At 57.3% G+C, this 131,401-nt stretch overlaps 3 protein-coding genes and 1 long non-coding RNA gene across 12 annotated transcripts; 2 read left to right on the top strand and 2 right to left on the bottom strand.

The window, feature by feature from the left end:
• Window positions 1-10,967: 10,967 nt before the first annotated feature.
• Peds1 (plasmanylethanolamine desaturase 1) lies at window positions 10,968-29,387 on the top strand. Of its 2 annotated transcripts, XM_076851947.2 has the most exons (6): window positions 10,968-11,177; window positions 17,905-18,024; window positions 25,326-25,417; window positions 26,044-26,188; window positions 27,171-27,383; window positions 28,086-29,387. In XM_076851947.2, the coding sequence occupies exons 1-6, from the start codon at window positions 11,054-11,056 to the stop codon at window positions 28,205-28,207; spliced, it is 816 nt and encodes a 271-aa protein (XP_076708062.1). In that variant the 5' UTR covers window positions 10,968-11,053; the 3' UTR covers window positions 28,208-29,387. The 2 variants fall into 2 exon arrangements, with proteins under 2 accessions (XP_076708062.1, XP_076708063.1); XM_076851948.2 differs by lacking the exon at window positions 17,905-18,024.
• Window positions 29,388-29,988: 601 nt separating this feature from the next.
• Window positions 29,989-33,703, bottom strand: LOC143394504 (uncharacterized). 2 transcript variants are annotated; one of them, XR_013090709.2, is made up of 3 exons: window positions 33,574-33,703; window positions 33,028-33,146; window positions 29,989-30,423 (listed from the first exon to the last, which is right to left on the bottom strand). It is a non-coding gene; the product is annotated as an uncharacterized LOC143394504 (long non-coding RNA). The 2 variants fall into 2 exon arrangements; XR_013090708.2 differs by lacking the exon at window positions 33,574-33,703 and having other exon boundaries at window positions 29,989-30,115; window positions 30,209-30,423; window positions 33,028-33,491.
• A 2,645-nt stretch (window positions 33,704-36,348) lies between these two features.
• On the top strand, window positions 36,349-66,046 carry Ube2v1 (ubiquitin conjugating enzyme E2 V1). Of its 7 annotated transcripts, XM_076851949.2 has the most exons (6): window positions 36,399-36,427; window positions 43,647-43,718; window positions 46,687-46,745; window positions 52,856-53,004; window positions 63,175-63,300; window positions 64,341-66,046. In XM_076851949.2, exons 2-6 carry the CDS (start codon window positions 43,687-43,689, stop codon window positions 64,485-64,487), a joined length of 513 nt encoding a protein of 170 aa, XP_076708064.1. In that variant the 5' UTR covers window positions 36,399-36,427; window positions 43,647-43,686; the 3' UTR covers window positions 64,488-66,046. The 7 variants fall into 7 exon arrangements, with proteins under 7 accessions (XP_076708065.1, XP_076708068.1, XP_076708064.1 ...); XM_076851953.2 differs by lacking the exon at window positions 63,175-63,300 and having other exon boundaries at window positions 36,386-36,427; XM_076851955.2 differs by lacking the exon at window positions 43,647-43,718 and having other exon boundaries at window positions 36,407-36,427.
• Window positions 66,047-114,283: 48,237 nt separating this feature from the next.
• On the bottom strand, window positions 114,284-120,046 carry Snai1 (snail family transcriptional repressor 1). The gene is made up of 3 exons (XM_076849182.2): window positions 119,917-120,046; window positions 118,764-119,291; window positions 114,284-115,158 (listed from the first exon to the last, which is right to left on the bottom strand). Exons 1-3 carry the CDS (start codon window positions 119,996-119,998, stop codon window positions 114,974-114,976), a joined length of 795 nt encoding a protein of 264 aa, XP_076705297.2. The 5' UTR covers window positions 119,999-120,046; the 3' UTR covers window positions 114,284-114,973.
• Between the last annotated feature and the right edge of the window lie 11,355 nt (window positions 120,047-131,401).

Consider the following 131,401-nt stretch of genomic DNA (forward strand, 5'->3'; position numbering starts at 1 on the left):
GCAGAGGTGACTCAGCAGAGGCCCCCCCTTGAGTGGGGACATTCCAGGGTAGCCTCCTGTTGGTGGCAGGCTGGGAGGGAGCTGCCAGCACGGAAGCCCGAGAGTGGTCAAGCCTGAGTCAGAGGCCATTCTGTGACGGTCATAAAGCTGGTCCGGGACAGGGTGGCCTGGGCGCCCCGCCCCGCCCCGCCTGGTACTGCCCTCCTGATGGGCACAGAGGCTGGCTCCCGTTCCCAGGTTTCCAGGGGAAGCAGAGCTGGAGGGAGTCCTGGCGCCAGGGACCGCCTGGCCAGCGGCAGGGGACGAGGTGTGCAAAGCTTCTCTGGGTTCCTGCCGCCATCTGGCAGGTCCGCACCCAGGCGCGTGGGGGCTCCGGGCACAACAGAAGGCGGCCAGTTTGCCCAGGGACCTCAGCCCTACTGACCTCGGGGCGGGTAACTCTGGGGACCGTGCAGCAGGGGACGTTCAGCAGCACCTCTGACCTCCACTCACTAGATGCCAGGAGCAAGCTGTGCCCCATCCGCACAGCCACGGATGTCTGCAGACGTCGCCCCGTGTCCCCCGAGTCACCCCAGCCCCGTGGAGACTGCTGCTCTGACCGCACCTGTGGGCCGACTGCCGAGGCCAGCTGCTCTAGGTAGATTCGCGGGTGTCACTGATTTTCTTCTCTCCACGCAGGTGCACAATGACGTCACCAGTGTCAGAATAAGGGCTTCAGAAGCCAGGTGCGGTGGCACACACCAGTAATCCCCGTGGCTCGGGAGGCTGAGGCAGGAGGATTGTGAGTTCAAAGCCAGCCTGCAACCGCGAGGTGCCAAGCAACTCAGTGAGACTCTGCTCAATAAAATGCAAAATAGGGCTGGGGACAGGGCTCAGGGTCGAGTGCCCGGAGTTCAATCCCCGGTACCACCCTCCCCTCTCCCCCCAAAAAAGACTAAGGGCTTCAGGTTATTATTGGGACAATCAGTGGGGTTTGAATATGGACGATGCAAATGACATTCTGACAGAGTGTCAGTGTGAAATCTGCTTCGGGAAAATCATGGCCACACTGAGAACCTCCTGCTCTTCTTCACGCTGCGGCAAGGGTGACCGTCTGTGCTGATTCCCAGATGGGCCAGGAAAAGGGCTCCTGCGCACACAGACAGGGTGGGGACAGGGATGTACAGAAGTGCAACACCTGGGGCCCGGGGCGGGACGTAGTACTCTTGCAACTTTTCTGTAAATTTGAAATTCTTTTAAAAACTACCATCCAACAAAAGCTTTTTTTTTAAAAAAAAAAAACACCTATATTTTATTCTAGTTTTAAAAACATGCGTTTAATCTGTCATTCCCACTTCTCCCAGGAAAAGGAAGAATCAGGCTGTGGCCAGAACCGGGGCCCCATTTAGGGACCTGGTTCCAAGAGCTCCCAGAGAAGGGTCCTCAGAGCAAGAAGAGCAGGCGGCGCCTCGGAGGAAGACTACAGATGGGACCAGTGGGGGGTCCCTGTGCCTGGGCAGCTGGCCTCCACCCCGCCCTGGGCAGCCTGGTGCCTGGGGAAGTGACCCTCCCCTGCTCCTCAGGAGCCCTTAAGGGCAAAGGGCAATCTTACCGCTGAGCCAGCGAGGGCAGAGCGGGCGGCGAGGAGGAACGGGGAGCCCTTGTTGCTTGGATCAATAAAACAGGAGGAAGTGGCCCCAGGAGGATCTGAGCCTAGGACTTTTGGATGCCGCCCGAGAACTGCCGGTCCAGCCTGCGGGAGAGGAAAGGCCTTGCGCAGTGGCCGACAGCCCACCGGCTGCTGCCGGGTCCCCTCGGGCCGTCTTGGACGGGGAACCCAGACGGACCAGCAGAGGCTCCCCCAGCCAGTCCCCAGAGCATGGGCAGAAGCCATGGAGCTGCGGTGACTGAGTTCTGGGGGTGAATGGAGAGATTCCCTGAAGCCGTCACAGGGCCCCTCTGCTCCCATCCCCGTGCCGTCCCCCCCTGCTCAGAAGCACTGCGAGGACCCCCTGGGACAGCAGCAGGAGAAGTGAGAAAGCAGTTGAGAGAGCGGAGGCCAAAAGGAAGGAGCCTGCCTGCGGGGCAGAGGCTTCCAGTCCTCCAACAGTACTCACTCTCTTATTTCTGCAACTCCAGCTTCTCAGTTGGCCTCCTGGGAGAAAACCTGCACATGGCCCAGACTGAATTCTAACCAGTAGGCGAGAAGTGGGGAAGTGTTGTTGCCTTCACTGCTCTGTCCTGCTAGCTGGAACACAACACAATGGCTGGAGCTGGAGCAACCTCCCAGGTCCCTGAGGTGGAAGCCCCCCTCCCTGTTAGGGAGGGTGGTGATGGTTGTGGAGCGGCCACACTACCCCTGTCTCCTGTGACTGCATGAGAAAGAAATGTCTGCCATATTTAAGCCACTGTGACTTTGGGATATCTGTCACCTGCAGTCAAATCTAGTGCAAACAAATGCTCTTCCCTCCGGCAGAGGGGGAGCAGCTGCGTCCACCTCACAAGCCCAGTCTACCTGAGGCCAGCCAGCTCTTCCTGGCCTCTGGCCCTTGGTTGCCACTGACTGCAGGTGACCGCTGTTCTCTGAATGGTGCACGAAGTACTTTCCTGGTCCTGGCCTCGCTCCTGCATGTCCTCTGCCCACCTTTCCCCTGGTGAAACATCACCATCTTCGGGTGAGCTCACTTCCTGGTTGAAGCGTCCCCCTCTGTCGATGGCATCGACTAGCACAGGTATTGAAAGACCTGGCGCAGACTGGGATTGAACCCAGGGCCTTGCACACGCGAGGCAAGCCCTCTACCGGCTGAGCTCCCTCCCCAGCGCCTCTGGCACAGACTTAACAGCCCAGCACATAGTTCCCATCCCTTTCTCCTGGCTCCCTCCCCGACCTCAACCCCCACTCTGCAAATACTGCAAAAGCAAACAGAAAATTTATTAGATTCTTTTTTTTTTTTTTTTTGTCGTAGATGGACAGCATGCCTTTATTTATTTTTATGTGGTGCTAAGGATTCCACCCAGTGCCTCTCGTGCTCGACCACTGAGCCCCATCCCCATCCCCATCCCCTCGTGTCTTTTTTTGGGGGGGTGTACTGGGGATTGAACTCAGGGGTGCTCGACCACTGAGTCACATCCCCAGCCCTATTTTGTATTTTATTTAAAGACAGGGTCTCACTGGGTTGCTTAGCACCTTGCCAAATTGCCGAGGCTGGCTTTGAACTTGAAATCCTCCTGCCTCAGCCTCCTGAGCTGCTGGGATCACAGGTGTGGGACACGGCACCTGGCAACTTATTAGATTCTTATAACTGTGAAGTCAAGAGAAAAGTCACAGAGCAGGCAGGGCTTGCTCTAGGGGCTCAGTGCTCCTAGTAACATCTAAAGCTTACCGAGTATTCAGAAGGTGCCAGACCCTCTTCTAACTACTATATACTAACGTGTCCATCTTCACAACCCTGTGAGGTGGGCACGACATTTACTACCCTTATTTCTTACTCAAGGAAACTGACATTCTGATGGGAGTGAATAATCTGCTCACGGTCACACAGCACACACGTGGTGGGGCTGAGATTCAAACCTAAATCTGTCTGACTGCAGAGGTAGATCCTCTTTCAGGGGAAGGTTGATCCAGCAACTCAAAGATCTCAGTGAGGACTGGTTTCTCTTGGTCTCTCCTCTTTGCCTCCTCTAATGCTGATCACCCTCAGGATGCCCCCCACCCGGAACGTGCCAGCAGATTCCAGTGGGACCTACTTGCTCATTCACACCCCCATTCCATGCCAGGGTCCTGAAGCTCCGGCGGTTGGACTATTTGAAGTCACGTGCCCATCTCTGAACCAATCACTGTTTCAGGGGAGTGGACGATGCGCTTGGTGGGGGGGGCTTCAGAACGGCACAAACCGCGGGCTGAGAATGGGGCCAAGGAGACTCCTCCAAGATCTTAGGTCTCATCTCACCAAGGCCAAGGAATGGACATGGGCAGCCGGAGCAGAGCCCCCGACTCACACGTCAACACAGCACTTTGAAGTGAAGAGGGCAGGAAACGGGAGGCTTGGTCTGGGCAGCGCCTGCTCCTTCCGTGTCCCTGCAGGGAAAGGCCTTCTGTCCACGCCCAGGGTGGGAGGCCTCGCCCTGGGTGGAGGCAGCCTGCACAGGGCCAGAGCAGGCCAGAGCAGGCCCCAGGAGCTTCCTGCTGTGACTGGTGAAGGGAGAGTGGCCCGCCCGCTGGCCCCGGGCTGCCCTTGAAGCCTGGACAGTCCCTCTGAGGCCCGGCCTCCTTCCAGCGCTGGCCTGGGTCCTTGAAGATGCCTGTGGGCTCCGACCCACGGAAGGCACGTCAGACTGAACCCCAGAGTCAGCGGGTCTTCAGGTGACTGTCAGCGGGTTCCTCAGCTGTGACCAACGTGCCGTTCAGGTGGGGCGGGGAGCGCTGCATGAGCAGGGACCTCGGCTGTGCGGGACGCTGACCCATACCCTCCCCTCCAGTCTGCTCACGTCACTGCCCACGAGTGGCCTTCCTGGCCACCCATTAACAGTGGCACCCGCCTTCTGTCCTCCCAGACCAATCCTCCCTCCTCTGCTCAACGTAGTTCTTGAAGCAGCCGTCTCCTTCTAGAACATTCCGGCTCCTTCTAACACATTCAGTCTCCTTCTAGCACATTCCGGCAGTTCATCTCCTGCTGTGTCTCTCCTGCCTCCCCCACCCAAGCTCCTGTTCCCAGAGGGAGGTCTTGTCATCCCCCCCCCACCGTTTCCAGCAGCTCCTAGTTTCCAGCTGGCACCTAGTACATGCTCAAGAAATGACCGCTGTGAGTGACCGGGTGAGAGGAGAGGCTCCGGGGTCACAGTGGCACTCACTTTCACACACAGGACGGTGTCCTCAAAGATCCCAGACGGGGCACACTGGGTGTCACCAGGAACATGGCAGGAATGATGCTCAGGTGGCCACAGGACAGGCCCCTGCCCAGCATGGGCTGCACACAGGGCAGGCACGGGGAAGCTTTGGGGCACCTGGTGGTCAGGCTCACGGGGGTGGGAGGGGGTGTCCTGGAGAGCCCCAACCCACCCTCTTCCCCCAGCCCCACCATCGTCACCTGACACCAGACCCTCCCACGGTGGCCCTCCCCTCCCCCAGGCTGACCACCCACCTCTGCCCCCCCCTGTGCTTGGGTAAAGTCTAGATTCCACAGGGGGACACCAAGCTCACCCCGCCCAGCTTCCCTGCCCTGCTGCCCCCTCCAGTCCCCAGGACACACCCCCCCCACCCAGTTCCGGGATTTAAAACAGCCTTTCATCTAAAGGCCGCGGCACACAGGGTTCCCTGTGCCTGAAACAGTTCCTCCCAGAGCCCGTTCTCAGAACACCACACTCAACCTTCAGCTTCAGCCCTGTCGTCTCCTCCTCCAGGAAGCCCTCCCTGATTGCTCACCCTGGGGCAGGTCGCCCCACGACACGTGCATTCCCAAGGAGTGTCCGCCTCTCTCATTTCAACTCATCTTTGTCCTGTGCTGTGCAGTCTGCCCCTAATGCCTCTCTGATCCTGCCCTCCCCCTTGCTCTCCACCCCAGCACCCCGCCATATGGTCTCTGTATGGTCTGGACAGGATTCGAGGGTGTCGCCCATGGGGCTCATGCACTGGAGCTTGGTCCTCTGCATGGCAGTGCTGGGAGGTGGTGGGCCTTGGAAGGAACCTCCGTGGTTCTCCTAGGACGCTGGTTACTTCTCACAGGAGCATGTTATAAAAGAGCAAGCCTAGCCCTCTCCAGTCTCCCGGCTTCCTGTCTTACCATGTGATCGCTCCCTCTTCCACATGCTCCTGGCGACACCATCCATCACAAGACCCTCAGCAGAGCTGAGTCAAGGCCAGTGCTAGTCCTTGAACTTCCAGAAATACAAGCTCATAAACCTCTTTTCTTTGCAAAACACACAGCCTCAGGCATTTCATTATAGTAACAGAAAACAGAATGATACGGCTTTCTTGATCTTCCCTGAAGACACCCAGCAGGGCCTTTGCACTCCCCTCACCTGGGTATCTGCAGGTGGCTCATTTGCTTCCTTCAGGTCTCTGTTCAGAGGACACCTCCTCAGAGAAGCCTTTGCTGACATCCTCCCTAATGGACACCCCTGTCTTCACCCTGCTTCATTTCTTTCCACAGCACCTGCCCCACCTGGCAGCATGTCATCTTCTTCCCTGTTCATGACTGCCTGTCCCTTTTGCAACTGTGGAGACATCCTGTTCACTACTGTCTTGCCACACTGGCCCCAAATCCAGCCCACAGCAGGCCTTGAGAGAGATGTGGTCACTGAATGAAAGTGGTGATCTAGATCCACGTGACCTGGGGCCAATCCCGGGCTCCATCCCCAACATGGTGACATCTGGGGTGTCTTGGGCCAGCTCTGCAGTCTGAGCCTCGGGGCTGGGAGGAGCTGGAGAACAGGGACCCGGGGACAAGGTGCACCAGGAAGCAGGAATGGCCATACAGAGGCCCCACGGCAGCAGTGGGAGGTGACAGGAGAGGGGCTGGCGCGCTGGCAGGGCCTTAAATGCCAAGGATCCATCCCCCATCTCCGGCCTCGCCTTGCAGAGGGCGCTGTCCCCCGGAGCGGAAGACGGACCTGACCAGGCCAGAGATCTGCCACTGCCCAGCACCTGGAGGGTCCTCACTCCAGGCCGTGCCTCCTGTCACTCACCCCTGCCCCCGACCTTCCCCCCAGTCTGGGACTCCACCTCCTCCCTCCTCTCTGTCTGTGCTCAGACGTGACCACACTCATGTGTCACCCTCTGGGCAAGAACACTTGGTGCCCACTTGACACTCAGGACATCAGCCAGCACCTCCCACACAGGGGCCACCAGAACCCGGCCACCCTCGTAGCCAGAGGAATCCTCTTTTCATGTAAAGTCAAGGTCACTGCCCAACTGTGCTCAAGGTCACAGCACTGTCCAGCAGAACTTTGCGCAAACTCTCTCTGCACTGTTGATTCATCAACCCCTGAAATGTGCCCAGCAGAGCGGAAGGACTGAGTTTTAAATTTCTGTGACTTATTTAATGGCCACATCAGGTCAGCAAGGCTGGGGAAACAGGTGCCTGTCAAAACCCAGCTCGTGGGGATATAAATTAGTAGAGGATTCCAGTGGCAAGATCTACCCACCTGCCAATCCATTCGTCAGCGTCTATCAAAATGCAATCAAAAGGCATTTAACATCTGTCCCAGCCACCCCACCTCAGAGGTGGGTGCTACTGGTCTACCTGCACACACAAAGCATGACATTAAGTATGTACCCTGCAAAGAGGAAGCCACGCAATCTCCGTCCACAAGTGGCCAGTTAGCTGAATTACGGTCCAGCCACACTGTGGAATATGATGCAGCCGTGAAAAAAAAAAAGAGTGTGGCAATGGGACACCTAAGGCACACACCAACAGGATAGTAGAAAATATATTCAAAATATCTGATGAAAAGTTAATGACCACATTATATAAAGAACTCTTACAATTCAACAACAAAAAGATAAATAAGCCAGGCCTGGTGGCGCATGCCTGTGAACCCCAGCAACTCAAGATACAAAGGCAGGAGGATTGTAAGTTCAGGGTAACCTGGGGAACTTAGGGAGAAACTGTCTTATGGATTCAATGCCCAGTACAGAAAAATTAACAAGGCAAAACCAACACCTTTTAAATGGGCAAAGGATTGAATAGGTATTTCTCCAAAAAAAGATCTGTGAATGGGCAACCAGCACCTGGAAGTATGGTCTAATCATCCCCCACAGGGAAACGGAAACCAAACCACAGTGGGGAGTCGGCCCTTTTGCCAGAAGGTTGAAGTCTGAAGTGGAAAGTGGCCAACCCGTGGAGGTGGGGGGGGGGCAAGGGACGTGGCACAGGCTGTGGGTGTACACGGTGCGGCTGCCGCGGCAAAGGGCTCACCACACCTGGCCCAGCAGTTCCTCTCCGAGGTCCGCCCCTAGACAACTCGAAAACCTGCACCCACACGAAACCTTGGCACTAGCGTGCCCAGCACCCCTGCTCAGGCCCCAGGTGGAAACAAACCAAGTGCCCATCCGTGGAACGCTTAAACACACGGGGACACTGGAATAGGATTCGCCCCTGTGACGGACTGAGGTCCTGGGCGAGCTTCAGTGGGGCGACCCTCAGCGAGCGGGAGAAGCAGGCGCAGAGGCTGCGGGTTTGTGGTCTGTTGTATGAAAAGCCACAGGAAGCAGATCCACGGAGGCAGGAAGTGGACAGTGGAGACCGGGGGCTGGGGACGAGGACAGTGAGAACCCACTGCTAATGGATCCGCGGCTTCTTCTGGGAATGATGACTGGGTTCTAGAATTAGCCAGTGGTGATGATCACACGGTTCTGTGAATACACTAAAAACCGCTGAGTTAGACACTTTAATAAGGTACAGGCTGCAAGTTAAAAAGTGTGTAATTTGGGGCTGGGGATGTGGCTCAAGCGGTAGCACACTCGCCTGGCATGCGTGTGGCCGGGTTCGATCCTCAGCACCACATACAAACAAAGATGTTGTGCCTGCCGAAAACTAAAAAATAAATATTAAAAAATTCTCTCTCTCTTTCTCTCTAAAAAAAAAAAAAAAAAAGTGTGTGATTTATATCTTTAAAAGAGCATGTGCGGGGGGAGCCGGGGCGGTGGTGGACACCTGTAATTCCAGCAACTCTGGAGACTGAGGCAGGAGGATTGCAAATTCAAAGCCAGCCTCAGCAACTTAACCAGGCCGTAAGCAACTTAGTGAGACCCTGTCTCAGAATAAAATATAAAAAGGGCTGGGAGGGTAGCTCAGTGGTCAGCACCCCTGGGTTCACTCCGACTGCTAGGGCAAGATTAAAAACAATGACCCCAGAGCGGAAGAGTAAGGTACCTTTTGAGTAAAAAGAGGAGGACAATAGCAATAAGTATTCATTTTGTCTGTATTTGCATAAAACTTGTAGGATGGACAAGAAACTCATTCCCAGGTAACTCTTTTCCTGGGATAGACTGGAGAAGTGGGGGATAGTATATTCTGATGTATATCCTTTTATGTCATTTTGATTTTCAAAGCATGTGTCTTACCTATTAAAAATAAAATGATTTTTTAAAGTGGAAGTCAGATCTTGCCATTTCTCTGCTCAAAACCCTGCGTGGAGGGGACGCCCGGGTCATTTAAAGTAAGATTTTATAACCCTTCCAAGGCCCGGCCTCCTGCCAGCCCCCCCCCCAGCTCCCTCCCACCCCCTCGCTCTCTCACCTGCCTTCTTGCTGTTTCTGGAACACCACAAGCAAGTTCCTCACTTGGGACCTGTGCACTCATGGCTCCTCAGCTTGGAATCAGCTGTCCCCGGACATCTGCACAGCTGTTTCCTTCTCCTTTAGCCTTGGCTCAAATGTCACCTTCTTGAACAAATGGCCTCTACCCTCACCTTCCAGGACAGCCAGCATGCCAGCTGTGGCTTCTCTAGAACAGCTGGGCCCCCTGCCCTCCACACACCAGTGTGGAGTGAGTGGGCAGAGAGCCACCAGGCCCTGGCCACGGAGGGGGCCTGTGGACACCAGCCACTTCATCCTGCTTGGCACCTCGGGGCACAGAGCAAGCTTTAGAGGTGTGTCCCTGAAATCTGAGATCCAGGCCCCACCAAAGCAAGGCAAGATAACCTCCTGGGTTAAAACCCAACTGAGCAGCTCAACCTGGCCCAAGGCCAGACAGCTCACCAGAATTCGCTGGGACTTGGGCTGCAGCCTGTAAGGGCCATTCCAAGGTGGCTCTGGGAGGAGATATGGGAAGGTGACAGAAAGGGACATGAAACTGACCAGGGGCAGTGGCCACCCAGGGTAGGAATGCTCAGAAAATAGCCCCGGGGAGGCTGGAAGCCGAGGAATTCAGAATCCTGCGAGAGAGAAGAATGAAGATGGAGCTTCTGAATTAAATCCTGGGAGAGCCTCCCTCCCCTCCTGGAACCTCTTAGGTCCTTCCCGGCCTCCAGGCAGCTCCCACTTGATGGCAGCATGTGGAATTTAAGTGAGCAATTACTTGTGCAGTCAGCTAGACCTGGGGTAAAGCCTGCTGCTGCCATTTACCTGCCCCAGTATTGAAGGCATCTGGCTGAGCCGGACGCATTCAAGCATTTGTGGAGCGTCTACAGCGTGCCGGCCGCTCCTCCGGCCAGTGGGGGTTCCCCTGGGAACAAAGGAAGTCCCTGCCCTCAGGAGACTGTTTCATGGTAGAGCGCACAGGAACTGCAAGTTCACTGCTCACAAGACAAGCCTGTGAGGACAAAACAGGGTGATGTCACAGTGCCTGGAGGAGGGGGCACCTCTGAGCAGGGAGTCGCGGGGGCCTCTCTGGGTGTCCCTTCTCCAACCCTTGGCCCGCGCCCGGCTGCTAGGGAGCGCTCAACTAACCCTACAGTGACTTCCACGGTCCTTTTCAGCAGTTTACTGACCCCGCCCCGGAAAGAATATGAGTTGGGGCCGGGACAGGCTCGAGGTGTCTTCTCCCCGAGTCCTAGTGCGCGGCACGTAGCTGGTGGGCGCCAGGTCCTGGTAGGGTCTGCACGCAGCAGGCTGCCCCGCTAGGAGCCGCCCTCGAGGTGCCCGCCGAGCGCCCCCGGCTCCAGCCCGGCGCCTCCCCTCGCGTACTGGGCACAGTGGGCGCTTAATGGCACGTGCTGGAGGAGCGCCCGCCGCTGGCCCGGCCCAGGCCCACGGCACCGACTGGTAAGCCGGGCGGCGGGCGGCGACGTGCCGGGATCCCAGGAGGCCGGCGCGCGGCCTGCCGGGGGCGGAGCAGGGCAGGCGGGGACGCGCCGCCACCCCACGCTTCCGCGCCCAGCGGCGCCCAGCTGCGGCCCCGCCCCCGGCGCCGCGGTTGGCTGCGGCTCGGGGGCCGCCGATTGGCCGGCGCGTTTCCGGTGCGGGCCCCGATTGGCTGTGACGCGAGGCCGGGCAAAGCCCCCGCCCGCGCCGCCGCCGCGCCCAGCGCTGGGCGGTCATTGGGCGGCGTGATCTCGCCGCGGTTCCGCGGCTGTGCCGCCGCCGCCGCCGCCGCCGCCAGCAGAGCGCACCGGGCGGGCCGGGCGAGTGGCCATGGCGGGCGCCGAGGACGGGCCGGGCCAGCAGCCGGAGCTCGACGAGGATGAGGCAGCGTATTGCCGGCGCTGGGGCGCGCAGCACGCCGGGGCCCGCGAGCTGGCCGCGCTCTACTCGCCAGGTAGGACCTCCGGGCCCCCCTCCGGGCCTGCAGTCACCAGCCCGGCTGCGGACAGCGACCCTGGGCTGCCCAGGTCGGAACGTCAGCCTGGGGCCCAGATGGGCAACTCCGGCCCAGGCTTCCAACTTGCAAATAACGCCCCCAGGTCCGGGGTCCCCATCCCAGCGTCCTCTCCAAGCCCCAGCCTGAACCCAGCTCCGGGGCTTCCTGGCTGCAGAGACACTCCCAGATCAATGACACCACCCCATCAGGTCCCGCGTCCCCAGGCAGCTTCCACGCGACCCGCACATCCGGAATCCTGTCCCCGGAGCGCTGCGGGCTGCAGTGAGCGCCCCTAGACTTGGGAACCTTCACTTCAGGACCCGTCTCAAGACTGAGGCAGCCCCTTGCCTACAGGCGCTGTCCCCGGCCACCTAAAGTCACGTCCCATCCTGGCTTCCCCCGGATCCGGAACCTACCCAGAGTTCCCATCTGTGTTTTTGCTAGGGTCCTGGGCTGCAGATAGTGACCTCACCTCACTCATCCTAGGAACCCTAATTTGGAGGCTGCAGAATAGGCCAGATGCCCTTCCCGGCATCTTGGTAGTCTCCCTTACCCCTGTGGCACCCTCCAGTGCAGAGCATCACCCTTTGCCCCAGGCTCCTGGATTCCAAGAGTGGGGGGATGCAAGCCCCCCGTGTAAGCTCCCCTGTACACAAGCCCTAACTCCAGCCGTCGCCTCTCCCCACGTTCATATGTCATCCCCCTCCATTAAGACTTGGTTGTGGGAGCCCCGTGCTCCTCAGATGACTGGGTTCCTTGCTTCAGCTCTGCCCCTTTGCCACCGGCCTAGGTTCCTCCTGGTTTCTTCCTGCTTTGTCCAACATTCATGCTTCAGTAACCGCCAACCCCGACCCTGTTCCCGGACTCTCACGGGAGCCCCAGGACCTTGCTGCCTGCTTCCCCTGGAGGGGGACTCCAGAGTGAGGTGAAGGGAGCTGCCTGGCGTCCTCCGCCAGCCTGTTGCCCTTGCTCAAGCTTTGTCTGTGGAACATTCTGACATCTTGTTTTGCCAGGATAGATGCCACCATGCACTGTCCTTGCCTGCGTGGGCCTGGGGCCTCCACCCTCTTGGCTTCCTGCCCCGACAGCCTGTGTTTAGTGCAGTCTCAGCCCTAAGGGACCTTTGCGGGACCTTGGGACCTTTGCTTTTCCTCTGTGGGTCCTGGATCTCTGGGTCTGTGCCCTTCCAGGGCCGAGCTGTGTGTGTGTGCAGGTTTTCAAACCTGACTGGGCACCTGCTCCTGCTGCCATGGTTTCTTCGGGCCACACCCAAAACACCCGGCCTCTAGATGTAAACCTCCTGCTCTCCCTGGGGGAGGGGGCCGGCTCCTGAGGGACTGGCTGTGTGACCTGGGCCAGGCCACTTTTCCTCCCCGGCTTCAGTTTCCTCACCTCTGAACAAGCACAGGATAAAGTGTGGGCGCCCAGTTAGGAAAGGAAGTGAGATTCGCCCGGGGCCTGGCAGGGGCAGCGCTCCCTCAGCTGACCCAGGACCTCTGCTGTGAGCCCAGAGAAGCCGTCTTGTCTCTGTGGTCCTCAGGCTCCCCCCTGGGAATGGAGGGCCGAGGCTTGAAGGCCTCCACTGGACAGCCAGCTCTGCCCACCTGCCTGCCTTCGGCCAGCCCAGACGGTCGGCAGGCATTGCAAGCCCCCATCTCGCACTCCATCGTGACTGCGTGTCTGCCCATATCTGGTTCTGGTTCCCCAAGCATCCTTCTCTCTGAAGAATAGCCCCTCTGTCTGCAGCCTCCTGCTACCCCAAACCATGGTCAAGGCCTTCTGTCCTCCTGGCCTGGAGGGGAAAGGAGAGCCTGCTCAAACCAATTCTTCCAAGTTATTTTCCATCGGCTTCTGTCTCCTCACTGTGTGGCCTTGGGGAAGTACCTTGACCTCTCTGGACCTGATCTGAGAAACACCTATATTCCTGTTCCTGTTCCAGGCCCTGGGGGCAGAGCAACAAACAAGACAGAAAACCTAGAGCGGTATTTTAGAAGGAAAATAGCCAGTAAACCTCAAAATAAGGAAACATTTTCCTACCCAATGGTTGCAAGCTCTATGAAATGCATACAGCAGGAAAGGGAGAAGGCTAGGGAGGGGGTGACATTCCAGAGAGAGGCAGCAGGCCTCTGAGCAGAGGACATTTGCACAGAGACCTGAAGGGGAGAAAGGAAGAGAGAAAAACCTTAAAGATATTTGAAGAAGGGTTCTATCCAGACCAGGGTAACAGCAGTTGCAAAGGCCCTGCGGTGGGCTTGCACTGGGCACATTTATAGAATGCAGGGAGCCTGTGGGCCGGAATGGTGAACAGGGAGAGGGGGGAGGGGTTCTGGGTTCTGGGACTGAATTCTTGAGATTCCTGGGCCAGAGGTGGTTTGGCACTTGACAGTTCATGGTGGATACCAAGGACAGTGGATGCATTCAACATCTATTGAGCACCAACTGTGTGCCTGGCTTTTCCTCATAGGCTCTTTCTTGATTCATCCCACTCCGGCTGTGAGGTCTGCCTGGTGTTACCTCTGCTTTCCGGAGGAAGAGGAGGCTGAGGCCTCCGTTAGCCCCTCACCCACACCAGGCACACACGTGTCCTGCATGCCAGTCCTGGTTGGGGTGGGGCCATGTCTGTCCCCAGCAGATGGGAAGGTCAGCGAGGGCAGGGAGTGAGTGTGTTGAGCAGCTCCTGCCCGCCTCTGTCCAGAGGTTCCTGAGGCAGAGCAATGACCTGCCCAAGGTCACGCAGCCTTCCCTTCCAGAGTTGGAGCTGCACCCAGTGCTTTTCATTTTCACTTGGAGGCAGGTCTTGTCGGTCTCCGAGGCTGGCCTCAGCCTCCCGAGTTGGTGGGTTTGTGAGTGTGCCCCGCGGAGCCAGGGAGGGTTCTACATTCTTAACCGTCCCTTTGAAGGGAGCCAACCAGGGACCGGTGTCGAGGCCAGGGGACAGTGCCCCAGGTTAGCAGAATGGCGCTTGTGCGGGGCTGTGTCAGAGTGGCCTGGTACGCAGAGCCGTGGGGGGATGTACGGGCTGCCGAGGGCAGGGGACCTGTGAATGGTGAGGCAGAGGGAACAGCAGCCTGGTCCCAGCTGATCCTGGCGACCTGGGAGCCACAGAGGGGCCTACGCAGCCCCCCACTCTGGGTTTGACTTTCACAGCCACAAAAGACCCTATGCCAAGTGTCTGGGTGTGGAGGGTCTGGGGTCCTGCTCGGGCAGGCCGGGAGGTCAGGCACGTGTCCAGCCTCCAGAAGGTGCCACTGAAACCCGGCTGTGTGTGTGCCACTTCTCAGGTGTCCCGGTCTGCTGGGCTGGGGGGCCTGAAGGCCCTGCTCTGGCTGCCCACTCCCCCGCCGTCCTGGGGCGCCCCGCCCTGGGAGGGGGCTTTGGGTGGGTGGGGAGGGTGGGGGTGCAGGCTCTGCCTTTGCTCTCATTTCTCTTCTTTCCCGCCGGATTCCCACTGTCATCTCTGTCCCTCTGTCCTGGTCCCCTCCCTCTCTGGGAGGCCCAGGGTCTCTGGGTGGTTGGGGGCAGTCAGAAGCGCAGGTTGTTTGGCGTTTCTCCGTCAGAGCAGGACGGGGCAGCCTGATGGCGAGCCTCGGCTGTGGCCTGCCCCACCAGCCTGCACGCGGCCCTGCCCTCCCCGGCCAGCGGGTGGCCACTGCTGTAGCTGAGCCCCAGTCGCCCATGTCTGCCGAGCCCGGGCTGGTGGAGAGGGGCTCAGCGCTGGAGCCAGCGGAGGTGGGCGACCTGGGCGAAGCCCTGCACCCGCCCACCCTCCGCCTGCTCATCTCAAGTGGCAGTGTTCAGGCTGCCTGCCCTCCCGGGCCTGGGGGTTGAGGGTCCAAGCCCTGACCATCGAGTGGCCTTGGGCAGGTCACTCCATCTTTCCAGGCTGTTTTCTCCCTCTCAGGGGTGGGGGGAGGTCCCCAGCTGGGAGGTGGGGGGGGGCCGTGGCCGTCCTTAGCTCGGCACCCGGCTCTTACCGGCGGCCCTCGGCCCTCGAGGGCTGGTGACTGTCGTGTGTGGATTTTCTGTGGATCGGAACTGAGGTCCCCAGAGACACAGGGACCCAGATTCCACGGGGGGATGGAGTTTAGGCGGGAACATTCGGGTTCCAGGATGTTTTTCGTGGACGGGGAAGAGCGGGGTCATCTCTGGACTCAGGACGGCCCAGGACGGACGTCCTGTTCCATTTACGAGTCCAGGATCCACCCCAGCTCTGAGCCTCAGCGTCCTCACCTGGGGACGTGGGTTGCAGATCCTTCTTTGAAGGGGCTGAGACTGGAACGTGACCCCCTCCTCAGATGACCACACCAGCCCGGCCAGGCTGCCCCTGAGGCAGCGTGAGGACACAGGCAGGGCAGACCCATCAGATGAGGTGGCCAGAGTGGCCAGAGCCTCTGTTCTCCAGGGAGGCGGGAAACTAGGAATTCACGTGATTTTTAAATTTAGCTCATTTAAAAGAAAAACGGAGCAAATCCTTCCCTGGGACCCAGCATCTCTGGTGTGGGCCTGGCTGGACTCCACAAGCGGCCAGGGGACGTGGGCATCGTGATTGCTGCTGTGTCTGACCCGGTGCTGCTGCCCGCTCTGCCCACTGCGTCCTGCAGGCTGAGGGGGGGCTGGCAGGGAGGGGGCACCTGTCCTGGTTCCCGCTGTGCCCTCACAGCCCCCGCCCTCCCCCCACCCCTGGGCTTCCTGATTCTGAGCCCTGGGCCCTGGACGAACAGGAACTGGAAAGGGGAAGGCCCTGGGCTGGGGCTGCCCATGGTGGCCCTGGGCTGGGGCTCTGGGGCAGGGGGCTCCGTGGGGGAGCAGGCCGGGCTGCTGCTGGGCCCTGTGCTGAAGTCCTTGCTCTTTCTTGGCCTCTGGCCTTTTCTGAACAAGAGGCCACAGGGATGTGACCCTGGCGTTCCCCTGGCCAGTCTGAGCCTTGGTCTTCACGGGGTGAGGGGAGGGCACCTGGTTCCAGCTCAGGCTGGAGCTGTGTGACTGAGCCCCCGTCCCTGTCTGGACAGAGCCGGAGACTTCCTTCCAAGGTGTGTTGGTGAGGGACAGCCGAGGCAGCCTGGGCCTCTCCCTTCGGACTGTGGTCAGGGACTTGTTTGTTCCACAGCACGCACTGAAGAGCTCACTTGGCTACGGTCCCAAGTGCTGCGCCCCCAAGTGCTGCACCCCGGGTTGGGAGAGCACAGAGGCTGGGGTGGATTTTCTGTGGATCAGAACTGAGGGCCCCACCGGCACAGGGACCCAGATTCTAAGGAGACCCCAGGCTGAGGGCTGCGGGAGCAGGAGCAGGTCTCCGGGTGAGGGGCGCGTGAACCTGCGCTAATCCTGTTGGGCCTGCCTGGCCCTGGGCTCCTGACCCAGAGTGTCACTGGAGTGATGGGGGCAGCATCAGGAGCCGGACAGGTAGGGTAAGGGAGGGTCTTAGGAGCCAGACCCTCTGGCCAGCGGATCCCTGTCTGTAGCTGACGAGCCAGGTGGCCCCGAGTGACTTCCTTGAGCACTCGGACCCTCAGTCTTCTCCTCCGCAGGTCTCCCCCTCCACAGGTGCTCAGCACCTAGTGCTCCGTAGGTGTCCGACACCGAAGACCACCAGAGTCCCGCCATAAGGGCCTCGTGCCCGGGACCAGCTGCCTGCTCTGGGTTCTGGTCGCCCACGTGATGTTCTGATTTCCTTTTATTTTTTTAAACCTTTAGCTTATGGTTGAAAAACGTTGGTGTGTTGTGTTCAAAAAGGCGTAAATGGAAAGCCAGCCTCAACCGGCCTCTTTTCTTTCATGGTGGCTGCTGGTGGCCCTTTGCACCACTGTCTGTCCCAGACATTTCTCCGTGTCCACGACTAGATGGCTGCCCAGCTTGTCCTGGCGGAGGAGGTGCCTCGCGCTGGGTTGATATGGCCAGTCCCCGGCCCGGTGGCCTTCGGGCCATTTGACCCCTCGGTCACAGCTGCAGCGTGTGGCCAGGGCGTCCCGGCTTGCGGGCTGTTAGGAGTGGGGGCGCAGGTGCCGCGGCGCTGGCCTTCCACCCCACTGCTCGGGAGCGGAGGCAGAGGATGGCGCGGCTGGGCGCTGGGCGCTGGGCGCTGGCTAGGCTCAGAGTGAAAACCTCAGGAGGCCGGGCTGTGGCTGGGGAGGAGCACCCTGGGTTCTGCCCAGCCCCGGGGCTGCCAAGAGTGGACACCGGGGGAGGTGGGACACTCCCCGGCCGTCCTGAGCTCGGCTTCTTGTCCAGAGGAGCAGCCCTCAGCCAACCCTGCCACCCACCCCCGGTAGACGCCCAGGTAGCGCCAGCCCTCGTGTCCCAAGGACCTCCTGGCTCAGACCCGGGACTGCTCAGGGGAGGCTGGGCAGGATCGGAGCCTCCCGGATCAGAGGGTGTTTGCAGCCTCCACCTGGAGGCAGTGGCCGGCTGAGGAGAGCCCTCTGCAGAGAGCCTGCGGGGCCAGGGCGCGAGCCCCTGTGTGCGGGATCGGCCCGAGCGGAGCAGCCGCCTGAGCAGGGGAGCCGCGCTGGGGACCTGCTCTCAGGAGGGCACGGTGCCTGTGGCCGACAGGCCTGACCCCTCTCTGGGCCTCAGTGGGCTTCTCTGTGAAATGGGCAGGGGGCCTCGTGCTCCTGGGCGGGGGTGGCCTGGACCCTGGCCGCCTGGCGCCTGCTGCCTCCTCCCTCCTCACCCGTCCTCTCCCCAGGTAAGCGTCTCCAGGAGTGGTGCTCTGTGGTCCTGTGCTTCGGCCTCCTCGCCCACAACCTGCTGCACCTGCTGCTGCTGGCCCGCTGGGAGCACGCGCCCGCCGTCCTCCTGGGCGTCGGTGAGTGGCCAGGCTGGCCTGGTGCGCGTGTGTGCGCTCACGTCAGTTTGCGGCGGGAGCCCCGCCTTCCCCTCAGTCGGTGGCGCCTCTGCCCTGTGCCCCAGGCCCAGCACCGTGACAGCCCTGGGTCCTCTCCTGCCCTGGGCACGAGCTGTTGGCCCCACCTTCACAACACTGCTGAGCCGGCCTCTGTGTGGACCACGACGCCAAGGAAAGGCCACCGACTCCCGTTTAAATCAAATTAAAGCCCGGCTGTGCTTCCCTCCGGCGGGCGGTCCCTCCCCCGAAACCCACGGGAGCAGAGGGCAGCAGGCTCTCGAGGAGCATGGCCAAGGGGGTGTCCTGGGAACCTAGAGGTGACAGGACTTTGACAGGCATGGCCCAGGGCAGCCAGTGGGTGGAGGTCTAGGGAGTGAATCTGGATCCCAGCATCAGCATTGACGAGGCGCCATCAGGTCGGAGAGGGCTGCTGCCAGGCCGGGGGAGCCAGGCGCGGGGGAGTGCAGGGCACGGGCGGGTATCCCAAGCAAGGTTAGAAATCGCAGTGACTTACAGGAAAGCAGAAATGGACTTCTCATGCTTCTGTGGCGCCATGGCTCCCGGTGTTAAGAGGGAATTAGGCTGGGTCTGTCCGCCTGCCCCGGGCTCCTCACTCCCTGTCCCCACCCCACCAGCCAGTGTCCACACGTGGCCCTGGGAGGGGTCCTGCAGGAGCCTCAGGCCTCCTGCTGCCCTGCCCCATGTGGCCTCGACTCAGCTGCATCCATGGTCACCTCCTGCTGCTCGCCCCACTCCCGCCACGCTGGCCTCTGACCTCTCCCACATCCCTCGGGGGCCTCTGTGTGGCTGTTCCCTGGGACCGGAACTCTTTCTTCAAAGACATGTAGGTACAGGACTCAAGGTGCTTAGAGGTCCTCTCCTTAGAGAGGCCCTTCCTGGTGGCTCCTCAAAAATAACCCTGGGGCACGGTGGGGTGTGCCTGCGATCCCAGCAATGGGAGGCTGAGGCAGGAGGTTAGAAAGTTTTGTGGTTTTTTAAAATATTTATTCTTAAGTTTTAGGTGGACAGCATATCTTTATTTCACATCAGTGTGGGGCTGAGGATCGAAGTGCTTCATGCATGTTAGGCGAGTGCTCTACCACGGAGCCACAACCCCAGCCCAGGAGGTTAGAAAGTTGAAGGCCAACCTCAACAGCTTAGCAAGACCCTGACTCAAAATAAATAGGGCTAGGATGCAGCTCAGTGGTAGAGTGCCCCTGGATTCTATCCCCTCTGTTAAAAAAAAATAAAAAATAACAGTCCTGTCACCTGCCACACCCCCACCGCACTCTCCACGCCACCCCACGTCAGTTCTTCAGGGGCAGAGGCTTCCTCTTCACGCTCTCTCTGCCCCAAGCGCAAGGCCTGCTCACGGTGGGTGACAGTATCGGCTGAACCCGTGAATGAACCTCCTGGTGTCTTCCCCAGGTCCGCCCTCCCCTGTCCACAGCCAGTGAAGCAAATGTCCTCACTTTCCAGATGAGGAAACTGGCTCAGCAGGGAGGGGCCGGGGTCACCTCGAGGAGAAGCGCCACACAGCCCTGGGTGCCCTGCCCCTCGCAGCCCGGGCTCAGCTGCCCTCCCCTCCCCAGCCTGGCCTCCCTCAGGGTTCAATGCCCACGATCTCATTGAAAGCTCTGGCGGCCAAGCCAGTGGCGCTCAGGCCACCAACTGACCACCTGGGGCTGGGGGGCCGGACTAGCTGGAGGGGAGCAGGCTAGCCAGCACCTGTCCAGTGCTGCAGAGCCTGGCCCTGCCTGCCCCCAGGGACGGGAGGGACCTGCAGCAACCCAGCCCTTCCTCCGACGAGCAGGTGTCCACAGACGGGGGTCACTCTTGCTGCTTGCATGTCCCTGGCGTCTCCGAGCCTCATTTCCCACACACGCAGAAGGGCGCTGCTGGGCCTGCGGGGGCACATGTCTGAGGCCAGTGGGCTTTTTTTTTGGATGCTGGGGATCGAACCACTGAGCCACGTCCCCGGCCCTTTTTGTATTTCACTTAGAGACAAGGCCTCGCCAGGTTGCTGAGGCTGACTTTGAACTCACGATCCTCCTGCCTCCGCCTCCCAAGCTGCTGGGAGGTGCTGTCACCACCCCTGGCTTCGTGAGGCAGCTCTGGGAACTTAGCAAAAGTGGGGGAGGTGGCTCAGTGGTCAGGCACCCTGTGCTCAGTCCCTGGTGCCTAATGAGACGAGGCGGCCACAGTCCCTGGCCCCTGAGGTGTGCCTAGTGCCGGGGAGGCCAGCTACTGGGGGGAGACACCGCTGTGAGGCACCTGGCACCTCGGCCTCATTGGTCAGTTCCACAGTGGCTATTTGGTGACCCCGTGCCAGGCACTTCCCATCTGTGGCAGCCTCCTGAGGAGGTCCTGGGAGGCCAGGGGACTGGGGCCCACGCCCGGCGTGTGCTGGTGGAGCAGGCCTCGGCCCCTTCCCTGGTTGGGGCCTGAGCTCTGCACCCTGTGGGGGGGTGTGGCTCCCCGCCCCACACCTCTGCCTCTGGCTGATAACAACAGACAATCCTGATAGCGGTGTTGACACAGCCCTGATCGATTTAAATAGCTGCCCTGATTTGTGTGTTAACACGCAGGCCGAGGGCACCGTGCCAGCCCCCTGCCCGTCACTATCTCCCCAGAGATTACGGTGCCCCGGGCAGGCCCAAGAAATCAGGCAGAGCAAGAGCTTGAAAGGTGTGTGGTTGGTAAAGCGGGCACAGGGGACACGAGGCTGACAGGCAGCCAGGCTGGGAGGTGTGGCGGGGTGTCCCAGAGAGGAAGTTCCGAGCACCAAGGTCCTGCGGCTGCTGTGTGCCCGCCGGTTAGGGGGACAGGAAGGAGTGCAGTGAGGCTGGGCAGTTCACCAAGGGGACGGGTTGGTGGCAGCTCAGAGGCAGTGGGGACACGGGATCTGGCTGTGGTCTGGGTGCGGGTTATCCTCCACGCCCGCGGGGAGTCCTGGGGAGTTCCCTGGAGAGGTGACTGCCGCCCAGCCATAAGGGACGCGGCTGTGGAGGTGGCACAGGTGGTGAGATGCAGGAAGAGCTGTGCCAGGCGCTCTGCTTGCTGGGCTGTGGGGTCGCTGGGAGGAGAGAGAAGGAGGGTCAGTGGCCACTGCCTCCGGCTGGCCGATCAGTGGGAGGGAGGGACTGCCCCCCAGAGACGTGCTGGAGGGAGGAATCAGGAGCCTGAAAAGGACGCGGGGTCCAAGCCCAGACGCTAGTGGGAGACCCTGGCCCAGTGCTGCGGGCGCCACTGGAGGAGCGCAGGGGGTGGGAGTCTGGAGGGTGAGGGGAGGGGCCCAGCCCTGGTCAGGTGGAGGTGGGCGTCAGATGAGTCGCCCTGAAGGGCTCAGCAAAGCCCCAGAGCCCCTGCCTGGGGACCCGCGGAAGGTGTCACATCCCTGGTGAGTCCAGCCGGAGGGAACTGTCCCTGTGCCAGTGTCTGCAGGGAAGGGTGGTGGCTGAAGCTGCCCCAGGGCAAACCAGTCTCCAGCAAGAGCCAGGCACCAGCAGGGCAGGGACAAAGAGTCTTCTGTGTCCCTCCCCTGCCCCCATCAAAGGGGCCTGGCAGGCCAGCAGGCAGCCTGGAGCCTGTCCCTGGAGAGCCATCCCCAGCCCGGACCCAGGGCCAGTGCCCTGCCCCCTTGCGTTCCTGACCGCTGTCCACAGCACCAAGGCCTGAAGGCCAGGGACTGGTCCCTTGACAGGCGAGAAGACCGAGGCACCGGGAGGGGAGTCCTTGACCTACCCGAGCTTCCTCGGCTGAGCCCAGGCCGCCGAGCACTTGCCCGTCCAGCCTGCTGCCCCTGTGGATGGGGCAGGGCTCGCACCCCTGTTGCCCAGCCCCGAGTGTGGGGGCTCCTCCACCCACTCAGTCAGCAGCCACCCTCGCGGTGGTCTCTGGTGGCCTCACAGCCGCCCCGCCACCTGCCACCGTGTGAGCCTGGATGGGCCTCGACCCTGGAGTCTCTGTCCCTCTGGGACATGGGCTGTGGCGGGGCTGACCCTGTGCTCTGGAGAGACGGTGCACCCCCGTTCCGGGCACCGTGCACGACCTGCCTCCCGGTACAGTCAGGCCCGGTGTTGACGCAGAGGCCAGGCACCGTCCATTCCGTGTTCTGCTAATGCCCTTCTTCCTTCCCGAGGCAGGGTCTGGCCGTGTGGCCCAGGCTGGCCTGGACTCTGTGATCCCCCTGCCCCGGCCGCCCAGTCACTGGGATTGCAGGTGTGCACCACCGCGCCCGGCTGCCTCCCTCCGTGGGGTTCAGCTGGGGGCTCCCTGGTGACTGGGCCGTGGCCTGGGTCTGGGAGGAAGGCGTCAGAGGCCGCGGGCCTTTTCATCTGTCATAGCCGGGCAGCGGGCTGTCGCGTTGCCCTGGGGCACCTGGCTCAGGGGTGCGGCCCACCGAGCTCCACCCCCTGCCTCCCGTGCTGACTCCCCTGGAAGAGGGCCCTGCACCGGCCGCTCCCCAGGCGTGGAGAGCCGTGCCCCCGAGCGCACCCCAGCCCTGGCCAGGTGCCGTGTGCAGGAAGCACGTGAGGACACCTTCGCCACAGGCGTCTCCTCCCGCGGGATCGGGGTCCTTGTCACCCGCAGCAGCAGCGCCAGGACAGTTAAGGCGATTAGACGGGTGGCCGCCTGGGCCGGCCGGGCTGCCGCGGGGGGATTAGGGGACCTGAGGCAGACAGGTGCTGGCCGGGGCTGGGAGCTTCAGGTTAAAAATACACGGGCGCCATCTTCACCCAGGGGAGCCAGGGCGTGTGCCCACCCGGCATGGAGCGTGGGCTGCGGCTTCGGGGGAGCTGGGCCAACCCAGACGCCACCACGGCCGGGTGGAGAACACGTCCTTCTCCACCTGGATGATGGGACGCTGGTCGGCAAAGAGCAGGGCACACTGACGATGCCCGTGACCGTGTGGGTGGACTGTAGAAAGTTCTAGAACAGCTTGGTCAGTCTGCGCTCCTGGCAGCAGGTCTGCAGTTGCTCAGGACAGGAGTGGGAGGGAGATGACGGGCAGGAGGGAGCCTGGGGGGGCGGCCCAGCGGGTCCGTGGCCCGCGGGGCAGCCTGAGTGTGGGAAGCAGACCCGTGTGGCCCCCCGAGGTGGTTCCCACCCTGGCACTGTGGATAGGCGAGGATGCCGGTCCTGACTGGGAGGTGGTTGGACAGGTCTCCTAGAAGGCCAGCGCTGTCAGGCCAGTGGCACAGGCCACGTGTGGACCAGGCCCCGTTAAACCTCGAGGCGAGCTGCGGTTTGGGGAGTGGAAAGGGCTTCCTCGGTTCTACCTGGAGCCCAGCACTCAGAACAAGGACCTGGGCTCTGAAACGTCCCCAGGCCACACCCCCCCAGCCTCCAAGAAGGAGAGTTTAGGGCTGGGGTGCAGCTTAGTGGGCGGCGCCCGCACGCAGGAGGCCCTGGGTTCAGCCCCCGGCACCACAGAGAAAAGAGAAGACAGCAGTGCTGACAGGCGTCACTAGCGTTGCTGGAACAGGCCTCTGGAGACCCTCAGCTACCTCATTATGCAGGTGAATGCTGAGGCCCAGAGGAGGTAAGGGGCTTGTCCTGGTCACACAGCAATATAGTGGTGGGAGACTTCCCCCTGGGGGGCAGAGGCAGTGTGGGCAGGAGGAGCCCTCGTGAGCCCTGGGCCTCCTGTGGTGCAGGTTGGAGGTGCTAGACACCCCTGTTCTTGTCCTGAGGCTGCCACCTCCAGGCCACGTGATGGGGGGGTGCTTTGACTTCTTCGAGCCTCTTATCCAAGAGATGGAGGTCACACACGCAGCCATCTCGGTGTCCTCGGCGCCGGGGAGGGAACAGAGTAGGGAAGTGTGGCCCAAGAGTCTGCTTGGGGTGTGGCTTCACTCAGGGGACCCTCAGGTGACAGGCACCCCGAGGGAGATGGCTTCCGGGGAAGCAGCTGCCTGGACCTGTGGGAAAGGGGCTCCGAGGGGCAGCGAGGACGTCCTCTGCCCGCCTCGTGCCCAGCGCCCCGTGTCCCGCAAGGAGCGGGCCGTGCGGGGACGCCCTCCCGCCTGCCCTATGGCTTCCACATGCCAGGAGGTGGCTCTGCTCCACGTCCCCTCCCGCCCTGCTCACCAGGGACTTAGGGGGCCTGCAGAAGCTGTGTCGCCCCTGCCCGCCATCCCGCCCGCGCTCCACGCAGGGCTCGGGAGCCCCAGATTCTCCAGAAGGTTCTTCAGCAGCTGCCCTTGACTCTGGCCTGGCCATCAGAACTGCAGACTGCAGGGACCCAGACGCTCACTCTGTCCCTGGGTCCTGAGCCACGCTCTCTGGGGAGGTGTCCAGTCTCTGCAGCCTCCACAGTGCTCCAGGGCCCTGTCACCCTGTCCCCCAGGGGCTGAGAACTGGGCCTCCAACAGCAGTCCACGGGGACGCCGAGTTGGAAGGAGCAGGAGGCTGCTGCCCGTGACGCTGCTCCCGCTGGCCTGGTCCCCTGCCCTTTGCCACAGGTGGTAGTGAGCTCATTGTCACTGTGTCCCACCGAGGTGGCACTCAGGGGGCCCTTGTCAGATGTTGCTTGGTTGATGCAGCCTCTGCCCAAACACAGTAATCTGTATTGAGGGCCTACTGTGTGCCACGCACCCAGTGAGTCCAGATATGTGCCGACATCCAGGTCACAGCCATAAACAAGAAACCAGAATCTCAGCTGTGTGCACCGGGCACAGTGTGCAGGCCTGTAATCCCAGTCAGGAGGCTAAGGCAGGAGGATCATGAGTTCAAAGCCAGCCTCACAACTTAGGGAGGAGGACCTGCCTTTTAAAAAAAAAAAAAAAAAAAAGTGAAAATAAAACCGGGCTGGGGATGTGGCAGGTGTGGTTACCTGGTCAGGTGTCCAGGGAGGACACGTCAGTGGACTCTGGGAGAGAGGGCCCCGTCCACTGTGTTGCATCTGGAGAAAGGATATGCCTGGTGGACGGAGCCGCGCAGCAGAGCCCAGAGGTGCCCAGGGCTGTGCGAGGGAAGGGGAAAGCCAGCAGGGGGCGCTGCAGGGGTGAGGGAGTGGGCGGCCCCAGCCCTGAGAATCACCTCCTGCAGTCGCTGCCCAGCCTGTGCCAAGAGACCCACTCTGTGCTGAGCAGGCGGGAAACAAAGACGAGGGAGGCGGCTAGAGACCAGAGGGTCACAGCACTGTCCTGGGTGGAGAAGGGACGCTTTCCTCCTCTGACAAACGCGTGAGCGTGGGACGCGGGCATCTGGCCGCGGGGCTCTGCCTGGGCCGGCTGCAGCTCGCTCCCCGCCCTCAGTTGCAGGGGCGGTCACCGCGGACTTCTTCTCCGGCCTGGTGCACTGGGGCGCAGACACTTGGGGCTCCGTGGAGCTGCCCGTCGTGGGGAAGGTGCGTACGTGGGGCCGCGTGGCCTGGGGGCCCCCTGGGCCAGCCCGCCTTCCCGCATGTGAAGCAGAGGCGTCAGGGTGGGTGGTCCGGGAGCTGAGTGTTGGCCTGCCTTGAACTTGGGGTCCCCTCCCGCCGCCCTGGCTGCTGGTCTGGTTGGGGCTGACCCCGGCTCAGGGGCAGGAAGTCTGGCTGGGCCTGGCTTCATCCGACGCGGCCCACCCCGGCCTCCCCACCCCGGCCTCCCCACCCCTCCATGTCCCCTCACGGCCACCGGGTGGCTGCCCAGCCCAACCACAATGAGAGAGCCCCCCCGCCCTGTCACAGCCAGAGTCCCCCCTCACCCCACGGCCCTACTTGGGCCACGTGCCCACCACCCAGCCAGACCCCGTGGCCAGAGGGACAGTGCTCTGTGGGCACGCCGGCTCTCAGAGAACTTGTGCCAGAGAAGGGGGGACGTCCCCTCCTGAGGACTGAGTCCAGGGTGGGGGCGGCCGGCCAGGCTCCTTGTGCCCTGCAGGCCGCGGGCTCTGTTGGTGCCCGTGGGTGGAGGGCCCTGGGCGTGCCTGTCCCGGGGTCTGCAGTGACAGGCGGCCCAGGCTGACTGGTCGGTGCCCCGCGGCCACCAGGCTTTTATCCGGCCGTTCCGGGAGCACCACATCGACCCCACGGCCATCACACGGCACGACTTCATTGAGACCAACGGGGACAACTGCTTGGTGATGCTGCTGCCGCTGCTCAACATGGCCTACAAGTTCCACACCCAGAGCCCAGGTGAGGCCGGGCGGGGCGGGCGGGGCGGCGGGCTGCAGCGGGTCCCAAGCCCCTCATGCAGTCGGTGGTCTCTGGAGACACTGGGTCAGCTCCCCTGGGCAGTCGGAACTGGGCTCGGCTGCCCCCGGACCCTCGGCCCACCTGGCTTCACGCACCCGTCGCCACTGTTGCCCGCTCCTGCCCACCCGGGCCTTTGTGCTTTCTGCTGGCCCAGGACTCTGGGTGGGAGCAGCTGCCCACCCCCTGCAGCCACACTGCACTCAGCCCCAGTGACGCCCCCTTTTGAAAGGACTTGTTGTCCCAAGGCCCGTCCATTTGCCATTGTAGTTGGACGGAGGTGAGGTCAGTCACACCCTGGTCACTTCAGTGGGCTTGAGAGTGGCTCCCGTGGGTGTTGGTGATGAATATCTGCAGGGCAGAGGGTGCCTGGTGCCACGTCGTGCCTCCCCACCCCTGTCACAGCTGCTGAGTGGCTACCAAGTGCCCCTGTTGCCCTCCTCCCGTCACCTGCCCAGGAGGCCCTGCCCCTCCCCTTGGGACGAGGCTGGAGCTGGCCACAGAAGAAGGGAAGGCCAGCACCGGTCTCGGGTGGGGCCGGCTCCGTGGGCTGTGACCCCCAGAGCCCCCGCGCGGTCCCCAGACCCTTGCAGAGCTGTCCCCCTGCTGTGCCTGCCTCCCGCGGGGTCTGTACCCGGGAGACTCCTGGACCAGGTCTGTGGGGGCCTGGTGGAGACTTATCCCCACGTTAGTGATCAGGAAGTGAGACTCAGGGACATTGTCCCCAAGCGAGCCTGGGCCCTCCCTGCTGTGCCGCCACCGTGTCTCCCTGACCCTGTGCTCCCCTCCTCCTGGCCCCAGTGGAAAGGTGGCCCCGCTGGCTGAGGCTCGCTGAGGCTGGCAGAGCGCCCAGGTGCCCCAGGCCCTGAGCTGCGGGATGAGGGCTGGTGGCCCGGCCCCACCCCGGTGACGTCCCTCTCCGCAGAGGCCCTGGCGCAGCTGTACCCCTGGGAGTGCTTCGTCTTCTGCCTGAGCGTCTTTGGCACCTTCACCAACCAGATCCACAAGTGGTCGCACACGTACTTTGGGCTGCCACGCTGGGTCACCTTCCTCCAGGACTGGCACATCATCCTGCCACGGAAACACCACCGCATCCACCACGTCTCTCCCCACGAGACCTACTTCTGCATCACCACAGGTGCGGGTCGACGGGCCGGGTCGGGCCGGGGCGGGGTCCTGCACTCCTGGCCCTGGCGGGTCTCAGGGCACACCGACGAGCATCAGCTGTGTGCCTGGCACCCTGCAGGTGCCACAGGTGCCACAGTAAACAGGACAGGCCCCCACCCACCCCACGGAGCCCTGACTCCCGCCACCCACCAGCCAGCAGGTATTTGTTGAGCACCTACTGTGTGCCCATCTCTGCTTTGGGCCTAGGACCCAGCAGCGGATAAAACCGACTCCCCTCAGGGGGCGGGCACAGGAAGTAAAGATGAGCTCATCCGCTGGCGCCGCAGGGGGGAGCAGCGGGGCGGAGCGGAGGTTCCCCTTTAAATAAGGAGTCAGAGGTGACGTTAAGCAGAGGCCCGGAGGAACTGGGAGGGGGCTGTCTGGGGAACCCCGGGTGTGCAGCCAGGGAGATGCGAGCAGGGAGCGAGGAGGCCGCTGCGCAGTGAGGAGGTCGGATCTGGAAGAGGTGGGTGGTCCTGAGGGACATGGGGACAGGTCAGTCTGGCAGAAGAAACAGTCCAAAGGCCCGAGCTGGGGACCCTGCTGGGACAGACACGTGGGCCTGTGGCAGAGGGGGAAGATGCTGGCGTGAAGCGCCCCGGGGCCCCGGGCTTCTCCGGCTGCCGTGGCCGGGCTCCCTGCCGCCGTCCCGCTCACCCGTCCCCCTGCGCAGGCTGGCTCAACTACCCCCTGGAGAAGGTGGGCTTCTGGAGACGCCTGGAGGACCTCATCCAGGGCCTGACGGGTGAGAAGCCTCGGGCCGACGACATGAAGTGGGCGCAGAAGGTCAAGTAGCCTCCAGCACAGCTGGCCGCCGGCCTCCCCGCCCCCACGGAAGCCATCAGCCAACTCCAGCCTCCTGGAGTGGCCCCTCCGCGTGGAGGACACCTCCTGGGCTGTGCCCGGGTGCCCGCCCGCCCCCATGACACAGAATACTTGAGCCACTGATTTTCCCATTTCCTCTTTCCGTTCTCTTTCCTGGGCCCCCGGCCAGCGGCCGCGCCATCTGCTGGGCCTGACTGCAGAAAAGAGCCCTGTCCTGCCCGTCCCTCAGGCAGAGGGCCACCACGCCCTGCGCGCCTGCCACCCACCCAGGCAGCCCTTCAGCGTGGCTGGCATTGGCGGCTGAGTCCCCTCTGTGTCCTTCCCTGTTTGACACCAGAGGTCCAGGAGGCCCCAGGATACTGTCCTGCCTTGTCCTGTAGACTGACCCAGAGGCCTTGGTAGGGGACAGTCCTAGCCACTGCCTTCAGCCTGCCTGTCCACCCAGGGATGGCACGCCCCCAAGGTCGGGGGGCAGCTGGCCAGGAAAGGCTGGGACCCCCCAAGTCTGACCCCCACCCCCCTGCCCTCTGGTTCTGGCCGGAGCTGGGGGCTCACGGAGACGCCGAGCAGGGCCCTGCCAAGGCTCCTGGCCCCAGGGACAGGCACCGTGTCCCCTCTGGCCAGGGTGTTGTCAGAGAAGGAAGAAGCGGGGCTTTTTGTTTTGGTTTTTTTTTTTAAAGGTGCTTGCTCGTCTAATGTAAATAATAGAAAGCCTTAATATCTTTTCTGTAACTCGGAGTGATATTTTAACGCCATGTTTGGATGTACATATATATTTATAATAGACAGGAGGCTGCTTAACCTGGCCGCCGCTGACCCTGGGGCCGGGAGGGCACTTAGGAGCCAGGTGGGGGCTCCCCTGGCCCACCCCAGCTCCCCCAGCCCTGGCCTCAGGATGGGGGTTGTCACCGGAGACAATGAGTCAGTGTTGACATGCTCCAGACGCTTGCGGAAGGGACTCGACTTGGTGGCCTTCCCTGTCGATCATGGCAGAGTCACAAGGACTGACCCCAGTCCAGGAGGCCCTTTGGCACATGTCCATTTGTGGCTGACGTGTGCCAGGCTCTGAGGCACCGCAGGAAGAGACCAATAAGGACCCGCCTGGTTGATCTGACCCCCCAGAAAGAGACAATAAACATAAATAAATGCACATGGAAATTCAGATGGTGATTTGTGAAGGAACAGGGTAGAACCCCATTGTAAAGGTGGGAGGGACATGGGCAGAGGGGGCGGTGGGGAGGTGCTGAGGAGGGGCCGCCTGGGTAAGACCTGGAGGAGGAGGAGGCAGAGCCGCCAGGGAGCAGCAGGGAAGGGGCCTCTTGGTGGGATGGCAAGTGCAAGGGCCCTGAGGCAGGAACAGGTTTGAGGCCAAGAGGAGGCAAGTCTGAACTGGAGTGAGCCGGGGGACGGTGGAGAGGAGATGGGAAACCCAGAGCTTCGCAGCCTCCCAGGCCGAGGTGAGTGCGTGGCCACTGGACATTTTAAACAAAGGAAGTTGTTTCTGTTTTGAACAAGTTACCATAAGGCACATGTGTCGGGCTGGGATTCAGTTGTGGATGCTACAGACTCTCGTCAGAATCTAGTTTGGGACTCAAGTATAACCAAGGGGTAAAGGGCTTGCCTGGCGTGTGTGAGGCCCTGGGTCCCATCCCTAGCACTGCAAAAGCAGAACAGAAATCTATTTTGGACTAGTTTCTGCAGTTAGCCAGAAGAGAAGGCCTGTCGGGGACAGGAAAATGGTAAGATGAGAGCAGTCACGTACAACATGGATTTATTTTTAAAAGTGTGTTGGCTCGGGAGGCTGAGGCGGGAGGATCGTGAGTTCAAAGCCAGCCTCAGCAAAAGTGAGGTGCTAAGCAACTCAGTGAGACGCTGTCTCTAAATAAAATACAAAACAGGGCTGGGGGTGTGGTTCTTGGCCGAGCATCCCCGAGTTCAATCCCTGGTACCCAAAAAAAAAGTGACCCATACCTTCGTTTTCTTCAACTTTGGTCACCACGAGGCTTTTTTATGCCTATGTCCGAGGGGACCAGTAAGGGAAGGGATGTTAGAGTTTGATGTCTCACAGTGATAGGAAACGGAAGCAGAGTCGTGCGTGGTGATGGTCGCCTGGACCCCCAGCTGCTCTGGCGGCTGAAGCAGGAGGATCCCAAGTAGGAGACCAGTTTGGGAAACTTGAGCAAGACCTGTGTCAAGAAAGAAAGGGCTGGGCACGGAGCTCAGTGGGCAGTGTCCCTGGGTTCAGTCCCCAGTATCCCCCCAAAAAAGAAAACTAAGGAAGAAATTTATAGCTAAAGGAATTGTATGAGCTCACAAAACTCAGATGTCCACGGGGTGGCCCTGCCTTGAAGTTGGACAGGACCCAGGGACTCACAGTTCATTAGAACTTGGTCTCTGTCTTGCCTCAGTTTCCCCTGAGTTGAGACGACATTGAACAGTGGCCCATCTCCGGGGACTCGCCCTTCCCACTAGTTAGTTGCGGAGTCCCAGAGTGGACGCCCAGTGGCTTGGGTTGGGTCCTGTGCCTACCCTGAATCCACCACCTTGGCCTGCTGGTGGGGCACGGGTGAGTGTCCCTTGGCCAGGAGCGAAACATGTCCCTGTGACCTTCTCAAACCCCAGGAGGGAGGCAAGTACCCAGGAGAGAGGGTGTCTGTACAAGAGAGTGTGATGGATGGGCAGGGGCCAGACTCCAGAGGGGCTGGCTGAGCGGCCAGGGGCTGCCAGGGTCGCTGTCCTGTTCCCAGGCCCTGCCAACCTGTGGCAGTTGCCCTGGAGCTAGCAAAAGAAAGGAGTCCAGAGGTCAAGTGACTGGCACAAGGTCCCACAGCCAAGGATGGCTGAGCCAGGCCTCCCGCTCCTGCCGAACCCCAAGGGCTGGAAGATGCTTTCCAAAAACAGGGAGCTCTGTTCTGCATCAGGTCAGCGAGTGTCGGCCACTGATAAGATCAGGGCTTGCAAAGAAGTGTCGGTGGCCAGACAGGAAATGCCACTCAACCCCTGAACACCAGCACCTGCCAGGTGGCAGGGCCTGGGGCCATCCCGCAGCTCTGGGGAGTGACCACTCTTGGTACCACTTGCAGATGGGGACGCTGAGGCCTGGAGGTTACCTGTTGTGCTCAAGGTCACAGCTGGTAGGTGGCAGAAACAGGATCCAAGCTCCTGTCCCACCCAAAGCCCTGGCGCCTCAAATACCCATCAGTAGCCCCAGAGGAAGGAGGGAGGGAGGCCAGTGACAGAGAAGTCCTCCAGAAGACCGCAGTCCACGTGGGAATGGCAGCCACGCTGGAACTGGGGTGACCTGGAGACCGTAGCTCTCCGCACACAGCCGCTCTGGGCATCAGCTGATTAAAGAGAAGCCAGAAGTCCAGAGTTTTCTTTTTCTTTTTTCTTAAATATTTTTTAGGTGTAGTTGGACACAGTGCCTTTATTTTATTTACTTATTATTATGTGGTGCTGAGGATCGAACCCAGGGCCTCACACGTGATAGGTGAGCGCTCTACCGCTGAGCCACAACCCAGCCCCCAGTCCAGACTTTTCAAATGCTGGCTCCATGTTTAAAACATGATGCCAGCCGGGCGCGTTGGCACTCACCTGTAATCTCAGCGAGTTGGGAGGCTGAGGCAGAAAGACTGCAAGTTCCAAGCCAGCCTCAGCCACTTAGCAAGGCCCTAAGCACAGTGAGGCCCTGTCTCAAAAAGCGCTGGGGATGCGGCTCAGTGGTTAAGCGCCCCTGAGTTTAAAAAAAAAAAAAACAATTCGGGCCAAGCAAAATAGGTGTGTCATGGGCCACCTGGGACAGCCACCCAACCTGGGCGCCAGCTTTCAGTGAGCATATGCTGCCATCTGGTGGTGGAGCAGGGCAAACACTGGTTCCCAAGCATCCAGGTCTGTGCGGGTGTGGGCCTCTCTTCAGAGGGGGTCTAGGCACACACCGCAGGCGCCTGTCCACTGTTTAACCCCAACCCCTTTGGGTAAACCTGTAATCCCAGGGACTCCAAAGGCTGAGGCAGGAGGACGGCAAGCTCCAAATGAGCTGCGCAACTTAATAAGACTCAGCCTCAAGTTAAAAAGGGCAGGAGATGTAGATAAGTGGTGGGGTGTCTCCAGGTCCTAAAAAATAACGTATTATTCGAAAGAAAATGAGCCATCTAGGCAGAGTGGTGCACACCCGAAATCCCAGCCACTCGGGAGGCTGAAGCAGGAGGATCACAGCCTCGGCAATTTAGCCTCAGAAATCAAAACCCTGCCTCAAAATTAAAAAAAAAAAAAAAAAAAAAAAACTAAAGGGCCACGGGTGTAGCTCAGTGGTAGAGCACCCCTGTGTTAAACCCCAGTACCCCCCCTCACACAAGAATGTGAACACTAAACAGGCCACAGCAAGGGTCAGCAGGCGACAATGGGCCAAATCCAGCCCACTGGTTTTGCTGTGGCCACAAGCACTTGTTTTTAAATGATTGCCAGGAGAATCTTTCAGTGCAGGACATTCAAATGCCAGTGCCCATTGCAGAGTTTAGTTGGCACATGGCCTTGCCCACCCACTCACTTGTCCCTGGCTCCTTTGTGCTGCAGCAAGCAACGAGGTAACTGGTTTCCACAGAGGTCAGGTGGCCTGCAGAGCCATGAGACCAACTCTCTGGTCCTTTACACACCCCAGTTTCTGCTCCCCAAGCCCTCAGCGCCCCTCCCAGGCCCACCAGTTCCATCATTTTGAAGTACCCTTGCAAGTCCCTTATATAGGCACAGGGTAATGTCCACCCACACACAGTAGGCGGGACTGTGCTCTGTACCGTCTCAGGACCTGGCTCGCCACCTCTGCGTTGTCATCTTGGTCTGGAGAGTCAGGGTTTGGGCCTCAGGTTGGGCCTCGTGGCTTCACATGACCGTTGGCGCCACTTCGCCACTTCCTCTGGTGGAAAGAAGGGAGTGGAAGACAAAAAACCCGGGAAACGGATGGCTCACCGGGGACGCCGGCAGCGGAAAGTGTCCAACACCCCCCTTTTCTGGACTTCCCGCCCCGACCTGCTGCTGACTCAGCGGCCGGGCTGCACGTCCCTCACGTGTGGCTTGCAACCTCAGACCCCGCGTCCCTCGCCACAGGGGACCAGCAGGTGCAGCTGGGCTCAAAGAAGGAGATTCCAAAACTCATTCTCCGCCGTCCTCGCTGTGTGACCCCGGGAAAGCCACCTAACTCCGCCAGCCTCGGGTTCCTCGGCCAACAAAACCGAGACGGCAAAGGCTACTTTGCAAGGGTCACTGAGGATCAGGCAATAATAGCAACTAATGCTTAAGTAGCACTTAGCGTCAAGCCTTCTGAGTCCTCTAGCTCTGCTAACCATTTTAATCCTCAACAATCCGATGAAGCAGGATTCCCTCCTCGCCAGCAGCTGAGTTATCAGCTCCGGGCAGAGGCGGGACCACGCCGGCGGGAGGAACCCAGCTCCCGGGACTGGCCTTGCCGGCCGGGAAGAAACAGAACCTCCCGCGGGCTGGGAGCCCCGGGAGCACTACAACTCCCAGCAGGCACCGCGACCTCCGGACTACAGCAGCCAGCATGCCCCGCGCCTCGAGCTTAACCTCTTGCAAGGCGTTCTGCACAGGAATTTCCCGTTATTGTCAATTTTACTTTCAAGGAACTCCCAACGAGAACCAGAAAAATCTATGCGAATATTAAACATCTTCTGACCATAATGGAAAGGGACTTGAATCCTCATTCCTCCACCCGTAGGCTCTGGGTCTCCGTCTGCTCATTTTTGAAATGGGGCTGTCCCTAGGGGTGGCTGCATCCAGTCAAAGCAGGATATAATGGCTTGGTAAATGCCTTTTTTTTTTTTCTGGCGTCCCTTGCTTCTCCCTGTGCCAAGGGGTTTTCTCAAAGTATTTCCTCAACAGCGACCCTGCAAAGGAATGCTTAAACCTACAAGAACGAAAATTCAGGGAGCCAAATGGGCTTAGTGTACTGATCATTACCGCCAAGTATCATCAAGGTTGGGTGAAAAAATATTTGCTGAGATTTCAGGAAACTCGTAGTTTTTTGGAAGCTTGGAAACCCCTTTCAAATGAAAGTGATTTTCGCCAGTCTCTGCTCAGGGATACTTCAAGAGGAAACAAACCATAGAGAGAGAACTTAGAACTACTTTATTGTGTCAAGTTTCAAGGAGCTAGCTGTGGGTCGATACTTTCCTCTCCCGTTCAAAGAGAAACTGACGCCTGGAGAGTCGTGCAGGGAAGTGCGTGGTAAAGAAAGACGTGAACCTAGAAGATTTCCCTTCAGAGGGGCGCCTACCTCTGCAGCCCAAGTGTTTCCACTTGCTGCTGATGTTTTACAGTGACCCAAAGTCCAGGACACATATTTAATGTGCTCCCCAAATCAAATTTCTATCCTGTGCTACATAAAACGTCAGGTTGCATTGTGTGTGGCATTTTGAGAGCCGATTATAGCTGAAGTTGACCCATTTGGAGGAACCAAGGAAAGCTTTCCTGAGGAGGTGATCCTAGATCTGAGAATACAGGCAAAGGCCCTGCGGAGAGAGGGCTCTGAAAAGGTTGTGCTCCTGGAAGAGCCAGGCTGAGGGGAAGCAAGCGAGGTCCTCAGTCGGCCTCACAAGTGCAGTTAGGACCTGAGTGGAAAGCTCCTTAAATTTTCTGCCCTGGACACTTCACTGGCCCCATCTTAGTCCGTTATGGGCACATCCTTGCAGGGAGGGCAGCCATCCATCCTAGCTTGCCCAAATGCTTCTACTTGCTACTGACCCTTTACAATGACCCAGAGTCCAGGACAAACCTCGTTTCATTATCCTGGAGAGAATGCAATAGACCCCTTCAGTGTGACAGGTGCCCTCACTGGAGATAACTCTATGGTCATTCAGCTTGCACCATCTATGTTGTCCAGAGGGAATGGGGAGCCACTTGAAGGCTTTAGCTGAGGGCATTTTGAGTAGACTCTGGCTGCCTTACAGAGACTAGACTAGGGTCAGAATACAGGCTGCCGAGGCTACCCAGGGAGACAACGGCACTTGCCCTGAGTGGGACCAGTGGAGAGATGCTTGGCAGAAACTGCTGTCGAGAAAGGTGATGAGTAGGATCTTCTGGGTGAGGGCTTCCGGCTTCCTCTGTCCTGAGTGCTGGTCCTTCCTCTGCTGGGGATCAGCAGTATGACCTTGAGCCAGTCGCTTCGAGTTTCTCAGCCTCAGTTTTCACATTCATATAAGGGCTCATAAAGGAGCTGCTCATTAAATTATCACTTATTTGCAAATATATATGTCCCCAGGACCTTTGTATTTGCCGTTTTACCTCCTTTGCATCAGTTGGGTCTCTGTTGAAATGTGACCACCTTAGGAGGCTCTTCCTGGAGATTTCCTGCTGCCCCTTCACTGGTCTATTCCCTGGCCAGTCGTAGTTATAGTGTCCCACTTGTTTACTTGCTCTTTGTCTTCGACTAGAATCTAAGCCCCTGAAAGCCGGGACTTGGTTCTTCGGGGGTTCATCTCCAGCACCTAGCACAGTGCCTGGCATACAGTTGGTGCTTAACAAATATTTGGATGAAGGAGTAGACTAATGAGCGAAGGAATGAATGCATGGGTGGATGGATAGGCAAACGCTTTTGCTGCCAGCTTTAAAGGTCTCAAGTCAGTTAACTGCGCCTCACCCCAAGCCGCCTCTGGCCGGGTGGCAACAACCCTGGAAGCAAGACTTCCCAGCCCGGGGTCAAGTTCTGATTCAGCCGCTAAACAGCTGAGTTTAGCTAAATCGCACGGCCTGGCTCAGCTTCATTTTTCACGTTAATCCTGACCTGGTGAGGACGTTGCGAGGATCTAGCTGGAGAGGAACACGCCGGAGGCTGAACAGGCGCTTTTTGTTTTGCGGCTTTCTTTTCCTTTCACAGTTGCGCCCTTCCAAGCCTAAACGCCCCAGCCCCTCTCACCAAGCACCTCAACACCATCCTCGCACCCGGGCCGGAAGACACTTGCAGGCTGCCGGGCCCTCGCGCACGCAGACATTTCCTCTCTGCGAAAGGGTTCTCAGCTGCAGCCCCTCCAGGCCCGGCGCGCGGGTGCGCGAGCGGGCGTCAGCGGCGCAGTCTGCGCTTGCGCGTGCGCCTGCGCACCAGCGCCCGGGGACGGGAGGGGGAGAAGAAGGGGCCGGCCTTCGAGCGACAGCGACGCAAGATGGCAGCCACCACGGGCTCGGGTGAGCGGGGGCGGGCCCGGCCGGCCGAGGGGGTGCGGGCTGGGCTGGGGCCGGGGACCCGGGAAGGCCCTTGCAGTGGGGCCGGCGTCTCCGCGCCGCCCGGTCCGCAGGGCTCCGCGGAGTGGCCCGCGCGGCCCGACGGGGAGGAGGAGCAGGCGGCGGCCGGAAGCACGGGCGGGGGCCGAGGGGCCTGTGGGCGGCGCGGCGAGGCTTGGAGGCTCCGGGCGGCGGGAGGGCCCCGCGGCGGGCCAGGCCGGGCGAGCCCCGCGGCGCCGCCGCCGCGGAGGAGAGCGGGCCGGGAGGCCCCTCTGGGTGCGGGGCCCCGGACGTGTGCTCCCCGGACGGCGAGGAGCCCGGGGGGCGGGCGGGCGGAGGAGCGCGGCCCGGCGACTGAGCCGCCCGCACGGCCAGGCGTTGGCCGCAAGGTCCGCAGGTTAGGGGCGGAAGCGTCGCCTGGCTGCCTGGGGGAAGTAGGGCATCTCCACGGGGCCGGTGGGAGCGGGGAGGGGCAGCGGCCAGGGCCGGGCTAGGGCGACCCAGGGGCACCCGAGCACTAGCAGGCCATATCTGAGGGGACAGGTGACTCCTCCTAGTGAGGCTGCGGAGGCCATCTGCGGGCGGAGCGGAAGAGGTGCCTTGGGAGTGGCAGCCCTGGCAAGGCCCCCGCAGTGGGTCCAGACGGGATTCCTTAGAGGGGGACTTCTCTTGTCCTGCCCTGGGTCAGGGGGGCAGACCTGGAAGTGCCTGTCCGGTGGAGCCACCACTCCTTTTCACTTTTGGATAACTGGGACAGACTGGTGCCTTCAGCTCAGAAGTTCCCCATTGGCCAGATGGGAGGGACAGATGAGAACTTTTGGATGACTGTGGGGAAGGACAGCCAGGAGGGAATACTCCTGAGGAAGGGACTCTGGTGGTCCCTGGTAGGTTCAGGGAAGCAGCACTTGGAGACTGGATCTCCTGCTGAGCACACTTAAAGGGGCCAGGAGGGGACACTTGAAGGGGCTGTTGAGGATTAGCATTCTGCACTTGAACATCTGGAAATGGACTCAGATGGTCTTGGAGGTGGGTTGGTCATTGGCTGCAGACCATTCCTCCGAGGGGTTGATGGGGGAAGAGAGTTAGAGCCCGGAAGTTCAGGAATTTGGGGGAGATTCTCTACCTTTTAATGAGGAGGCTGCATCCTCAGCCCAGGAGGTATCCCCTAATGGGGTGATGGTGGGTTGCCTCTAATAGAGGGAGCAGACAGGGACACCAGCCTGGGTACGAAAGTCCTTGGGTGTAAGAGAGGGCAGGGTCAGGAGGGGGATGGAAGTGTGGGGGACCTCATCTTCTCAGGATGTCTCTTCTAGTGTCTGAGTGTGACTGATAGGGTGGAAACTGCTAGAATTGAATGAGAGGATCTAATTAAAGTGATCCATCACAGACTGCCTTTTACATTGCCTTGTACATTTAAGTCAGCAGGGTCTCCCTGGAGCATAGAGGAACCATGGCAGCCTTTAACTAGATTTTGGTTTCAGTTGGTACATTGCTGAGTCAGTTCATTTACCAAAACACTACCGCAGGCACTCCCAGGAGACAGAGGCTGAGTCAGGGCAGGCTGCTGGGGGAACTTCTCACAGAATACCATCCCTGCCAGGTTGCTGTGAGCTGGAGAATGCAGTGTGTCCAAGGCAGCCATTGTTACCATGCAACTCAGCCTTGTTGGCAGTTGCTTGAGATCAGCTACCTACAGTCCAGTTTAACAACTCCTTAATTGTAACTTCCTGAGGCCCTACCAGTGTTAGAGGGCTTCATAAATGCTAGGGCAATCAGAAAACAATGGCAGCTGCTGTCTAGTGGACTCCAAGGGCACTCGGCATGGCTTAGATATAGCACAGGCTTTGAGGCACTCTCTACCGGTCTTCCCAGAATGGACATTTGCTGAAGGCCTGTGGGTCCTATCATAGATGGCAAACAGGATGGATGTAGCCCCATCTTTGAGGAGTTCCTGTTCAAATGAGGGAGGAGGCTATTAAGGAAGTAAATGATTAAGAATATTTTCAGCCAGGTGTGGTAGTGTATACCTGTAATCCTAGCAACTTGGGAGGCTGAAGCAGGAGGATCCCAAGTTTAAATCCAGCCTCAGCAACTTAGGCCCTAAGCAACTTAGACTTGTCTCAAAAAAAAAAAAAAAGAAAGAAAGAAAGAAAGAAAAGAAAAGGGCTGAGGATGTCTCTCAGTGGTTAAGCACACCTGGATTCAATCTCCAATACCAAAAACAAACAAGAATATTTTCACATAAAGGGAGTGCTGTGAAGGAAATTGGGTGATGTGATAGTGTCCGGAGAAGTGGTCAAGGTGAGCTTCTCTGGGAAAGTGGCATTTGAACTGAGGCAGATAATGGAAAGAACCAACCCTGCAACTTGTGTCATAGGGAGGACTGTCCATGCCAAGGCCCTATGGTGGCTCTGAGCTTGACATGTTGAAAGAACAGAATAAAATTCCTCGGTATGCGAGGGAGACTTGTTATGGAGTCCAGTCATGGAGGTGTAGCTTTGGGTTTTATGAAGTACAAGGGGAAGCTATTGAATGAGTATCTGATATGAAATGGGCATTTAGGAAGTGTTTGTTTAATGAATGCTTTAAAATGACCTGTGGCCACAGGCAGTGAAGGTGTGCAGTACAGGCTTTCTAACCTTGAGAAGTTTGTCAGGTGTGTTGCGGAGCCTGTGCTCAGGTTTAAAGAGAACCTTTTGATTAATCTGTGCCCTTGATGCCAGGAGAGAGTCGTGAAGCCTTGAGTTCCTGCAGAGGCTGGACTTGGTTTCATGGTCAGCGCTTGCTGCACCACCTTCCTCTCATTTCCCTTGGGTCTGTGACGTGCGCTTTCCGCACAGATCCTGGAGAGTAGAACTGTGAAACATCCCTCTCAGTCCCTCAGGATGCCACACTGTGGTGGATTTCTCCCGCCTTGTCCAATAGTGCAGGATCTCAGACAGTGGTCCTTGCTGTCACCCCACAGCCCACAGACTTCCCTGACAGTGAACTAGAAACCAAGTGCAAGAGGAGTGAACCCTAGCTGGGCATGACTTCAAATTTGCATACCTAGGAGTGGCTCCCTTACACATCTGGTTTATGACAGGTTAACCATGTGGGCAGTGGAGATTAAACAGTTGTCCCTTCTGTTCAAGGGTGTTTCCCAGAGAAAACCAGAGATGAGAACTCATGGTCCCTTAGTAGGTCTCAGTTCCCCTATGTCTCACTGTGAGCCATCTTGAATCAATTGTAATTAAGTGACTTTTGCAGTGTGGTCCCTGCAATCAAGGAAAGAGCTCCATGTTGGCTCAGCCAGAGAGCCTGCAGTGTGCTCATGACGCGGGAACTGGCTTAGCTGGGCCAGTGCTAGCTGTTCTGTTAAGGGACCTCCAGGGTTCATTTCAGTGTTGATTTTGTCCCTTCCACAGTAACTTTAAAATCACCCTGTTCCCTCCCCCCTTCCTCTTTCTCTTCCTCATTGTTCCTCCTCCATTTTGAATTGAACTCTACAGTAGTTTGATCAAATTCTAAAAGGCCACAGGGAGGTACAGAGCAGCACGTTTGGTGGAGTAAATATTGTGAAATTACTGCTTTCATGCTGCATGTGGTGCTTTGGAGCATCCCAAGGACTTTGCTGGCCTTTCCTGTTGTCTCCTCTTCGCACTCACAGCCCAGTGAGTTACTGAGGGAAGAACTAAAAGTTGAGGGAACTGATGGCTGGCTGAGAAGTGGTGGTGGTCACACCAAAGCCCATTTTGACTGCAGCCCCCCGCTGCACACACACCCCTGCTCCAGGACCTTAGGAAACAGGTGGAAAGGCGTGGATTTGACATGTTCTTCCTGAGTCTTGGAGTGTTTATAATCTTGGGAAAGAAAGGACTTGAATGAGAAGTGTCTGCCGTCCACTTCAGGAACCCTTTTTATAGCATCCTTAGGCATTGTGTGTCCCCTGCTGGGTCATGGGAGTTGGGACCGTTTTTTTAGGGAAGTGCTTGCATGTACCCTGTTCTGAGTAACACACCTGCTGGGCCTGGTGTGGCTCATGTGCAGGTCCTGGGCCTGGTCTGCAGCAGGCCCTGGGACCTCTGTGGGTTGCCCACTGGACTGTTATCTCTGGCCCCCATTGCCTCTTCTCCAGAACCAGCATTGCGGGCCCTCAGCACTGGGCCTCTGTCCACATTTCCGCCTCAGCCATGCAGTTTGCCTCGAGTTGATGAGAGTGGATGGTGTCTGGCAGGAGTCTTTCCTCAGCTTCAGGTCCAGCCGGTGTAACCCCAGTCCCCTCCATCCCCCTTGTCGTCCTGTAACCAGAACACCACCTTTCTCCTGTGTGGAAGTCGGGAGACCTGCTTTGACTTGCCCTTTTCTAATACATTTTCTATACAGGAAGCAGAATGTCAAAACTGTCATTTCCCCTCAGAAAGCCCTTCCTGTTGCACTTGAAGAATAAACTCAGGATTTTCCCATGGCCCATAAGGCGCTGAGTGGTCCTGGCCCTGCACCCGCTCCCTCGCACTCCTTGCTTTTCCCCTGCTGGGTGTGCTGTGGCTCCAGGTCTCCACGTGCCCGGCTGCTTCTTATTCTTCAGGTTGCAACACTCCCCAGAAAGTTCATCCCTTGCCACCTCATGCATGGAATGGTTTTTTGTTCTGTTTTGATACCAAGGATTGAACCCAGGGCACTTAACCACTGAGCTACCTCCTCAGCCCTCTTTTTTTTGAGACAGGGTCTCGCTGAGTTGCTGAGGCTGGCCTTGAGCCTTTGTTCCTCCTGCCTCAGCCTCCCAAGTCATGGGATTACAGGTGCACCTCCGGGCATGGTTGCAAGGAGATTTCTTGGTCGTTATCCCAGGTGCCTGTTTGATTTTCTTCTAAAGCGCAAACTTACCTGAATCTTGTTTCTTTTCTTGCATATTTTCTGTGCCTTTCATCAGGCAGGATTCTGTCTTGTTCTCTGCTGTGTCCCTGCACCCGGTGTAGTCCCTGACCTTATAGTCAGCTGTTCAATAAATATTTGTTGAAAGTTGCAGTGGGTCAATCCGGGGTCTTACTTTGATGTCACCAAATATGTCAATTTGGCATGTGGAGAAACTGTATCTGATAGGACAGGAGCAAAGTGACCCTCAGTCTTCCCCAGGACAGGTCTCACCCTGGTGCTTTACTGTAGAACTGACTGTGTCCTCGCCTTCCCCAGCCCTGACGCACTTCTTAACAGCTTCTCTGTCTCCACCCCGGGAGGGGAGGGAGGATCTGACCCTTGCCTCCTCGCTGACCAGCCTGACCCTAGCCTCCGAGGAGCTCAAGGTCTGCATTCTGTCATTGCGGTTTGCTTCTCCTAGAGCAGCGGTCTCAAACTAGGGAGCATTGAGATGGCCTGGAGGGCCTGCTGGAGTTCTGGAGGAGCAGGTTCCCAGCTGCGGTCTCTGAGGACCCCGCTGCATGAAGCAGTGCTGGGGGAGAACCCCCTCCTGGCAGGCTCCTGGGCAGGCAGACCAGCTGCTCGCTCAGCTTTGACCTTAGCCCTCGGAGGTTGAGCCCTGTGCCTCCCTCCAGGCCTTCCTGTCTCCTGAAGTGGGAGCCTCCTGGGGCGGGAGCAGCCGCACACTCCTAGCCCAGGTTGCTGTCTTCTTGGAGGAGCCCAGAATCCCACGGAGCCAGCAGCTTTCTTTTCGGGAGGACCCTGCAGCTCTCCTGTTCTAAGTCAAGGCCGGGGTCAGGCGCGGGCCTCCCAGCCTTCCCTGCTATGGAGTCCATTTGTACCCCAGGTGTTTCAGTGTGTAGCTGTGCTTCTCAGGACTGCCTTAAGTGTCCCGCTCTACACCGCGTCAGACTCATCACATATTCATGCTTTCTCAACCTGCCTGTTGTGTTTTCTTTGTGCCTCCTGCAGCTGCTGACTTTTAGGTTTATATTTAGCCAAGAGAATTACTGGCTGCTTTTGATACTGACACAGGTCCAGGAAAATCCTCTGGAAAAAATTCTGAAGTAATAGGAACAAATATTTTCTTGTCAAAGGCCTTGGGTCACTGTGATATTTTAGCACGTTGGTGAGATTATCTTAGCATGTTTAGATTTTCCTTATCTATCTCTAGTTCTTACAGAGTCCATTTTTATATCCTCTGTGTCATCACTTGATGCTGTTTTTCCAGCTGCATTTTAGATGTCAGATGGACAAATATTGGGAATCTGAAAATTTAGGTTGATTCAGTTGATTAGAGTGCAGTAGGAATAAAACACATTAGAATATTGGGTTTTCTGACCAGTTATGCTTCTGTTCTTTGGCATATGTGGACTTGGTTTTTTAATTTACTCACTGAAATGTTTTGTTTAAGTGAAATCATGAGTTTGAACTTACACTCTCCATTTGGGATGGGGTGGGCTCCTGGTGACTGGTACATCCTTAAGTCTACAGGTCTCTGAACTCCACCTGTATTCAGATTTGTATACCTAAAGTAGCCCCTGAAATTCTAGGACTGGGGTACAGTTTGGCCATTTGGATTTAAATGCTCTTTTGTTTTGTAGAAAGTGTTGATATATTAACTTTATGTGCAGGTCTGGAATATTAGTAACATGCTTTCCTACAGATTATATGAAACATAGTTCATTTTACAAAAGTGAAGAATACTTTCCCTGTGTGGTTTAGGTGAGAAACCAGTTTTCCCTCATTTTAAAAAAAAAAAAAAAAAAGTATATACCTCCTTAAAATTCTCGATCACTAAAAAAATGAAAATAGTACCAAATTTTACTTATATCAAAATTTAAAAACCTTAGCATCTCAATTATACACTGTTGGTGTCCGATGTGTCGGTCACAGTAGACGGTTAAGACTGTTAATAGAAAAGGGAAGATTCTGCTTTTTCTTCAACCAGGAAACATTTATTGAGTACCACTGTGTGCCAGATAGCTTGCTGGGTTCTAGGGAGGCAGACTGAATGAGTCACAGCTCTGCCTTGAGAAGCTCGGAGAGTGAGTCAGAATAAAAAAGAAAAGGAAACGGAAACTGAAAGAAAAAGTACAGCGCAGGCCTCGTGTGGAGATCCAGGTGTATGGAGACGGGGTTCTGAGAGGTCCTCTGCAGTTTACTGCCTTCCAAGTAAGATTTGTAGATTTTAAGATCATTATATTAAAAATATAATTTTTCTTGGACCTTAAAACCCATACTCACCCCAGGATGATTTTCATGATGTTAGACTCCTCTTTTGCAGATGTGTTGGGGTACTGAGGAGTGAACCTGGGGCCTCACGCATGCAGTTGATTAGAAGAACAGAAGCATACTGGTCAGAAACCCCATATTCTAACATGTTTATTCCTACTGCACTTTAATCAACTGAATCAACCTCTGAGCCACCTTCCCAGCCCTAGACTCCCCATTAATGGTGCCTGGTTTGCTGTTTGTATTGTCAGAAATAAAGCAGAGATAGAATTTTTTGACATTGAAGTTATTCATTCTGAAATGATACCCCTAGTTAACCCCTAGTTGTTTGTTCATTCACCCACAAACTTCTGAGTGCCTTTTCTAGAGAGCAGAGTACTTAGGGCACCTTAGGGGCATCGGAGACACAGTACTAAACAAAGACAGAGAGTTATTCTCATCACCGTAGCCAATGAAGTGGAAATGAATATGTCTAAAATGTTCAGTGGCAACAAGTCCAGTAAAAAAAATACTACAAGATAAGTCTGCATGCCCTTGACCTCAGTGACTTGGGAGGCTGAGGCAGGAGGATCACAAGTTCAAGCCCAGCCTCGCAACTCAGCTAGACCCTGTCTCAAAATAAAAAGGGCTGGGATGTGGCTCAGTGGTAAAGTGCCCCTGGGTTCAACCCCCAGTACCCCAAAGTTTTGATAAATAAATCAAGATGAGAAAATGGAACAGTTAGTCATTAGGTTGAGGAACAAGGGATCAACTCAGCCACCCCTGGCTCTGGGACAGAGGCAGAGCAAATGCAGAGGAGGAGAAAAGGTGGCACACTGGTGTGGCTGAGGCTAAGGGAGCAAGCAAGGAGTGACAGGGAATGGTGTGTGACGGTGGGGTGCAGGCCAGGGCGGGACTGGGGAGTGCTCTAGTTGTGGCAGGAAGCCGGTGGTAGGCGTGGAGAAGGGCACTTTAAAAGAAACTGGAGAATAGACTAGGCAGTTAGGAATCTGGTGGCGTGGATCAGAGCAAAATACTGTGGAGACCGTGAGAGAGAGTGACCAGATTTGCAAATGGACTGGATGTGGGAAGGAGTGCTTGTCAGGACTACGAGGAGAAATGTTGGTGCCACACTCCGAGACTGAGGAGTGGATGGTGTTTTGGGAGGAAGAAAGCAAGGGGGTTCGCTTTGGAGGTGTCTTTGAAAGGCCTCTTAGATGTGTTGGTGGGAATGGTCAGGAAGCAGCTGACTGGAAAGGTAAACTGGAGGCTCCTTACTTGGATCCCCATCTGGGTAGAGTCACCTGGGGGATGGGACAGATCAAACCCTCAGAGAGCAGAGGTGGAGGAACCAGCAGCCAGGAAAGGAAGAAACCTGGTCTGAGGGAGGCAAGGAGGGTGCTAGAGGGTGCTGTCCAGAGCACCAATAACCGCGTTATTCATTTATTTATGTGAGGTGCTGAGACTCGAACCCTAGTGAATCACACCTGCAAGACAAGGGCGCTACCACTAGCCACGACCCCGGCCCCTAGGAGAGCCTTTTGAGATTTTTTTTGCTAATAAGGAACAAAGAAGGTGGTAGCTGAAAGAAGGATACTGGGTGAAGCAAGGGGCTTGTGGGGTTGATTGATTTTCATGATGGATAGCAGTGTGCTGAAGGAGGTGATCAGTAGCATATTTACAACGTGCCAGGTCTTATCCAAGTGCTTTCCAGGTCTGAACTCACTACTTCTCCCTTGCCACGTGTACAGGCAGGAGCATTGTGACCCCTGGTTTGCTGGGGCTCAAGGTAATGTGCCAGGCATACAGCCAACTTGCTGGAAGGCTGTGGAGTCGGAGCCCTGGGGCTGAGGCTCGGTGGTAGAGCACTTGCCTAGCAGGCATGAAGGCCCTGGGAGGCACTTTTTCAGCAGGTCTGTGTTCCTAATCCTCTGCTTAAAAATTATGGACTGTTCTCTAAAGTATGTTCTGATTCTTATGTGTGGGAGTTTAGTATAGCCAACACTCCAACCTGCTCTTTTGAAATAGAGTGGTAGACCAAATGGCTTTGCTTTCCTGTGGCATCCAGAGCTGGATGAGGTGGGTCTGCACACACGGCGAAATGGGGTGGACTTTGTTTGCCCTTAATAAAGTGGAATTGCAAACCTTTTTATTCTTTTATGCTCTGTTTTTTAAATTTTTTCAACAAATGCTTATCTGAGACATATACAGACCAGTTGGTTTATTTATCACATTGTAAAACCAGGAACTTCGCTGCACTCCTGTGCATTAATACAGGCCACTGTAAATCTCTCAGCAGTCCCTCTGCTTCCCATCAGCCAGGCCTGGGAGAAGTTCGTAACAAGTTTTTCCACAGAATTGGTTTTGTTTTTGGGGGGGGTGGGGATACCAGGGGTTGAACTCAGGAGCACTCAATCACTGAGCCACATCCCCAGCACTATTATTTTGCATTTTCTTTAGAGGCAGGGTCTCTCTGAGGCTTAGTGCCTTGCTGTTTCTGAAGCTGGCTTTGAACTCGCAGTCCTCCTGCCTCAGCCTCCCTGGCTGCTGGGATTATAGGCGTTCACCATCGCACACCAGGCACAGAATTGGCTTTTAAGCAAATGCTTCTGACTTTATTTATTTATTTATTTATTTATTTATTTATTTAGAGAGACAGACAGAGAGAATTTTTTAATATTTATTTTTTAGTTTTTGGCGGACACAACATCTTTGTTTGTATGTGGTGCTGAGGATCGAACCCGGGCCGCACGCATGCCAGGCGAGCGCGCTACCACTTGAGCCACATCCCCAGCCCTGCTTCTGACTTTATATCCTGAAACCTTAGCAGTAGCCACCCCAAGCTGGCCTTGGCCTCCCAGCCTGTCCTGAGCATTACCTGGAGCCCTGCTGTGCCTTTTTTCTGGTGCAGCTCCCCACCAGTTACCCAAAAGTCCAGTTGTTTGGTGACATTGCCCAGCCTCTTCAGCTCTCAGTGAATCCCACAGTGTGGGAGCCCTGAGAAGCTGAGGAACAGTCCCGTGGCGGGCTGCACTTCTCTATGTGTGTGTGTGTGTGGTCTCCACTGAGATGCGGTGTGCTGCAGGGAGCCTCCTGTTTTTATTTCTTCTTAGCCTTGCGTTGCCTGGCGCGGAGCCTCGGAAGGACTGGGTGATTATCATACTGAAAGAAGGTATACGTGCATGTATGTTACTGATAATTTTATTTTATTTTTTTTTAAAGAGAGAGAGAGAATTATTAATACTTATCTTTTAGTTTTCGGCGGACCCGACATCTTTGTTTGTATGTGGTGCTGAGGATCGAACCCGGGCCGCACACATGCCAGACGGGTGCGCTACCGCTTGAGCCACATCCCCAGCCCTGTTACTGATAATTTTTAAAGTTTTTTTAGTTGTAGACAGACGCAATCTTTATTTTACTTATTTTTATGTGGTGCTGAGGCTCCAACCCAGTGCCCCATACATGCTAGGCAAGCGCTCTGCCACTGAGCCCCAGCCCCAGCCCTGTTACTGATAATTTATGTATAAGGCAGTTTGTTGTTGTTGTTGTTGGGGCAGGTGAAAAGCCCAAATTTGCAGTCCTTGAAGGTGTAGGGTTTTTTGTTTGTTTGTTTTTTGGCTTATAAATGTAGTGTCCAATTTGACACGTGCTGAACATGATAAGCCCACTGTGGTCCCTTGACCAGGAGCATTGTGTTTTTACTGGGAGAGTGCAGTAATTTCTGATTTCTGCCTTCCTCTTCCCCAAACTTTTTAAAGTTGATGGCTTAAAAAATGAACGAAGAGCCTTCTTTACAGGAGCTTTCTGGTTTGTGGACGGGTTCTTCAAGATTCACCTAAAGGGTTAGATTTACCTGAAGTGCCAGTGCTGCCTGAGCTGAGCGGGGGACGCTTGAGCTCAAGGAGGTCTAGGCCAGCACTCCACCCCCGAGCGCGCCCAGCTCTGCCCAGGGGAGTTTGTGAGCCCAATTAGGTGCAAAATGGTGCTCCACGAATAGAGTGAGGCCCATGGACTTGTCCAGAGTCCAGGAGAGACTGTCCACTTCGAGCAGGACACCTGCTCTCCAACTTAACCTCCAGTCTTGGCACTCTGTGGTTTTGAGCCAGATAGTAAAGAAAGTTACAAAGCCACGCCATTCCTCTCACCACCCTCTCTTGTTCTTTGGGAAATATAGTTATTTCATTATGTATTATTTATCTTAACATGCTCATTTGTTGCCCCCCTTTTTTAATCTTTATTTTTTTTTTATTTTTATGTGGTGCTGAAGAACAAACTCAGCATCTCACACATGTGAGGCAAGTGCTCTACCCCTGAGCTACAACCCCAGCCCCATTTGTTGCAATTTTAATTGAAAAAACATTTTTAAAATTTCTCAGTCGTAATTTCTAATTTGACAAATAACAGTAGCTGTAAAACCCACATAAACAGAAAAGTCCTTGTTAGATTTTAAGGATGTGAAGGGGTCTGGAGACAAGTTTGAGAGTACTATTCAAATTGAATAAATATGTATTATCATTACTTAGTATATAGTGTAGTTATTCTGATATTTATGTGTCTATTTCAACTCCTACTTGAAATATTTCTACATTGCCTAATAGATACTGACCAATACAAAGTTTTTCCTTTATTAAGTTGTTTATGATGCCTCTTCTGCAACTTGAAAATTGCTGGACTAAGGCATGTAGAGTACTTGCCTAGCTTGATCCCCAGCACCTTGAAAGTCATCTGGTTTGAATTGTTCCATGATTCCAGGATTGCAGTTAAAACAGAAAGCTTACTTTGGCCTCTGTGATTCTTAGTTACTTTATCAAGTGCTGACTTAAAATACATTGAACTGACCTCCATATTTCTTTCCTATTTTTCTTTTGGTACTGAGGATCAAACCCAGGGTCCTAACCCTAGACCTTTTAATATTTTATTTAGAGACAGGGTCTCGCTAAGTTGCTGAGGCTGGCTCTGAACTTGATCCTCCTACCTCAGCCTCCTGAGCTGCTGGGATTACAGGCGTGCATCACCACACCCAGCTGACCTCCAAATTTCTTTGGTTTTGCACAAAATTAATAATATTGTCTATTTTTTTTTAAGTAATTGTATATTTAATTCAATAGAAATGTGTATTGAAAGTATAGTATTAATTAACAAAATAATATTTGTCCTACTTCACAAATTCAAATTAAACATCTGAAAAAATGTGAACTTGAATTCATCATCTATTTTGAAACTAATAGCAGTGATCTTGTGATATTCAGGTGTTAGAACTTCTCAATCAGGTCTGCTTGTTAGAGGAGAAGGTATCACTTCAGCCATACATAGGATGTTCTCTGCTGAAGTCTACAAGATGAATAGCACTACTAGAAACAGTCCTTCCTGGCTTTTAAATACCTGACACAGAAAGGAACCCATTATTGAGGTCAGGTGTCATGTAACTGAAGGGGACATGGCTTACAGTTATCTAGAAGGAAGAGTCTTCTAGGAGAGAAGAGCAACTGCAAAGGCCCCAAGGTAGGGACCTTGTCTGAAGCACAGCACAGGTGGCTTAATTCCTTTTTTTTTTTTTTTTTTTTCCATTTTGCTTTGTTATAGTAGAAGAAATCAGAACCTGGTGCCTGCCAGTAGTTCCAGCTAGGTGCCTGCCTGTGAGTCAGGTGATTTCGTAAACCCAAGAGTTCAAGGCCAACCTGGGCAACATAGCAAGACCCTGTCTCCAAAAAAGAAGAAAAAGAAATCAGGGGCCAGGGCTGTGGCTCAGTGGTAGAGCACTTGCCTAGCACGCGTGAGGCACTGGGTTCGATCCCCAGCACCACATACAAAATAAACAAATAAAATAAAGGTAGGGTATCCATCTAGAACTAAAAAAAAATTACAAAGAAATCAGGAAATTCTTAGGAAATTAGGAGGAAAATCACCCATAATCCTTGCACACACAGATAACCATTGTTAACATCTTAGTCTGTGTCCTTCAGTGTTCTTAAGCTTCTTGAGATGTCTCTTACCTTCTGTGTTGGTTTGCTAGGTCTTCCGTAACAAGATGCCACCTGTTGGGTGGCTTAAACAATGAATTTACTTCTCCTGGCTCTAGGCTGGAAGTCCAAGATCCAGTTGTGAGCAGGCTGCTTTCTCCGGAGGCTTCTCCCTTTGGCTTGCAGATAGCCATCTTCTTGTGGAGTCCTCACATGATCTTCCCTCAGTATATACTTATCCCTGGTGCTTTTTTCTGGGTCCTAGATAGGGTGGGGTCCTCCCCAAGAGCCTGGTTTTCATATGATCACTTTTTTTTTTTTTTTTACTATTTTGTGGATGTGGGGAGAGGCCTTGTGGGCATAGAACCCAGGGCCTCTCACACGCTAGGCAGGCACCCTGCAATTAGCTGGACCCCAGGCCTCCACAACACTGTGGAACCTCAGATACTCAGTAGCCTTCCTAGCAATTGCTCCAGTGTTCTCTTGGCTTTCATTTTTATTGGGGTAGGCTTATAAGTTACCAGTAGTAATAGTAGAAATGCAAGCTGATTTTTTTTTTCTTAACTAAATTAGGATTATTTAACTTTGTTGAGTAAAATTAATAATATTGTCTAGCTTTGTGTCTATAATGTCACAAGCATTTCAATTTTATGTCTTTGAGAGGGGACTTAATTCCACATAGCTGAATAATCCACTCAGCCATACTGCAGATGAATGAAAAATGCCAGTGTTTTTCTAGCCAGCGGTTCAAGTATGGTTTTTGCTGTTTCCCTTCAAGTACTATATGTGATAGTTCATAATTTTTTTCAGTCAGCTGACTACTTATATTTATTTTAAAAGCAATAATTTAGCCAAATGCAACGCCGTATACCTGTAATCCCAGTGGCTTGGGAGGCTGTAGCAGGAGGATCACAAGTTCAAGGCCAGCCTCAGCAATTTAGCAAGACCCTGCCTCACAATAAAAATAGAAAAAAAGGCTGGGGGTATGGCTCAATTGTTAAACACCCCTGGATTCAATCTTTGTACCAAAAAACAAACAAAAGGAATAATTTACCATTGTTGTAAATGGGAGGTTAAGATACTATTATTTGTCCTAAATAAGTTTTTCTTTCTTTTTGTCCCCACCCCACCCCCCCAGTAATGGGGATGGAACCCAGGATCTCACAGTCTCACAACACTAGACCAGAGCTGTACCTCGGCTACACCCCCAGCCTCTGAATAAGTTATTCTTAAAAATGTATTACTGATCGGGGTGCACGCCTGTAATCCCGGTGTCACAGGAGGATAGAAAGTTCAAAGCCAGCCTCAGCAACTTAGTGAGGCTCTAAGCACCTTAGTGAGACTCTGTCTCTAAATAGAATATTTTAAAAATTGACTGGGGATGTGGCTCCGTGGTTAAGCGCCCTTGGGCTCAATCCCCAGTATCCAAAACAAAACAAGAAAAATGCATTACTGTAAATGAAGCTTTGGTCACACCTAGCGGCATCTAATGTGCCATTAGCGGCTCTGTCCTTCCAGTTGCTCAGACCTAACCCTGGGAGCTGTAGTTGCTGCTCCTCACACTTCACAGCCCCAGATAGCAGAGTGTCAGCTCAGACCTCTGCACCAGCCTCCATCACAGCTGTCACCTCAACAGGTGGCTGAGGCCTCTACTGGGCAGTTGCAGGCCTGCCTGCAGTCTTCACTCGCAGGCGGGGCTCTGATGGACAGCCCAGGTCCGGCCTCTCCTGCTCTCCTCTGCCTCCCTCCCTGCTCTTCTGTCCACACCTCCCTCTTTGCTTGCTCTTCCTTCTGCCTCGAGGCCTACCCTCAGCATCCTTAGGTCACAGTCAGTCCCTCGCCTCCTTCAGTCATGCCACCTGGTGACAGTAATTCAAAGCTGTAGCCCTGCCCTCCGTCACTTGCTGCAGAACACCACGCTCTCCCGTACCCTCAGCTCCCGTTCGTCTGGGCAACCGTGGGCCTCACCGAGTGGAACTCCACGAGAGCAGCAGCGCTGTTCTGTCACTGCCTGTTGCCCAGGGCCTGGAGGAGCGTCTGACACACACCGGGGATTAATACTGGCCTGTGTCCTACTCTTAGGGAAAGACTGATGTATACTGGGGAACCTCTCATAGTCTTGGGTCCCTCCTCTGGGCCTCTCTTCACAGTTACGTGGTAAGTCCTACTGAGAGTCTGACCAGATGGAGAACCAGCATTCAAGGCATAGGCAGCTTGTAATTTGTCTAGATTATGAACTTCACCCCCCCCCCCAAAAAAAAAATAGTGCAAATGCCAGAGAAGATGGGGGAGGATGGAGGCCAGCAGGAGAGGTTGGGGGCAGCCCTAGTAGAGAGGTTCCATGCTCAAGCCAGGAAGAAGGTTGGCGTCCCCCTCCCACGCCCACCCTGAAGGCCCCGGGGCTTAGGGTCTTTTCTGGAGGACACCTAAGCATGGCTCAGGCCTGTGTGGACTTAGGTCCTGTGGCTTGATGCCGGAGTGTTGCTCTCCTGAGCTCCTAGCTGAGACTTGGGGTTTTCGGAAAACAGGTAAATTAGAGAACCGGCTGCCACCTTCCACGTTTTCACCAGTCAGGAGAGCAGCTAATGAGAGCAGCTGACACAGTGGAACATTTTATCCATGGCACCTTCGCTGGCTCTTGGTTGATTAAGTAAAGACCATTTTTATTTGATCTGTGCATGGCTGCTTTTCCTCCTAATGTCAATTGAGAGTCATTCCAACAGGTGAGCATACCCTTTGCCTCAGGAGTAGGTGTTCAGTCCAGGCCCAGTGCCACACACTGGGACCCAGTGACTCAAGGCTGAGTTCAAGACCAACCTGGGCAACTTAGTGAAGAAACCCTACCACCAAGCAAAAGTGGAAAAGCTGGGGGTCGCTCAGTGGTAAAGCACCCTGGGTTCAGTCCCCAGTACCAAAAAAAGAAAGGGAACAGAAGAGAGATGTCATGGGAGCAAAACCAAAGACGTAGCCCGTCTCCGACAGGATACTTTGGTGGGCACTTTGTGTGGGTGGTTTTATCGCACTCTCGTGACCCACCGGATCAACGCTTGGACATGTGAAAATTGATGAAGTGTGTCAGATGGCTGGGGTTGGGGTGTCTAAGTTTGGTTATCCAGCCCTGATCATGTCACCTGTCACAGAACATGAGCTCCTTCCCTCTGGTCGTGCTAGTTGTTGTAAGTGGCTCGTCTGAGGCGGGACAGCCGTCAGGAGCTGTGTGCATGTTGGCGTCCCCATGGCCAGGTAGTGTAACAAGAGCCGGCTCTGGGCTCGTAGTCCCCTGTAGTTGCTAGTATCTTGAATTTCTTTCCATTTATTTTAGGAGTAAAAGTCCCTCGCAATTTCCGACTGTTGGAAGAACTCGAAGAAGGCCAGAAAGGAGTAGGAGATGGCACAGTTAGCTGGGGTCTAGAAGATGACGAAGACATGACACTTACGAGATGGACAGGGATGATAATTGGGCCTCCAAGAGTAAGCGTCGAGCTACGGCTATAAATGTCAATGTCTTAAATTCACTGTGCCTCCTTTTAAAAACACACTAGCCTTATCGCGGAAAAAAGTTCACCCATGGTATATTTTCTGAAATGTGGCTATTCTTTTTTGACCAGTTTCAGTTTATATATGTGAACCTCCTCTGATGCTGTTTAATCCCTCTAAATGGTAAGCAAAAACCCGTTGAGACTCAGTGTGAATTTACATGTCACGTAGTCAGTGAGGTTGAGCTCTTTGAACCCTTGGATGTCCTTCAGAGCAAGCTAATCAAAGAACCTGACTCCAGGTCTAGCCAGCAGCCCCGAGGCAGTCCCAGAGGAATTTTGGAAAACCTACAGGGCTGTGGTTTCAGCTCCTGGTTTCCCAGGTCTGCTGTACCTGGGTCCTAATCCGAGGGGCCATTCAGCAAAGGTCTGGCTTCTGTCTGTCAGCTGTGCTCTGTTCCAGGCATTGATAGGTCCAGAGACCTTTGCCAAGAAGGGCCAAGTCAAGAGGGTGGGGAAGATGACCTTTCAGCTCTGTGATCTGAGTTGCCAGCGTGGCTCTCCTGTGGCGTGATCGCACTCCATCTCCCAGTTGAGGAAACAGACCAGGGGAGTGAAGTCACTTGCCCAAAGTCACATAGCTGCCCGGCCACTTCTGTGTGACTGGAGCTTGTGCTCCTCAGTGACCACCTGCCACATTGTTCCCCGTGTTTATATTCTGAGAGTTCATTTGTTACCATTACAGAATTACCCAGGGTGCTCACTACTATAGTAACTTGACGTGGAAGTCAAGAACCAGATTCCTGTTAACACGACACTCGTTTCAGACGGGCTGTGGGAGATTTTGCTGAATGTGCTTAAGGATGACGCCATCCATGCCTCCTCTTAACTGCCCACAGGCTCTGAGTTTGCACTGTGGGGGGAAGGATGCGGGACGTGGCCCAGCTCGCTGTTGGGGCGCACTGACTTTCATCCTGACCGTTGGCACTCATGGTGCTCAGCACCTAAAAAGCCACATCATGTTGCTTTTTGAGTCATTTTTGTGACCCTGTGTTTTGTGGGGTGTGTACATTTGATAATGTGCTTATTCGCTTCTTTATCCTCTCTTTCCTATGAAGAAGTCTTGTTTTCCATTGAGATGATTTTCTTTGCTGTCTCTGAAAGTTCACTATACACTTTTGGCTTCTTCTCTGCATTTCTTCTCTTCAGAAAGGTTTAGGATTGTTGAGGATGAGACCCTTCTTCCTTGACTTATTCCCAGAGGACCTGGAAATGACTCAGAATGGGGTAGTTGTTCAGTGGATTTGTTCAACCAGTTCCCTCATTTATAGTTCCCAGAAATAAGAAAATCCTCGTGTGCAACACTGTGAGTCCACTGAATACCACTGAATTAACATACTTAACAAACAAAAAAAAAAACAAGCCAGGCTCAGCAACTTACCAGACTGTGTCTCAAAATTAGCAATATAAAGGACTGGGGGTGTGTGTGGCTCAGTTGTAGAGTGTCCCTAGGTTAAATCCTAGTATGAGGGTTAGGGACAGTCGGTAAGTTCTACTGGGAATATTCTATTCCACCTAGAGCAGCTTGGGTTACCCTGAGTTTCAGTTTATCTCTTTCCAAAGGGGAATAAGTTTTAGTAAGTAGCTATAGAATGCCAGATGCTTTCCATATATCTATTTGGTAAAAAGGTTTATTGAGGTATAAATTCTTGTATTATAGAATTCACCCTGTTAAAATGTATAATTCAATGGTTTTTATCACATTAGTTGTGCAAATGTCACTATCTTCATCACCCCAAAAAGAAACCCCCTACTTATCAGCAGTCACTCACTACCCCCTACTTTGAAACTTTGACAGACATTAAACTACTTTCAAGTTCTACGAATCTACCTCTTCTGGACATTGCCTGTTGGTGGACACCGTGTGTCATCTTCTGGGTCTGGCTCCATTGGCCTGTTACAGTGTCTCTCAGTACTTAGCTCCTTTTATGACTGAATATTTTATTGTACGGATACACCATATTTTATTTATCCGTTCATTAGTTCATTGACATTTGACTTGGTTTCTGGAGCTGTGTAATGATGGTGGGAGCATCTGTGTGGACATGGATTCTCAGTTCTCCTGGGGATGAGCCTAGGGGTAGAATGGCTGGTCAGGTGGCAGTGGTGTCTCACGTTTTGAGGAAGTTTGCCGGAACTGCTGTGACGCTCTCCATCCCTCCTAGCAGTGCGTGGGGTTTTCGTTTCTCACATCCTTGCCCATACTTTTATCTTATTGTCTGTCTTTGTACCCCTGTAATTTTGATTAACCTTTGGTTCTCCAAGGTTAAAAATAAAAGTCATAAAAGGAACTCTCTGCTTCTAGATGTGGCCTGTAACCAGTCAGTTTTATGATTGGTGTACAAGATATTTAGTCTATAGTTGGCGTAGTAACATAATTATTAAAGATTCTAGATAGAACACCTGAGTAACTCAACTTTTTTTTTTTTTTTTTTTTAATTGTCTTACCCAAGAGAAAGTCTTCCATTAAAATTTAAAGGCAGGGGCTGGGATATAGCTCAGTGGGTAGAGTGCTTGCCTTATGTGTGCAAGGCCCTGGGTTCAATCCCAAAAACCACCAAAAAATAATAGAAGGCAGGGGCTGGGCACATACCTGTTGTCCCAGCTGCTAAGGAGGCTGAAGCAGAGGATCACAAGTCAAGGCCAGTGTGGGCAATTTAGACCCTGTCTCAAAATAAAATTAATAAAGGGCTGAGATAGGGGCTCAGTGGTAAAGTGCCCTAGGTTCAACCCTAGTATCAAAAGAAAAGAACAGAAAAGAAGAGGCTGAAACATAGCTTAGTGGTAAAGAGGATCCCTGGGTTCATCCCCCAGCACTGCAGGGGGATGGAGGGGACGATGCTGAGGATGTGGCCCAAAGGTAGAGCACTCGATTAGCATGTGCCTGGAGCTCCATCCCCAGCACCATAATTTTTTTTTTTTTTTAAGACAAGGCTGGGGATGTGGTTCAGTGGCAGGTTTCTGCCTGTCATTCACAAGGCCTTGGCTCAATCCCAGCACCCTAATAAAACTTTTTTAAAGGCATGAACCATGCGATCCAGTAATTCTGCTAGGAATTCATTCCCCCAGTTTTTCCTTTGCAGTGCTGAAAGGCAGTGTACCAGCATTTCCTGCAGTGTGGCCAATGACACCAAGACACTAGAGATGACCTCCCAGCGTCCTTAATAGAGCATATATGCCACTTAGATGTATGTCTCGTTCCTCCAATAGCTGAGATATGATGGTCTCTCTGTGGCATTTAAGTGAAAAAAAGTCCCCGAGCCGTACATAGAGTAGCCTGTAGTTGGGTGGGGGGTAGAGGTCGTCTGTGTGCCAGTGCTGGGCGCTCAGAATGTCTTTGAAAGAACACATAAGGAGCTGGTGACATGAGTGGGCCTCTTCAGAAGGAAGTGGCCGGCTTGGCCAGCAGGGGGAGAAAGCTTGGTTTCTGCCTTTTCGTACTCAGTGTCTTATTTGAGTGACACACACATACACACACACACATACACACACACACACACACTCTCTCTCTCTCTCTCTCTCTCTCTCTCTCTCTCTCACACACACACACACATCTCACACATACTTTTTTTTTCTTCCCTCTTTTGGAGAAGTCCTCTGAACCTCAAAGCGAAGCTTCCCATCTCTGGCAGGCTCTGGCACATATGGCCATCCACAGCACCAGGTGTGGACTGTCTTCTTTGTAGCTAGTCCACACAGTCCGCCTGCCTGGTGCTGCCCTGGACATTCTTGTTGTTGTCGTGGGGTTGTCCTGTGCCTTGCAAGATGCTTAGCAGCATTCCTAACCTCTACTCACTAGGTGCCATTAACACCCCTGTCCTGATTGTGACATCCATAAGTATCTTCAGAAAATGCTAAATTAAATCCCCATGTCCCTGGCATGGGGGCAGAAATGGCCTTGAATAGGAAGCACCCTCAGGCCTCTTAAATGCAGGTGAGAGCCCAGCTGTGTCTATGCACATGCTAACCCCACAGTGCTGCGCCCATGTCCAGAAGGGCAGAGCATGGCTCCCAGGGCACAGGAGGAAAATGAAAGTGCTTCCCAGTTTGGTCAGTCCCCACAGGGTGAAGCTCTCAGCAGCGGGCACACATACCTACCAGGTCTTTTGAAAAAAAACAAGACCAGCTATGCATGATATTTTGCAGTCAGGTTTTTTCTTGAAGTTAGCAGATGGTGGACATCTTCCATATCAGTGCACATTGGCCTTTTTAAGCACTTTTCAGTTATGTGACTGACACCTGAATGTGTTATAAAAAGTCTCAGCGATTCTGAGCATATAGCGCAGGAGACTAACTTCATTCTCCTTAACACTCTGCATCACTCAAGAAATTATATCAGATTTCCCCCCCCCCCCAGCTTTGAAATATAATCGAACAATAAAAGTTGTATACATTCAAGTTGCACAGCTTGGTGGTTTGGTATACATAACATTTTATAATGATTACCTCGTTCAAATTAATCAGCACATCCGTCACCACAGTTGTGTGTATGCAGTGTGTGCACATCTGTTTTCGTGGTGAAGACTTTTAAGATGTGCTTTCACCAGGCGTTGTGGTGCACATCTGTAATCCTAGCTGCTTGGGAGGCTGAGGCAGAAGGATCACAAATTGGAGGCCAGCCTAGGCAAGACCCTGTCTCAGAATAAATTTTTTTATTAAGGCGCTGGGGTGTATTGCAGTGGCAGGGCGCTTCCTGCCATGCATGAGGCCCTGAGTTCGGCCCAGAGCACTGCAAAGGGAAAGAAGACTTCCTTTCTTAGCAAATGTCAAGTAAAAAACACAGGCTGTACATCAGATCCCCAGGATTTGTGCATAACTGAAAGTTGGTCCCTTCGACCCTTTTCCCCCACATACCAGCTCCCAGCAGCTACCATCATGCTACTGTCTGCCTCTGTGAATTCAGGCTTTAGATTCCACATCTAGTGAGACGGCACAGTGTTGGCCAGTGTCTGACTTACCGAGCTTAGTTCACTGTCCCCCATATTCATCCACGTTATTGCAGGTGGCAGGCCTTCAGTCTTTGTGGGCAGATTTGGGTGTTCTGTCCCCCCTCGTCCATTCAGCCTTTAGTGGACACCCAGGTCGTTTGCACATCTTGGTGTTGGGACGATGCTCCAGGAGCAAGAAGGTGCCTTGCAGATCCTGCTCTTACTCCTGGGCTGCTGTTTCCACTGAGGGCGGTCAGTGTAGGGAACTGCTCAGCTGCGTGTGGCCTGGAAGGGCACAGTGGGAAAGTGTGACCGCCCGCTGGGCAGAAGAGGGCGTAGGGCAGGAGGACCCTGGCCCTTGAGGGCTGCCCACAGGAGCTGGGGGCAGCGCTGACAGGAACAGCCCTCCTCCACTTCACGTCAGGCCCCTGCGTACGACTGGGGGTTTACTCTTGGGCTGCAGGGCATTTGGGGGGCACTAGGACTGAAGGATAGAAGTGAGCAGCACTGCTGCAGGGGGCCTGTGGCCCCAGAATGATGCTACCTAGGGGGGACAAGGGAGTGTGTGCAGGGGACACTGGTGCCTGCCCGCCCCCCTCCCTGCTCTGGAGCCTGCCTGGCGCTGCAGACTCTCCTCCTCCTCCTCCTCCGACTTCCCGCTAAGGTTCTGCCAGGCAGCAACACGGGAGAGCCTGAAAGACAGGAAGGGGACTTGTGTCCTGTCTCCCCTTCTTCTGTTCCCTCAGTGACAGCCCTTCCTGCTGGCGTCAGCAGTGGTCCAGCCCATGGCATCCCCTGCCCTCCTGCCCCAGGCAGCAACCAGGCACAGCCCTTGGGGAGGCTGAGTCGGGCTGTCGGGACCTCTCCCCAGGCCCCAGGGTTCAGTTCTATTTTCGATACCTATTGTGCTGTCTTGTACCTAACCACCATATTGTCCCCACCACTTGTCCCCAGTGTAACTGACCAGCAGTGTTGCAAGTCTCTGCTGCCCCTTTCTGTGCACTTACCTACTGTCTACATCCTGAGCCACTCAGATCCTATCTGTCTACTTATTTATTTAGATACTGGGGATGGAACCCACGGGTGCCCTACCATGAAGGGTTTTTTTGTTTTGTTTTGTTTTTGAGATAGGGTCTCACTAAGTTGCCGAGGCTGTCCTTAAACTTTCTATCCTCCTGCCTCAGCCTCCCATGTAGCTGGGATTATAGATTGTGTACGCCACTGTGCCCAGCAAGTCTTCTCAGGCTCTGCAGAATGTCCCTCTGAGGATCCACCCTCCATTCTAACACAGCATGTGTCATTAAATGTGATTTGTAGGGCTGGGGTGTAGCTCCGTGGTGGAGTGTGTGCTTAGCATGCATAAGACCCTGGCTTTGCTCCCCAACAGGCATACAAACGTAATTTGTATATAACTATATAGATTTAGAATCGAGGCAGCAGGTGGCTGGCTGACCTAATGTTGACCTTTTTGTATGTTTGGGTTTTATTTTGCTGTACCCTCTTATGTTTCCTGTGTCGCACACTTTGTTGTTTCTCTCCTTTGTTGCAGCTCTAGGGATTGAACCCAGGCCTATCTGCATGCTAGGCCCACAGCGGCTGCTGCGAAGGTACACTCCCAGTCTTTTTTACATTTGATTTTGAGACAGGGTCTCATTAAGTGGCCCAGCCGGCTGGAACTTGCAACTCTTCTCCCTCCGTCTCCTAAGCAACTAGAATGACCCGCAGGTGCCACGGCGCCTGCTTACATTTTAAAATAAGTTTTGTTTCACATGCTTTTAGGTTCCAGAAGAGTAGTAAAGGTGGTGCAGAAAGTTCTCGAGACACTTCCCCAGTCCCCCCGTGTTAGCCTGTTGTGCTGGCCAGCGTGGCGCAGCCCCTCACAGCCGGTGAGCCAGCGTCGACAGTGGTCATCCAGTGAAGCTGCACTTTCCGTTCCTGGTCTCCACCTCTGTCCCTCGTCCTCCATGGTACTGGGTCATGACAGCGCGAGCTCCTAGGGCTCCAGCAGTTTCCCGGTGTTCTGATGTCCCTGACTGGAGGAGCACTGGTCACGTACTTTTGGGATCTGCCTGGTGTTTTCGGAGGTCTGACTGGGCTGAATCACGTAGGGGTGTCGTAGGCCCAGGAAAAGCTTATGATTCCTAGGCTCTGGGCAATGGTGTGATGGGTAGAGTGGACCGTGTAGGGGGAAGGGGGAGGGGACAACTAGGAAGTGAGGTTGCCAAATTATGTTGTTACCTAATGCACCAATTAAAAAGAAAGAAACAGACTGTGCACGAATCGACCCCAATTTGGAGGAAGGTGCGGTCACTGTTGTAGGTGGTGCACGATGTGCTGCGTCCTGGCCTCTGTGTCTGCATGTGTGTGGACATGTCACAGCATGCGGTTGGTCCTTTGCAGGTGGACTCCAGTTGCCTGGCGTTCTAACGTGCAGTGGGCGGCCACCCGCAGGACACGGCAAGGAGGGGCTCGCGGCTCTGCCACCCCCCTCCCTTCTTTGTGGGCTTTGCAGTTTGCACCTTGACATTTGATCTATGTCATCAAAATGGACAGCGTTTCATGATCAAATAATCTTTTAGGTACATTTTTTTAAAAACATTTATTTTTAAGTTTTAAGTGGACACAATATCTTCATTTTAGTTTTCTGTGGTGCTGAGGATTGAACCCAGGGCCTCACGCATGCTAGGCGAGCGCTCTGCCTCTGAGCCGCAGCCCCAGCCCTTTTAGGTACATTTAATTGGCATTTAATTGTCCGGGTCACGTGTTCCATAAAGCAAATGCGGAGTGGAGAGCGAGGTTCCTTCCAGAAGCCGTGTTCCGGGGCTCTCCCAGGTGTGCTCTCTCCCCTGGACCGAACCCTCCAGCAGGCCTGGGGAGCACTGGGGACAGAACATGAGGAGGAGGCGGAGCCCCGCTTTCTGGGGAGGAGGTCTTGTGTGGGCTTCCTACTGGCCTTCAGGTGTCCGCGCCCCCTGGGCCCGAGGCAGTTCACTGTGTTCCAGTGAAAGGGCCACTTGAGCCTCAGTGGCCAGAAGTCCATTAGCTCTTTCACTTTTAATTAGCGGGAGTGTGGGCATTTTAGAATTCTGCTTCGTGGCGTGGAGACCAATGTCCTGCCCCGCAGCTGCACCTTCCCCATTTTAGCCTGTAGGTAAGTGAGCCCGGAAATGAGCCGCAGGACATGCCGGCAGGTGAGCAGGTTGGTGTTGCTAGCACTTTCAGGGGCCAGGGCTGCAGCTCTAGGGTGGCGCACTTGCCTGTCGTGTGCAGGGCCCTGAGTCCCATCCCCACCAGAACTGAAAGGGAGGCCATGTCCGTCGGGCCCTCTTCTGCTCCTGCCTTAGTCACATTTTCTGAGAGAACTTTTTTTCCTTTGAGGAAACACATGAGGAGTGCAGAGCACGGCGTCCCCTCCCACAGGGCAGGTGTGCGGGCGCTGGTTCCCATGGTCTTGCTGGTGCTGAGCCTCTAGGCAGGCCCCAATGGAGGCAGCCTGGCTTGGTTGGCAGGCTTAAGCCAGCGGAGCCTGTCCCCTGTGGGAGCAGATGCAGGGGGGCAAGAAGAGCAGAGGCTGGGGTGGGTCCAGTGAGGGGCTGGTGGTGGAGGAGGTGGGGGTGGGTGGTTTTTTGGAGAGGGAAGTGGTGGCCTTCGGATGATGGGGCTAGGGAAAAGGGACTTGGCTGACCCTTAGATTTTTTGTGGGGTTTTTTGTTTAGTTTTGTTTTGGTGCTGAGGATTGAACCCAAGGCTGCTTTACCGCTGAGCCACATCCCCAGTCCGTCTTATTTTTTATTTTGAGACAGGGTCTTGCTAAATTCCCGAGGCTAGCCTCAAACTTTCAATCCTCCTACCTCAGCCTCCTAAGTCACTGGGATAACAGGTGTGACCATTGCGCCCCATAGCTGTAAGTTCCTTGCCTGCACTAACCGAGTGGGGTAGATGGTGGCAGCACTTCCTAGGAGGGGAGAGGATCAGGCAGGCAGTGGGTAGGTAGCCAGATTAGAGCTTTGGTTTTGTTGGTTTGGGATCCCCAGGTTCGCAGCTGGCTTTAATGGGTGTAACATGAATGACTTCTGGATCTTAAGATATGTTCCAGGTTTTGTCGGGAGCAGTCTACACCACGTGTTTGGAGGTGTGGGGAACATGCCGCAGGTGGGCGCTAGGGCGTGACTTAGTGGTGAGAGCTTGCCTGGCACGCGGGATGCCCTGGGTTCAATCCAGGGAGAAAGAGCCTCTGTGGTTCTTTTCCCCCAAGGGCCACTAGGTGTCGCTGTCCACAAGAGCAGCGTTTGCACAGCCAGACTGCTGAGAGGGGACACTTGGCTGCCCTCACAGTGGGAGGCTCACCTTCAGTATGGTCGTCAGACAAGGACACCAGTGTGGCTCAGAGTAGGACAGAGAGTTAGGGACTGGGTGATGACTCCCGAGCTGGGTCTTGGGGGTGGTGGGCGAGGCCAGCAGGAGGAGCACTGCAGGAAAGAGGGGCAGCTGGCTCCAGCAGCAGTCTTGATGCCCTTGGTGGCCGGTAGGTACTGGGGAAGGTCCCTGGTGTGGACATTGGACTTCCCTGTGCTGCTCAGCAAAGACGTAGTTGGCATTTCTAAAAGGACCTGTGACCTCCTCTGCTTCACCCGCTGCATGTCTGTGGTCCCTCGGGTCACTGTGCCTGCCAAGGGAAAAAACACGGAGGGAGGACGTCGCAGGCCAGTGGAGACCCTGCGTAGGCAGAGCCCAGCCCCACAGTGACAGAAGGGGAGCGCCTCGGGCCTGAGCCCAGCCTGTGCTTCATCTGAAATTCCCTTGAGCCATGGCCAGTGTCATACTTTGCACATGGTGGTGTACATTGGCTGATGAGCCTGGGGTGAGTGGACGGTTAGCGCAGCTTCTAGAAGGAAGAGTGCCCCTCACATGCCATTCCCCAAGAGCAGGGCAGGTGTGCCAAGGACGGGCGCAGCACAGGCCCCTGGGGTAGGGCTTGGCCACACTGACTGGAAACGTCCTTGATCCCCCCTTAAATGTTCTTCTTTACTCTCCCAACTCAGGGATGAGTTGCTGCCGACTTTCCACGGCACTTGAGTTCTTCATCAGGAGTAAATGATAAATGGTCTTCAGTGAGTTCTGTCTGTCTGAGTTCCTTGTCTGTAAATGCCTGACATCTCTGTGCCCTTTCTTTCCAGACAATTTATGAAAACCGAATATACAGCCTTAAAATAGAATGTGGACCTAAATACCCAGAAGCACCCCCCTTTGTAAGATTTGTAACAAAAATTAATATGAATGGAGTTAATAGTTCTAATGGAGTGGTAAGTTGTGCTTTCTGTCCCCACTTGTCCCTCTGGGCTGAGAATTGCTTTGTACTTAAACATCAGGGGCCTTTGGAGGTTGTGTCTTTTGGAGGTTGTGCCTGTGTGCAGGTGGGAGCGGGGCCTGTGTCCCAGCCGTGTCCACCTGCCCCTCCTGTCACACTCACCCTGGCCAGCACTGCTGCGCACTCGAGATGAGAGTTCACTCATTCCCCGCGCACAGGAGGAGACGAGGCGGGAGACCAGAGGCCTTGCCCACAGCACCACCTCCCGGCCTTAAGCCTGGGATGTGATATTTTTTATCTTTTAATAACCTTGCTTTTTTAACTGATTTTTAGATTTGCACCCATAAATCTGAAATCCAAAATGCTCCAAGACCTTTTTTTGTGCTGGAGATGGAACCCAGGGCCTGGCGCATGGTCCCCTGCCGCCGCCGCCCGTCAGCCTTTCCTGTATGTGCTGCTGGCAAAGGCGTGTCCCGGTTCTTGCCCATGTTAAGATCTGCCAAATCTGGGTCCTTGGTGGACTCAGAGGACTTGAAAGAGTCAGAGGCGCCTCACGCTTTGGGTGCAGCATTCATGTGTCTGGGCCACCTGGCGTCTGGGGAGCGCTGTGCCAGGTGGAGAGACCTGGCTCTGGGGGGGCCCTGGCCACTGCAGCGCGGCTGCAGGCCACCATGCCTTTGCTGTCCCTGCTGCCTGGCATCATCTTTGTCATCTCCTTCCCGGGCATAGCATCCAGGGCCCAGGCATGGCCACAGCTGGCCCACAGCAGGTCATTCTTGTCCAGCCAAGTTGGGCAGGGTGGAGTCCTGCCAAAGGCCAGTGTTACCCTTGCCTCCTCCCAAATTGGGACACAAAGGAAAAACAGTGGCTGGAGGAGGGGACCCTGCACGGGGGCGTCCTGCATGTCAGGTATGGTTTTGTTATCAGCACGTTCAGCTTAAGAACTGCGTTCTCCCCAGCTCGTGCTGTGGCTTAGCCCGGGCATGCGGCTGTTGGAGACCCTGAGAGTGATTTGGTTTTGTTTGCCTTTTGTAGGTGGACCCAAGAGCCATATCAGTGCTAGCAAAGTGGCAGAATTCATATAGCATCAAAGTTGTTCTGCAAGAGCTGCGGCGCTTAATGATGTCTAAAGAGAATATGAAACTCCCTCAGCCTCCGGAAGGACAGTGTTACAGCAATTAATCAAAAGCAACGCCACCAGCCCTCCCCCATTCGACTTAAGCAGTCTTCATTTTCCACCGTAGTAAATTTTCTAGATGCGTCTCGTAGACCTCCAAGTACTGGAAAGGAAGCTCCCATTCGAAGGCAATTTATCTTAAGATACTGTAAATGATACTAATTTTTTGTCCATTTGAAATATATAAGTCGTGCTATAACAAATCATCCTGTCAGGTGTAACCACTGTCCATGTAGTTGAACTTCTGGGATCAAGAGTCTATTTAAATTGATTCCCATCCTGACCGGTGGGGCACATCTAACTCAACTGTGAAAAGACACGTCACACAATCACCTTGCTGCTGATTATTCGGCCTGGGGGCTCTGCCTTCTCCCCCCCTGCCCTGCCAGCCCTGGGACAGCCCTCCGGCAGAGGCTTGCTAGAGTAGAGCAAAAGTTTCAGGTCACACCCTGGGGACTGCTGCTGGGTGTGGGGTGCTTTGCCTGCACCCTAAGTCTTAAATGACGCCCCTTCCAAGCCATCGTCCTGCCCCACTCTCCTCCACTCCCATCCTTGGCCGAAGCATAGATTGTAACCCTCCACCCCCTTTGAAATTGGCCTTCGAGAAGAATTCAGGGCTTTCCCCCTCCCCCACCTTGATCGAGGGGTGCTGCTTTTTCCCTCCTCCTCAACTCCCTTGTCCACCTTCACCACCCGGCACTCTCCACCTCCCCCCCTGGCTTGGCCAGAAGCCATCAGGTCAGGTTGGAAATCTCTGACCTCCTCCTCCACATTTGGAACCACGTTTGATTACTTTCCACCAGCCTGGGAAATGAGCTTTGGGTCCTGGGTCCTGCCACTCTGATGTCACCCTCAGCCGATGCATCTTTGGCCCAGGTCTTTGTAAGGTGGACAGGGCAGTCCCCAGGGTGACATAGCCTGCCAGCCCTCAGGGTCCCTCTGTTTAGACCTGCAGGAGGCCTCGTGGAGACGCCTGTGAGCACACAGGGCCCCTCTGGACTGTTCCCTTTCCTGTAATAATGTGGCTTTCAGACGTGAAGAAGGGTGAACAGGGCTCCCTGTGGGACGCGCCTGCCATCCCCGCGGGCCCAGTGTGGAATCTGACAACTGGAACCAGAGAAACCTGGACCCAGCGCAGATACTGGTTTTGGTGCCGCTGCCTCCCGGGTGCCAGCAGGGACTGAGGAGGAGCTGGTGTGCACAGCAGCTCCCAGCGTTGGCAGGGCCTGGCCTCCTGGCACGTTGCTGCACCTCCCACTTCCTGTTCAGGACCACTGTGCTGAGACCTGATGCAAACAAATAAAGGCAATTCATGGTGTTCTGAAGGGTTTATTTTTTTTTTTTCTTTCTTACTATTTTGTGTAAAACCACCTTTTGAAGCAGCAGCTATCAAGTCTGAAAAGCAATGGATGTTCCCATTAATCTATTTCTGGGGGAAATCTTAGTTCTAAGGATTTAACATCCTGTAAGTAAAGTTTAACCTAACAGTATTCCATAAGCAGCCTTTTTCTTGTCAGACCATTGCCTGATTTTAATATAATAAAAAGTGTGCATTAATATTTCACAGGCTGTGCTGTTCTTCCTCCTGGCATATTAATTTGGCAGGTATTAATGCTTCAGACTCTTTGGGACTTGTTGGTCCTTTGTAGAAAAAATACTTAGGATTTTTGGGCCAACAGGCAAAAGTCAGGGTTCTTACGTAAGTGCTTAATTCTATATGAGAAAGCAAATTTCCACAGAGTACAATATTTTTGTAATGTTACTATCCTACTAACACGATAGTTTCTTCTAGGGATAACATCTTGCTTGATTGAGTTCAAAGTTCATGTTCTCAATAATCAAGTCAATTGCAAATGCTTGTCTATAAAAATTGTTTTTCATTCAAGAACTCAAACAGGCAGTGGGCTGGATTCGGCCCCTGGCTCCTACTTTGCCAGCCCCTGGCCAAGAAGATAGTAGTTAAAAAGCACGTTCTTCACAGGTACAGGGTGCCGTGCTCGTGCCTCTAATACCAGCAACTCGGGAGGCTGAGGCAGGAGGATCCGCAGCTCAAGGCCAGCCTGGGCAACTCATCAAGACCCTGCCTCAAAAATAAAATGGGGACAGAGCCCAGTGGTAGAGCACCTCCCTGGCATACTCAAGACTTGGGTTCCATCCCCAGCACCCCCCAAAAAAGAGGAGGAGGAACATAAGCAGCCTCTGGTTGGCCAATAACAAGTCATCAGTAGGTCCCTGAAGCCAGGATGGGGCGGGCCCTTGAGCTGTCTGCTGTCCTGTCTGCCCTGCCTCAGGTCTTACCCTTCCCCTCAGGAGGCCCCAGGGGAGCCTTCCCGTGACCTGTCCCTGCTCTGCTGCCTCATCACCTTCAGGAAGGACTTGGAGGCCTCGGCACTGGGGTTTCGTGTCCTAACTCAGCACAGGAAGTCCCTGGGAGAGGGGCCTTTCCGGCAGCTTCCTTCTCCCCCAGACACTGGCCGCCTGGGAGGGCCCACCATGCGCTCTGGGCTGCCCAGCTCCAGAGGAACTCTGCTTCCTCCTGAAGACCTCCTGCGGCCCCTGCTGTGCACGCAGCCTGGGGAGGCCCTGGGGGACAAGGCCCTGTGCACAAGGTGTGCAGTGTTGCTCAGGCCAGGGACAGTCACAGAAACTGGAGACAAGACAAATTTTATGTGAAATATCCAACACTTAGTTGTCATTCAGCTTTATACCCTGTGTAGGACTGTGACCACACTGAGGCCCTCCAGCTGCCCCTTGTCCTCCGTAGATGGTCCATGTGGTGCCCTTTGACCTCTAGCAGGTATGTGTTCCTGGGAGCGCTGCACAGGCTCGGGTTGTGGGTTCCGAGGCCAGGCTCTGGAGGGGAGCACAGCTCACCCACCGGAAGGACACAAGATCTCCATCAGCCCGAGTCCCTAGCGATGCAGCCCTGCCCACTGTTGGTGAGAAACCATTCGTTGTAATCCCTAAGTGTCAAGAAGCCAAGAATCTGTTCTGAGGTCTCAGAAAGCAGGGGGTGTCTGCCAGTTGTCATAGGAAGTGAGGTGGCAGCCACACAGCAGGGAAGAACAGGATCACACGAAACCAGGTGAGCCAGGCCAGTGGCACAGGCCTGAGATCCCAGGGACCCTGGAGGCTGAGATGGAGAACGGCAAGTTCAAGGCCTCAGCAGCTTAGTGAGACCCTGTCTCAATAATTAAAAAGGGGGCTGGGGCTGGGGCTCAGCAGTAGCACACTTGCCTGGCGTGTGCGAGTCCCTGGGTTCGATTCTCAGCACCACATATAAATAAATTTTTAAAAAATAAAGGTCTATTGTGGCTGGGGATGTGGCTCAAGCAGTAACGCGCTCGCCTGCCATGCGCAGAGCACCACATAAAAATAAAGATGTTGTGTCCACCTAAAACTGAAAAATAAATATTAAAAAAAAAAATAAAGATCTATCAATAACTAAAAAAATGTTTTAAAAGGCCAGGCGCAGTTGCAATCCCAGCAGCTCGGGAGGCAGAGGCAGGAGGATCACAAGTTCAAAGCCAGCCTCAGCAATTTAGCAAGGCCCTAAGCAGCTCAGTGAGATCCTGTCTCTAATAAAATACAAAACAGGGCTGGGGATGGGGCTCAGTGAATGAGTGCCCGAGTTCTATCCCTGGTACCCCAAAAATAAAATAAAAAGGGCTGGTGATGTGGCTCCAGGGTAAAGTGCCCTTGGGTTCCATCCCCAGTGCCGGAAACATAAAACCCCAGTTAATAAAGCACTCGCCCCTCCCCTTAGCTGGGGACCACATTGGTATTGTCCTGGAGGCTCCAGGGAGCTGGGCAGAGCTGCCCAGGGCAGGGAGGGAAGAGCCGTGGTCGCCCTGTGCCCCCAGCCTGCGACCGGCCGCTCCCCCTCTTCCCCACCATTTCTTTTTTCTTCACTGGGCTGTGGCTTCACTTTGCTTCTGCCCTGGAAGTGTCTCCCTGGGTCCCACAGAGCAGCACGGGGACTCTGCCCCGTGGTTTTCCAGGGCCACAGCGCACACAGGGCCAGGCCTTCCGTGGAGCACAGAGGGCGGCATCTGCCTGGCTGCTGGCGGGGCCCCTGCGTGTGCCTGGGCTCTCGGGTGATGCCCTGGGAGCAGCTTCTCCCTGGGACGTGGCTTTTTTTTTTTTTTTTAAGAGAGCGAGAGAATTTTTTAATATTTATTTATTTTTAGCTTTCGGCGGACACACCATCCCTATTTGTTTGTGGTGTTGAGGACCGAACCCGGGCCGCACGCATGCCAGGTGAGCGCGCTACCGCTGGAGCCACACCCCCAGCCCCTGGGACGTGGCATTTTGAACTCTGACATATTCAAGTGGCCTGCAAAGTTGTGGGCTCCCTCCCACCAGGTGCAGGCCGCATCCCTGTCCCTAGTGCCCGCCTCTCCTGGGGCTGGACAGGGTGCTCCCTGGGTCCTCTGCCACTCTCCTCGGGTCTGCAAGCTCCCCCTGGCTCTGTTTGGAGTATGAAGTGGCTCCTGTGGCTTGACAGGACTGGCGGTCGGTGGCCACCCTGGGGCCACGCTGGGCTTGCAGGCCTGCACATCAGTACGCGTGCGCCTGGGAGCTCTTGCCTGGCCCCTCTCTTTGAAGCCTGGAAAGTGGCCTCCGCCCCGAGTCCCAGGGATGAGGAGGCTGTGAGCACCTGGCCGCAGGTGGCCCCACACTCACAAGCCTTCCAGGGCTGGGGCGGGCCTGTCCCACGAGCCTCCAGCCCACAGCGGGTCTCTAAGCTGACACCAGAAGCAGCGCCTCCCAGTGCCCCCACCCTGCCACCCTAGCCTGGGCCACTGTCACCTCCCTGGGTGCAGCTCAGCCTGTCTGATTGCTGGGTCCTGCCTTACTCCCTGCTGGACACAGGTCAGGGTGTGTGACCCAAGGAATGGCCCAGCCCTGCCCTCCTCTCCTGTCAGGCCATTGCCAGTGACAAGGGAAGGGTCCCAGGGTCCTGCCTGTGAAGCATCCTGCGGGGCAGCTGGGGGAGCTGGGTGGAGGGACAAACAGAAGGACTGGCTGAAAAGTGTAGCTGCAGGAATTCTGGGAATCAGTTCAGAATCTGTTCTGGCAGCAGCCCTCAGGCCTGTTGCAGGCCAGACGTGGCAGGACCCCGTGCTGTCCCGAGGGGCGAAGGTGGAAGCCCTGCTCAGGAGGCCCCCCCAGACTCCTTGGCATCACCAGCAGGATCTGGGAAGGTGCGGGCCAAGAGGCAGAGGACCCGGGCCACCTGCCTTCAGCCCTGGAGGAGGCCTCTGCCTCCACTGGGGCTTCCTGGGCGGTTCAAAGAGCCGAACTGAGGCATGCGCCAAGGACAGCCACAAACGCTACAGTGACGCCACCAACCCCACCTCAGGCAGGTCACTAGTAGGCGACTATCAGTCCTGGGTGGTGGCAAGGGAGGTCCCTTCCCAAACGCACTTAGAGTCAATTGTCCAGAATCAGAAGCCGGCGAGTGCTCAGGTGTGGCAGAAGCTCCGGGGGTGGGTGTGGCCGAGCTGGGGACAGGCTATCGTCGTCCCTATCACCGCGATAGTGATGTTTGCAGACTACCTGCCCGACCCTCCCCGCTGGGACGTGGGCTGCGAGGGCAGGGCACGGCCTATTGTGTCTGTCCCCGCGTCCCTGCTGGCTCTGGCGTCGCCGCGCGGGTGGTCTGGCCGTGGCGGGAGCTGAGGTCCTGCCAGCTCTGCCTCCGACGCGGGCAGCCCCCGGGCTCAGGCCCTCTGCCTCCCAGCTGTGCCACCCCGGGCGGGTTCCTGAGCCTCTCTGGGCCGGTGGGCGCCCCGGGGCCCCCAGGCTTGGGCGGTATTTGAGGCGGAGCTGGCTTCTCACCGTCCTCGGCTCACAAATGGCCGCTGTCCCGCTGCGCGGAGGGGACACCGGGCTGCGGCGCCCGCGGAGGCCAGCGGGGGGCGCCGGCGCGCTGCGGACCGACGCCGGGCAGGCGTCCCCTCCTGCCCCAGGGCTGCAGGAGGGGACCCACCGGCTGCGCCAGGCTGAGCCCGGGGCGCGCGGTTTCCCCGCGGACCCGGGGCAGGCGGGGTCACCCGGCCATGCACTGGGCGGGTCGCGCCTCAAGGCCTGGGGACCGTGGGCCCGAGCGCGGGAAGCCACCGCCCTGGCCTCACTGTACCCGACAAGCCGCCACGGGTGGGTGTGCCTGGAGGGCCTCTGGAGGAACGTGTCACCTCTGCCCATTCTCCGCCGCCCAGCTCCCTCAGGCTCCTGCCCCTCCTGCTCCTCCCAGCCCCTCCCCGTGGAGCTTTTCGCTCATTCCTGCATTTATTGAGTGCTTTCTGTATGCCAAGCCCAGCGCTGGGGAAACAGCCAGAACAAGTGAGATAAAAATCGAGCTCTAGTGCACACCTGTGATCCTGGGTCTCTGGAGGCTGAGGCAGGAGGATGGAGGGTTCAGACAGCCTCAGCTGCTAAAAAAAAAAAAAAAAAGGAAAGGCCGAGGGTCCTCCACAACAGGGAGAAGGCGGCTGGAGGAGCTGTGGTCTCTGCAGCCCCCTCTACTGGTGCAGTGGCCCAGGCCAGGGCCCAGTGGGGAGTGGACACTGGCTGAGGGCAGAGGCTCAGCCTCAGTGGCCCCAGGACTCTCTGAGCTGCGCCCAGCCAGGAGCAGGGGTCTCCCCTCCGCTGTGCCCCGGCTGCTGTGCTCCCCGTTCATATTGGGGGGTGAGTCCCTGGACTGGTGCCGGGCTCCGTCCACAGCTCTCCTGGATCCCCCAGCTGCCTTGACGGCGCTGACCTTGGGCAGGCCACCATCAGCGCAGGCCAGCCCTGCCCCTGCAGTCCCTCCCTCCCCCACGGGCCCTGGCCCTCAGAGTGCCTTGGGTCCCTTGGAATGTGATTATTTTTCTTCCCAGATGATTCAGGCCAGGAGACTGGGCTGGCCACTTCCGGCCACACTGCCCTCACTGCCTCCCTGACCCGCTCTTCACAAACCTGACGCTGCTCAGAGGCCAAAGCCAGACCCGCCTCCCCTCCGTCCCCGACCCCCTGACCATGCCCAGCTCCAAGAATCTGACTATGAACACCCAGGACCCTCAGCTGCCTGCAGACCCCAACTCAGGACACGCACCCAAAGGACACTGCCCTGGACAGCGATCCTAACATGCAGCCTGCTGCCCAACCCAGGATGCGCACTTCCAGGTTCATCTGTCAACCAACAACATCATCGTTACTGTGTCGTCTTGGAGGGAACCCAGGGCCTCCCACACGCTAGGCAGACTCTGCACTGAGCCCCGCCCAGCCTCCAGGGACATTTAGTGAGCAGCTACTGTGTTCCAGGCACAGAGTGTCCAGCAGGGAACAACAGGCAGAAGCCCCTCTCCTGGGCATGACAGTGGCCTGCGGAGGGCCTAGGGAGACGGCGGGTGACGAATACGAATTTATCCACAGGAGGATGAATCCAGGAGGGAGACGGAGCGATGGGGGTGGGGTCGGGAGGTGGCATTTGAGCAGACACCAGGAGGAGGTCAGGAGTGAGTCCTGTGACAGCTGGGGAAGAGGAAGCAGCCTGAGCAAAGGCCCCGGGGCAGGAGCTCACTGGACCCGGAGCAGCAGCCGCAGGCCAGTGTGGCGGGAGCTGAGCAGTGGCTGGGGGCGGGGGCAGAGGATGCAAGTGACAAGTGACGGCAGGAAGGGACAGAGGGTGGGGCTGGCCGGGGCGTTCCCAGGGGAGGTGGTGAGCAGTGGGGTGCCGCAGAGCCCAGGGCTCACAGGGCTGCAGAGGAGGGAGGGACCTGGCCCGGTTCTGGCCGGGAGGACTGAGCGGCCCTTCCTGCCCCGGTCAGGGCTGGGGAAAGCTGGCCTGCGGGAGCCTTGGGTGCCGCCTTTGAGTTGCCCAGCAGGAGGGATGGAGGAGCTGGCCAGTCCAGAGTGACCTGGGGACAGTCCCCAGAGTGGCCCTCGGGGAGAGGGAGGTCCAAATCAGCTCCCAGAGGAGGGTACCCCCGGGACCTGGGAGCCAGCACCTCCCGCCCTCCTGCTGGGCTCAGCCCAGGCGGGTGCCACCAGCCCCGGGTCCAGGGGCACCAACAGGACGCGTCCAGGCACACAGAGCCGGGTGACTCGCCCGGGATCACAGCTCTGAGCCACATGGTGGAGGTCAGCCCTTCCCTGTGGGACTCAGCGGTGTCCCCAACACCGCAGCCCAGCAGCCACTTCCCGACCGTCCCCGAGGCCGGCGCCAGCTCACTCTGTGGCTGAGCCTGAAGTGCCCACACCGCTGCCCGGCTGTCCTTCCAGTGCTGAGCCCCACTGCACAGGGGACACTGAGGCTCAGAGGAAGTGTCACCAGGTCAGGGCTGGGATCAACCCAGGACAGCAGCATCTGGGGCCCAGCGCCTCTGCGTCCAGAGCGCTTCCTTGGGCCCAAGGGGGGTGCTGTGAGGGGACGCAGCGGCTAGGGACCCTGCCCGGGCTCCTGAGCACCACATTCTGCAACGACTCCCTGAGACCCCAGCCCTGGGGGTGGGGACTCTATCAGACCCACCGGACGGGGGGGGGGGGGGGGACAGGCCACAGGACCTGCCCGCCCTGGCCTCCCGCCTCCGACCCACCCCTCTGGAGGCCCCAGGGAGTGGAAGAGGCCGGGGTAGCCTTCAGCAGGTGGCTCTCCTCTGTCCCCTCAAGCTGACCTCAGGCAGTGACCCAGAGAGCCTGAGTGCCCACAGCACAGGGGGACAGGGCAGCCCTCCCCCCAGCCAGGCCCGTAGTCACTAAGCCGATAGCGGGGACCTCTCCCCCAGGACCAGGGCTTCCTAGGGAGCCACACCTGGGCCCTGAAGCCCAGTGGAGCAGGGACCCCAGGAGCACTGGCCCACGGCCAGCCAGGGCTACGTGGACACACCCACCACTGCTCTGCTGAGCCCCAAAGCCAGGCGCCGCTGACCTGGCCTTCCTGGCCGAGTCCATGGAGTCCCCAGCGCAACCTTGGGTTTGCTGCTGCGGAAGGCCAGGGCTCAGAGGCCCAGAGAGGGGTGTCCTTCCCCCAGAGACACACAGCGGGGGCCGGACAGGGCTCTGGGAGGCGGCTTATCTGCTCTCAGGGGCTGTGGCCAGACACCGTGGCTGGGGCCACAGCCCTCGGAGGGCCCTGGGGGACTGTCCCCGAGCATACATGGCGCACGCCTGTGTGTGCAGCCTGGACCTGGCCACTGTAAGTCCTGCCACCTACGGGCGGGGGCCTCCTCAGTGAAGCTGAGTGACCCTGGGCTTCCCGGGGCAGGCTGGGCGGGAGCTGTCAGCCTGGGCCCAGCCAGGCACCCTGGGCCCTCCAGGACCCTTGCCAGGACAGCTGCACGGGCTGCCCCCCAGCTAGGGCTGGCCTGGGGTGGAATTAGGCTGGGGTCCCACCTGGGCGTGGGCTGAGGAGGGCAGAGGGCCCCATGAGAGGCCCCAGCTGGAGGCCACAGCGCCCGGCAGACCCTCCCAAGTGCCCCCAGACCAGAGGCCATGCTTCCTTGCCGTCCCTCGGGAGCCTGTCGCTCAGGGAGGCCTGGACCTTGGGGGGGCTCATGCGGCCAGGCCCAGCCACCTCGGTCCCCAGGGCTCCCGGGCCAGAGCCGCCAGGAAGGCAGCTGCTCAGTGCCGGTGACCGCAGGTTGAGGTGGCCTTGCTGTGGGGGCGGGGGCAGGTCTCCGCCACTGAGCCCCACCCTCAGCCCTCTTAACTTTTTTAAAAAATGTTGATACAGGGTCTCATTAAGTGGCCCCAGCTGGCCTCAAACTTTCGATCCTCCTGCCTCAGCCTCTCAGGTCACAGGGATTTTCGGTGTGGCCACCGCGCCTGGCTCTGGTTATTTTTATGGGACGGTGCACATCATGAAATGCCACCTGTGTCCCAAGGTCTGTGTCTCTTCCTCTAGCCCAGTTCTGAGCCAGGGGCTGCTCCGCCTGGGGCGTGTTGGGCGGTCACCACCGTCACCAGTCACCACCGTGGGCTCCTTCTGCAGAACCGGACGATGCTCCCGTCAGTCCCCTCAGCGAGGCGGTACCTGGACCTGTCGCCCCCACGCAGCTCTCCACTGTCCTCACAGGACGCCTGGCAGAGCAGGGGGGACCTCTGGATCCAGGGCGGAGTCCTTGCTGGTTCCTCTGCCCCCACAGCAGGTAGAAGGGGTCCGTCTCGTGGACGACAACTGGAACCGATTTTTAAAAAGGGGGTTCATCAAGTTCTCACCACTTGTCTTCCTGAAAGTTGGGGTCCCCCACCCTCTCGTTGGCGTGCAGATGGCTGCTACAGCGGCAGACGCCTCTGACCCACCGGCCTCCTGCTGGGGCGCCTGTCGCGGTGGGTTCCCCAGAGGGACCCAGGCAGCCTCGGCCTTGTGCCCTCTGGACGCCAAGCCTGGGTCCTCCCTGGGGGTGGGCAGGGAGCAGGGCTCTGACAGGCTGTGGGCCAGCAGCGGCCAGTCCCCAGGCCCTCCCTGGGCAAGGCCCTCCCTGGGGTGTCCTGGGAGGCCCTGCACTTCTCTTACTACATGCCCACGCCCACTGTGGCAGGTGTCCTGCCCACCTGTGAGGCCTCGCTCTCCAAGGCAGCTCCTGCAGAGCCCAGTGGCCATCCCCCAATTACAGATGGGGACATGGAGGAACAGCAGGGGACGGTCACTCAGCAGAGTCAGGAGTGGGGCTCTTTCCCTGCATCCTGCTTCCTCCTGATTTCCAGAGCCACAGCAAGAAGGACTAAGGGCAGATGGGTGGGGAACTTCCCTTCCAACTTCCCAGCTCTAGGCTGTCCCTGAGGGTGCTGGGAGTGGATACTCAAGAGCATCTCTCTGGTGGCTTCAGAAGACAGGCCTGAAGTCACTGGGTGAGGACACAGGTTTGGGGGGCTGAGGGTGGGACAGGGGTCTGCAGAACCTCATGTTCCAGTCCCATCGGCCAGACCAGCCCTCGGAGCCCCTCACACCCCCCTGCCATTGCCTGAGCCCGCCACCCCCGGGTCCCCCAAATGCAAGCCCAGCCGCGTCCCAGCAAGTCAGGCTTGGGAGAGCCGCTATTCTAGGCCCAAGCACTGATCTTCGCCCAGCCTCGGCGCTGCCGGGTGGGTGCACGCGGCTGCGCTGTATTTCTGTGTGTGGTGCTGGCCTGAAGCCAGGGCCTTGTGCTGACCAGGCAGGACTGACCAGCCGAGCTCTGTGCCCAGCTCATGGCTTCACTTTCTAACTTCGTGATTCTCTAAAGTTTCTTCAATGAGAATCTTTCTCTTTTTCGACCAGAAAGACACAGAATCAAGGAAGGTGTCACTGGCTTTGGGGGCGACTCGGGCAGCTGTCCCCCCAGCTCTGTCCCTCGTCTCAGCCCCCTTGGCAGCCCCAGAGCCAGGGCGGACCCCAGGCAGGCTTGGAGAGGGCAGATACAATGGCTCCCAGAAAGGAGGCTGCCGGGCACCTGTGCCGCTCAGAGTGGTCATCAACGCGGGGCTGCGCGGGTGGCCGTGGGGAGCCTGCCCAGCCTGCGCCAGGCCCTGGGCTCCATCCCAGCACTGAGAAAAGTAAGTCCAGAAAACAATTGCCTGAGCCCCCAAGGACAGGATCACAGGCCCATCAGGTGGCCCGTAGCCACCACCTGGAGACCCATCAGCAACCGTTTGGAAAACAAGCGAGTGCATCCACGCAGGGGAATACAACGCAGCTGTAAAGAGTGAGGCTGCAGAGGCCAGGTTGGGCGTGTTGTGAAAAGGCAGGTTCAGAGCAGTGTGCGCGTGCATTTATTTTATTTTAATTATTTATTATTATTTCTAAATTATTTATTTATTCATTTTGCAGTTCTAGGGTTTTGAACCCAGGGTTGCTCTACCACTGAGCCACATCCCCAGCCTTTTTTAATTTTTATTTTGATATGGAGTCTCCCTAAATTGCTGATGGCTGGCCTTGATCCTCCTGCCTTGGCCTCTGGAGTAGCTGGGATTACAGAGGGTGACACCCACCTGGTTCCTATCTCAGTGCCATCTGTAAAAAGAAAAGTACCAACATGTCAGGAGCCGGCTGCGGTTGGGACGGGAGAGAATTTCCTTTTTCCCTGATAATTATTTATCATTACGAAACCGTTCAGGCCGACAGAGAGAATATAGAGTACCCCCCCAAAAAAAAAAAAAATTAAGAGGGAAAGAAAATTCCGGAGAGACGCCTGGGCCAACTGGCTCAGTGGGCGGTGGCCTCCCTGTGCCCAGAGGAACCACCGTGCGCCCTGCCCGCTGCACAGCCCTGGCCTGGGTTTTGGGGCACACTCCTCATGTGGCCGCTGGCCCCCCGGGCAGGGGGTAGAGAGCAAGTGGGAGAGGGGTCTCCCTGCGATGCGCCCTCTCCTGGCCCTGGGCCTGGCCTCCCAGCTCCTGGCCTGGCCTCCCGACTGGTCCCTGGGCCTGGCGGCTGCGGCCAGGGCTGAGAGCCAGCAGCCGGGCCTGGGGCCTCCTCACAGCCGCTTTTGATAAAGCCCCTCTGTGCTGGGGGTGGGGGCGGCCGGCTGGAGCCAGCGCACATCTGGAGGCCAGGCAGCCGGCGGCTGACAGCGGCGCCACCCGGAGCCACACGCCCGGCCCTGGGTAAACACGCCTGCGCCCACCCAGCGGCTCACCTTTCGCCCACAAGGCTGCCTTTCTTCTCGGACCCCGGCCGAGGCCACCACCAACATTCCTCCCGGGCACAGGCAGAACGGCTGGCCGCTGACCTCGAGGCTGGCCGAAATCCGAATCCAGACTCTGACTGCGTTGAGGGGACCTTGGAAAAGCACCTACTACACCCCAGCAGTTTCAGACGCCCTGGAGATGGGCGGTTAAGGATGTGTGCTCTGTAACTGGAAGGCCTGGGTTCCAATCCCAGCTCCCGCTGTGTGACCTGAGGAAAAATCACTCAGCCTCTCTGAGCCTTATCTGGAAAATGCAGATAATAATGTTCTCTGGCGCAAATGGTCATGGATATTAGAGAAGCTGTCATTACAAATTTCTGGGAAGAGTCTCCCCTAGGGCTCCCACTGTGGCCACGTCCCATGCAGAGGGACTCTCTGTAAGGCCTTAGTGCAGCTGCTCTGTGCCCAGAACAAGGGCAGGTGATGACAACGGGGGCTAGGCCTTGAGGAGCAGCGTCCTCAGTGGAGCAGGAAGGGACCATCAGGGACCAGAGAGCAGTCTGTCCACCTGGTCCCGCGGCCGCTCCCTTGGAATGAGGTGGTGATGTCCAGGGGCCTTGGACTCAGCCCAGTTTGGAGACAGGCCAGGGTGGGTGCAGCGGGTCAGGCCCCAGGGCCAGCCTCGGGGGACGGCGGGCTCAGGTCCTTGTCTTCTTCCTGAGACAAGAGGTGGGCTCCAGGGTTGTGGGCGGCAGCAGGAGCAGCCGGTCTCCTGGCTCAAGGCCAGGCCGGTGCCAGGGCAGCTCCTGAGGCTGCATCTTTCAACCCGTCTGCTGCCTCCCTGGCCCTGGGTGTCCTCATCTCGGGGTGAGTCCAGTTACCTCCCTGACCCTCCATTTCCTCATCTGCAGGGGGCACAGTACCATCAAGCACCAGTTTGTCCAGCATTGGGGAACTGGGGGTGGCCACTGGAGGGACACCATGCCAGGCAAGAGGAGAGGTCTGCTAGAAGTCAGGGTGGCCTCCTGGAAGGGGCATCTGTGCTGCCGGGTGGGAAGAGGAAGAGACAGAGGGCCACTGAGTACCCGTGGGAGCTCTGGGGAACTGTCCTGGCCCCCAGCAGTACGGCAGTCTGCTCCCTCCCGGCCTCCCTCTCGGGCCTCAGTCTCCCGCTCCGAGTCCAGGGTGAGCCCCGCCGGTCCGCTGCGGTCCTCCCTGGGAGGCGCTGGGGGCAGCTGCGGCCGGTCCCTCCACCTGCTGCCCCAGCCCCCAGCCGGGGACCTGCTCGCCAGGCCGGAGCCAGCCGCCATCTGGAGGAGGCTGTTTATGGAGCCAGGCGGCGGCCCCCGCCCTGACCCGCGGTCTGGAAGCGATTAGCCGCGGGGCGGGAGCCTGTGGCCTCCTCGTGGCGGACACCGCGCGCCGGGATCCCTGAGGCGCCCCCCTCGCAGGCGCTGGCCACACGCAGGTCAGGACGGGCGCCAACGAGGGCGCAGGACGCCCCGAGGACCGAGCCCCCCGCCCCTGCCCGCTCCGAGGGGAGGCCGGAGGCCGGAGGCCGGGGAGGGGCTCGGTGCGCGGCTCTCCTCCGGGGCTCGCAGGACCCGTGCTGGGGACCCCGGTGCCGCGTCATCTGTGCCATCTATGTCACCTGCGGTGCTGGGAGTTCCGTTCCCAGAAGGGCCTGGGCAGCCCGGGGCGGGGCCGGGCCTCTGTCCTCCGCGGGAGGTGCCCCTGCCTGGCCGCTCCCTCGCCGCCTCCAGGAAGCCCCGTTGGCAGGTCAGCGGGCGGCTCTCTAAGCCTCCTCAGCTGGCGGACTGGACGCTGTCCCCGCTGGCCTCCCCACGTCCACCCTGGCCTCTCCTGTCGTGTTCCCACAGGAGCAGAGCAAACCTGGTAAAAGCTGAATGGAGCCGGCGCAGTCATCCCAGGGCTCCGGAGGCCGGGGCGGGAGGATCGTGAGTTCAGGCAGCCTCAGCAGTGAGGCGCTAAGGAGCTCAGTGAGACTCTGTCGCTAAAGAAAATGCAAAATAGGGCTGGGATGTGGCTCAGGGGTCGAGTGCCCCTGGGTTCAATCCCTGATACCCCCCCCAAAAAAGCTAAATGGAATCTGGCCTGCCCTGGCTCACCCCAGCCACCTGTACTTCAGGGACAAGGGGCCCTGCCCCTCCCCTCCCCGGCAAGCAGACAGGGACCACCCTGGGCTGCACCTGTCACAGGCCGTCTTCACCCCTCCCCAGAATGGCAGCCCGCTGAGGATGCAGGTCTTGCCTGTCCCTCACTCCTGTGTCCCTGGATCAGAGCAGAGCCTGGCGCACGCTGGGGCCCAGAGCCAGTGGTTGAATGTGCAGGAGCGCGTCCCCGAGGACCCCAGCCTGAGCAGAAGGGAGGACCCTGGGAAGACGAAGAGAGAAGGTCTTATAAAGCGCCTACTGGGTGCCGCAGACCCTTCTCACTCCCAGCACCTGCAGGACTCACACAGGACTCCACAGAGCCTCCTCTCTCCAGGGCTGCGCTGGAGTGACAGTGACAAGGAGCTGGGCGTCCACCGGGTGTCAGGCTGACAGGGAGCCGTGCCTCCAGAGGGGCGGGCAGCGCTCAGCTTGGCCACACGGCCCCCGGTCAGCCTGGGTCCTGGGGGTCCCTTCCTGGGCGTCAGCAGGACGTCTCAGGTACACTCAGGAGCAGCTCTGCGCGTGCCACAGCTTGTCCCTCCAAGGGAAGCTGAGGCTCCCCGGGTGTGGCAAGGAGCACTAGGACACCAGATTCGGGATGAGGTCGCCTTTCGAGGAGGAGGGAGGGGCTGCCGTGGGGGAGCGCACGTCGCCACATCCTCCCTTGGAGGTGGGACGCGGCCGCTCCAGCTGCCTTCTGAACCTTTCTGCAAGTTGAAAATAATAGTCCCCAACAGCAAGTGGCCGCAGAGCCACATCACACAGAGTGACTAACGGGGGACACGGGGCCAGCCTTCAGCCAACCCTGATGCTGAAGCCAGCTGGGCGTGGGGCCCCTCCCTGCACCCCTCAGCCTCCGGCCCATCTCAGTGACGCAGCTGTGGTGGCGTTTGGCAAGTGGGGCTGCCCACGGTGACAACAGCCAGGCTCCCTCTGGCCCCGCCAGCCCCCCCTCAGTCCTACCTTGCATCCTGGTGCCATCACCATGGTGTTGCAGTGTGTTCAGTGACCACAAAGTCAGGTCCCGTCTGTGTTGGTCACGGCCCTCCCAGGACCAGTACACAGTTGGTGCTCAATAAGTGTCTGCAGGATGAGCCAACCAGAGCTGAGCAGAGCAACTTCGAACTGCGCTGCTTATTCCACCCCGTCCCCGCCCTCCCTCCCAGGTAGGACTGAGCACCTACTACGCGCCAAAGTCCCTGCCCCCTGGAGCCGAGTGGTGCAGATGGGCAGCTGCAGAGGGGCGGGGGAGGGTCCCATGCCACCTCCCAGGAGCAGGGTGGGGGCGGCTCACCCACACCTTGATGCAGCAGGGAACGCACCGGTTACCCGGCACAGACTGTCAGGCTGTCTGGAGGGACGGGGACCTTCGGGGACCTTCAGGGAGCAGGAAACACGCTGTGAAAGAGGAAACCCTTGGTGCTGAGCAAGTGCCGGCTGGCCTCGCCCTTCAGCCGGGAAGGTCCTGAGGAAGTGAGCTGTGCCCTTGCTGGGCCCCTACCGGCGGATCCAGAGCCTGGGAGGAACAGTGTCCCCTTCCTGGCAGGGCACAGCTGGGCAAAGGCCGGACGCGTCACCCCGCCCCTGGAAGCTGGTGGCTGGGTGGAAATGCCCTGCCCTGGCTGTGTCCCCTGGGGAAGGTGCGCTGCGCTCTGGGTAGGCTGCCCGTGCGTCCTGGGCCGACCCCTTCCCCTGGACCACGGCTCCCCAGGCCACCCAATGCAGCAGGCGCTCAGCGAAGCATCCAGGGAGCCCCGACTCAGCGAGCCTCAGTGTCCTCATCTGCAAGGGGCACAGTGATGCCCGGCCTGCCCAGTGGGCAAGAGGACGTCTCTAGGGCCCTCCCTTACCCTGGGGTCCTCAGGATCCCTGAAACCACCTTCTCTGGGACTGGGGTGGGAAGGAGATGACCAGGCTGCCCAGACTCCTCAGCTCCAGACCCTGAGTCAGGGGACCCTGAGAGCTTGGCAGGAAGTGACCCGCAGCCTCACGTACAATGGGAGGAAACTGAGGTACTCGCAGGCTCAGGCTGTCAGCCGCTGCACTACGCCTCAGCCCAGGCTTCACAGTGTCCTCCAACAGCCCCAGGGGAGCAGGCAAGGCCGACTCGGAGACGCAGCTGGAGGCCACAGCACCAGTTAATGGGGAGCAGGTGGCAGCTGACCAGACTCCAGAGCAGGAGGCTTAGGCCTGTCCCCTGCGGGAGGAGGAGGATGGATGAGGGGCCTGGGTCAGCTCCACGTTCAGCACCCTGGGTGGCCCAGGGCAGCTTGCAGAAGCCCAGCCCAGTCCAGCAACCTGCAGGTACCAGGTCCAGCCAGAGAGGACACCAGGCCAGCCACCAGGCAACAATAAACGTGAGCGGGTTAAACAGGTCTGTTAAAAGCAGAGACTCTCACATTAGACCAAAAACCAAATAAATACGTGCTGAACCATCTGTTCCAGGTCCTGTTTTAGATTCTCACGACAGGGCTGGGGAGGAAGTGCCACCGTAGAGCACGTGCCCAGCGTGCAAGGGGCCCTGGGTTTGATCCAGCACCACCCACACCCCGCCCCCCACCCAGATCTCACCTGTTCAGGAGGGGGATCTGGGAGAGTCCTGCCGTGTGAGGCCTGGATGGAGCCTGAGGAGTGGAGACGTGGGGCCTGGGGTAGCTGGATAACAGATGCCCCAGAGCGCAAAGTGGACAGGGCTGCAGCCAGGCCAGGCAGGTCAACGTGGCGATGAGCTGGGTCTGGTCTGTCCAGAGCTGAGGGCAGCCACTGATCCTGGCTCTCCCAGCGACCCCCAGTGGACTATGGGCCTTCCCAGCCAGGGGCCTTCCTCCTGCCCCAGAGGCCTCAAGGTGGCCAACCCCAACGTCCCCACTGGGAAGAAGACCCACTAGGAGTGAGTGGTGCCAGGCGCTGGCGCTTCATTAAGTTCTGTGGTCAGGTTGGGTTCTCTTCTGTTTTCATGTCCGTGTGTGCTCGTGTGTGCACGTGTGTGTGTGCACGTGTGTGTGCTCGTGTGTGTGCTCGTGTGTGTGCGCGCGCGTGTGCGCACGTGTGTGTGCACGTGTGTGTGTGTGTGTGATCACGGAGGATTGGAACTTCATCCTCAGCCTCCCCTTTGGCCTTTCACCAGGGATTGAGCCCAGGGAGCTAACCTCTGAGCCACTCCCCAGCCCTTTTTATGTTTTATTTAGAGGCAGGGCCTCCCCGAGTTGCTGAGGATGGCCTCGACTTGCAGTCCTCCTGCCCCAGCCTGTGCCACCACATCCAGACTCAAGTTCATTTTTCCCCATTTTACAGACAATAAAACTGAGGCTCAGAGAGACGGAGGGATCTGCCCAAGGTCACGAATCCAGAGCAGGGCTGAGTTTGAACTCAGTGTACTGGACACTGTCCTTGAGTGGCAGAGACCACAGAGACCTGGAAGATAGCTGGTGAGGTCAGCGTCGGGCCCTGGTGACCCCGCCCTTGGGGCAGTGGTCTCAGTGCTGAGCAGGCAGCTTCTTAACGGGTCTGTGGTGGCCATTGACAGAGGAGGAGACTGAGGCTCAGAGTGGGCAAGTGACCATCTTGGTCGTGGCCTGAGCCCTCCCGTGGGCCTGGCACTGGGTGTGTTCAGTGAACGGTGACCCCCTAGGAAGGGCCAGCTGAGGAGGTGGAGACCTGGGTTGGGGTGGGAACAAGAGCAGGGACACCAGGATAATCAAAGGGACAGTGAGCCTGGGACCCAGGACTTGGGGCTCCTGGCCCTGCCCCTCACGGCGCCCCAGACATTCCTGAGGGGCCTGGGCCGTGGGAAGACCCTGCGTCTCATCAGGCCTCACCAAGGTCCTGCCCCAACCAACGGGAAGTGCCAGGCGGACCCCACCCCCACCAGGCCGTGGGAGGCGCTGGGACTGCAGGGCTCCCAGCACGCGCAGCCTCAGTGGGGCTGTGTGACCTTGGGCAAGGCCTTTGCCCTCTCTGGGCTTTGCTCTCCCCATTTCTAGTCACAGGCTCCAGGGCAGAGATGCTGTGCCGCCTCCGGATGTGTGACCTTGGGCAGAGGCGGGGCCCCTCTGAAGCCTAGCTCCCTCTTTTGCACCTGGGGGACAGTGCCCACGGTGCATGCTCTCTCCCCGGAGCCAGGGTCATCCCACTCGTCCGGAGTGACCTCGGGGCCCTCTGGCAAGGCGCCAGCTTCCTGGGCTCAGGACCACGCGGCTCTCTGCCCGCCTCAGTCCCCTCCGTGACGGAGGCAGAGCTGGGATCTGGGCCACGTCTGTGTGGCCCTGGGGATCCTCTGGCAGGAGCAGGGGTGGGGCGGGGAGGTGGCGGGACGCTGCACAGGACCTACAGCTGCGGCTCCTGGTTACTGTCTCCTTCCTGTGAGGGAGGACAAGCTGGACGGGCAGAGGGAGACGGTGGTCAGCACTGGACCCCGCCTCCTGGGGACATGCACAGCACTAAGTGGGGACAGGTGGCGGGAGGTGGGCCTGGAGTGTGGGTGCCTGTGGCTCCGTTCCCTCTTTAGGGTCCTCCAGGCGAAGGACCTGTGCTCTAGGTGACGGCCTTCTGGGCCTGGTCCTCACACCTTCCCAGCCGGAGCCGTCTCAGCAAGCCACAACCCCGCGGAGGTGGATGAGCCTGGAAGATCAGAGAAGCTCAGCAACTTGCCTGAGGTCACACAGCAGGTGGCAGATGCCTCCCAGGCCTTCCCTGGGAACCTCTGAAGTCCCAAGTGTGAGTGGGAAGGAAGCCAGTTAGACACCAGGGAGATCCCTCTGAGGTCCCTTTGGGGTGCCAGGCTGCAGCTGGCTTCCATTTGGGGGTGTTGGTGCAGGATGCTCCCTGGGCAGAAAAGGGAGGCTGTGCTCTGGGTGCACCCCAGGGGGCGGGAGGCCCCACAGGTAAAGCAGCACCCAGAGCACAGCCTGATGAAGTGGGGTGCTACTGCCGCCGTGGCGCACCCCTGTAATCCCAGTGGCTCGGGAGGCTGAGGCGGGAGGATCACAAGTTGAATGTCAGCCTCAGCAACTTAGGGACACCCCGTCTCTAAATAAAATATGAAAAAGGGCTGGGGTGTGGCTCAGTGTAGGGTGCCCCTGGGCTCAATCCCTGGTACAAAAACACAAAACTCAGTCTCCTCATCCGTAAAATGGGGGCAAATCCCTTCCCAGAGGCCCCCTGAGGATTCCAGAGTCGCCTCCGTCGAGCACCTGCTGGCACCTGGCTTCCTGCCTTCGCCGCCATCGCGGCACCGGAGCAGAGGCGTTGGCCCTCGGAGCCTCAGGGGCTGCCTTCTCCCCTGTTGGGACTGGGACGCTGGACAAGTGCTGCGGGCCACAGCGCCTTCCCAAGTCCTGGTCCCCTCAGGCCGTCCACACAGACCCTCGAGCCCTAGTGTCTCAGCACCTGGGGATACAGGTCCTGCGGGGTCTGCGTGTGGGTCGGCCGCGCAGGGCACGGGGGCAGGGGACTGGACGTTATAGGTAGGACAGAAGCTGGGGAAGGCTCTGGGCAGAGGAGGGTCTGACCCAGTTTCTCTGCCAAGTGTGGACTGAGCAGGGGGTGGGGACAGGGCCCAGGACGAGGCCACTGGAGGGGCAGGCCGACAGGGCTGGCGGGAGGGAGGCAGGGCGAAGCCTGGGCCTCCTGTCCCCCTCAAGCTGAGGCCTGTCCCATGCGGCAGCCGAGGAACGAGGCTCAGAGAGAGCTGGTGAGGCCCAGGAGGCCCAGGGCCTGGGCTGAGGTCACCTCTGGGCTTCTTGCCCAGACCTGCCCTCCTGACGCTGTAGTGGGCAGGTGTGGGGACGCACTCCTCCACCCAGACCCTGATGAGCTTCATGTCCCTCGAGAGCATGGACAAGCCACCAGCCTTCGCCAGGAGGGTGCCGCGGCGCAGGCCTGTGAGCCCATCTCCTGGGGAGGCCGAGGCAAGAGGATGGCAAGTTCAAAGCCAGCCCCAGCAACTTAGTGAGGCCTGAGCCGCTCAGTGAGACCCGTCTCTAAAGAAAATACAAAAGGGCTGGGGACGAAACAAACTGTCGTCATAAGTCACGACGATGAAGTGCCATGGCCTGTGGCCTAGGTGCCACCATCAACCCGTCGGAGCTGGGGACAGAGGCTTGGGGTTGGAGGAAGCTGAGTGGTGGTGTGCCGGCCTCTTGGCCTCTCTGCGGGCGGGGCGGGCAGTCCTGGGGTCCAGTCAGCACCCCCAAGACGCGTGGGGACACCGGCCTGGAGCCTCAGGACCCTGCCCGGCCACACAGAGCCCCGCGCTGGCCTGGGGCCCTGCAGACCCTCCGCTTTGATCAGCTTCGGGGGCTGTTTGTGGAGCGCGGGCCCCGCCCCCTGCCGCCCGGCTGGGTCTCGTCACCGGCACTTGGAATATTAGCTGTCTCCTAGAGCCGCCTGCAGGCCCGGCCCCACTTCCTGCAGCCCACCCTGACCCTTGGCCTCTGCCCTGGGAACAGGCCCCGCCGGCCTCTGGTGACCACCAGCCTCCAAATGCAAATAAAAGCCCAGGCCCCCGGGGTCCTGCCCCCCCATCCACCCCGGCCTCCCCAGGGTCCTGCGGGCTCCGGTCACCTCCTCAGAGACGCCTCCCTGGCCCGTCCAGCAGCCCCACCCCCACCCCCTGTGACAACCCAGCCCCACTGCCCCTCCCTGCCTGGAGTCCCGCACCCCTGTCACCTGTCACCCCTCCCCAGCACCCACTGGCCTCTGGTACACAGAAGGCGCTCAATAAATAACGTGAAAGGCCAGCTCTGGTGGGGACCAGTCCCCAGGGCCACCCGCCTGACTCCAGCCTCAGGAGCCTCCAGCCTGGAGAGGGGTCAGCCCTTCTCATGGACGAGTGACTGACCCGCCCAGGGTCCAGCCCCCAGGAGCAGGACCAGGTCCCCTGCCCAGGCCCCTTGGTTGGTCCCCAAGGCCCCCACTGTCCCTCCAGCCCCCACCCTGCCGGTCACACCTGCATGGACAGCCCTGACCGGGAGCTGCCCGCACAGGTGTCCGACCAGACGGGCCGGTTTGGGGCGTGTGGGGGCTTTTGCCCAAGGGCCTGCTCCGGGTGCCAGGGCCACCTGCCTGCACCTGCCTGCACCTGCCACTCAGGCCGCAAGCCCCTCCCCACAGGCCGGTGTCTCCCTCCCTGCTGGGTGCTCTGTGACCTGGGACAGGTGCACTGCTGGGCCCGGCAAGGACAGCAGCAGCAGGCGGGGCTGGCCGGCCTCCCTTCAGCAGCCTCCTCCCCGTGGCCAGTTGGGGAGCTGCGAGCTGGACGCCTGGTGGGGGTGTGCAGACCGGCACCTGCTGGGGGTGGGCCACTCCCTGCTCACCAACAATCCTGGAGGCAGCTGCTGTGGTGATCCCTGTTCTAGCTGAGGCTGTGGAGGTTCAGAAACAGAGAGGGCAGGACACTGGACCAGAATCACACAGGCAAGCAGGCTTCAACCCCATCTGTGTTTTTCCTGTTTCTCCAACAGGTCTCTCCCTAGGAGTAGAAGCTGCTTCAGCCTTTGCTGAAAACCTACTATGTGCCAGGCACTTAGCCAGGCCCATGCTCAGCAGACAGGGACCGGCAGAGCCCTGCACCAGGTCGGGGGATGACATGGATTAGAAGGACATGGCCTCTGGAGCTGACCTCCCAGTGGGGGACAGAGAACCCACCAGCAAAGGCAAACAGCAGTGAGCCAGGACGGGATGCGGCCGGCCACGGAGCTCCCCAGGAGCGGTGCTGGGCGGAGGCCTGAAGGAGGAGGGGTCACCATGAGAGGAGAAGGAGGGAGCCGCAGGGCAGGGGGAGGGCAGGGGGAGGGCAAGGGGAGGGCAAGGGGAGGGCAAGGGGAGGGCAAGGGGAGGGCAAGGGGAGGGCAAGGGGAGGGCAGGGGGAGGGCAAGGGGAGGGCAGGGGGAGGGCAGGGGGAGGGCAGGGGGAGGGCAAGGGGAGGGCAAGGGGAGGGCAAGGGGAGGGCAGGGGGAGGGCAGGGGAGGGCAGGGGGAGGGCAAGGGGAGGGCAAGGGGAGGGCAAGGGGAGGGCAGGGGGAGGGCAAGGGGAGGGCAGGGGGAGGGCAGGGGGAGGGCAGGGGGAGGGCAAGGGGAGGGCAAGGGGAGGGCAGGGGGAGGGCAGGGGGAGGGCAGGGGGAGGGCAAGGGGAGGGCAGGGGGAGGGCAAGGGGAGGGCAAGGGGAGGGCAGGGGGAGGGCAGGGGGAGGGCAGGGGGAGGGCAGGGGGAGGGCAGGGGGAGGGCAAGGGGAGGGCAGGGGGAGGGCAAGGGGGCAGGGAGGGTGCCCACCGCCAGGAGAACACTGGCCTCCGGCCTCCCTTCTGCAACCTGGGCCTGGGTGGAGCTGGGTCCTCGGCCTCTCCTGCTCTGGAGGCCTCGCTGGGCCTCTCCCCGAGCCCAGGGGCCAGGCGCGGAGGGAAATGGGAGCCGGAGCCGGGGCACTGCATCCTGGCCCAGTCCTTGCCTCAGGGAGCCTCAGTGCCCCTGTGACCTGGCCACAATGCTCTTCCCACCGCTCAGGCAGGTGGCACAGCCTCGGAGCCCGGCTGGCGCTCAGCAGAGCTGGGTGGCAGCGCTGGCCTGGGGCGGGCACGGGGCAGCCCAGTGGGAGCTCAGACCTGCAGAGTGCTGCCGGCCCAGAGACCCAGAGCCTTCAGTGCCCCTGAGATTCCGAGCAAGGAGGCACCAGGGCTAGTGACTTCTCCCCAGATGGGAGCCTGGGGGAATTCAGATTCCCAGCATCCAACTGCCCTACCTCACAGAGAGGTTCAGAGAGGGCGAGACACTGGTCTGAGACCACACAGCTGGAAAGGGAAGTCGGCCTCTTAGACGGGCACCAGCTCTGGTGACTTGAGCTTCTTCCTCTCAGCCACAGCGGCCTCCCCACAGCCCATTCTTTCATTTTGTGTCCAAACAGCCCAGTGAGGTCAGTACTTGCCCTGGGCCTACTGCACTGAAGAGGATACAGGCTCAGAGAGAAGGGACTTGTCAGGACTTCTGCAAATTTATTCAGATTCTTATTGAGCACCTACTAAATGCCAGGCCAAAGTAGATGGACAGAGAGCAGAAAAAAATAAGCCTGACTTTCGTGACTCCCCACTACCCCATGGAAAGGGCACGTTGAATCATCCAAGAAGTGATGCGCTCTGAGCTCTACGGACAGGCTTGGGTTTCAACACCAGTAGTCACCTGCTGGCTGTGCAGCCTTGGGCAAATTACTTAACCTCTCTGTCTCTCAGTTTCCTCATACATAAAATGGGAGATGATCGTAACACCTCCCTTACAGGGTCGTGCACAGCTCTCGGCTGGCATGTGGGCTCCCTCAGCTCCTGTCGGCTGCTCTCTCATAACCTCAGTGTTGAGTGAGCCACGCCCTCAGCTAGATCAGATGTATCTGTGTCTTTCTGGGATTTCAGTTAAGAATGACAATGAAACTCACCCGCTGTGCCACTTCCGTCAGCGACGGTTCACCGAGTACTCCTGGCTCACCTGGCAGCCATGATCACGGCATCACAGGTTCCTTTACTCCTTCAAACTTAATTTCCAAGACCCATACCGCCAAGTCCCACGCCATGCTTCACAGTGAGACAGACAGACAGACAGATGTTACAGAAAGTCTAAGAAAGGGCTCACCGTGGCCAAGGAGGCAGTTCTCAACTGGGGAGACAGACACCTGTCGTCTCTGCAACTTGGAGGCCCAGGCAGGAGGATCGCAGGTTCAAGGCCAGCCTCAGCAACCTAGCAAGAAGCTACCTGAAACAACAAGGACGGGTGTGGCTCAGTGGGAGCGCATCGCCAGCAGGTGTGGGCCCTGGGATCCCCCACGGTGGGGGGCACTGCCGAGAGCAGGGAGGGCCGCACACACAGGGTCGCCGCAGGTGGTCAGCTGGGCGACAAGCCACCAAGCTGGACAGCAGACGGTTTCGAAACGAGCCACGTCAGTCAGGGAGATAGAGCTGGGCTGGAGCCCCGGGGACAGAGTCAGGAGTTGGTGGCCTGTCGCTCCGTGACGCGCTTGCGGGATGGTCTGATAAGAGGCCGGGTCAGCGTGCCACTGACCACTGTCCCAGGTGCCTCCCTTTCCGTGTTCCGGGGGAGGGTGGGTGGCCCGTGGGCTGCGTGTCCGCAGCACGCCCGCCACCACGTGCCTCTGATTTCCTCTGACAAGTTCAGGTGGCCCCTGTCCCGACGTGACTGGTCCATTTATCCCCGGAGCCTGACACTGTGCTGGGCAGGCGGGCTCTTCTCTCCAAGGAGTCCTGGGGGTCGACCGGGGGCCATCTGTGCCTGGACAAGTCCCACTCCTTCCGCCTGAGCGCTGGGCCTCCAACGGGTCAGCTGAGCAGGGCCGGGAGGCCGAGGCAGGAGGATGACAAGTTCGAAGCCACACTCAGCAATTGAGCGAGACCCTAACCAACTTAGTGACAGCCTTGAAATAAAAAGTAAAAAGGAACCGAACGTGGCTCAGTGGGAAAGCGCCTCTGGGTTCAATCCCCAGCACAAAAAAAAAGAGCAGGGCAAACGGCGACTTTATATACTTTTAAAATGGGAAACCCCAGCAGGGCAGAGCCCGCTCTCCATATTCCTGTGGATCTGGAAACTGGGGACACAGAAATGACAGGGATGACACAGTCATGCCCCCGTGGGGGTCTGGGGGTCTGACTCCCAAGACGTCAACTATGGACCTGTTTCGGGAACCCCTCCTCCGGGAAGCCCTCCATGTGGCCCTGGCTGCCAGAACCGGCCTCACTCTGAGACCCTCGCTGACCCTCACACCCAGCTGCTCCAGCCACAGGAGCCCGGTGTCTCGTCCAGAGAGATCTTCACCTCGTGTGCCACCCCCAGGCCTGGCCAAGGGGGAAGTGAACACGGGCGGGGGGCCTTGGGGCTTCTCTAGGAACATGGCAAGCACCAACCTTTGACCCCACTGACCAGCAGAAACCCTGGACTGGAGCCCAAGGACCAAGCCAGCTCCGAGGGTCAGAGAAGGCTGGCTCGACCCCTCGGGGTGGGACAGTGTCCTCGGCCACAAGGTTCCCAGCAAACTGCAGGCTTCCTGCTTCCCTGGTGAAGCCCAGCCTCCTCTCCCCGGTCGCCCCCTGCCCGACTGCCTCCGCTGGGTCCCTGGACCACCTGCCCCGCACCTGCAGGCGCTGCCGTCACCTGACCCTCCTGGGCGTGGGGAATAGGGCAGCTGTGGGGCTCCAGGAAGGACCGGCCCCCAGAGCAGCCCTGGGGCGGTGCACTTCACACCCTCTGGCTGGACGAACATCCCCTCTGACCATTGCAGGGTCTGCTGACTGGCCCCGGGCCTCTGTGCCCCCAGGCCTCTGCCCGGGGGTCTGCACCTTGCATATTTTGCAGATGAGTGTGAGTCTGTGGGCTCTGGGCTTTGGGGCCGTGCGTCTAGACTCGGCCTTCTCTGGCTGTGTGGTCCTGAGCCGGGCCACCGCCGCTGTCCAGTTTCATCCATGAGACCAGACGTGGGCCCGCAGCAGAGTGGAGCAAGAGGAGCCTCCCCGAGTGACGTGAGGTCGCGTCCCGGCCATGCGTGGACCTTGGTGCTCACACAGGATGAGGAGCCGAGGCACAGACGTGGAAGTGTGTGGCCAGGGCCACCCGGCCAGGAAGGGCAGGCCAAGACTTGGTTTTGTTTTGTTTTGCTCGGGCCTCTAGGATTTAAACTCCCCACACTGAGCCACATCCCAATTCCTTTCTTTTCTTTCTTTCTCTCTCTCTCTCTTTTTTTTTTTTTTTTTTTATTTGAGACAGGTTCTCTCTGAATTGCAGAGACTGGGCCAAACTTGCGATCCTCCTGACTCAGCCTCCTGAGTTGCTGGGATTCCAGGCTTGCACCTCCCAGCTCAGCGAGGGGTCTCCTTTTAACCTAGATTAAATCCCCAGTGGTACAAAACCTCGGCCTGAAGAACTGGGGCTGTGGCTCAGTGACGGAGTACTCGCCCGCAGCCCTGAGCTCGGCTCTGGGTTCAGGCTCCCAGCTACAAACAGACAACCAAAACCCTGCCCGGGCGGGGCGCAGGGCGCAGGCCTGTAATCCCTGCAACTCAGGAGGCTAGAGCAGGAGGATCGCAGGTTCAGACACAGCCTCAGCAACTTGTTGAGGCCCTTTTTCAAAATTAAATATATAAAAGGACTGGGGAGGGGCTGGGGCTGGGGCTCAGTGGCAGAGCGCTTGCCTGGCGCGTGCGAGGCCCTGGGTTCAATTCTCAGCACCACATAAAAATGAATGAATAAAAATAAGGTCCATCAACATCTAAAAAAAAAATAAAAGAAAGGGTGACATTGTTAATTTTTAAGATATCAACATCTTAAAAAATAAAAGATGTGGCTCAGAGGTAGAGCACCTGGGTCCAATCCCTGGTACCAAAAAAGAAGAGAAAGAGAGAGAGGCCAGCTGCAGCTGAAGTGCGAGAGAGAGGGAGGCAGAGAAGCGGTAAGGACTGCAGAGGCCGCTGCCCGTGACCCGGGGGAACAGGGACCCCCTTGGGCACCGCAGGGCCCCCTCACCTCTGACCTGGGGATCCTGCAGGAAGGCTGCCCTGGGACCTGGGCCCCCACCCTGCCCGGCCTCCCCCGGCCCCCCCGCCAGGTTGACAGGGGGAAGCTGCGACTCAGGAGCCCGGCCTCCTCCTGCCAGGACTCAGCAGCTTCCAACCTCCAGCCAAGTCCTGCCTCCTCCGCGGGCACCTCCCTCCGCAGAACGGGCCCTGGGAGGGCGCTGGCCTGGCGAGGGGGGGCGGGGCTGGAGTTGACTGGAGCCCACAGACCCAGCGACTTCCCAGGGACCCCCCTTGCAGGAGGGGAGGCCCCAGACCCCCTCGATGCTGACACCCCTCCAGCCGCAGAGCTGGGGTCCCCCTTCCTCTCCAACGCCCAGCCCCACACACAGCCAGGAAGACCCGGGACTCAGGACACAGGTCACCTCCTGGGACGAGTGCCCCCCACTCCCTCCGGGAACCTCCTCAGATCACCCGGGGACTGGACATTGGGTTTCTCTCGGCTTCCCAGGGGAAGGACCGAGGTCCAGAGTGGGCTCTGTCCGGATCCTGACCGCACTCTTCAGCTGTTTACCCTTGGGCAAGTGTCCCCACCTCTCTGGGCCTCTGCACTCGGTACGACCTTCCAGGCTGGGTTCTGAGTGGCTCCGTCAGTGCGCCATCCCCCCAGCACACTGTTGGGCCCTCAGCTGATGCCCAAAGATGTCCCCACTATCCCCCGCAGCCTGGTCTGTGCTAAGTCTCAACAAAGAGGCCTGGGGACGCACCCGCCATGCCCACATGGGAATCTCGCCCCAGAACTTCCGCCACCCTGTCTCAGTGAGATCCTGATCCCTGTCACCCTCTGAGCCGCGCAGTGCAGTCCTGGGAAATTGACCCCGCGCGGCCAGCCCTCCTGGGGGGAGGGGGTCCAAGCAGTTTCGGAAAACTAGGGGCCTTTTTCGGATCCGGTCATCCAGTGCGGCGTGGGCTTGCGATTTGCAAGGTGGACGCCACCACTTTCCAGCCCTGTGGCCCTCCAAGCCCTTCTGTCCCCAGCCCACAAGCCAAGCCCACAGCTCTCAGCACCAGAGGGCTGTCCCCTGCGACAGAGAGACAAATCCCGGCACCGCTCAGCTTTTACCCCGGAACCACCCTTTGATGGGGAAGAGAGGCCCAGAGAGGTGGACACACTGCCCAGTGTCACACAGCCAGGAAGGGGCAGGAAAGGGCTGGGGTCCAAGAGAAGGTGGAAACTGGCTGTGCCCCCCCCCCCAGCTCCCCTGCTGGGGACGAGTGGAGAGGCTGAGCCAGCTCCGCTCACGCGCACAGCCCTCTGGGCCCAGGGTCCCCATCTGCAGAATGGGGCAAAGCCGTGCCTCCCTCTTAGGTCCTGCTGAGAGTCTGCCCCAAGATCCCCGAGGCTTTAAAAGGTGTCCCCGGAGTCGCTCCAGCCCCCGCGGCTCCTTCCTCCCGCGAACCCAGAAGGACTGGGAGATGCTCTTCCAGACACGTGGCCAGGGCCACGCCCCAGAGGCCATCCGTGGCACGTGCCCTGTCCCTGTCCGTAAGGTGGCACCTCCCAGCAACTCCAGCTGCTGGCTGGAGGGGGACGCACCAGGACTCAGGGCTTCCTGGGGAACTAGGTGGCAATCAAGGCCGCGCATGCTGCGAAGGGGACCAGGGGACCTGACCGTGCGTCTCACCACAAGAGGGGAAAGCGCTCGGCAGGGTCCGGACACTGAGCAGCCTGGCAGCCAGCAGGACTGTGGCGCTGTTCAGGGGACGCCTGTCACGGTCGGGCTTGGCATCCAAGGCGTACGTCGCGCCCATTTCCGCTGCCATCCCCCACAGCGCCTGCAGTGTCCTCACACATCCTGCACCCCGTGGGGCCGAGGGAGACTCCTGACACCGTCCTTGTGGGGAAGGAGAGATGACATCGTCCCGTGAGACGAGATGCCACCGAGCAGGGAGCACTCAGGGTAAAGCAGGGGTGAGTTTAGCCGGTCACCAAGGAAGCTCTCCAAGGAGGTGACACACGCAGAGTTTGAAGAGGGAAAGGGAGGATCCAGGTGGCTCCTAAGTGGGACCTCCCCAGCCCTGTGTGGCGCCCACCTCGGCCCACTAGGCTGTCCCTTTACTGAGTTCCAGCAACATCCTCCCCAGCGGGCAGCTCTGCCTCGGGGCCTTTGCGCCTGATGTTTGCCTGACTGGGAACACTTCCCCACAGGGCCCCGAAGGCGCCCTTCTCACCTTTGGGGTCTCTGTTCAGGGGAGACAGAACCCCTACAGTCCTGCCCCGGCACCTCCCCTTTCATCTGTTTCCCTCTTAGTACTTTTCCCACCCAAAATCATCTTCCTTAGGAGTCCATTATCTGCCTCCCCATTAGACCTTCAGCTCATGAGGGCCAGGCTTAAAGTCTGGCTTGTTCTCTGGGTCACCCCCTCGGCCATTCCTAGAACAGTACCTGATGGCATACAGTAGGCGCTCAAGTCCAGCACACGTTAACAAATGTGCAGCAGCCGAGGCGAGGAGGCAAGTGGAGAGGAGGCTCAGGCCCCGACAGGAGCTCGGACTCCCCAGGGCTCCAGGGCCTCACTCCAGGCACCCACTGGGTGTCGGCCCTGCTTGGTGAGGCCGTGGGGTAGGAAGGAGGCCAGGAGGCCACCTGTCCCCTCTTCACTGTACACGTGTGTGGTTTGGTTCGGGGCCTGGGGGTTGAACCTGGGCTTTGCCACTGAGCCACACCCCAGCCCTTTCCACTTTTGGAGAGACCCACTAAGCTGCCCAGGCTGGCCTCCAGCGTGATCCCCCTCCTCAGCCTCCTGAGTCACCGGGTTACAGGTGCGTGCCACCCCATCTGGCTGTCCCCCTTCTCCATGATGTCCCCTCCATCCATACGGCGAGGCTCTGCCCACCCAGTCCCCAGCCACACTCTGACGTGCCACCTCGGGCCCCGGTGACTCACAGGGACTTTCCCAACAGGTGAGGGCTCAGGAAAGAGTGGCAGGAAGCAGGGTCCCTGAACCTGCCATCCTGGAGGTGAGAGAGGTGACAGCCCATGGCACAGGAGGCTCTGCCGGAGCCCCCCACTCCCCGGCACCCAGCCCTCATCCAGGAGGCACGCCCCAGGGCCCTGGGCAGGTGGGCCACTGCCCTGGGCCCCCGTGCCCTCCTGGCTGGGCAGCGACTCTTGGCCCACGCGGCTAGTGGGACAGAAGTGGGGCCAAGGGCCGGCCGCCCCCCAGGGGCTGGCCCCAATTGCACAGGACATACTCATGCTGTCCACACCCGGGACACACTCAGGCGCACAGGACGCGGCATATACTTGTACTGAGGAAGTAGCTGTTGTTCAGCTGAAATTCATATTTAACTGGGCATCCTGCTGGTAGCGGGATTGAAGCCAGGGGCGCCACGCCCCTAGCCACCCCCCTCCGTGTGTGTGGGGGGGGGGGGGCTGGGGATTGAACCCGGGCCTCATGCACGCAGGGAAGTGCTCTACCAACTCAGCTGTGTCCCCAGCATCACCCTTTTTTGAGACAGGGTCTCACTGAGTTGCTGAGGCTGGCCTTGAACTTGGGATCCTCCTGCCTCAGCCTCCCTAGCTGCTGGGATTAGAGGTGTGCACGCCCACCCGGCTCCGGGCTCTTTTTGTTGTGGGTGATCTGGCCCTTGCTGACTCTGGTGGCCCTCATCTGGGGCGACACAAATGTCCCGCGACCTTCCGCAGAAGAAAGAAGGAAGAACCGGGAGAGTGCGCAGTGCGCAGGCGCGGGCGCCGGAGGCCACCGTCGCCAGAGGCCACCGTCGCCGGGTCCCGGTCTTCTCCCCACGGCTCCGAGGCTCGGCTTCCGAGAACCCCGAGTCCGGCCCCGGCTCGGCCTGCGGCCCGCCGCCCTGGAAGTGACTCACCGGCGACGTCCAGCTTCCAGGCAGCTCCGCCTCCACGTGCTCCGGAGCCCGCGGGGAGGCTGGCGCGGCTGCCCGCCAAGAAGCCGAGGCCGCGGAGGCGACAGGGCCGTCTGAGCGGGTGGCGGCACCGCCTGGATGTGGCCCCCGGCCAAGGGCCAGGAGCTGGGCGCGCTCCAGGCTCGGCGGACACCTGGCAGCCGCTGGGCCAGGCGAGGGGCTGCCCGCCCGGCTCCACTCCTGGCCGCCACCCCCAGGGCTGGGCACCTCCCGGCCCGGCCAGCAGAGGTGGAAATGGCCGCCACCCCCAGGGCTGGGCACCTCCCGGCCCGGCCAGCAGAGGTGGAACCCGCAGCTCCCAGCCCGCGGACTGGGTGGCAGGCGGGGCTTTCTTTCAGTCATTCAACAAACCGCTGTGGAGGGTCTGCTGGCCAGAGCCCCAGCCTTTGTCCCTGGTTGTGGGGAGAAGTGACCCCGTGGTGTTCAAAAAGACCCCAGCCCACAGCACGTGCCCACCTGTCCTTCCCTGTGCACCCACCGTGGGCCTGGTGCCACCGCGGCTCTGCCTGGCCTGTGAGGGGGACAGGGTCACACTGGGAAGCCAGATAGGAAAAGCCTGGGAGTCACCAAACCAGCCTGGTCCAGCACACGGGACAAATAAATAAATAAATGTCTAAATGCGGAGAAGACCCTCCCTGGGTTCAGTCCTCGATTCCATCAGAGGCTCCAGGTCCCCAGTCCCCCCTCAGAATACAGGGTCTTTGTTGTTTTTTTTGGTACCAGGCGGTGCAACTCGGGCACTTGAGCCACATCCCCAGGCCTTTTTGTATTTTTGAGACAGGGTCTCACTGAGTTGCTGAGGGCCTTGCTAAATTGATGAGGCTGGCTTTGAACTCTCAGTCCTCCTGCCTCAGCCTCCCAGGTGGCTGGGATCACAGGCGTGCGCCACCACCCGGCTCCAAGCACAGTTCTTTTTTTTTTTTTTTTTTTTTTTTTTTTAATATTTATTTCTTAGTTGTGGTTGGACACGATACCTTCGTTTTATTCATTGATTACTTTTATGTGGTGCTGAGGATTGAACCCAGGGCCTCGCCCACACTAGGCGAGCTCTCTGCCAGGGAGCCACAAGCCCAGCTCCCCAAGCACGGGTTTTAGCCTTGAACTTGACTATGGCTCGATGTCCCCACCAAAACCCGAGCTGAGATTTAATCCCCACTGTTAGGTATGAGGAAGAAGGACCAGGTGGGACATTGAGAGGTGATGAGGCCAAACTTCACAAGTAGAATCCTTAGTAAAATCCTCAGAGCCAGCCTCAGCAACAAAACCCTGTTTCAACATAAAAAATGACAAGTACCCAGCTGTGGAATTCAGAGGCAGGAAAAGATGGCGGAGCTGGAGGAGGACACCCTCTGAGGTGGGTGTTTTCACAGGGGACTGGGGTGCTGTACTGAGGGACACGGGGGCGGGGGGTGGCACCAGGGCTGGCGTGCCTGTCACCCAGCAGAGCCCAGAGCAGAGCCCAAGGCATGAGGTGGGACGGAGGGAAGGGGGCAGGAGGGGAAGGGAGGGGACTAGAGGGACGGAGGGGAGGGACGGGGCAGAGGCAGGAAGAGGGGAGGAAAGGAGGAGCGAGTTCTCACCCTCCCAAGTCGGCCAGCTGCGTCTGGAGCCAGACCACAGGGCTCTCATTTTCTCCCCTGATTTTTCTGCCAGAGGCAGGAAACCTTCTCCCCTGGGAAGCTCAGAAATAGCTGAGCTCCAAAGCCAGGCTGGGAGAGGATTCCAGGCTGGAGGAGGGATTTACACCAAAGGGCCCTTGGAGCAGAGGCTGAGGGCACTGCTGGCGCCACTTCCTCCAACCCCACTTCTTCCCCTTCCTGCCTCTCCAACCTTGGATGTGGCCTCAGTTGCTCACCCACAGAGCCCCTGCTCTGTGGGTGAGCAACTGGCACCAGACATGGCTGCATCGAGGTATTCAGTTTCATCATCAGGGCTGGGTGCAGTGGTCCAAACCTTTAATCCCAGCATCTCAGGAGGCTGAGGCAGGAGGATCACAAGTTCGAGGCCAGCCTCAGAAACTTAGTAAAATCCTCAGCAACTTAGCAAGATCTTGTCTCAAAAAAATTTTTTTTTTAAAAAATAAGAAATTAAAAGGGCTGTGGATGTAGCTCAGTGGTAAAACTCCTCTGGGTTCAATCCCCAGTATAAATAAATAACTAAATAAGTTTCATTAAAAAGTTCATAATCCCAGCATCTCTGGAGTCTGAGGTAGATAGGAGGATGAGGAGTTCAAAGCCAGCCTCAGCAAAAATGAGGCGCCAAGCAACTCAGGGAGACCCTACCTCTAAATAAAATACGAAATAGGGCTGGGGATGTGGCTCAGGGGTCCAGTGCCCCTGAGTTCAATCCGTGGTACCAAAAAATTTTAAAAGTTCGTAGTCGGGGCCCACTTTCTCCATCTCTGCTGGCTCGGCACCTGCAGGCTCCCGCTCACCGAGTCCGGTGAACCCCGTAACCAGGCCCGGCTCTCACTGGCTGAGAGAAGGAAGTGCTCTGAGGTCAGTCCTGGTCACATGCCCCACCCCTGAGGCTGGGCTGGGCCTGCTGGAAACCCTGGGCCGAGGGAGGGAGTGCATGTGGCCAGGATGTCACCAGCAGGGGCCCAGGGAGGACAGGACTGGGGAGAAGGCCACAGCGCATGTGCCCACACTGAAGTGACACGGGCCTGCGTGACGAGTTCCCACGGAGAGACAGGAGGAAGGCTCGGAGGAGGTCACCACAGCTGGCCTGCGCCCTCTGCTCACACCTGCACCAGGTGGACGGGCATAGCTGGTCAGACGCCTGCCCTGGCCTCCTGGTCCTGTTTGCTGACCAGCCCCGACACCCTGGGCGACCCCCTGAGGGTGCCCACCTGAGGCTCTGGGGGTCCAGGCACTTGCCCAGAGTCACAGAGTGGGGGTGGGGGGGGCAGAGCCAGGGTCTGCCTCCTGCCACCATCAGCACCAGGACAGGGTGGGGGAGAGGGGACCTGGCTGGGCCACCTTCCAGGGACCCCAGAACCTCAGCTGGCTCCCTAGGAAGCCCCAATTCTGCCGTCCTCTGGATACAAGGGACCCTGCCCAGCAGCAGCCCCAGGGTGGAGGCGGGAGGCCTGGACAGCCCCAGCTCTGCCCCTTAAGTGGGCGAGGCCCGCGCTGCCCTCTCCTCTGCCTGGGAGGCTCGGGGCCTCCAGGGCTGTCCGGACGCTGCTCTGCACAACAAGCAGCTCACAGCAGCCGCAGGTGCGCGGCTTGGCGGGCAGGGGCCCTGGGCGCAGCCAGAAGTCGCGGGGTGTGCTGCCCATAAGCCCCTGCACCACCCTGCAGGGAGGGCGGCCTCACACCACCTCCACTCGGGGAGAAACCGAGGTAGGAAGAAGCTGAGCGGCCTCCTTTCCAACCCAGGCCTGTGTGTCCCAGAGCTGCCTCTTCCCGTTTCTTTCTTATTCTTCCAACCTCGATTGGCCCGGCCTTACCCACATCCCTGCCCTTTTTGTGTTTGATTTAGAGATGGGCCTCCCTGAGTCACTTAGATCCTCACTAAGTTGCTGAAGCTGGCCTTGAACTTGTGATCCTCTCCTGTCTCAGCCTCTGGAGCCTGCGATTACAGACTGCCCCTGGATCTTTATTTCTTGCTGGGCCAGGGTCTGCCGTGGAGCCCACCCTCAGCCACCGTCCAGGACCTGCGGAGATCCCAGGCTGGCTTCCAGCACTGCCGCGTGTGCGGTGCCCACTGCGCTGCTCTTTGAGTGTCCTTCCCTGAGTCTGGAAACAGGGTGGCCCAGACTCCCCGGGGTTCCACCCTGAACAGCCACCCTGCTGCACCCCTGCCAGGGAAACGGAGGTCCAGAGTGGGTCTGTGCAGGGCCCAAGGGTGCACAGCCTGGGCCCAGCTCTGCTTCTCAGGGCAAGAGTCCCCCAGCCCGTCTCCTGGACACAGCCCCTCCCCCTCTCCGCCCCCTCTCTCTCTCTCACACACCCTCCCCTCCAGGCAGAGGCTGTCTCCCCCTGGCTCCACGCTGGCTGCGGGACATTTGTTACAGCAAAGTCAGTTCCAGCTCCCACCCTGACGGGGCCAGCAGGCAGGGGGCTTCCTGGCCCCCGCCCCGGCCCCATATGGCCTCCTCCTGGCCCATCTGCTTCCCATTGCCCGGCAGGGCCGCTGCGGGGCTGCCAGAGCCCGCCCGCAGGGGTGTGAAGTTTATGTGGCCGGGCCTGGAGCCGGTGGTGACAGGGCCACACACGCGCACACAGACACACACGGGATGCCCCCTGCCACCACCGACGTGCGCATGCGCACACCCTTCGGTCCCCACCACGTGTCCCCACGCACTCAGATTCACATCCTTGCACCAGCTAACAGGAGAGGCCCCTGGAACCCCAGGGACCCCCGGTGAGACACAAACCCCGCCCCCGCAACAAACCCTGAGGTGCGCATGCGCACTCATAGGCAGCCCACGCCCAGAACACCCCCCCCCCCCGCACACCCGCGCCCAGACCCCCCACAGACCCCGCCCCGCACACTGCACCCCCATGTCCCTCACGCTCACCTGCACACCGGCTCTGTCCCAGCACACACACAAGCTGTCCCAGGTGGCACAAAGAGTGACTTAGAGGCCACAGGCCCAGGTCACCGAGAGGCCACCTAGTGGGGAAGGGGCCTTAGCCTCCAAGGCACAGGACACCTGCTCCCGCCGCCCCTCGCCTAACTTTGCTACCTCCTAGACTCTCCCCGCAGCCCAGGGGCCCCTTCCTCAGAAGGGGCCTGGAGATGGTGGTCACCAGCTGGGGGCCCGGGGACTCCGCATGCAGTGCTCTCCCTAAGTGCCCTGCGGGTTCCCCGGGGACTCCCACCCCAGACAGACCTGGTTGCCTCCTCCAGACCTAGGCTGGAATTCAGGGGCCTGTGAACTTGGACTGGGGAAAAGGACACGTCTTGAATGTCACCAGCCTCCAGCGAGAATCTGGAATCTCCTCCTGGCAGGCGGAGACGGAGAGCAGACCACCACAGGGCTCCGCTCGGCTGTGGGAACCCGCATCTCCAGGTCCCCTTACCCGTCTGAAGAGCAGACAGCCTCTTCCAGCCCCATGGTCACGAAGGCTGGGAGCCAGGCTCCATGGAGGCCCTGGGTTCCGTTCCCAACCCACCAAAACACAAAAACCAACTGGCCGTGTTTATTAGGCTGCTGCCACATCGTGACATTAAGTGCAGTAAGGAAAGACGTGCCTTGGGCCCGAGGTGCAGCTCAGTGGTACAGGGATTGCTTTAGGCCCGGGGTTCCAGTCCCGCACCAAAAATAACTTATCACCAGACCAAATATTTTAATAACTGTGATTCAGTATAACTGGATTTCGTCTAATCCTGTACACTTTCACCTAAATTTAAATCTAAGCCAGGCCAGAGACTAGGGAGGCTGAAGCAGGAGGATTGAAAGTTTGAGGCCAGCCTGAGCAACTTAGCCAGACTTTTAAAATTTTAAGAAAGGGCTGGGGACATGGCTCCACGGTCAAGTACTTGCCTAACATGTCTAAGGCCCTGGGACATGTTAGGCAAGTACAGCAGTGCAGAATCATCATCACCATCTAAATATGTAACCAGAAAAGGAGTCCATGATGCAGAAGAGGGTACAGGTCCTAGCAAGGCCAGCTACTATATTCTTACAGGCTTTTACTGTTATTATGTTTTTACCATGTTGAGGACTTCAGCAAGCAGAGGTGGCTTGTCCAAGGTCACGCAGCTCTAAATAACCCAGCTGCCGGAATTTGAACCCAAGTGCCTGGCTCAACCTTGAGCTCTTGCTCTGCTGTCTGGGTAGGGCCCAGTGTGTGCGTCTGGTCTCAGGAAGAGGACCCCGGCACACACTCCACCCAGCCTGGAGAGCTGGGACTTCCCAGCCAGCCCAGGGCAGGTCCAGCCAGCTGCCCCAGCCAGAAGGGAGCCTGTTTACAACGTGTGAGAATTCTCACCCAGGGCGTGGCAGGCAGGGGGGCTCCCGGCTCCCAAGACCCTGCCCCATTGGGGGTTCTGCAGCAAGTTGAGAATGAGCTTCCCTCTGCAGGGCCCCAGGGGGTGAGAACAACTGGTGAGCCCTGGAGCCCTCTGCTCAGGTCCCCCTATTCACCTGACCCTCTGCCTGTCTGCAGGTTCCCTGCTGTCCCCAAATCAGCCCCCCCACAAGGAGGCTTCTTCCTGCTTCACTGTCTGGCTCTGTCCCTTCATTTCTTTCTCCCCCCACCATTTCCTGAGCACCTACTGTGTGCCAGTCTGGGAGCAGAGGCTGCAGCTGAGAACAAAGCCCACCCCCCACCCCCCACCCCGCATCCGCAGGAGGCAGATAAGAAACTTGACAGCAAAAGGTGTGTGAGGTAGAAAGAAATCGGGCTGGTGGCTGAGAGAGAAGCGGGAGACAGGAGAGGTCTGAGAAGGCCGCCTTCAAGTGGAGGCCTGGAGGAGGTGAGGGGGGCTGTGGAGGTGTCAGGAGCAGCATCCTGGGGAGAAGGCACAGCAGTGGAGACGCCACTGGGTTCGAAACTGGGCTGGGGAGGCTGGGGAGGCCCTATCCTGGGGTTTCCTGCCTCATCCTCTGGTCCCCCCCCTCCTGCTCTGTCCAACCAAGGGCCCAGGGTGTTGGTCACCTGTGCATCTGGGCATGTGTGCATTTGACCCGCTGCCCTCTGCCGGGCGCTGTGGTCTGAATGTGGCCCCCAAAGTCCTGCTGTTGGAAACATCCCCAGGCAACAGCGCTGGGAGGCGGGGCCTAGAGACAGGGAGCAGGTCCCGGGGACTCTGCCCCCTGTTCCCTCCCCAGAGGTGGGTGAGTTCCGGAGTCCGGCCTCCTCCCTGCCCTTCTGTCCCCGGCCATGGGACTCTGCAGACCAAGGTCTGAAGCTAAGTCAGTACCCATCCCCCGGGGTCGGGGATTCTGTTAGAGCAGCACAAACAGAGCTGGGTGGGGGAATGGCCCGGTTTCCTGTCCCCTCTGGAGTGGAGGCCAGGGTGGAAGGCCGACTGTCTGGCCCGCCCTCAGAGGAGACGGCGGCCACCCTGGGCTGTGCACTCGCCTCGCCTCCACCTTCAGGACCGTCCTGAGTTCCGCGTGGCTCTGGTCCCCAGGCCTGCCCTCGGTGTCCCCAGTGGCCACGCCTCCACCTGCAGCCGGGGAGACCCTCGCGCTCCCGCGTCGCTCCCGCCCCGGCTCCACCTGCCCGCCCCGCTCACGTTCTCCACGGGGTCAGGGCTGGAGACCGCTGTCTGCGGCCGTCGGGGCGGGCGCGGCGGAGGAGGGGGCGCGCTGCCCCAGGAGCCAAGGCCACCCGGGGGCGAGTGGGACAGCTACACTGCCCGACCCCAGCCCCGCTTCTCGGCGCACCGACTCTGTGCCCGCCGAGCCCTGGGGTTGGCCTGTTGCCTTGCCCTGTTGGGGCTGGCATCTCCGAACTCCTAAAAGTGTCAGATGATAGGCTGGGGGTGAGAGGGGAGCCGGTGAGAAGGGAGGACGGCCAGGGGCCACCTGTGGAAGGTCGGCAGCTGTGAACACCTGAAGGGGGGCTGCTCCAGGGAGCAGAAACAGCATGTGCAAAGGCCCTGAGGCAAGAGCACCTCAGCCATCATTTCCAGATCAGTTGCTATAGGTACTTCCCGGCCTGGTTTCTTTTCATTCCTTTCAGCCACTCTGCTCCTCCAGGAATCTGTGTGATCCCTTCATCCAGCTAAGCAGCAGGCTCACAAGGGTCAAGACTATCCAAAATTCCCTTAGCAGGTCAGTAGCTGGGCAGGATTGAAACCAGGGTCTCTGGCACTAGTACATTAACATGACAGGTGCAAGGCCGGGTCTTTCTTACCTCTGTCCCCATCTTTAGCACAGGAACTGCCCAGGGCAGCGGGAGGGGCAGGAAGGAGGGAGGAAGACTTGAGACAGCAGAGTCCCTTCCCAAGGTCCTGTGGCCAGCGAGTGGCAGAGCTGGGTGTGGCCCAACACCCGCACTGCACGCCACCTTCAGTGGTCAGGGAGCCCACTGCCAGCCGCGTCGCCAGCACATGACGTGAAGACCCCCCAAAGCCCAGGGTGCGTCTTCACTAGAAATCGGGGACTCTGAGGCTGTGAGCTGCGCTGGGAGGGAGGCAGAATCTGCTCCTCGGCTGGACGGTGTTTCTCCTCCCACACCCCCGCTCGGCCCCCTGGCCAGGCATCGAGGACTGGAGGAAACGCCAAGCCCTCCCGAACAGCACCCAGACCTGGAAAACCAGGCAAGGAAGTGACGAGAAAAGAGGTCCCACAGGTACCAACAAAACATACTTGACAAAGAATTGCATCCAGAAATGTAAGGAGCCCTCAAAATCCAATGCAAGAAATCAATTAAAAGTGAACAAGCACTGCCGGGCGCATGTGCACACCTGTGATCCCAGGGCTCAGGAGGCTGAGGCAGGAGGGTCACGAGTTCCAAGCCAGCCTCAGCAATGGAGAGGCCCTAAGCAATTCAGGGAGACCCCGTCTCTAAATAAAATACAAAAAAAGGGCTGGGGAAGTGGCTCAGTGGCCGAGTGTCCCTGAATTCAATTCCCAGTACCAAAAGAAAAAGAAAAAGTGAACAAGCCCAGCACAGTGGTATACATGTGTAATCGCAGTGATTTAGGAGGCTGATGTAGGAGGATCCCAAATTTGAGGCCAGCCTCAGCAATTTAGTGAAACCCTGTCTCAAAATAAAATTTAAAAGGGCTGGGGATGGAGCTCACAGGCAGAATGCTTCTGGGTTCAATCCCAGTATCAAAAAAGCCAAAATTTTACAATTTTTGGAGGGGTACTAGAGATTAAGTCCAGGGGTGCTTAACCACTGAGCCACATCCCCAGCCTGTTTTTATATTTTTTGAGACAGAGTCTCACCCAGTTGCTGAGGCTGGCCTTGAACTTGTGAACCTCCTGCTTCAGACTCCCGAGCCGATGGGATCACAGGCGATGGGTGGCCCGGCTCACAGGGTGAGAGAGCTGGACATCGTAAGTCCTCACCGATTAAGACAGGTGAACGGAAGTGCCCAGGAGGGTGGTGACGTCACCAGACACTGGGGGATGCAAATTGAGACCCCAGGAATACCTCAGGCCCCGGAGGGAGGCCGGGACTTCCTGGCCGCCCTGCCTGCCTGGTGGGGGTGCGAGACCGAGACCCTGCGGCCACTTTGAGAGGGAGTTTGGCAGGTTCCTAAAAAGCGCAGCACAGGCCCGTACAATCCCGCCATTGTGCTCCCGCGTATTTACCCAAGAAAGTGAGGACACGCGCCCCACGGGGACTGGCCACCGAGTTCACAGGCAGTTTATCTGTTATGGTCCCAACTGGCTGGGACCCCAACGTCCACCCGTGGTGAGTGTTCTGGCCCCCCAGGGCACCACTTGGCAATAAATTTTTAAAGAAGGATGAACTACTGTGACCCACTGTGACAGGGACAGATCTCAAAATAATCAGGCCAGGGAGAGAACCAGACCAAGGCGGAGCCAGCGCAGGGGGACCAGTGCCTAGGGCTCTGCAGAAGGGCCACCAGCCCTTTGAGATAGGGTTTTGCTCAATGGCTGAGGCTGGCCTCTGGCATAGCTGGGGTTACAGGAGTGTCCTCTGTGCCCGGCCAGGTTCTGTTCTTGATGGTGGTGCTGGTCACCAGGTGAGCTCACTTTGTAAAAAGGCTTCAAGCTGCCAGGCAGGGTGGGGCACGCCTGTAATCCCAGAGGCTCAGGAGGCTGAGGCAGGAGGATAGCAAGTTCGAGGCCAGCCTCAGCAACTCAGCAAGATCCTGTCTCTAAATAAAATATTTATAAGGACTGGGGTTGTGACTCAGTGGCAGAGCACTTGCCTAGCATGTGTGAGGCCCGGGGTTCGATCCTCAGCACCACATAAAAATAAATAAACAAACAAACAAACAAAAAATGCATTGTGTCCATCTTCAACTAAAAAAATAAATCATGAAATAAATCCCTGCTCAGCCACAGTCGCCTGGGGGTGGGGCCCTGGGCAAGTCCCTCCCACCGGGGGACTCTAGTCTGCTAGCTCCAGCCAGGGTGTCATGGTGACAGTGCTGGGCTCTTCCGGAGACTGTGGTGGGGCCCTCCAGTGCTGGGCTCCAGAACCAGTTGCTCAGCCTGGACCAGGGTCCCCAGCAGCTATCTCCAAGGCCAGGGTGGAGAGGGAGCAGGAGCCCGAGGATGCAGCCCACCCCTCCTCCAGACCCTCCATGGCTCCCTACTGCCCTAGTCTCCACCAACGTCGTCCACGACCTGCTTCCACTAATCCCACACATATTGAGTCCTGGCCCACCGTGGGCCGGGCTGCGCCAGTGCTATTCCTGGCCTCTCTGAGCCCAGGGTCTGAGGGGTGGGGGACACAGAGGTCTGGCTGCGGGCGGTGGGCCTGGGAGAGAAGGAGGGTCCACCAGGCAGCCCCTGGGCAGAGAGTATAAAGACTGCATCTGTTCCGCAGCCTCCTCCATGTCCCCTCCCCAGGGTCCAATTCTGTCCATTGGCACCAGCCTCCACCCAGCAAGAACTGGAGTCCTTCCTCCGCCCGGTCCCCCTGCAATCACGCTGCAGCCCACCCCCAGCCACAAAGACACCTCGGCCCCTCTTCTTCTGCTGACTGGCCAGGAAGCCTCAGCCTGCAGGTGCCGCCTCTCCTGTCCACTTCCTGTCCTCCCCTAGCTCGACTCCCACACAAGGCCAGAGGGAAGTCAGGTTGTGTCATGCCTCCGCATAAATCCCCTGATGGCTTCCCATGGCTCAGAATAAAATCCAAACACCTGGTGCTTGGCAGTGGCCCACGAAGCCCACAGGGCCAGCCCCTTCCCACCTCTTCTCCCCCAGCCCCCCTTCTTTCCTCTCCAGCCACACTGCACACACAGCCACCCCAGGGCCTTTGCGCTTGCTGTTCTGGCTGCCTGCATCTCCACCTCTGCCAAAGTTCTCCCAGAAGCTCCCCTAACGCCCCAGACTGAGCTAGCTCCCCTGCGGCTCTCCCACAGCCCATCTGCAACATGGTTCCCCTCCCTGAGACAGGTTCAAATCCTGGTTTAGCCATTATCCCCAGGGGGAGAACTTGGGCAAGCCTCTCCTCCCCTGGGACCGGTGTCTTCATCTGTCACATGGGAGTGTGACAGCAACAGTGCTGTGCTCCCCCCAGGGCTCTTGTGATCACCTCCATCCCTGGCCTCCAGAACCAGTTGCTCCACCTTGGCCTCGACCCGGCCCCTCAGCTCCCGGCCCACTGCTGCGGGCCAGTGTGGAGCCCCACACTTTTCTCAGGCCCATCCTCAGCCAGAGCAGAGACCCGGATGCAAGTCTGAGCGGTTCACTCCCTGACCCCACCCTGCCGGGCAGTGGGTGGGCACAACCAGCAGAAATCACCCTGGCCCTGGGGCAGGGCAGCCAGGGTTCAAACCCTGTCCAAAGTGGGCCGTGGTGCAGGCCTGTAATCCCAGCAGCTCGGGAGGCTGAGGCAGGAGGATGGCAAATTCAAAGCCAGCCTCAGCAACAGCAAGGCGCTAAGCAGCTCAGTGAGACCCTGTGGTTGAGAGCCCCCAAGTTCAATCCCTGATATCCCCATCCCCCCAAAAAAGCTTATAGGGCTGGGATGTGGCTCCGTGGCCAAGGGCCCCTGAGTTCAATCCCTGGTACCTCCCCACCCCACCCCACCCCAAAAAAATCCTGCCTGAGCAGAGCTGTCACGGGGCAGAGCAGTGCCACTCCGGTGTTTCCCAAGGGAAATGCAATTGTATTATCCTACATTTTGCATCTGAGGGTGCTGCGTGTGGTCACCTAAACCGCCGAGGACCCAGGACAGGCGTCCCGCAGGCGGGTGGGGCGGCGGCTGGGCCAGCCTGGCGCGCAGAGCCCGGGTTGTCCCCAGATGCCATGAAATAACGCGACCGCTGAATACCAGCTGGCGACAGCCGGAGCCTGCAAGGATCCCAACCGCTGGATCCTCCCCTCCGTGGCTTGCAGTCCCCCAAAACCCGCTGGAGCTGGGACATTCTCCACCAGAGCCCAACACGTCCCCAAAAGGGCGAGGTCCCGGGCCAGGGGTCTAGCTGGGGGCTGGAGCGCGGCCGGCGGAGCCCCAGCCCCGAAAAACAGAAACGAGGGGCGAGGAGGGAGGGATGAGCCCGGGACCGCTGGCCACGGCCACGGAGCGAAGCCAGGCTCGGGGACGCAGAGGCCGCCCTGGACACGTGGGCTGCGGAAGGATCCGGGAGGGGAGACGGGCTCCGCCAGGCGTCGGTGTCCCCTGAGGCCCACCGAACGCCCCAAGGGGCAGAGCCACTCGGCGGGAGGACGGTGTCTCCAGAAAGCCGCCTGCGAGGTCCCGCCGTCCCCCGCAGCTCATCGCTGGACGCTCCTTCGTCCTTTCTGAGCTGAGGCCCTGCCTCCCTCGGGCGCTGTCACCCCACACAGCTCCAGGTTCCCCGGAAGGCCACTGGCCCCCGCGAGCTGCTCTGCAAGTGGACAGTCGCGTCTCCGGGAATAACGGGCCACCGTGGGATGGCGCGTGGGCTGCCCAGACCCAGGGCTGAGGCGCCACCAAATGCCACCCGAGCATCAAACCTGCAAGTGACAACGCCTTCAGGGGACACGAGGCGCCGCCACTGCTCAGCCCTCTACACCCCACACTCTGGGCCTGAAGGCTGCTCTTCAGTGTGTTTCTGTTTAGGAAGAAAAATAGCCCCGGGTGGCAGCGCCATCCCAGCTGCTCAGGAGGCTGAGGCAGGAGGATCACAAGTTCAAGGCCAGTCTCAGCAACTCAGGGAGGCCCTAAGCACTTATCTGAGACCCTGTCTCAAAATTTTAAAAAGGGCCGGGGGTGGGGATGGGCTCAGTGAGCTGCAGCAGAGCCCTTGGGTTCAGTCCCCAGTGCCGCAGAGACGGAGAGAAACAGCAGAATGTCTTGGAGAGCTGTTCTGGATCTGCCACGAGGCTCTCAGGACACACAAGGACCCAGTGGACACTCCAGTCAGCTCAGCTGGGAGCTCAGGTTGTCCACTGCTCTGCTGCTTTATATCTTGCTCTGGGTCAGGGGCTGAGTAGGTTCCACTGACCTGCTTGCAGGTCCTGGGGAGGGCAGGGGCTCCTCCAGGGTCCAGGCGCCCTGGCTGGGCCCTTCCAGTGATGGAGCTGCTGTTTCATTTTCTCTGTTATTTACTTTTGCAGTCAGTGCTGGGGACTGAACCCTGGGCCCTGCTCCTGCTGGGCAAGCCCCCTCGGCTGAGCCACCTGCCCTGGCCTGAGGCTTCACTCCCCAAGGCCCAGCAGCTGGTGAGTGCTCACTGGTTCTGCACCACCACCCCTGGAGGAGCAGCTGGCCATGGAATAAGGGACAAGGACGCCCAGAGAGGTGGAGCACCTCCCGGCTGCTCACACAGCAGGAGGGCCACGAGCAGGGTCGGGACCCAGGCAGCCGGGCTCCAGCGCTGCCCTGAGGATCGGCGTGGCCAGGGTCTGCTGGCTTGGGCTGGCTGCTGCTGCCCGCCTCCTTCCTCCCGCTCCTTCTCTGCCTCCCCTGATGCCCCAGGTGGCCTCCTCCTCAGCTGCCCTCCTGGCTGCCAGGCTTGGTCTCCACTCAGCCGCCCCAGGGACCTTGCCAAAGGACAGGCCACGCAGGTCACCTCCCGTGGCTCCCTCGTGCCCTCGGGATAAATCCAGACACACCCCCCTTGGCCCTAGTCCCCACTGGTCCCTCTCTCCGTGCCCTGGTGCCTGCTCATCCTGCAGCCCAGAGCCCACGGCCGGCAGAGCTCTCCCCTGAGGCCCTCTGCCTTCCGGAAGCTGCTGGGCAGGTTCTGACTCACTCTGAGCCTCCTCCTCAGGGTCCCTCCTCAGGCCGCAGGGTTTGGTGAGTGAGTAGGAAAAGCTCCTGGCTCTGTCCCAGGCCCTAAGAAGGGGATGGGAAACCCTTGGACACAGCCCCCTGTAGTGGGCTAATTGTCCCTCAGAAAGATCTGTCTCTGTGGTCTGCGGTGGCGCACACCTGTGACCCCATCAGCCCGCGAGGCTGAGGCAGGAGGATCACGAGTTCAGAGCCAGCCTCTGCAACTTAGCAAGGTCCTGAGCGACTCAGTGAGGGCCTGGCTGGGGTGGGCTCAGTGGTCAGGGGCTCCTGGATTCGATCCCTGGGGGTGGGCGTGGGGTCTGGAGGTGTAGTTCAGTGGCAGAGCACCCTGGGTCTATTCCCGGTAAGAGGAAAATGAATAAATCTGTTCAAGTCCCAATCTTAGGAATTTATGAAGGTGACCTTATTTGGAAGCAGGATCTTCGTAATGCAGTCAAGTTCTGATGAGATCCTCGTGGGTGAGGGCGGGCCCCAAATCCAATGACTGGTGTCACAGGACAGAGAGGACACACATAAAGAGGAAGCACACAGGCAGGAGGCTTCAAGGAGGCCCCACCCCAGCCTCACAGGGAGCACAGCCCTGGGGACACCTTGGTCCGGGGCTCGCATCTCCAAGACTGGGAGCAAAACCTCCAAGACTCAGCAAAACTGAGCCGCCAGTTCATGGGATTTTTAGAGCGACCTAAGAGGCCAAGACATCACCCAACTGGGGATGTCAGAAAGGGTGCAAGGCCCGAGAGAGGCAGAGGGAGTCTGGCTGAACCCAGTCCTGCCTGGTGGGTGGCCCTGCCCACGGGAACACCTGGTCGAGCCTCTCCCAGTGTAGAGGGGCCACCAGAATACCCCGCCCACCAGGGACCCTGGGACTGGGCCCTTTTTCCTGTGTCCTGGGCACCCACACTTGCCTCACTGGTAAAGGCTGTGCTTCGTAGCAGGGTTTCTAGAAGACAGACAAAACGGATCCCTCGGCTCAGCAGATGCTAAGAGGCAAGGGCTGTGGGCAAGGACCCAGATTTCACTCTGCTTCATGGGAAAAGCTGTAGGGGCTGGGTGTGGAGGCCTGCAACTCTGGAGGCTGAGTCAGGAGGATCCCGAGGAGGCCTCAGTAACTTAGCAAGGCCCTAAGCAACTGAGTGAGACTCCGTCTCAAAACAAAAAAATTTAAAAAGGGCTGGGGATCTGGCTCAGTGGTTAAGCACCCCTGGGTCCCATCCCCAGACACCCCCCACCCCCTGCCAAAAGCAGACCAAGCTCTCTGTGCTGTCACATCTTGCTGGAGAGCTGGAGTTGCTCACGGTACTTGAGTTCCATATCCCGTCTTCACATTTTTATTTTTAAAGAGAGAGAGAGAGAATTTTTTAATATTTATATTTTTTCAGTTTTCGGTGGACACACATCTTTGTACGTGGTACTGAGGATCGAACCCGCATGCCAGGCGAGCGGCCACCGCTTGAGCCACATCCCCAGCCCTACATTTTTTTTTAACGAGAAAATAAATTCCCGTAACGTTATGAAATGAAAAAGTTGAAATCAGAGAGGAGTCAGGGCACCCCAGATCCCAGCCTGCTAGAATCCCCCATCCCAGCTCAGGGGACACCATGAGTCACCTCTAGGTCACTCATGGGGCCCAGCTATGCCCAGAGGTGGCCCTGGCCCCAGACCTGCCTGCCTGGACACTGGCACAGAGGCTGGCTTTGCAGTCGTTTATTTCCTGGACTAGGTTTTAAAGAAAACCCCAGGGGAGGGTCTAATGGCCCGGCCAGACCCCGCAGCTCCCTGCCAGCCTCTCCCCCAGCCACAGCCCCAGGCCGCTGCCCAGACACAGGGCAACTTCTCACCAGAGAGCCAGCCAGAGAAGTGGGCGGCGGAGTGAGCTAGGCCACCGTCCCTGGTGACGGCTGAAGCATCCACCTGGCCTCTGAGGGCCTCTAGCAAGGTGTGGGCGAGGAGGGGGACAAGGAGGCTCCGTGGGGAGAATCTGCCAGGGCACCTGACCAAGTGGTCCTGGGGACCCCCGCCCTGGGAGAGACACCCCTGCCTCTGCGGTCTGCCAGACCTGCGCTGTCAAATTGAATTGTGAGGAAACAGGAAAGCCCAGACCAAGGGACCTTCTTGTGACAGCTGACCTGGACCCTTCACAAGTGTCAAAACATGAAGGACAAAGACAGGCCAGGCTGGGGGCTGCCTAGGAGACAGGACAGGGAATGCTCCTGGGACCGGGGTCCAAGCCCCCTCCATCCCCAGCTCCCAAGTGCTGCGAAGGACAGTGGGGAAATGTGTCCTCAATACGACACCCTGGTGTGGAGAGGGGACCCGGGTCATCAAAAAGAATCTTCCTCTTCTTCTTTTTTTGAATTTCTAAACATTCTTGTCCCTAGGAAATATATGCAAAAATATTCAGTAGTAAGGGCCGGGGTGCAGCCTTGAGGCCCCCCCGGGCCACATCCTCAGTGTGAGTGAGTGTGCGTGTGTGTGTGTGTGTGAGTGTGAGTGTGTGTGAGTGTGAACCGAGAAGACAGGGACACTAAACTCCAACACACTGGGCAGTGTGAACGTGAAGCCGGCTCCGTGTGTTTTCCATGCAACTTTGGGCAGGTTGAAATTATTTTAAAATAAAACATTTAAACAATCTAAAAATAAGTCTCCCTGGACTCCAATCCTTGTCCCTTTTCATCTCAGTTCCACCTCTTACAACCCCGGGAACCCACCTTTATTAGTATGTCGCCTTAAATTTCCAGAGTTCAATGCACATACAAACAAGGGTGACGACACACTGGGCTCCCACCTCTCCTCCTGCAAGGGGAGCTGCAGGCTCTTTGCACCTGGCCATGTGGCTCAGTGGGGCACTTCCCTGGCCACCTCATGATACCACCCCTCCCCCCCCCGCCCCCGCATCCCCAAAACAGCTCTTCCAGGGCTCCCAGGAGCCAGCTCTGGGCTGGGTGAGCGTGACTCCAGTCTCATCCCCAAGGCCACCCGGGGGCCAGGGCCAGGCCACTGTCACTTGTCACCCCTCCCCCTCCCCCTTCTCAGTGTGCCCAGCTTCTGTCCCTTTTCTCCCTGATCCCAAACTCTGCTCCCCAGCAGCCAGGAGACCCTTTGTAAAGCTGCTTCCACTTCCCCGCCCCCACCCCTGGCTGAGACAAAACTCCCACCCCCCACTGCTCAGTCTCCCCCCTCCAGCCACCCAGCCCTTCTCCCTCCAGCCTCGGAGCCTCCCCAGGTCTTCCCAGTGGTCCCCGGGCTCTGGAGACAGCCTCATCCCCCAGCCCCACCCACCACCAATCCTCCAGCCTCGGCCTCTCCTGGCCCCTGGCACCATGTGGCAAAGCAGCTTGTTTTGAATCACTTGTTTGTTTTCTGTCTCCCCAACTGGAACTCAGGTTCCGTGAGCATGGGGACTGTGTGTCTGTTCACCGCTGTCACCCCAGGACAGAGGGGGGGCCCGCCTCTTTATGGTCTCCAGGGGGCAGGTTGCTGTCACCCTGTTGTGTGGAGGCAAAACTGTGGCCCCAGGAAGGGGGGAGCCTGGCCTGTCACGGGCACCCTGGGAACTGGGACAAGAGCCAGCCTCTCCTGACTCCCAGACCGATGCGGTTCCAGGCCTGGGGGGCTCTGGCCTCCTTTCCCAGGGGCCCATCCCTTGGACACTGAAGGTGTTCACTTGCCGGCCTCAGCACTTACTGTGGGTGGACACAGTGACTACAGGGACCCACAGGGACTGGGACACAGTAGGCCTTCAGCCAACTGATGCCCAGCCCCCACCCCACCCCAGCTTCCCCTGGGGGGGGCGGCACAATTTGGCGATTGTTAGAGGACTTTTTTTTCCTTTGGGGAGGAAGGCTGCAAGTCATTAAGGCCGCTGGGCCCGCGGGTCACTGTTTCCTGTTTAGAAGAAAGAACCATCTCTCCTTCTCACCAGCCCCCAGCCTGACTCCAGGCGGCGAAGCTCCAGGAGCCTGCTCAGCAGCCGGCAGGAAGCTGGCACCTTCGGCACCTTTTGTGCTCAAAAGGGACACTCATTTTCTCCTGGCCCCAGGAGGCCCCCAGAGGTGAAGTCAGCACTGCCAGCCAGCCAGCCAGGAGTGAATTGCCCCCGCCAGGCCACAGCCCAGGCCCTCCCATGCTCTAGGCAGGAAGCTGAATGACCCCTACCCTTTGGCCTGGCTTCTCACCCTCCTGGCTCCCGCCAGCCAATTTCCTTGCATCAAAGGCCATTTGGTACCCAGCAGCCAGACGGAGGTGTGGGCGGCCTGACAGGGAGGCCAGCAGGGCCCAGAGCCCTTGGGAACAGGAAAGACATCCTCTTCTCCAGCTGGGAGGGGCGCCAATCCTGCCCCCAAGGCCTCCCCTGGCCGGAGCCGAGCCGGTGAAGACCCAGGAAGCCCCCCTCGCACCCTCTGGGCCTGCTCAGCTTCAAAATGCAAAAGCAAGAGGTTGGACCAGAGGCGCTAGGAGTGCAGGGGCTTGCTTGGCAGCCAAGGGTCTCCGAGCCACAGGAGGCCCAGAGTCTCATCCGCACAAGTTCCCTGACAGGGCAGCTCTCCAGCACATGCCATTTCCAAGGACAAGATTTAAGGCTGTGTCAGAGATACCAAAGCTCCAGGAATCCCTCCCCTCTTCCTTTCCTGAAGACCTTTGAAAATGCCCCCACGCGCAAGACCAAGTAGAGACTCTGTAATATATAAATTAATGCCTTTATTGAATATCAATAAACTGTATATATAACTATACAAAATGTTTCCTTAATACAAAATGTCACTTGCAATATACACACCAGTGTACCTTTAAAAATGTAAACATCGTCCTTGTAGGCCTGCCTGTCAGGGCCCCGGAATATTCTGGGGGACAAACTGGTCAGGCCGAAGCACCCCACTCAGCCCAACAGGCAGGGCCATTACTCACAGTCCCTTTTGAGACATTGTTAAATTGCCCGTGAAACAGGTGTCACCAGGACAAACAGGAGGCTAAATAGCTGCCCAGGGCCAGGGGCATCTCGAGTGTCCTCTCATCCATCCTGGTGTTCGAAGCCGCCCTCCAGTGCCCCGCAGATGCGCGTGGGGGCGGGATTGCTGCATAGTCAGTCACACCTCTGGAAGGTGGCCGCGGGTTCCTGGTGGGAGCACAGTGGGGTGGGGGGCTTCCATTCCGCTCTGTCCTGTTGCTCAGCAGCTGGATCCACACAGCCCTGGAGACAGGAGCCCAGAGGCCAACTCGGGAAGGCCCAGGAAGCAGCTCCAAGGCCACCTTGGGTCCACTGTCCACAGGAAGGCCCGGAGAGGCCTCCTTCACAGCCCATGAGGCCCCCGGGGCGCAACACCAGTCAGCAGCCTGCAAAGTCCACGGGGCCATCGCAGCCAGGCATCGGCGGCTTCCGTGGCGGGGCGACGGACGGGGTGCCTTCCTCCTGGAGGGGGGGCAGCTGTTTGGTGGCAGGCTCAGTGGGGGCCACCCGAGCAGCCCGACTCCTGGTGCTTGTGCAGCAGGGACATGCGGGAGAAGGTGCGGGCGCACCTCGGGCACTGGTACTTCTTCACGTCCGAGTGGGTCTGCAGGTGGGCACGCAGGTTGGAGCGGTCAGCGAAGGCCCTGCTGCAGTGGGGGCACGAGAATGGCTTCTCACCTGGGGAGAGCAGAGGGCGTCACGCGGGCGGCCCGGCCTTTCCTGAAGGGCCCCCCCACACCACCCTGAAAGGGTCCTGGCCGCCCGCAGATTGGGCCCAGAGGCCTGCAGTTCACAGGGAGACGGTGGCTTTCCTGAGGGACCCGGAGCAGTATTCTGGCTGCTCTGAGCCTCCTCTCATCTGTAAAATGGGGCTCACTCCCACTCACGGGGTTGGTGACCCAGAGAAGCAGGTTGACCACGTGCTCTTCCCCATCACCAGGGACCTGGGAAACGCTCAACAGATCAAGACTCAACACTTTGATCCTTCTGTGGTCCTCATATTAAAGCTGGTGCAACTGAGGCCCAAAAGTTAAGGAGCATTTTTGGGGTCACCCTGCAGGGCTCCCAAGCCCTTGATTTTGACCAATGCACATACTGCTCTTGGTCAGAAGAAGCTTTTTTACTAATCCTGGAGTCTAAACTTAATTTATACTGGGGACAAAGCTTAAGAGCTGGCCTAAGCCTACTCGGGAGGCTGAGGCAGGAGAGTCACAAGTTTGAAGGCAGCCTGGACGACTGAACGACTTCACCTCAAAATGAACTAAAAAAGCTCAGGGGTAGAGCACCCCCGGGTTCAATTCCCAATCCCACGTGTGCATACGCACATGTGCACACACACTCACACAGGTGCACACAGAAAGAAGAGAGAGAAGAGGCAGCTTAGGAGGCTTACCTCAGCGCTGCTCGGCCACCCTCTGGTTTGGTTTTGCGCTGAGGTCTAACCCTTCTGTACTTTGCCAATGAGTTACATCCTCAGTCCTTGTTTATTTATTTTGAGACCCTTTTAGCTAAATTGCTGAGGCTGGCCTTGAACTTGCGATGCTCCTGTCTCTTGCTGGGATCACAGGCATGAGCCACTGAGCCCGCTTCCCTCATCACAATGCTACTGGACTATCTGCCCCCCATCAGGCTGAGTCCCAGAGGGCAGAGGCCTCCCTTGAGTGAATTCCCAGATGAGGCTACAGAAACCTGCAGCCCAGACACTCCACCTCCCTGGCCAAAGATGTGGTAGGAAGTCTTGCACAGGAGGAATACCCCTCAGGATTAAGTAGGTGCTCAATAAATGCATGTAGAATAAATAAACCTGCTTTTAATAAAAGGAATCAAAGAAGCTTGACCCCTCAATCACCAGATAATGCCTTTCACAATCCCTGCCCCACCAAGAGGATACAGTTTCCAAAACAGTGACAGTGTTGTGACATTTTGTTTTTCCTTAGGCATATAGCTTTTCCAAATAAAAAGGTCCTAGGGCTAATTCATTAAACAAAAAAGAACGGGATTCTCTAGCTCCCAGCCCCAGCCTGATATGCCCACAGGCCATGACCTATCAAATTCCAATGATGGCATTCAAGAAAAACTGAGAGTGTGCTAATCCCATCGCCTACTGAGTGCTCAGCTGGGTCCTTGCTGGGAGGGGAGGGCGGCCAGGACAGGTTCCAGGGACCCCACCCACTCAACAGGTTGCCACTGGGCAGCCAAGAGCAGGCTCCGCCCCACAGGACCCACAAGGGGAGGGGGGAGGAGAGAACTCGAGATGGGGGCTGCACCCACCACTGCCACTACTGAACTAGCCCTGGGGCCGCCTGAAGGGTCTGATGGTGGCCTTCTCCCAGGTCCCAGGGAAGCTCTTCCTCCTTCACACCCCTGAGGACCAGGAGGGGACCAGGGAGCCCGTCAGTGAGCTGGGGACCAGGCCCCAGCCCCAGTGCTCAACCAAGGAGGAAGGGACCTTTTAGGGTGTGAGGGGGTGTCTCGGTCCGAGTGCACCACAGGACCCCCTCAGACACCACCCCACCCCACCCCCCACCCCCGCCGTCTCCAGACGTCTTTATGGCGCTCCGGCAAGTGTGAAATCGGCACCAGGCTGGCGGGGACAAAGGCTGCTGAGGGGGGCACTGTACATGCGATACCCCCGGGATTAAGGGGGCCTGCCACACCATGGGCCAGCAGCTGCGGCGGGAACAGGTGCCGGGCACCACTGCCCTGTGCACCTGCTCCGCCCCTCCCACCCACCCACTGGGCCCACCATCGAGGCACACAATGGGGTCCTCCAGGACAGAGAGGTGCATTTCAACAGCCTTTTGTCTGAGCCAGGCCTTTACATTAAAATGTCCGGTGGGACAGGGGAGGCTGGAGGCTCCCGGGGAGCATCCTGAGGGCCTCAACACCCCCAAAATAGCACCCCCATTAGCTAGGCAGGCACCAGAAGAAAAGGCAGCAGTTGAACCTTTACATGTTAAAATCAGGACAATTTGTGCACAGAGAGAAACAGTCGCTAAGGAGACCTGCGAAGGGACAGGCTCCCCCAGACCACCCCCCTGACCCTCACTGTTGAAGGTCAGCCACCAGGACAGGAAATGACAGAGCTCAGCCTCCAACCTGCCAGCTTGATCCCAATGCTCTCATGACCTTTGAACTTCCTCTCAAGTCACCCTCCAAGGATCACCCCTAAACACATCAACCCCCACCATTCAAGATCTGAAAAGGAAGGGTGCCTGCCCTTTCCTCGTTTCTGGGAAGTTTTCCATGTTGAAGTATTGTGTTTTTTGCGGCACTGAGGACCAAATCCCAGGAACTCATGCAGGCTACTGCCACTGAACTATGTACTAGCTGTTTTTTATTTTTAATCATGGCCTCATCAAGTTGATTAGGCTGGCCTTAAACTTATGATCCTCCTGCCTCAGCCTCCCAAGCAGCTGGGATTAAGGTGTCTGCCACCACACCCAGCAGTCTGTATTCTGTATTGTTTTTTTTTTTTAAGGGATTGTGTTTTTTATCAGCAAAGTTGTTCCCTGATCTGCATGGTGGAATTGACTCAGGGTGAGGAAAACAGACCTAAGAACCATAATTATAAACCATTATTATAAAGTGATTAGCAATCTTAATAGCTACCCTACAAAGCATGTACTATCATAATCCTAAGGCTCAGAGAGGTTAAATTGCTTAACCAAGGTCACACAGCATAGAAGCAAAGCAAATACCAACTACCATTTTTCTGAGAGCTTATCCTGCACCAAGAGCTTTGCTCTTTCCACAGGCATTCTTTCATTTTACCTATACAGATACCCCACAAGGTAAAATGGGTATACTCACGCCCATTTTAGAGATGAGAAAACTAAGGATCAGAGAGGTGAAACATCATGGAAAGTTTGAGGAAGTTCTCAGACAGGATTTAGGGCAGTGGTGGGGGGTACCGACAACATCCTGTCTGACTGGGGCAGGGTGGTTTGTGGAAGGAGGAGCAGGGTGGGTCCCTTCACACCTGGCCATAATAGCAAGGTGTTGGGTGCACTTTTCCCATATCCAGCTCCAAAATATTTAGCTAAGAAACTGCAGAAGAACCTGCCATCAGCTTAGCTGATGAATGCTTCTGCCAAACATTTCCAAAGGGCCAGGTCCCTGAACTTGAACTAAGTTAGAGCCTTAGTTTCCTTGATGTCAAATTAAAAAAAAAAAAAAAAAAAAAAAGAATTAAAACAAAAAGGAGAACAGCAGCCCAGAATCACAAAAGCCGGTCAGAAGGCGTGGACACGAGAAGGGCAGTAACCTGCAGGGCTACTTACCAGTGTGGGTCCGGACATGGCCCTGCAGCAGCCAGGGCCTGGAGAAGGCCTTCCCACAGGTTGCGCAGACACAGGGGAGAGTGTGGCTCCGAATGTGCATCTTGAGGGCGCCCAGGCTGAGGTATTCCTTGTTGCAGTACTTGCAGTTGAAAGCCTTGCGAGACTGGGGGTCCTTGGCCACGGAGAGCAGAGCCAGTTGCTTGGGCAGTTGGCCCAAGCCTGGGAAGGCAATGTAGGCCTCAGCCTCCAGGGAAGAAGTGGAGGTGGAAGAGAAGGAGGAAGGAGCTGGAGAGGGTGGGCTGGGGGGCTGCGAGCCCTTCCCGCTGTCCTCATCAGACAGGGAGGTCAGCTCTGCTGCCTGGGGGTTCTCCTGGGGCTGCAGGGAGGCCCAGCCAATGGGCTGTGTGTGGGGCGCTAGGAGACAGTCCCAGATGAGGGTGGGCAGCGAGGCGGTGGGGTTGAGGACCTCAGGAGGTGGGATGGCAGCCAGCAGGTGGGCCTGGTCGTAGGGCTGCTGGAAGGTGAGCTCTGAGGAAGACAGAGAGGGGCAGGGGCAGGCATCAATTAAACTTTCAATCTGTCAACAAACATCAGCCCACTGAGGGCCACAACTAAGGACAGAGGCGGTTCCTGCCCTCCCTCGCCCTTGCTCACCCAGGACACCACACCTGTGTCTCCTATAAGACAGACCCCCGACTTCCCAGCCCAGCTCGAGGGGGCCATTCCCAGGCCTCCCATTTCCTGTGTCCCCCAGGTCCCCAGCCCAAAGTAAGACCCCCAGGCCTGGTCTCAGCCCAGCTACCTGCAGATCCCCCTTCTACACCTCTCCTTCCACCCCTCCCCCAACCCTCTGGACTCCGGACTCTTCATAGCCACTGGCCAGAGGACTCTCCTGGCACAGCCTTCTCTCCTGTCTACACTCGCGGAGCTTCTCTGCCTCTCGCCCCCCACGAAGCCTCCTGTGCCCACAGCACAGCCCTCCACCCAACCGCCAAGATCCGAGGTTCCAGATCCACCTGCCCCACGTCTCCGGAGCCCTGGCCTTTCTCCACAGGACATCCCTCGACTCGGTGTGGTCCCGGGACCTCTCCTTCAGAGGCCCCCCACGCCTGCGTCTCCCGAATCCCTCTCCGGGTCCAGCATCTCTGCTCACCGGGAGAAGAGTCTTGCAGCTCGCTGTAATTGGGCTTCCGGCGAGGGACCGAGGGCTTCCTGACCAGGAAAGAGCGCGGCATGGTGGCTGAAGCAGCCGGGGTCGCCGGGTCGCGCAGGGGCCGCAGGGAACACCACCCGCAAGGCCGTGCAGTGGCACTGTGAGTGCAGAAGCCCGCTGCCTCCTTTAAATACTCCAGCCTTGGGGCGGGGCCACGAGCGCCACGCCCCTTTGTCAACGCCGCACCAATCGGAGGCGCGCGTCCGCCAAAGGCCACGCCCCAAGCAGGTGCTCGGGGGACGGGCTGGGTTCGCGCCGCGTGGCGCTGGGAGCCCGGCTTCCACTCCTCGGGGCAGGCTGTCGGGGCGGGACGCCGGGCGCTGGGAGCCCTCGCGAGGCCGGACCCCCGCCGGACGCCCCGTGCTCGCTGACTCAGCGCCCCGCGTTTGAGCGCCTCTGGTGCCTGGGACCCCAATACCCGGCCTTCCGAGACCTGCCCGCGCCCCGGGCTCTGGAAGCGGGCGGAGAGGTCCTCCTCCTGCCGGCACCTGGCGAACAGCGTGGCGTAGACGAGAGACTGTGCACACAGCTGGGAGGATGCGAGGAAGCCGGCCCTCGCCGTGGCTGCTGGCAACGTGAAGGGCCACCGGCTTTTTGCAAAGCCGTCTGGCATCGCGTGGCCAAAATGCGCTGGTCCCTTCGCTTCGCCCTTAGGAGCCAGGCACTGTTCCTGGAGCTGCGGCTGCACCAGGGTCTCTCCCCGAGGGGAGCTCCTCGGCCGGCGGGGGAGACAGACGAAGTAAACAGAGGATTATAACGCCAAGGGAAGTGGGCTCGATGGAGGGGGGCTGGGGGAGACAGGACGCTGGGACCGTCTACAGGCTGGTCACCTGACGGGGTTGACGGGGTGGGGGGCGCGACTTTCCAGAGGAAGTGAAGAAATATCGAGGGGGAAGGCCCGAGGTAAGAATCAGTAACTACTGCAGAGCCACCAGCGCTGCTCCCGGGGGTGGGAGGAATCAGATTTGCCCGCCTCCAGGGCTTCTGAGTAGTTTGGACTTTGCCTCAAGGGCACTGGGGAGCCAAGGGAGGATTTGCAGAGGAGGAGGCACCTGTTTAGAGTTTCGTTGGGAAAGATGGCTGTGGGCAAGCCGAGAGACAGCAGCAAGCCCAGGGCAGAGGCAATCCCTTCACCTGAGAATCAGAGGCCCCGTGTCTCAAGGATCCAAGACAGCTCCACCGAGGACACTGTCTGATTGGCATGTGGGATGGGCCCTGGTGAGGGAGAGCGGTACTCGGGTTCCAGCTCCCCTGTGAGGTGTGTCAGGCCCTGGGGTGGCCGCAGAAACAAATCCCAAGACCCATGGTACTGGTTTTCACTTGGAGGGCAGAATCATGACAACCTCTAGGTCTTCCCCACACCAACAAGAAGACAGGCAGGACAAGTGTCTGGTTTCGTCACTAGTGCTGGGATAGCAACTGAGAACAAATCATCCTCCCTCCTCTGACTGGTGAGGGACGCAGAACACATCGCCCTCCACAGCCCTTCAGTTCCACAGGAGTCTCCACTTGGAGCCAGAGGGAGCAGCAGACTGCCCCCACCACCACAACCCTCACTCAGAGGAAAAGCCGAACTCCTTGCCATGACAGCTTGGTCCTGCTGATCCAATCCCTGCTCACCTTCTCTTCAGCTCTCTTCCTCCCCCATGCAACAATGATTTCACCCAACCTCCTTCTGTTCCTCCCACATCCCAGCCCTTTCCCACCACAGGACCTTGGCACCTGCTGTTCAACCTCCCTTCTCACCATATCTCTCTCCCATAGATCTTCACCTGGCTACCTTTTCTTTCATTCTTTGTTCCAGCAGCAATTTCACTAAGCAGTCACCCTCATTAGTAATGAGAAATGCAAATGGAAACCACAGTGAGATGTCATTTCACACTCACCAGAAGGACAAAAAGCAAAAATTTGGTCAATATCAAGTGTTGATGAGGATGTGAGGGCTAGCCAGAGTGTCAACAGGCACAACTACTTGGGAAAAGTTTGACCTCAGTAACAGGTGACTCCTCTCCCAGCAACCGGAGGCCTCCCAGGGGTTCTCAGCCCTGGCTGGTGCACAGTAGATTTCCCCACAGAGTGTTTAAAAATACTTAAGCCTGGGCCCCACCCCACCTCCACATCCTGATTTGATTATCTGGGGGTGGGGCTTCTGGCATGAGCATTTTGAAACATCTCCCTGATTCTTCTAAAGAGCAGCCAAAGTTAAGAACTGCTGCCCAGCCCCAAACCAGACCAAACAAGAGAAGGGTCATTGTACCCTTGGTCCTATTTTAAAAGAAAATAAATGGATACCACCCAAATGTTTATCAACAGAAGAGTGGATTAAGAAAACTGGAAGGAGCTGGGTTTGTGGCTCAGTGGTGGAGTGCTTGCCTAGCCTGTGTGAGGCACTGGATTTGAGTCTCAGCACCACCTATAATAAATAATAAAGATCCATCAACAACTAAAAATATGTGTATAAAAAAACTGTAATGCAATCCTACAAAAGAATTCTACCCATAAAGATGAATTACACATGAACTACAACTCCATGCAACAACAGAGATGAATCTCAAAAACATAATGTTGAACAAAAGAAGTTAGAAACCAATGCATCACAGATGGCTGGATTTACATGTGGGCCAAATGCGGGCACACTCACCCCCATATTATTCAGGGATCCACACATACACAGGCAGTAAAACTATAAAGAAAAGCAGAGATCTGGAGCTGAGGCAGGAAGATCCTAGTTCAAAGCTAGCCTCAGAAATTTAACAAGGCCCTAAGCAACTGTCTCAAACTAAAAAAGCAAACTAGGAAATGTTTAATACAAAATTCTGAATAGGGTTAGGCTGGGAAAGGAGGAGCTAAAAAGAGGTTGCACGGGAGGTTTAGAATTCTGGTGATGTTTTGTTTTCCAATCAGGGAAGCATCTTTATTATTAGTGTCTCTCTCTTTTTGGAAGTTCTAGAGACTGAACCCAGGGGCCTGTACACAGGAGGCAGGTGCTTTATCACTGAGCCACATCCCTAGCCTATTATTAATCTTTAAACTGTACTCAGATAATCCAACCCCGTTAGGTGTGAATGATATAATTTAAGACACATGAGCACACACGCTTAGTATGTGCCAGGCCCTGAGTTTGAGTTCCAAAACCTCGAAAGAAGAAAAGAAAGAAGGGAGGGAGGGAGGGAAGAGCGGGAGGAGAGTTAGTTACTAAGTCACCTCCTCCAGGGAGTTTCGCTAAAGCAAGACCCCACCCCACCTCAGCACCCAGTTTCTACCCAATTATCCTATTCTGTTATCTTCAAAGCAGGTAGCGGAGCCTCAATCAGGTGTTTGTTGAATGATTTCCAACCCCACCTTTTCCTAGCTGGGTCACAAAGTGGCTCCCATCACGTGAGGATTTGGGGAAGGGTAAACCAGCCAGGGGCCCCCACAAGCTCCAAACACCCACTGCCTCGTTTTCCATTTCCCCCCAAGGGTTCCAGCACCTGCGCTGGGGAGGGAGGGCGTGGGGAGCGGGGCGGATCGGGAGGCGGAGCAGCACCCTCCCGGGCTCAGCGCAGGTCGGAGGGACTCAAGCCCGTGAGCCCCGCCCTCCCGGGGGCGGGGCCAGCTCCCCGAGCGGCGGGTCTGCGCGAGGGCGAGGGCGTGGCCCTTCTTGCAGGGGAAGCCGAAGTGACTTTTTTTTGTTTTTATGTTTATTTCTTTGTTTGTTTATTTACCAGGAATTGAGGCCCTGAGCCACATGCCCAGCCCTTTTTATTTTATTTTGGGAGAGGGTCTCGCCAAGTTGCTCCTGCCCCAGGTCTGCCCCACTGTCCTGGTCGCGGACCTCCGGCGTCCTCTGCTGGCCGAAGCGCCTCCCGGGGACCTTCCATGGGGGTGAAAATCAATCAGTTGTTTTGGAGAGGGGTCCCGGACTATTTTCTGTGACCAGACAAGGCTCTGGAAGGAAGAGAAATCTGAACAGACATCTGCATTTTCTTTCCCTCTCCCTCCTTTTCTTTCCTTCTTTCCTACCAGGGATTAAACCCAGGGACACTTAACCATTAAGCCACACCCCAGGCCTTTTTATTTTTTGAGATAGGGTCTCACCAAATTGCTTATGGCCTCGCTAAGTTTGAGGCTGGCTTTTTTGTTGTTGTTGTTTTAAATTTTTCGTTGTAGAGGGACACAATACCTTTATTTATTTATATGTAGCGCTGAGGCTCGGACCCAGTGCCTCGCACATGCTAGGCAAGCACTCGGCCACTGAGCGATAACCCCAGCCCATTGATCTGGCTTTGAACTTGCTATCCTCCTACCTCAGCCTCCGGAGCTGCTGGGCTTGGGCCACCACACCTGTGACATCTGCATTTTCTACAGATGCCAATCCACCATGAACAGCAAAACTGAAAATGTGACTTACAATCAACAACCAAAGAAAAACCTTCAGTATTATTTTTCCCAGTGTCTTTTTTTTTTTTTTTTTTTTTTTGAGGGGTGGTACCAAGGATTGAACCCAGGAGGCTTTACCATTGAGTTACATCCACAGCCCTTTTTATTTTATTTTGGTACTGTAGATTGAACCCAGTGACACTTAACCACTGAGCTACATCTGTAGACATTTTTATTTTTTATTTTGACTCAGGGTCTCACTAAATTGCTTTGGGCTTCACTAAGTTGCTGAGGCTGGCTTTGAACTTGCTGATCCTCCTGCCTCAGACTCCTGAATGGCTGGTATCACAAGCATGGGAGCTACACCCTTTTTAGAGCATGGATTATGCCAGAACCACACAACTATCCAACAAAGGGACTCGTGATGGGCATTTAGGTTAGATTACAATTTTCTTTTGCTACTACAAATAACATGGAATTTTCAATAAATGGCTTATACACATATTTTTGCACTCTAGGTGTAAATGTCCTTCAAAAAGGTTAGACTAAATTATATTTCAAGCAGGAATTGAAGGCTCCTTTTCAAAAAAGCTGACACAGACTATTGTCTTTTTCTATTTTTTTTTTTTTTTTTGTACTAGGGATTGAACCCAGGGATGCCTTACCTCCGAACTATAGTCCCTTTTTTATTTTTTATTTTGAGACAGGATCTCACTAAATTGCTTAGGGCCCACTAATTTGCAGAGGCTGGACTCAGACATCATCCCGGCCCTCATCCTCCTGATCTGCTGGGATTACAGGCCTGCACCACCACGCCTAGCTATTTTTTTTTTTTTTTTTTTTTTTAATCTTTGCCTGTCTGAGAAGGGAACCCAGGTCTTCTAGCGGAGATTTGCATTTCATGTGAGCAGTGTTTTGCGGGGAGGCACCAGGGACTGAAGTCAGCGGCACTCAACCACTGAGCCACATCCCCAGCCCTATTTTGTATTTTATTTAGAGACAGGGTCTCCCTGAGTTGCTTGGCCCCTCGCTCTTGCTGGGACTGGCTTTTAACTTCCAGTCTCAGCCTCCCGAGCTGCCTGGCAGGCGCCATCTTTTTTACATACTCTGAATCAGTTTCAGTTTCTCTGTGTTTTGAACCACTTTTCAAGTCCTTTTGATCACCAAGTCGATGAACTTCTCATTTCTAAAAGCTCTTTGTTTATCAGGTGAGCTGGTCTCTGTTGATTAGATCATTAATCAGTGAAGGGATCAATCCATAGTTGGCAAGTTAATCGTGACTGGAAGGAAGATATCGCCCAGGGAAAGTTCCTGTGTGTCAGGGCTCCACTTGCCCTTCATCCCTGATTTAAACCACAAAACCTCACCCAGGGTCTCTCATTTGCCTGAAAACAGAGTCAGCCTTGGGCCTTGCCCAGTACATCAAACTCCCAGGGAAGTTTCTGGGTCAGGATTCGTCTTGGGCGTAGCCCAGAGCTGGCTCTCAGGAAGACATAGGAGCCATTCTCCTTCCATTTGCAGAGGACTTGAAATGTGTGAGGTTCATTTGCACAGGTGTCCCCACAGCATCCCAGAGTGGCCCACATAAGGACCAGTTAATATAGCACCGGGCGGCCATATTGCCCATTTGTCAAAAAGGAGGAGAAAGGGGGCTGGGCTGGGGCTCAGTGGTGAAGCGCTCCCCTGGCAAGTGTGAGGCACTGGGTTCGATCCTCAGCATCACATAAAAATAAGTAAAAAGGTATTGTATCCATCTAGGGAAAAAAGAAAAAAAAACCCTGGGTCTAATCCCTTCGACTGAACAAAAATTAAGAAATTTTCAAAATATATATATTCAAAAAAAAAAAGGAGAAAGCTCGGGGGTCACCTTGGAAAACGGAAGTTCCCCAGGGCCTGGAGGGTGGATGTGTGTGGGTGGGCGGAGCACAAAGCCGGGCTCTCTGCACCTGCAAGATACACCTGCCACCCTGCTCACACCTGGGAGGGGCCAGCTGAGCTCAGGCTGAGCAACCCTTAGAATCTCACTCAGGTAGAGCACACCTTCCCCAGGTGGTCCCCAGGTGGTCGCCTGGCAGCTGCATGGTGGTGGGTTGCTGTGTGTCCCCCAGGCCTCTCAGACCACTTGCTTCCAGCTTCAGCCAGGGTTGGTAGAGCTGTTCCTCTGCCTGCCTGGCAGGAGGCTAAAAATACCCGCTGGGTCTCCTCCCCTCTGTCATGGATGGCCGCCTTGCTCACTTCTAGAGAGCTCTGAACCACAGAGGATGAGCACTATTGCCAAGGAGGGGATGCTGGAGATGGAGGCACATGCTTAGGACCCACAAGGCCCCCAGTTTAAGCCTCAGTGAACACAAAAAAAGCCAACAAAAGCCAGGGATGATGGCGCACACCTCTAATCCCAGCCACTAGGGAGGCTGAAGCAGGAGGATTGCAAATTGGAGGCCAGTTTTAGCAAGACATTGTCTCAACTGGGGAGATAGCTCAGTGGTCCAGCACCCCTGGGTCTAATTCCTTTCAACTGAAAAAAATTAGAAATGTTCAAATGGAAAATTGTGGTCTCTTTTTCACTTTTTTTTTTTTTTCTTCCATGTGGGGCCGGGGATCAAACCCAGAACCTCACACACACTAGGCAAGTGCTCTACCACTGAGCCCCAGCCCATGTTTTTCACATTTTTTTAAAATATATCAACACTTACCACATGTGTACAAATGATGGCAGAGCACGGATCCCAGGTACAGCCTAGTCCAACTACTACAGTCTTGAGACCAGAGAAGCCCCTTTACCTCAGAGGTATACACCTTCCTCTGGTGAGGGTCACCTCAGCAGCCCTCCAGGCAGGCAGGCAGACAGGCATGTGCACACCTCCCAAGATCAGCCCCTCTCCTGACTTCAACTGGCTTTTCTCACTTATCTTGAGATAGTGTTGCAGATAAAATAAGATGCCCAGTAAAATCTAATTTCAGATAAACAACAAAGGTTTTTAGCATAAGACTGCAGAGAACATACACAGCTCTCTGAAATTTAAATTTAACTGGGCCTCCAGGTTTCTTTGCTAAATCTGGTGGCCTTGCTTGGAAATTGATTCCTATCAGCATTTAGAGCACAATCTAGAACCAGTCCCCTGTTGATGGGCAGTTAGCTTGTTTCTCATCTTTTGCTTTTCAGAACAATACTCCCGGGAAAACCCTTGCGCAGAGGACTCTGACCTCATCTACAATTTATCTGTAGGGTGTGTTCCTAAAACTTGCTTTGTCCTGCCTGCATTCCTGAGGGATGCAGTTGGCAACCCCAGGCCCCTTCGGTCTCCCGGGAGAGCAGCACCCTCCCTTCCCCACCTTCCCACCTTGCTGTCTCCTCTCTCCACCTCTGTCTCTCTCTCTCTCACTGTCCCTCCTTAGGTGTGTCCCTCTGTCTTTCTATCTCCCCAGACTCTCCCAGTCTCTGCTCTCACCCTTCCTCTTTTTGACCCAGCAGCTCTACATACAAAATAGCCAGTCAAGCTGGCAAAGATGTGCGGTGTCTGCAGAGGTGTTCACACGTGGTCTATCACACGTCAAACTGGAAACCTAAATGCCCATTGAAAAATCAAGTGTGCTCCTTCCTTACAAGGAAGCATCAAGCTAAATAATGTCTTTTTTTTTTCAAAGAGAGAGAATTTTAGTATTTATTTTTTAGTTATTGGCGGATACAACATCTTTGTATGTGGTGCTGAGGATTGAACCCGGGCCGCACGCATGCCAGGCGAGCACGCTACCACTTGAGCCACATCCCCAGCCCCTAAATAATGTCTTAACACTGAATGATGCTGGCAGGTGACAGAGTGAAAGACGGGGGCTACAGATGGGAGCTAAAGCATCAACCACTTTAAGTTCAACCAAAAAAATATGGTGACCCAGAGATCTGTAAGAATTCTAATATTGACTATAATGGTTTTTGTTTGTTGTTTGCTTTTTGGTACTGGCATGGAACCCAGGGCTCACACTCGCTAGGCAACCACTTCGTTCCCCTCGGTAGATTGCCTAGGCTGGCGGTGAACTTGCCTTCTTCCTGCCTCAGCCTCCTGCATAGCTGGGATCACAGGTGTGCGCCACCATGGCCTCCGCTGAGGCGGTCTTGAAGGCTGTCTGTTAGGCGGAGAGGAGCGGATTCACTTTTGCTTGTATTTTTCTTTCCCTGTTATTATTATTATTTTTTTAAGTTGCATCACAGACTGGGCATAATGGCACACACCCGTAACCACAGCTACTCTGGAGGTCGGGATAGGAGAACTGCAAGTTGGTGGCCAGCCTAGGTAACTTAGAGAGGCCCTGTCTCAAAATAAAAAATAAAAAGGGCTGGGGATGAGCTCAGTGGTAGAGCGCCCCTGGGGTCCACCCCCAGTGTTGAAAAAAAAGTTGCATTATAATTTTTGCATTGTAATTCTTTTTAAAAAATATTTTTTAGTTGTAGTTGGACACAACACCTTTATTTCACTTGTTCATTTTTGTATGTGGTGCTGTGGATCAAACCCAGGGTCTTGCACATGCAAGGTGAGTGCTCTACCGCTGAGCCACAACCCCAGGCCACACATTGTAATTCTTAACACTGTGCTTATTTGCTCTGTCATGCCCTAACTCCCTGTGTATGTGTATTTATTTACATATGCTATTTTTGGAAACATCGGGGTTGACTAGAGATGTCAGGACCCTTTACCCCTGTAGGTATATTTATACCCTACAAATCTGCCAAGAACAAGGTCATTCTCTACATAACTGGTAAAATTATCAAAGTCAGGAAACCCAGCATTGATACAGTATAATACCATCGTGCACAATCAATTGTCCCAATAACATCCTATTTTTAATAGTTTTTTATTATAGATGGACACAATGTCTTTATTTATTTATTTTTATGTGGTGCTGAGGATGGAACCCAGGGCTTTCCATGTGCCAGGCAAGCCATCGGCCACTGGGTCTTAGCCCCAGCCCCCATAACATCCTTTGCAACCCAGAATCCAGGGCCCTTCTGTCACACCTCTCTAGTCCTCACAGAGCCTGACATCTTGGAGGAGTTCCGGCTGTTCTGCAGACTGACACTCTCGATTTGGACTTGCCTGACATCTCCTTGAGACACCAGGTATGTTTCCCTGCCAGGAACCACAGAAGTACTGGAGAACATGCCATCAGCTCACACATGATAGGCCAGTGCTCTGCCACTAAGCTACAGCCCTGGTCCTTTATTTTTTATCTTTGAGATAGGGTTTTGCTAAGTTGCTTAGGGCCTCACTGAATTGCTGAGGCTGGCCTTGAACTTGCAATCCTCCTGCCTCAGCCTCCAGTTAATGGGATTATAGGTGTGTGCCACCTTGCCCAGCCACAACTTGCCTTCTTGGGTGGGACCAGGCATGAGAGGTCTCAAGAAGGGATGAGACAAACAATGATGACACTGGTTGCTCATCTCTATTTATTTAGTGGTACTAGAAATGGAATCCAGGCCCAGGAATGCTAGGCAAGCGCTCCACCATACACTCCCACCCAGTAGCTCACATTTGTTATACACTGATTCTGTGTCAGGCTCTGTTCTAGTGCTTTCCATGGATTATTCTACTGGGTCCCTACAACACTACAAGAAAGACATTTTTGTAAAGTCTCATTTTACAGATGAGAACCTAAGAACAAAGAGATTAGAATAATTTGTCAGGTCACACCTACTGAATGCAGATACTGGGACAGGAGACCCCATACAGTCTGTGCTAGAGGCTGCAGGTCTGAGCTCAGGACTGTACTAGAAGTCATTTACTTTCTGGCTCCAGGACTCCTTCCCTCTCTGGTCTCCGCCCCCTTGGCCAAGCAACAGGAATGTGGTCAGCATCCTTCCTGTAGGCCTGGCTGAGACTGAGACCCACTTTTCTGATATAACTTGAATGCTGAGTTTGGATCACCTTTCAGGAGCCAGAGAAGGATTAAACAAAATTGTCAGGAACCAGGGATGAAGAAGATGAGCATCACCCTTACTTCTCTATTCCTGGCACCCAGCTAAGCCTCACAGTGTGTGTGTGTGTGTGTGTGTGTGTAGGCAGTAGGCATAGTGGAAGGCCAGGAGATAACAGGAGAGGAATAAAGGCAGGAGGGGAGGGCTGTGGCTGTGGCTCAACAGTAGAGCGCTCGACTAGCATGTGCAAGACCCTGGGTTCGATCCTTAGCACCACATAAAAATAAAGGTACTGTGTCCATCTACAACTTAAAAAAAGGCAGGAGGGGAATGGGGCACAGTGAGGCACACCTGTAATGCTAATAACTCAGGAGGCTCAGGCAGGAGGATCATAAACTCCAGGACACCCTGGGCATCTCAGACTGTCTCCAAAAAGAAGGAAAAAAAAAAAGGCTGGGGATGTAGCTCAGTGGTACAGTACCCAAGTTCAAGCCCCAGTACAGGGGTGGGGGAAAAGAAAAAGGGAAGTGGGGGGCAGGGACCTTATGGAGAACCTGGGCAGGCAGCCACTTTAACCTGTCCAGGAGTCTGGCCTACTCTGTCTTCCAAGTTCTGGTTTCATTTGAGGACTTACTTCCTCAGAGAGATGCTGCTCCCTTCAGGCTCTCCTTACCACTGTCTGGCTCTCATTCTGGACGGAGCAATCACCATGGAAAGAAAATATCCGGTGGAAAATGTCCCCATGTAGTTCCATTTTGATTCTAGGAATATTTATTCAGTCTACTCAGAGGTAAGTATGGAAGGCCACGGTACACAAGTCAGGCACAGTCTTGTGCAGAGAAGCAAGACTGGGAGATGAGCAGGAGAGACGAAGCGGGAGGATGGTCAGCCGGACAGAGGCGCTGTGAGTGGTGGGACACTGGGCTGCATGCAGGGGTGGGCATGACTTCCTCACTCTTACTATGCATCTGGGAAAAGCTGCAGCAGGACACTGAGGTGATGGGGAGAGGGAAAGGCATCGTGGAGAAAGGAGGAAAGGTCCAGATACTCCTCCGGATCATGGTTTCTAGTTTCTTCACGAATTAGGAAGCGACTTATTATTTACAGCTCCCATTTACTGATCCTGTACCATGAAGACTTACCAGTCTGCGATTA

This window comes from Callospermophilus lateralis, chromosome 3 (assembly GCF_048772815.1).
Source record: "Callospermophilus lateralis isolate mCalLat2 chromosome 3, mCalLat2.hap1, whole genome shotgun sequence".
NCBI lineage: Eukaryota > Metazoa > Chordata > Mammalia > Rodentia > Sciuridae > Callospermophilus > Callospermophilus lateralis.

Coding starts and splice junctions, on each gene's coding strand:
- Peds1 (XM_076851947.2), top strand. CDS start 11,054: ATGGCGGGCGCCGAGGACGGGCCGGGCCAGCAGCCGGAGCTCGACGAG. Junction 11,178..17,904: donor GGCCGCGCTCTACTCGCCAG/GTAGGACCTCCG, acceptor TCCTCTCCCCAG/GTAAGCGTCTCCAGGAGTGG. Junction 25,418..26,043: donor AGCTGCCCGTCGTGGGGAAG/GTGCGTACGTGG, acceptor CGCGGCCACCAG/GCTTTTATCCGGCCGTTCCG.
- Ube2v1 (XM_076851949.2), top strand. CDS start 43,687: ATGCAGTTGATTAGAAGAACAGAAGCATACTG. Junction 53,005..63,174: donor TGATAATTGGGCCTCCAAGA/GTAAGCGTCGAG, acceptor CTTTCTTTCCAG/ACAATTTATGAAAACCGAAT. Junction 63,301..64,340: donor TTAATAGTTCTAATGGAGTG/GTAAGTTGTGCT, acceptor TGCCTTTTGTAG/GTGGACCCAAGAGCCATATC.
- Snai1 (XM_076849182.2), bottom strand. CDS start 119,998: ATGCCGCGCTCTTTCCTGGTCAGGAAGCCCTCGGTCCCTCGCCGGAAG. Junction 119,292..119,916: donor GCTGCAAGACTCTTCTCCCG/GTGAGCAGAGAT, acceptor TGTCTTCCTCAG/AGCTCACCTTCCAGCAGCCC. Junction 115,159..118,763: donor CCATGTCCGGACCCACACTG/GTAAGTAGCCCT, acceptor TGCTCTCCCCAG/GTGAGAAGCCATTCTCGTGC.